Raw genomic sequence first — 144179 nt, 5'->3', positions numbered from 1 at the left:
GGGATAGGGATAGGGATAGGGATAGGGATAGGGATAGGGATAGGGATGGGGATAGGGATTTTTGGGTTGGATTTGGTATCTTGCCATTACAGAACAAAAGTCATGAAGTGGTATGCCGCAACAAAAGTGAAGGTGATGCCCAAGGATAAGAACCCCTCTGACATGACGGAGCTAGGTCATGGAATTGAAGCGCAAACTGGCGTTCTGCAGTAAACAAAGTGGACAAGGTGGCTGTACAGAATCTGATGGAAGGAGTTAAACGAAAGGCTTTTAAGTCACGACTTCCATCCCTTCTTACGATCGATGCGAGCTTTGATCGAGTAATGCTTCCAAACTATTCACGATGTCCGGTGAAACCAATCAATCCACTATCATCACGTTTTTCATTCTCCCTCTCGTCCTCGGTTCTCTACTCAATTCCCTGTTTTTCGTTTCTCTCCAATTGACAGTTCCTACACTACTCCTATTTGCTTCTGTTTTCTGTCGATTGGCATTTTAAATGCAACGGGTAATCCAAATCCGAAGGGGTGAGAATCTCATTACATGAAGGTGCTCTTGTTAACAATAGTGGAACTCATAAAACTGTTGTTAAATTCTCCGTCCTGAGGAAAGAAACATGACTAATTTTGACAGCGAATCGCCCTATCAATTTGAGTAAATGCCATTGACATACGAGCCATACGTAGACAGTCAGTTCCTCAGTAATACGCCAATATAATTAATGGATTTAACTTTGCGATTTCTTCGTTGCTGTATCAAAAAAGAAAAGACAAAACAAATCCGTATCAGACGAGAAAAGCTTTTTTTCCTGCTTATCACACATTCGGTGTCCCTTCAAAACGCAAACAAACCTCACCGACATGATACTCGATGACCGCTGTTGTGGTTATTCGCTTGTTCCGCTTGAATTACTGTAGCCCGTAGCCGTCACCGATAGCCAGAATAGCACCTATTTTTGCGGCGAAGGGTACTAACTGTTGTGAAAAACGACACGACAAATTCAATCTGAATCGGTCATTTGAGCCCTTGGCTTTCTGCTTGAGTAACGACAGAAAACACGTCAACGGGTGATGTTTTCCGTTCCGTTGGCGTTTCTCGGAAACATAATGAACAGAACCAGGAATCTAGCTCGATTTGTCATTGATGCTTTTTAAATCGAGACATTCCCAGCTCCGTATTCCATACCCACATGAATATAATTCACTCAGAGGATAACAGCGTCAGGATTAGGCAACTGTTGCTCCCGCATCCGCTCAAAACTTTGGTGCGGAATGAAAGGAAAATCCTTAGCAACGTTTGCCGCTAAATAGAGTTGGTAATATTTAAGGCACTGCGAGAGATCCCCGAGCGCAGTTTCCACAACTATGATTATGGGAAAGCACATCTCAGCACAAGCCGGCATAATCAGAGAAAATGCCAAAGTTCGCTATCGCTTGTTTCATCGCAATTTTTTTTTCAGTTGTATCAAGCGGGTTGGGTGATGTAGAACTGGATTCATTCTGGCTGCCCATCCTTGTCCTCGTTTCATCTTGACGACATTCCTCTGCTATTGTTACGGACCACATTCATCTCGTTGTTCACACATTCTTCCAGCGCAACAGTCCTCGACTTTGTGCCCATTACATTAGAGCGCCCAATGTCGAGCCGTGGCGACGACGAGAAAAACATTCCGTCGTATTTGCTATGCTGGACCCCACACAGGCCGAACAGATGATTGATCCGGTCGCCAAGGGGGGACGATTGGCTACCCGTGGAAATGAATGGCATGTCCTTGTTTTTGTCCCCCATTTCTTGAATCTCGGAACGAATGTCTTTGTCTGACACTTGGGTTTCTTATATTTTGGTGGTTCTTACGCCGGCGGCAGAGATTACATGCAGTGGGTCACGAAATGTGATATTGGATATGCTGGAATTCGTGCCGAATGTCTTCTGATGCAACTAAAAATATGTCCGTTTATGTGAATATGAACACGAGACTAATCTCTCATTCCATTTCCATTCGTCGGATAACAATCTCTAGTAATGTTCTCGTCCTTGAAGCGAGTATGGTATATTCAGTGCTGATTTTTTTTCGCATATCCTTTCGTTGCAACTACACAAAAGGATGTATATCATACCCTGTGCTTCTTGTGAGATCTAATAAACGTAAGTACTACAATGCACTGTGAAGAAAAATTGGACCAACTTCGACCGATTGTAACTTGTTAATTTGCATACCCGCGCTAGTCCTTTCTGTTTCCAGCAAACCGTTCATCTCAGTGTAAAAATTGAGGCTCGCGCAAAATGATGGTTGTAGTAAAATGCAGCCAAGTTCTTTTCTCGCTCTGCGTTTATCTTTTTGTAAAAACGCATTGACCGAATGTTGCTTTGTTTTAGGTTCCATTGCGCGAAATTGTCCTTTGTTTGATTTTGTTGTTGTTGTTTGTCCCTTCGTAGCTTGTGGATATATTTTCGAGGGCGGGGGATGGCGCTTTTAAGTAATTTAGCTTGGTGAAGAACAAAGCGAATGCATAGCCGGTCTGCACTGAACTGATGTGAACAAATTGGATCAATTAGTTCCATCACATCCTGGCAAGTTCGTTCTTTCCTATTACCAAGTTCAGTTGGGGAGAAAGAAATTTAGTATTTTTACGTAAACATAATTTGACATAAAGGGTGTCACAACCGAAATTTGGACCTTTTTCGAAAGTTCCAAAATGTTTGTATGTATGGGAGCAGACATATTTTTCTCTCGAACTGATCGTCAGCTTGGGTTTGTACCCAAAACAAAGTCCAAACTGTGTGGCACCATAAGCTATCATCATAACATTGCCGATATCGCCTGTTATGCCTCACAGTAATATCCTACCTTGTATGCATATACTTGATGCAAACGCACGTGATCCACATTGACATACCAACAGTAACGAAAGGGTGATTTGGCTCTCAGAGCGCGTTGGTAATAGATGTCACACATTTTGGCGAATCTGTTAGACGGCTGAATTTTCAGCAGAAATTCTGAATATTCTTTTCTTTACTGAGGAATCACCCACACCGCAAGTGAGTTTTCTAATACAGGGTTTTCCATTTCGGGCTTCGGAAAGTATACAGCCCTGCGCTGACAACCGTTTGACATAGCTTTCAACCAATGCGTCATATCGTTAGTTGAATGTCTGCCATTTTACAATATGGATCGTTTGAGCATCACACAACGTGTTAATTTTGTTAAATTATACTATAAAAATGATAAAAAACCGGCAAATATTGTTCGAGCATTACGGACGGATTTTGGTCGTTATGGACGACCTACAGAGCACACAATCGCTAATGTAGTGCGTAAATTCGAACAAACTGGATCCGTAGCGGATATTGTGAAACCTGAGCATCATCGTAATGTGCGTTCGGCTGAAAATATTGCTGCTGTTGCTGCCAGTGTGGAGGATGACCCGAATGTTTCGATTCCACGGCGTGCTCAGCAATTGGGCTTGTCAAACACATCATTGTGGCGAATTTTGCATTTGGACTTGCACCTACATCCATATAACGTCCAACTGGTACAAAAATTGGAGCGTGGTGACCATGGAATGCGTCGGGCATACGTCGAATGGGTGAACGAACAACAGCAGCAAAATGCTGAATTTTCGCATCAAATTTTCTTCAGCGATGAGGCACATTTCGAGCTCGGTGGCTATGTGAACACCCCAAATTTATGAATATGGGGAAAATCCACACGTGATTGTTGAGAGGCCATTGCATCCGCCAAAAGTCACTGTTTGGTGCGCATTATGGTCTGGTGGAGTCATCGGGCCGTATTTCTTTGAAAATGAGAACGGCGAGACGGTAACTGTGAATGGTGAGCGCTATGGCCTCATGTTAACCGTTTTTTTTGCCACAAATGGTTTCAGCAGGACGGCACCACGTGCCACACAACACGATCGAACATGGCCATATTGCGAACGAAATTTGAGGGACGCATAATTTCGCGTTTTGGTGATGCCAATTGGCCGTCCAGATCATGCGATTTGAACCCGCTAGACTTTTTTTGTGGGGTTATACGAAAGACCGTGTCTATGCCAACTCTCCGCAAACTCTTGAACATTTGAAAGGCAACATTCGTGAAGTTATGACCGAGATGCCGTCCCATATGTACCGAAAAGTCATCGAAAATTACCTGTTCCGGATCAAGGTGTGCCAGGAAGCACTAGGTGGACATTTGAATGATGTTGTATCTCACACATAATGGCAGCATTTGAAATAAAAGTTTCATCGAAATTCGAATTCTAAGTGTGTTTTATTTAATTTTACTTTCGGAATTTAAAGTTGGAAAACCCTGTAGAAGGTGAAATTTTGTGAAAAAGTCGGCATCTCAAACATGATCCGGAAAGTGAGAAGGGTGGCCGCTGATCAATCGCCATCGCTGACGTAAGTGGTTCTCTGGAGCGAAGGGGCCGGCAACGAGTGATTGTTAAGAGTTTGCAGGATCTTCGGGCCAGTGTTGGCAGTGTGACGCGTCGCATGAATCGTGTTTATTTTCCGAGTAGTGAGCACTCATTCGTGCGTTAAGTGTCGGACCTAAGTGGTGCGGATTCAATCTACTTCATTTTCAAGCAAATTCATGCTTTTTTTCAAGCGATTTCTTGCAAAAAATTGTCAGACCACCAGAGATGCCAGGTTTACAGATATGTTTGTAAATTTACAGACAATATTTCACAGGTTTTTGTAAAATGGGAGGCTCTATTCATCACATCAAAGATATTTGACTCACCGTATGACATTTTTGCATTTGCATTTTTGCTGTGACTTCGTTTGTTTTTATTTCGTTCGGAAAAATATTATATCAGGGAAAGTGGACATTAAAAATGGGGATCTTTTTTGACAGCTGTTTTGATTCAGTCCGCACTACCTAGTTTCGAACTATTGTTTTGGGTTATCTAATTATAAGTAATCATTGGATTGGTAATTAATTTTCGTCGTTTCTTTTTGAAAGAAGTAGTCCCTCTGGATGTTTTTTTTCCGCCGTACCGATTGATGACTTGTCCATCCCCCCTTGGTTGTCGGTTGAAATCATATACACGATTGGCATGCCCAGTTCTGGCAACACGGGCACCGTCAGTTTAGCGCTTAAGTGGGCTGGGCACTATCAACAACCAGTCGCCGCTCAGCTTCGAGCGTTCTCCGATTATCCTGCGGACGCTCATGGGCCAAGTGTTTTGTAGGCGATATTAAAAAGTAGGCGATATAGAAAAAAATAAGTTTTGATTCACATCAGAGCTCCATTGCATTTATGCATATTACTTCGCAGTAACGCATTGGAACGCAAGATTACGGGCCATAGAATAATAATAGGCGTTACTCTAATGATGCACAAGGAAAGCGAACAAATTATTAACACCGATATGTTCCACTTTTTTTAAATATAGCAAGGCAAAAATAGATAAATCTTTTATAATAAGTACGGATCGGGACGACCGTATGAGTACAAAAGAAAATGAAAAAAATGCGGATCTGGACGACCGCAAAAACAAGTACGGCTCAGGACGACGGCATAAAAAAATGACAATAATAAGAGTGTGAATCGGGACGATCATGTTGTGTAAAAATAGAAGTAATTTTTTTTGCGGATCGGGACGACCGTGATGGGTAAAAATGGAAGTAAAATTATATGGTTGCGGTTCTGCCAAAACGAATCAAGTGCCATTTTTTTTCGAAATTGAGTTACTTACACCAGTAGATGCAGAAAATAATAATCTATCGACTGTAAAATGAACATGTCATTCAGACAACTAACAACAGCTCCAAAAGGAAAATTGTTAAACAGCCTAAGGTCATGGAGTGTAGAAGCGCGGATCTGCATTTTTTTAAATTGTGTTCAACCACAACGAACCAAGTGTAATGTATTCCTCAAACAATTTATTTTCTTTTATTAAGATATTGTTTTGTCAAAAACAGCAAAAGTGAGTCAAGATATATACCATTCATGAAATTAGTCAAAAGCAGTTACAAAATACTAATGTGTTGTGTAATGGTATTATGTTAATAGCTAGCATGGACTTGGTTCGCTCTGGCTGCAAAGAGAACGAAGTTTTGCGTGTCTAGGAACAACATAATTTGATTTTTTCATATTCCTAAAGGTTCTGAATCAGAAATTGACGAAGATGTGTACTTACAGCATGAAAGGGAATACTATGTTTGATATCCTGTTTGTAACACGTGAGCGGTAAAATGATAGATCTGCTCCGACACAGTCAATTGGTGGGAGCCCACACTTCAAATTAACCATATGCGGAACGGGACGACCGCGCAGAACAAGCACGGCTCGGGACGGTCGTATGAAAAAAATATAATTCTATGAGTGTGGATCGGGACAATCGTGCTGTGTAAAAATGGAAGTAAAATTATTTGCGGATTGGGACGAAAGCGCAGAACAAGTACGGCTCGGGACGACCGTATGGAGAACAAAACATGACTCAATATTTTGTCAGTTAAACGTCATAAATAAGCTGGTGGTTCAAATATCTCCGGTGCTGCTTCGGTTATGATCCAATCAATTCCAGGAGAAACAAAATTGACAATTAGTCAATGTATGTTAAATGTTTTTAGAATAAAACAACAACACAAGATTTGATCAATCGCAGTCTTCCGTGACTATTGGGTAAATCTAACGAGTACGAGTGGCACAAGTGAACAGGTATGGAAATAAATGAATTTTTTTTTCATTTAGTTATTAAAACATATTAAACTTATCCACAACATACTACCATCAGCAGATCTTCATAGGATATATTTGTTGTTCGACAGCGGATCGAATCGACCATGCATGGATTTGTTTTTAGCGGCCCGGGATGACCGCGTAGAATTTTGTCGATAGCGATTCGAGATGACCGCGAAAGATTTTGTCGATAGCGGCTTGGAATGACCGCGTAGGATTCAATAGTGGATCAGGATGATCGCGTAGAATTTTGTCGGTAGTGGTTCAGGATGACCGCGCAAGATTTTGTCGATAGCGGATCGGGATGATTACGCAGAATTTTGTCGACAGTGGTTACAGACCAGTCGCGCTTTTGAAAACTGATAGAAAGCCAAATCATTCGCGAAAGATTTTAGCGGCAGCTGTTTTTTTTTACTTACAGCAGGTAAAACGACTCACGAATGATCTTATCGATAGCGGATCATAGCTCCAGTGAGAAACAAAAACTCTCTCGTTTTAACTCTTCTCCCATTCGCCGCTCTCCGCCAATGGTAACCGGATGATGACGTAATAATTTATGTAACATTTATCGCTCTGCACTTGTATGTGTAGCACTACTTACTACAGCTAGAATGAGACGATACATGCGGTTCGAAAATGGTGTGCGATGTTTGGTAGCATAACACATTGTGGTTCATTCGATATTTACAGATATCCAAACACTGCTCATCATCGAGTCTCACTCGTGGGTACTTGAATAACATAGGGCGCTAGAACGCTCAGCAGGCTAGTGAAATCACTTGATGTGTGACGTATTAAATAATACGGGAAAGGGTTAATGTAATAAATCAGGATGCCACAACATGATCTAAAAATTAATTTTGAGCATATTTCAAATATTATCGCCAACACATCAGAACTAACCAATCAGCAATTGGTCCAAGTTTGAAAGTTAGGGGTAGTGGGGGTAATGTGGTCACGTGGGGTAAAGTTGTTTGGTAGTAGAACTATTGACTATTGACACTGTATTGATAGTCATCTTATGTTTGAAGACTTGACTTGCGACTTGTCTTTTGAGTCACCCTGTACTATTGCGTTTTTATTTTGTTATTTTGTTCAATTTCAGCGATTGTTTCGCATCTGTCGCATTTCGTTGTTTGGGGGGCAAAGTGGTCAGTGGAGGATTCATACTGACAATGTTCTGTTTTCGAAAGCTGATATACCTTATCATTTTCTGCTCCTAAAGGGGTCCCTTTGGTGGTTTTGACCCAGGAAAAATTCTAGGTGAATAGGCCTAGCTCATTTCATACATGTACCTACTACTTCAATAATGATTTAAACAAATTTGGCCAAGAATACACGCATAAATCTATATCTTCTAGCGTGATATGTGCGAGTGACCACTTTACCCCCCCAACAGGTGACCACTTTACCTCTTCACTAAAAAAATGTTCGATTTTTCAACCTTTTTCCTAATAATCAAAAATGTACTATTTTCAATTTTCATAATAAAAACCGCTTACTATCTTGAACTACAATTAGTTGAGATACAATATTCTTCGAAGAACGGGAATTTTAGTGTCTTGTGGACACATGTTCCTTGGGGTGACCACATTCCTCTCAGTTCTCCTAACTGATACGGAATGGACTGGTTTCGTCTCGGATCAAAACGAAAACGAAATTCAAGCAAAAAGAGCAACGCATCAAATTTTGAATCATCAAAATCAACCATCACTTGCGTAGTAAAAGTATGTTGGGAATGTTTACTGACAGACAGGAAGCCTGTATTATGATCCCATCATGGCTTGTTACGAGGGTCGATTCAAAAATACGAGCAGTGACATAGTAATCTAGCAGCGTAGTTATATAAATGTTTGTAAAATCGATTCAAACAAAAAAATTATAGGAGGTTGTGTCCAAGATACGACCGCATTGTCGACGTAGAACTATGCTGTTATTTTATATTAGTCGGATGTTTATAACTTCGGATACTATTTTTAAATTTTAGAAATAACTGTTTGGTAGAATATCATGTCATCATGCTACATGTTATTTAATGTTGCCTCAGTGGAATCGCACCTTTAGGCATCGTTCTCACAACGTAAATCAAGCGCCAAACAAGCGTTCGTCATAGCATGCATACATAGCCATACATCGGTGGCTTTAAGCTACTAAGACTATAAACACTTCTCATTATTTTGCATTATTCTCAAAAGAAACACTTCTGTTAATATTACTGGTCTCGAAAAAAGTTGCATTTCTTTCTTATGATCAATATATATAGTGGAGAAAGTTTTGCTACTGGCAAGCGGAACCAAATCACATACAACATTGCAGAACGAAAGAAGTCCTTCCTGTTAATATTGCCGGTCTAGATTAGCTTAGTTCTCATCCTTTGTGAGGAGAGTTTGCGAAACCAAAATTCTAGAACATTTATTTTCTTGATTTACCGACGATAGCCTAGCTTGATGATTACCCACACAATTGTGTAGCTCAAAACCTTAATGCAATGACGTCAGTTTGGTACAATGATTGCAATGCCAGAGACATCAGCGAGTGAGTAATTTGGTCGCATTCTCAGCTCAATCCGCAAAGAAGACATGTGATGGCCCAAAACAAGCAAGAACAAGCAATGTTCATTGCCTTGAATACAGATCGTGACTGAAGGTTTGCCTCAGCGAGATCCACTGTTTATACTCTAGGCAAGTATTCCCCTTCATTCTTCTTCTTCTTTTCCTTTGTTCACGGGAATTTTAAATCTTACGAGTTCCTCTTCGTTGCTCGTCGATAAGTTGCCCGTTATAGACAGCTCTGTTAGGGAAAAGCACACAAATGGACAGAGCAAATGTATGGGAAAATGGAAACGCTTATAGTTATAAGAATTTTAACCATTTACACACCAGTGGATCTTAATGTATAGCATATCAAACAAATCTCAGGGAATTTTCGATTCGTTTGTTATGTAAATCGCCAAAATCCGTTCGTAGCAAAAATAGTTATTAGCGTTAACTTTATTTCATAAAAACGTGACCTGTTTTCTGATTTGGCACCCTTAATGAAAGACGTAGTTCTACGTCAAAAACAACAATTAGTTATCACCCCAAAGCACATTGCCTCATAAATAAAAAAAAAACGAAATGCATCTCCAGTCAGTTTTCCACGCTCGATATGTGTTAGCGAACAATTTTGTCATAAGTTGTTTTGAAAAATCAGTGTACGCGGTGAAAGAGGTTCCTCAATTCACCGGTAATTATTCGGCCTTAATTGACCGAAAGCGTAAATGAGTTTAAATTGTGGTTGTAAAGTGGTATGAACTGAGCGTCGCTTGATAAGCGATGCATGTCGAGAAGTGAGGGGTTATTTGGCAGAGCGGTGAATATCTGACAAAATGTTTGTTTATTTTTTCAATTCAAGGCTCATCCATGTAATTCATATTGATTGCTTTTTTTCTAATTTTTTGCTTTAAATTCGAAGTTTTCTGATTAACACTCTGTCCAACTTCTATTAGACTAGGCGATGATCTTGCTGATTTGTGTTATTATATACAAACCATGCTTCAATTTATATTCTAGTGTGTAGGTATTGGTGACTAACATACACTGCATGATTTTCATATGTGTGTGCAAGCGCTGAGCGTAAATTAATGTTTTTGTATTTTTCAAGTGTCAAGTTTGTATAAGACCGCTTACATTTTCCGTTGTTTAAGTTGTTTTTACCAATAAATCTGGAAAATGAAGAAGGGAAAAGTGCTAACGGAGAGAGAAGATAGACAAATCGATGCATTTTATCAAGTAAATTTTGATATCAGAGAAATTGCTCGTCGGATTGGACGATCGCATCAAGCAGTGCTCAATTATTTAGTGAATCCTCACATATACGGTAAGAAGGAGATAGCTCAACGTAAATCGAAGCTTTCTTGCCGGGATAAGCGGGAGTAGTTAGAATAGCTTCGAACACCTCAAAATCGCTAATGCAAATAAAGCAATCTTTGAATTTAAATGTTTTCCGGGTGACAATTCGTCAAGTTTAGGTAAAAAGTCCTTACATAAAAATCGCTTAATCATTGAAGCTCCTAATCATCTAATTCATTTTGCTATATACCACAACGAAAAGTTTTTCAAAGTATAGGTTATCTTCAGTGACGAAAAAAAGTTCAATTTCGATGGTCCTGATGGTTTCAACGGGTACTGATGAAATTTACGGAAGGAGGAACTGTATTTTCAACCAGGAATTTTAGTAGAGACTCGTGCGTGGTTTGGGCGGGATTCTGGGCAACTGGGTAGCTCAAGATAGCTTTCACACCATTCGAGGATTACAAGGGATACATGTTCTGGAATCCTCTCTCGTATCGTTCTTACGTGGAAATCGTTCACATTTCACATTTTCTTTGGAGGATCCTTGTACGCAGAATCCACACTAAGGGAAAGTATTACACCATGATTGAAGAGCTCAAGGTCGCAATTTCAGAGACATGGGAAAATATCGAGAAATTCGTTCTCTAGAACTTGGTAAATAGTATGCCAATACGAATTTTCCAGGTTATTGGCTTAAATGGAAAGGTTTTCAATTATTTATATGTAAATCAGCCGATCGTTTTGAATTTTTTAATGATAACACTTATGAATTTTGAAATGGTCTTATGAAAACTGGAATTATCATACTTAAGCACAATAAATGAACAAACGACCCTTCTGAACGGAATTGACATAACATATACCTTATTCTAAGTATTCTACAATGTATGAAAATATCTTGTTGATGTTTCATTCTTTTCAGTGAATACTGTTCGAACACAAACGAATTTTTCATTCAAATATAATACACTTTCATGTTCATTTGACGATCTGATAACTTCGTTTCAGTGTAAAGAATGAATCAAATGAACGAGAAACGAAACAACATTAATCAGAGGTGAGGTGATATTGTTTTTATTGAGCGTGAAAAGAGAGTAGCATTATTTTTAGCCTGCATGAGTTTGCAGTAAATTGTGTTGTAAGAGCAAAACTCGAGAATTATTCTATCATATTTTGTGTATAAAACATTTATTCCATGTAATGGAGAAACATGTTATTTACAAGTGGATGAAAAATCTTGCACGAGAATGATCTGATATTAAAATATAGAGTTTTGGTAGAAGTACTGAACTTTCATAGTAAAAAATAATTTTAAATGGTAGATTAATTGATCAATCAATGAACAGTTCTGCGATAGGACCCATGAACGTGTGCTTAGTAAGAAAACGTGGATATGATAACGAAAAATAAATTTTGGGCGGGACGTAGTTTGCCGGGTCAGCTCGTTTCTTATAAAAATCAGGACAAATGCTAGAGTATGAAAAAATTCAAATCAGAATTTGATTTTTCTTTGCAATCAATTCTGAAGAAAAAACGATCGGAATTGGAGAGTGGACACGACAAGACATTTTTACAGTATGATAACAACATGTTTGTAGATAAGTCAAGACTCAAACCATCGAAAATACTCAAAATGACTCTTACTGGGATCCGTCGTTAAACGCAATCTAGTTAGGTTCAACTACGACCAAAAGATTTTAGAGATTTTTAACAGCATCTGAAGAAGCCACGTCGGTGTTGAAGTTGTAGAGAAAGAAACTACTGAACTAGGCGCAGAGCAGAAAAAAATCTAAATCTAAATAAAAACATTAACGGGTATGTTTTGATTGAATTAAAATGCGAAAATTTTTATCAGAACCTGTCCGTACCCTAAACCTATGACTTCAGTAACTTTATGGCCATTTTTCAAGCGTTTAGAGTTCTTCTTTTTTTGAATTGATGCCCTACTATGTTATCGTAATTGAGTGGCTCAAAATGAAAGGGGTGTAAGTGACATCATCGATTTCTCAACATTGAATTTCTCTTTTGGTCATAACTTAGCGGCAAACACATTCCCAGCTATATTCGACAATGTGGAGAATAGGTCAGAACCTCATCTATCGGATTCTATAGCAAACTCAAATTGGAACGTTTTTGCAGTTGGTTTATCAACTAAAGAGAAAGTTGATGAAGACAAATCGATCAAATTACTTACACCCCTTTCATTCTGAGCCCCTCAATTGTTATAACAAAGCTACTTCTGTAGCGCAATGTAAGCAAACATGTTCTGGTACTTGTGAAAACTTTCATTACGCCTCAATGCAGAATTGTATATTTATTACTTCTTCCAAGGTCAGTTCTCAATTTTTACTACAGGCTCTACGTTAGGGTGACCATCTGTTCTAATTTAGCAGGACATGTCGTGATTTTGAGATCTATTTGGGGCGTCCTGATTTATTTTTCACAATCTAGCCTTTGTCCTGATTTTTATGAGAAATTCAATTTTGTTGCAGAATCAGAATTATTTTCAGTGTATTATGTTTATGAATAGAACCTTTTTAATTGAAGACCAAAATTTTGTGAGCATATCCAGAGTAGCATTTGAATCTTCCACGAGATCTTTCAACTGTTTTCATTTAGAGATTTTTAGTTAACTAATTCTTAATTAATAAGTTAATTTTTCTCAAATGTCTAAACGAAAGTGTCATTTTACCAACGAATTGCGCCAAAAGTTCCTCTTTTTTCCGAAAAAAAACTTAAGGATTATGAGGCTAAAGCTGCATATGTGATTCATAAGTGTCGGTGGCCCATAGCAGTATTCAGATTTAGCAATTTTGTAGAAACAGAATTTTTAAATTACCAATGAAACATTACAGATAGATCTGATTAGGAAAAGCATATCGCAACACCAAAACATTGCCAGAATACTCGATTGACATCCACTTCCAAATCCATGCTGAACTATGTGGTGCAGAAATCCAGCCGCCCAGAAAAATTGGGTTGCAGAAGGAGTTCTTTCCATACCCGTGGCTTGTACTTTGGTACCGTCATCCGCAAATTGATCACCGGGGTTTTTTTTTAAAAATCAGTATTATTTAATTGAATTTCAACCTTTTTTATATGACATGTTAATAATCATCTGTGGGTGCTTTTCTTCAGTGGTTCTCATCAAATCGCTTATAGAAAAAGATCATTTTTAAGCAATTTATGCTTAAATATTATCTTTTCCTGAACAGCATTTTCGTTTCCATGGCAAAGAAACATATGTTCAACACATCAAAACGATACTAATCGACGCTAAACATATCAATTCACATTCAGTTGATTCTTTACGAATTGAAAAACTAATCAGATAGTTAAAATTACTATTAAAAAATATGAGAATAATCAATTTTACAAAAAAGCTTAATGCAAGACAACTGTCTTCATAACCAGACAACCAATGTTGCGGCACAGTTTTCTCGGAAACGGCTGAACTGAATTGGACGCAAAAAGTTTCATTTGAAAGCTCATTTCGTTTCATTTGAGAACCCTTCAAAGTTTTATCGGAATCAGTCCACGGGTTGCGAAGATATGGCGGAAACAAGATCTGGGGCCATAAATTACAGAACCCAAAACAACACATTGTGGGTATCAAACTTCACGGTTTTCCAAAACTAGCTTATTTGTAATGGTGATGAATTCTCTCACCAAGCTCTAGCAAATATTGCAAAGACCTGCTATGTTACATTCATGCATGAAAATTAGCTTCAAGTAGCACTAAGCTCAAAGTAGCTTTTATTTTTTTAATGACCGATGAGCGTTTTTGAGAGATGGATTTACCTTCTACTTGATTACTTGGTGTTTGTGCTTTTTCCTTTGACGTTTGTGAGTAAATAACAAGGAATGGAGTGAAATGAAACAAACACTGTGACGTTCACAGTTTGTTATGCAGAAAATTATAAACAAACGAATTTCTTCCACAAGAGCACTGAATCAAAAGTATTTATGCTATAAATCACGCTAATCAATTGTTTCGTTTCAGGCTTATTAGAAAATGATGATCCATGATACATAATATTCACAGATCAACCGAACGTACGTACTGGAAGCCGCTATAGCCTTTTTTCCGCGATTGAAGTCTTCTACTGCCTTGCATGCAACAAATTTTCGGATTGATTTTTCGGTCATTTGATGTTTTTGCCAACGTGATGTTTTTGCCAAATGATACACTCTCTTCACCTGCGTTATTTTTCATTTGATTGTCCGGTGAAGAATCAAGTTTCCGTTTTTCAGAGACGACGTATCCTTTATAAAGTTATTGACACGGAACGATAACTACATTAACTATCGGAAGACTTGCTTTTGGCAAACATATGTCATTTATCCAAAGAGGGGAGCTTTCGTCGCCCTTGTAATATGCGTTCTGATAAGCACTAGTCTGGCCTAACAGCAATATATTACCTCCTGGGGCAACATGGAATGTGGTGACCTAGAGCTTCACGAAATAATTTCATTTCATGAGCATCTGATCGCTGCAGCCGATGACATTGGCATCATCTCGAGAATCGATGAAAAAAATGGGATTTGCGGATTCGATACTGTAGGTGACTTTTGCTGCTTCCAAATTGATGGAATTTCAACGGATTTTTGGTAGTGCAATAAAAACTTTTTCGTTAATTATATTTCCTTCGCTTTAGGATTCCACATCGAAGCGCTTTGTGGCCCGTTGTATAATTCGTTCTATTCAACTGCAATATGTTTGTTACACTTATTGCAGGTTCTGGATGAACGATGAATGAACGATGGAACGCTGCGAATTCTGATGGAAAACATTGTTGCACCTTGGAAGCGCGTTCGCCGTTCTTATGTTTTCAGAAATGATTGATTTTATGTTGCTTGTAGACTGGAATTTACTTTAGATTAGTCCAATTGATGTTCTAGTTTTTGTTATAAAACCGGCTGTGCCTTTCGCGTCGGTTCATCGTCGATCTTCATGGCCTTTCAACCAAACTTTCTTCCGTTTGCTATGGTCCGAGTCTTTCGGAAATGCTGTTGTAGAAATTAATTATTTTGACCTGGGCCTTGGCAACCCTATCCCAACGAACACAATTTGAGCGTAGGCAGCATAAAGCTAGGGCTCGCGCATTGTTTATTGTTTGGACTCAATATTGATGCAAATATGCTCAACATTTGCAATGGTCTGTAGCCAATGATTACGTTGGATAGTTTTCAGATATTTGGATACCCATCCGGACGGTTTATTTAGCGATTTGCGAATTAAATACTGCAGCAGGATGGCACGAAACACTTTGTTGATTTCTATGCCCATGATTTTCTATGCGGGCTACAAGAAGGCGGCCATCGTAGCAACCCCTTGATTTTGACCTGCAATATGCAGCAGACAGTATTAGTTGTGGAACACTGGGGCACCAGCTTTCCTTTAGAAAGGCTGCATGTGGAGCTTTTGATAATTAAGGCATTTTGTTGCTAGGCAATTCAAGAATAGCACTTAGCTATTTTATAAAGTGGGCAACAATCCACCTTTGCAGTCGTATTGCAGTGTTATTAAAGCGGTATGAAACAATTCGCTGAAATTTGCAGTTTTGCATTTTTTCAATGGCATCGTTTTGAAACGATTGCAGCATATTTTCATTTTAGCAACGGCTTCGTTTTGTAATGATATTGGCTATTGACAACAGATTGTTTTATTTTTGAATTTTCATAATGGCGTCGTTTTAAACGATTGCAGCATATTTTCAGCTTTGCATTTTTACAGAGGCGTCGTTTTGAAACGATTAAAGCGCATCTTCCAGCTTTTCATTTTCGGAATAATTGAGCGATGCGGTTGTCCCAATCTGCTTACTATTAGCGTGGCATTTCTATTTGAAAATAAATCAGCTTGTCCATAGAGGATTCCATTCGGTTCTATTATTAAAAAAAAGTGGCAGGATCGCCAAATGTGCAACTTACCCCGAAGCGCTCAGCGAAAGACTGTCGAACGAAGATATGTTCGGTTCGCGCTTGCTACGGTGAACGATCGTACTAACCTTATTAAGCTCAATTCGCATCAGCGTTTTATATGCCACACACATATATGTTTCGGATCAGGTCTCCGTGGATGTGAATACTCTATGGCTAGAACCAAATCTCACCATTATTATTAATATATAACCATAGGTAAAAAACCAGTGATTTTCCAAACTAACGTTTAAGAGAATTTGTGAACAAAACATTGCATAACGTTTTATAATCTTGGCACCAATACTGGTTTTAAAAATAATTGTGTATAGATTAAACAAAACATTTCTGAAATATTTACATTGTTCTAAAAATCACGATCAATTTGTCCCCGATTTACGGCACTCGATATTTGATGATTCTGAAACTACCAAAAATCTCCAGTGCTTGTAAAAAGACAGAATCCATCATCTCCGGACTATTTTGGATCGCCGCATGGATCGCCCAAGAAATATGTTAAATAAATATTACGTGTTTTTATTCATTTCTAACTCAAAGAATCATAATGATTTGGTTATAATCATAACTGTGACAGATGTCCTGATTTACAACTTCGGCCAGATGGTATCCCTACTCTAAGTGGATAACATCAACATTGTCGAATCAATAATGACCATGCCAATCAATGATATTAAAGCTTCAAAATTGGACTAAATTTGATACAGATTTCAATATAGATTTTCTATAACAAAGATAAGAAGATTTTTTAAGACCAAAAACACAGATTTTATTATGGTAACCCAGTTGCTCAAGTGTAGGGTAAATGATCTTGGTTTGACCAATTTGGGGTGTTTTTACGCAACTAGTAAATGCAAATCGATTTTTCTTCATGAAAATCACACATAATCGATACGAGTTTGGGTTTGTTGAAAAGCCCCAAGTCTCTAGTTGCTAATACTACCATAAGGTGTTGAAATTATTCAAATTTTTATGTTTTTTAACGATTTTCCTTAAAGAAGAATTATGATCATGGTTTGACCACCTCTGATCATGGTTTGCCCAAAAAAATGATCATGGTTTGTCCGGTTTTAGAAATCTCCATTTTTGTATGAAAACATTCGAATTCACAATTAGATGTTGCATTTATCATTGCTTGAGTTTACTGTCATAATATTGATTCATTCATAATGTAGGCTTTCTTCAGAATATTGCCTTTTCTTGGGCATTTTAGAAGTGTTCACCTCAACACAATCAACACAGAAAAACCATACTTCTGCTATGCGCGAAGCACACCATAAACAAACATAAACAAACTGCAGCGCGCCAAGCGGTTGCCATAGAAATCATGTGGACAAAACAACATTATTGAATTGGACAACTCATGATCAGAATTGAGTTCATCAAGATGCGTTAATTTAATGGTTTAGCTATGTAAATCCGATACAAATGGTGAGCAAGCATGATGTTTACAATATTTATAAGTGTTGTAATCCAGAAAAGGTCTGAATACGTGCCAAATAATCATCTGGTGATCGAAAAGTTAGCTCGAATGAGGGGCGCATTGACACAAATAGAAGGTGTATTTTATAATCCTTTAAAACATGTGATTTCGTAAAAATATACTATCAAACTACTATAAATCATGTAAAAGGCAATTTCATTTATATGTTTCGAAACATTCGAAGGCCTTATTTGACACAGGAACGCTGAATTAGAGCATTCAAAAAAGTGGGCAAACCATGATCAAATTTTCGACTGGACAAACCAAGATCATTTACGCTATGATTAAAACAAAGTTACATTCTTCGGCATAAGCTTCGAGTAACCGGTCATGTGCTGTGAGCGTCTCCGTTAAAGCATTGTTTTCGGTTACCGTTGGCTGTTATTTTTTTTTTTTATCGCCCGGGTGTGCTTTTTTCGCGCGTTTTCGAACTGTTCGAGATATCGTAAAACGCAGTGTGAACTCGGAATTAGTGAGAAAAGCAGAATCATCAAAGCCTGGCAAGGCCAGCCGGCTTTCAGTTTTCGCCGATTTGTCGCCATCGCAATCGAAGTCGGACATCGGTGCTCAGTTGCACGCACACAATACCAGCGCGATTCGCTGTTCACTTACAGCAGTGTGAAGGAGAGCATCACTTCTTAGTGGTATGTGATAGTGCCGAGCGCTCAAGCGCTCCGATTGAGAAGCAAGCAGCGGTTGCCAGTTCATCAGCACTGGGTGCATTGTGGTGAATAGAAATAAATAAGATATAAGATTTTTTTTTATTTTTTTTTTAATTATTATTATTATTAAAACAAAATATTAGATTATAAGTACCAATTACAGAATGGCAGAAGGAGGGGGAGGATCTCCAGATATGGAGATCTCTGATGATGACTCCCCTCTGGTTGAAAAAACAAATAAAGGAACAGCGAAGACACTTAAACGCGTTCCTACATCAGAGGATGTTTCGTCCGGGGACGAGTCTGCTATTTCAAGCAAGCCCCCCTCTAAAAAACCTGCAAATATCTCCTCTCCAACCCCCCTCGCTCCTACCCCAGCTCAGATTTCGCCTCCCCATCCTGTTGTCCCCGATCCCCTTCAATCCTCGTCATCTCCTTCTCCTCCTGTTGTCTTCTCTCCACGTGTCAAGGTCTATCCTGAAGATGCACCTGGAACTGGTCCGTGGGTTGTTTTCTTCAGGCCTAAGCCAAACGGAAAAGCACTTAATGTTATTCAGATCATGAAAGATCTGGCAAGATACTCCTCCGTGACAGAAATTACGAAGGTTAGACCGACCAAACTGCGTGTTGTCGTGGCTGATCGGAAAGACGCAAACGGTATTGTCGTCGACCAGAGGTTTACCCTGGAATATCGTGTCTACGTGCCTTCCCATGACGTAGAAATCTCGGGGGTGATAACCGAAACGGGTCTGACGTGCAAATCAATTATGGAAGGAGATGGCAGATTTAAAAAGCTGCCTTTGATTAAGGTTAAAATCTTAGAATGCCGACAACTCGGCAAAGTCTCCCAGGAAGGGAAAGAATCGAAATTTACGCCGTCCGACTCGTTTAGAGTCACTTTTGCTGACTCCGCCCTCCCTGACTACGTTATGGTGGACAAATTGAGGCTACCGCTGCGACTCTTCGTGCCAAAGCCCATGACTTGCCTGAAATGCAAGTCAGTTGGTCACACAGCAGCTTACTGCGCCAACAAGGAGCGCTGTGCCACTTGCGGAGAGCAACATGTGGACAAATCCTGCAGTGCGATTGAGCAAAAGTGTCCATATTGCGGAGGAAATCCGCACGTGCTCTCGGCTTGTGAAACTTACAAGAGTCGCTGGGAGAAGCAGAAGCGCTCTTTAAAGGAACGCTCGAAGCGCACTTTTGCGGAAATTTTGAAGGGCGCTTCTCCATTGGCCCAACAGCAACAACCTTTAATCGCAAACAATGTCTTCGCTTCGCTGCCAGTTGACGAAATGGAAGCGGATACAGCTAACGAGGGCACACCGTACATCTTCCAAGGGAATCCCCGGCGCAAAAATGTGACCACTCCCAAAGTTCAAGGACAAGCCCCTCCGGTTATACCCTCTGTTAGCATGCCTAAAAAATCGAGTGCAGCGGACAAGCAAAATCAGGTTCCTCCTGGCTTCCGTGGGAATAATTCACCTTCGAACGACCCAGCACTCGAAGGGACATCAAAAACCCCAACTGTCCCTATTTTACCGTCCAGTTCAACTTCCCAATCGGGATTTATAAAGTTGACTGACCTTGTGGCTCAAATCTTCACATGCTTTAATGTTTCCGACTCCATCAGAACCATTGTCATATCAATGCTTCCAGTATTAAAGACAATTTTGCAACAATTGATGCAAACATGGCCCCTCCTTACAATGATTATCTCTCTTGATGTCTAATTCAAATAGAGAGGTCGGAGATATCACTGTTTTACAGTGGAATTGTCGTAGTCTTATCCCTAAATTGGATACATTCAAATTTTTAATTCATAACTTCAATTGTGATGTTTTTGCTCTGTCCGAAACTTGGCTTTCTTCGCGAGATGATCTCTCTTTCCACGATTTTAATATTATACGCTTGGACCGTGATGACAGATACGGAGGGGTGCTATTGGGGATCAATAAGTGCCACTCATTTTTTCGAATTGACCTTCCACCTATTGGAGGGATTGAAGCTGTTGCTGGTCATGCAAACATCAGAGGAAAAGACCTCTGTATTGTCAGCTTGTATTGGCCTCCGAGAGCTGCGGTTAGCCGCAAGCAACTTGTTGACATGTGCTCACTCCTTCCTGAGCCACGATTGATCTTGGGAGACTTCAATTCTCACGGAACTGCCTGGGGGGAACAGTACGACGACAATCGTTCATTGTTGATATATGATCTTTGTAACAGCTTCAATATGACACTTTTGAACACTGGGGAAACAACACGTGTACCTAAACCTCCTGCTAACCCAAGTGCTCTTGACCTCTCGCTTTGCTCGAATTCACTATCGTTAGATTGCAAGTGGAATGTAATCCAGGACCCCAACGGTAGTGATCACTTGCCAATCAAAATTTCCATCACCATTGGGTCGAATTTTTCTGAATCTATAAACATGGCATATGACCTCACAAGACACATTGACTGGAAAAAATATGCGGACGCGATTGCTCTAGCCATCAATTCCAGAGATGGTTTACCTCCATTGGAGGAGTATAACTTCCTTTCTCGTTTGATCTATGACAGCGCGGTTCGCGCTCAAACGAAACCCATCCCAGGCTCCACTATTCGTCGAAGGCCTCCCAATCCATGGTGGGATAGCCAATGTTCCAAGCTTAATCAGGATAAATCGAACGCATTCAAAGCTTTTCGGAAACGTGGAACCATTGAAAATTTTCAATCGTATTTGGACCTTGAAAATCAATTTAAAAACTTGATCAAAGGGAAAAAACGTGCTTATTGGCGAAATTTCGTGGGAGGTTTGTCACGAGAAACATCAATGAAAAAATTATGGAAAGTGGCTCGAAACATGAGAAATCGCTCTTCATCCAATGAAAGCGAGGAATATTCACATCGATGGATTTTTAATTTTGCACGGAAGGTTTGTCCTGATTCCGCTCCTGTGCAAAAAATTGTTCGAGATATACCACAAGATAGGTGCGATCCTGATTCCGAGTTTTCGATGGTAGAATTCTCTCTTGCTCTGCTTTCATGTAACAATTCTGCTCCGGGATCGGATAGAATTAAGTTCAACTTGCTGAAAAACCTCCCTGATGTGGCGAAACATCGCTTGTTGAATTTATTCAATCGGTTTCTGGAGAATAATATTGTTCCAGATGATTGGAGACAAGTACGAGTTATAGCTATTCAAAAACCCGGAAAACCCGCGTCCGACTTCAATTCGTACCGCCCAATAGCAATGCTGTCTTGTATACGGAAATTGTTGGAGAAAATGATCTTGTTTCGCCTTGATCGATGGGTTGAAACGAATGGCCTACTCTCAGATACACAATATGGGTTCCGCAGGGGCAAGGGGACGAATGATTGTCTTGCGTTGCTTTCTTCAGAAATTCAAATGGCTTACGCCGGAAAAAAAAACAAATGGCTTCAGTATTCTTGGACATAAAGGGGGCCTTTGATTCTGTTTCAATAGAGGTTTTGACAGACAAATTACACTCTCGGGGTCTGCCGCCTCTATTGAATAATATGTTATATAACTTGCTTTGTGAGAAGCATTTGAACTTTTCTCACGGAGATTCGGCAGTAAGTCGGGTCTCTTACATGGGCCTCCCCCATGTTTAATCTCATGTTTAAGCCCCCTTTTGTACAACTTCTATGTAAGCGACATCGACAATTGCCTTACACAAAATTGCAGCCTAAGACAACTTGCAGATGATGGAGTGGTCTCTGTCGTAGGATCAACAGAATCCGACCTACAAGAACCCTTACAAGATACTTTGAACAATTTTTCAACCTGGGCCATTGGGCTAGGGATCGAATTCTCCACGGAGAAAACAGAGATGGTGGTTTTTTCTAGGAAGCATAGACCAGCAAAACCAAAGCTTCAACTTTTGGGTAAACCGATCACTCATGCTATGTCATTCAAGTATCTTGGGGTCTGGTTCGACTCCAAATGTACTTGGGGGGCCCATATTAGGTATCTGAGTAAAAAATGCCAACAAAGAATAAATTTTCTCCGTACAATTACCGGCACCTGGTGGGGAGCCCATCCCGAAGATCTTATAATGTTGTATAGAACAACTATTCTCTCAGTGATGGAGTATGGCAGTTTCTGTTTTCAATCAGCTGCCAAAACACACTTAATTAAACTCGAGCGAATTCAGTATCTTTGTCTCCGTATTGCGTTGGGATGTATGCCCTCAACGCATACCATGAGTCTCGAGGTTTTGGCAGGCCTACTCCCACTAAAAGATCGCTTCAATTTATTATCTCTTCGGTTCTTCATCCGGTGTAAGGTCATGAACCTATTGGTGATCGGAAATTTTGAGCGGCTAATCGAGCTAAATTTTCACTCCGGATTCATGAGTTCATATCATGAATTCATCTCCATGCAGGTTGATTCTTCTTCGTATATTCCCAACCGTGTTTGTATCCCTGACTACATCAATTCCTCTGTGCATTTTGATCTGTCCATGAAGCAAGATATCCATGGATATTCAGATTACCAACGATCGAGGATCGCTCCAACGATCTTCGATGAAAAATATAGGGGTATCAATTGTGATAATATGTACTTTACTGATGGGTCCACTATAAATGAGTCCACAGGATTTGGAGTGTTCAACGAATTTTTTAGCACCTCACACAGTCTTCAGAATCCTTGCTCAGTGTATATTGCTGAATTGGCAGCAATTCATTGGGCGCTGGACAGCGTCGCCTCACGACCTGTTGAACACTATTACATTGTAACGGATAGTCTTAGCTCTGTCGAAGCTATCCGTTCAGTGAGGCCGGAAAAGCACTCGCCGTACTTCCTTGAGAGAATACGAGAAATTTTGAGTGCTTTATCCAGACGCTGTTATGTCATTACCTTTGTGTGGGTCCCTTCTCATTGCTCAATTCCGGGTAATGAGAGGGCTGACTCATTAGCAAAGGTAGGTGCGATTGAAGGCGATATTTATCAGCGTCAAATCGCCTTCAATGAATTTTACTCTTTAGTCCGCAAAAATACCATCGCTAACTGGCAACGCAAATGGAACGAAGATGAATTGGGCCGGTGGCTTCACTCGATTATCCCTAAGGTTAGCCTCACACCATGGTTCAAAAGTCTGGACTTGAGTCGGGACTTTATTCGCACCTTCTCCCGACTCATGTCCAATCACTGTTCGTTAGACGCGCTACTCTTTCGTTTCAATCTGGCCGGCAGCAATATCTGCGTTTGTGGCCGAGGTTACCACGACATCGAACACGTTGTTTGGTCGTGTGAGGTGTATCTTGTTGCCAGATCGAATTTAGAGAACTCCCTTCGGGCTAGAGGAAGGCAGCCCAATGTGCCGGTGAGAGATGTGTTGGCTCGGTTAGACCTTGATTACATGTCCCAAATATATGTTTTCCTTAAATCTATCGATGTTCGTGTGCGATTATCCTTATATCCTTATACCCTCCATTTCTTCCTTTGTGAGTAATTGGTCCGCTTGCTATAAACAGAAGAATGAAATGTAAATTCACAACTGATGTACGAATAGATTTAAGAATTAAGTGTGTGTGATTATCAACATTGTAATAATTTCCTTATACCCCATCCTTTTCCTGAGAAAATGTCACCCTTTTAATCTCGAGTCCACCACGAGTAATCGGTTTCCCACATTACTAACCATAGATTTAAGAAAATTGTTCATATATATAGTTTTAAAAATATATTTAAGATTTCGGCTCCTTTAAACGTATGTAACTGAGCCTGTAAAAATAAACGAATTTATAAAAAAAAAAACAAAGTTCATTCGATTATCTCAATTTCATCGGAACAGTTTCAAACAGCAAAGTAATCAAAATCTATGTTCTTCAACACAAGATCGGAACTATTTTCGAGCAAACATTTCCGACGCCCCCTCGCCCTCCCTTCTCACGAACCGAAAGGGTTTTTCCAGCTGGTTGGGTTTTGTAACCGACAATGCGGCTCCACCGTGCGCGCCATATAGGTACGTAACAATGCCCCCATATGGGGCTGCCTATATTTACATATATTCGCAGAAAATCATCCAATAAACAGATTAGTCTTTCTCTCTCTCACCTTCTTTCGCCTCTCTGTTGTTCTGCTCTCTTCGTCTCGCGTTGGGGCTTGCTTGTTGCTCAGAGAATGCGAAATAAATAATGCTGGCGAAAAGCGTGAGCATGAGAGCGAGCGAATGAACGAGCGAACGAGAGAGAGAGTAAGTGACTGAACGTGTCTCCTCATTAGGATTATGAGGAGTCGCATCAGCACACGCAGCGAAATGCCTGCCGCTCCATTTCGGTTAGCAAACGCACAGCGATTAGTTGCATTTTTCGCGGAAAAAGCCTTTTTCCGGTGGGTTGAAAATTTTGTTTTTCTCGGTGACAATACGTCTTGCAGTAAGTGTGTGAGCGAGCAGTCGGTGGTTGATGCAACCGCGTTTGCATAATTGTCGTAAAATGAAAGCGGCGCCGGAATGGTGAATCCAAGATAAGGCAGCAACATGAAAGGAAGAGTGTGCTAATGTTCTATTAATAACACGCATCACAATTTCATACAGCAGCCGGTGGGAGGTGGAAAACTCATTCCTCGGTGTGTTGAACGGAACAACGGATCGTCGCTGCAGTCGGGCCGCTGTAATTGGATTGACGTTGTTTTCTCTTGCTCAACCTCATGGATTAATTAGTGAAGAGTGACTGATTTGAATGGAATTCCGAGTGGCAAAAATAGTGCTTTGTAATAGAAATCAAAGATAAACGGTGTGATACACATTTCTCAGCTATCAGTGCAATCCGAATTTTTCGCACCCCTAGTGCCTAGCGTGTGTTATTGTTGAAACGTATTACCTTCCGTTGTCTGTTATCAAACGAGACTGTTTGCTCGGCCCCGAGCGAATCTTGTTATGAGTGGCTTGAGCTGGCCTAACTCGCGGGTTATTAGTGAGATAGTGTTAATCATATTTGCTTTAGAGTGAACACACCTTTCAGAGGAGCAGCGGCACATATGGTAGAAGAAGGGATTCAACCTGCTCTGTATGCTTCATCACCTCTACACAGCACCGGGGTTTTGAAGAGCTACGTGGATCAAGTCTCGTGCATGTGTAAGCAAACAAGCAAAGGGCGAAATGATGAGGGCCTGCCATAAAGCCAGACATGTGCGTCCCTTTATTCGCTTCAGTTGTCGGGTCCTATAAGAGAGTGTACATTTAGTGCGATTTTTGTGTCTTCCTGCCTTCAGACGGTGCATTCTATATGCGCCAGACAACGTGTATTGTCCGGGGGTGAGCAGTGTGGCACAATTTGTCATTATCGGCTTTTACAAGATTCGCAAACTACACAGTGTCTACGATATTTACAATTTTCGCAATTTACCACAGTAGGCGTGAAGTTTTGAAAATATTTTCATCTGATAGTGACAGTGAGTTGTGGTCGAATTTGTATCTTGCTGCGGTTTCACTAGCAACAACAGGATAGAAAAGGTGATAGAAAGCACACTTTGGCTCTAAACGGAGAAAAATCATTTCACCGCACAAGTGGAATTATCTTTGCTTCATTTCCTGGTTTGTGGTTCCGTATGAAGAAAGGTAAGTCTTGAGGGATGAACAAAAATAGGTTAAGAATCTCGCCTCATTTCCAGAAAAGGTACATTAACGGCTTCCATTCGAGGGATCCCAACCGCTTGGGCTCACAAAAAGATAGCTCTAGATATCTGCACTGGACATCTATATGTTTCATTATAATTCTGGTGATCTTTTGAACGAACTATTCAGAAATCCGAGAAACGAAAACAGAACAAATTGGGGTTGTTATCATTCCAAAATTCAGGAGAAACTTTTTATATCAGTGGAAAGTATTTCTTCCGCTGAACAGCTTGATTTTTTTTTATCTGTGTTATAGTGACTTTCAACTCATTTGGCTGGTTCGTCACTTTTACTTCCATTTTTGGAAGAATGTCGGGAGTGAGAATTGAACTCGTGACCTTTAGCGTGAGAGGCATGAATGTTACCACTACGCCAGATCGCCTCCCTGAACAGCTTGAAATAGTTTCATCAGAATTTAAAACCAACACTAAATCCACCTTTGAAGAAAACTGTCCACTGAAGCAGAAAACTTCAAGTAAGGATGCATCTTGGTGGAACAAAAATCTTGAAAAGCTTAGAAAATTATTTAGAAAACTCTTCAACAAAGCAAAAACTACCTCTGATTAGACAGAGTACAAAAACTGTCTAGCAGAATATAACAAAGAAATCCGTAAATCGAAGAGAATAGATCGGAAGTTCACCTGTAAACAGGTAGAAAGTTTACCTGTTGTGGCAAGACTTCCTGAAGCCCTTTCTAAGGATCACACCAATGGCCTTGATAGTCTGATAAAGGAAACGGTCTATATACAACCTATTCCCAGGAATCACTTAGTATCATGATGAGAACACATTTCCCAGACTCGATCCAATTGACTTCCGAACACGCACAGGTCTTCAATACAGCTCAATCCTTTCCAATCAAAGACGAGAATAGAGTTAAAGAAATGGCTAAGGCGGTCTCTACGGAGTCAAGGGTTGAGTGGTCAGTGAATTCCTTAAAGCCTTTTAAATCTCCATGCACGACATAATCGACCCTACGTTTCTCAATCAATCAAAATTTCGATCAATCGTCACCATATAGCGGCCATAATCGATAGCACTAGCAACACAATAATCAAACCAATTGGGACGGAAGCGATATTTTGTGAAAATTAGCTTTATTTGAAATTTGAGTGTACATCGAAAATGTATAAAAACACCATTAGGGTAGAGTTCAACAATCAGTTTAATTTGTTGAGCCAGTAAAAATCAACATTTGAAAATGAAAGTTTAAAAAAAAGTATCATATTAAATTATCATATTGAGCTTGAGCTTGAGCTGGGGTAGACTTGGGTAGACTAGACACTTCGAAGTTGCTCTCCATGATTGATCTGAACCAGCGAAATTGCACAAAGAACACACTAAATGACACTCGGGAGTAGTAAATCATTCTCATTGTGCAAGTTTCGGTGGTTCGGGCTTTAAATTGTTAATAACGACGTTGGTCACGTTTTCACAGTCGCCAGGGGAAGGGAAGGAATGTTAGTATGATATTTGCAGCCAGAAAGGTCTCCTCTAAGCGTGGTTCACTTGCGATTATCATGAGAGGGATGTTTGTTAGTGGGTAGAGGTAAGAATCAGGATTCACTGAGGCAAGTGAATGTAAAAGTAATAGCAGAGCACTTTCATAGTTGAAGTTATCGATTCCTTTCGACGAAGTAATGAATTAGTGAGTCGATGAAATGTTTGTATTCACGAATAGTTTAGAAACCACGGCGCACCTTCTTATGTATTTACACAATGTAACATTGAAAAGAGACTGAAGTCTCATGTTACTAATTAGAAATAAAAATAAAATAAAATAAATAAAATAACAGGGAAGTGATGTAATAGGGTGTTCAATAAGTTCGAATACACTTTAAAAATGTGTTAAAAAAAATGAAAATACAAGATATTCTCTCCTGCGTCAATTTTTATTGAGAACCTTTATGACATATTAGCTGGGAGAAAACAAACTTTTATCTAGCCTAGAGACCCCAGGAATATCGAGCATTGTTGGTAACACAGCGGAATTGACTCTCTCTGAGAAAAAAAAACAAAGATTGTTTCACTGTCACTGTGTAAATTGTATTTTAAATCAATTCAAAACCCTACTCAATTAGATTTTAATATTTTCCCTACGAAATCCCCAATTTTTTAAATTATCATATTTGATGAAAAAAAGTCCCGCAAATGGTTTATACCTGCAATGACGATTTCTCCAGGCTCCTCGGTTTAGTAGTCCGTGTTAGGGGAACGCTTCAAAGTTTGCACAAATGCAAGCGTGTAGAAAAGTGTCTACTTCTCGCTTGTGATGTTGTACCTCATCTATGCACAAGTAGAACTTAATTGTGAGTACGGTAGCAAATAGGGAGAGCAAAGGTACAGGAACAAGGGAACACTGCCAATTTCCATTAATTTAAATTATTTACGGATTAGGGAATCACAATGTATGGTACATCGAACGAATCTTAGAGAATTTTCAATTCAACTGTTATGCAAAACATCAGCTTTTGGTGGTAGTGAAAATAGTTATTAACCTTAACATATTTCATAAAATCGTGACCTGTTTGAAATTGAGATTTGGCACTCTTACTGAAGAACGTAGTCCTACGTCAAAATGTTCTACGCCTGTGGTCAAATTTCAACTATGACAGAGTCATTTAACTGTTCTTGTTTGGCGTTCTGTAGCCCTGAACAAGTTTTAACTTAAAAATTACAGGAAGGTTGTGTCCGAGACACGACCGCATAGTTGACGTAGGATTACGTTAAAAAATAAATACTTGATTGAACTCTTCCATAATTTTGTGGCCCTGAATTGGGCCATTTAGTTTAATAGTTAGATATTGTTTGTTAACTCCATCATTGGTACAGTCGATAATCATAAAAAGTATATACAGTAGAACCCCGATTATCTGCGATCGGATGATCCGCGGTGCGGATTATTCGCGACAACGAGGTCCATAGTAAATCTATAGGACTTCGCGGAATTTGCCCGAAAGTGGTAGGCTCATGATCTTTTTTTTTGTGGTTTTTTTTCTGGTGCACACGATCTTCTAGATGGATAGTTTAATGATTTCTGTATTGATAAAACATAGTTTTAATGCTGAAACATCTTTTTTTTCGTGTTTGCACCTCATTTTTAGTTCTTTATTTTCGTTATCCACGGTGAGCTTGCCCGACTATTCCGCGAATAATCGGGGCTCTACTGTATATATTATCATAAAAGCATTCTTTGCATTGCGCAGATTGATCTTTTGTATCTATTTCGTATGCTGTTAAAAAAATATGGATCATTGTTGACATTATTCAGCGACTCCATCTGTCGTTTTTTTCTGTCATAGGCGTAGGATAGTTTGTATTTAAAACAAAACTCCTGGATCATCCAAAAAGTAAACGCCCAAGCAACATCCATTGAGTGCAATAATTTTGGAAAAAAGACTTGTGGTCAAATAGCCTAAATACTCAAGGACCAGAAACATCAAATCGTTTTTCAGTTTAAAAGAATGAAGACGATGCTTACGATTTTCATGGATTGCAGCGGGTTTGTACAGTTAACAAGGAGTATCTTTATGGCTAAAATTAGTACACTGAAGTAGCTTTTTGCGCGTTTTTTTATACGCGGATTTCGGAATTCACCCGTTTTTTTACGCGGATTTTGGAATTCACGCAGTTTTTTACGCGGATTTCGCAATTTACGCGGTTTTTTTTCCACACAAGACGTATCAACCGCGTAAAAATTCAGTGTGCTAATTGCTGTGACTGTTCACGAAATAAGTTTGTATTGTATCACTGATTAGTAGCTGGGAAATAAAAAGAGATGCAGATATCATGACTGTAGCATGCAAAAAAATCAGTTAATCAATTGTTAGAGTATAGGTTGCATTTTAAACTAATAATTCACTGTTTGCTAGAATTTTATACGGATTTGAAATTTACCCGATTTATTTTTACGCGGATTTTGGAATTTCGGCGGAATTTTTACGCGGTTTTCTTTTACGCAGCACGTATCTCCCGCGTAAAAAGCGACTCCAGTGTAGTTGTGGCCAATTAGATTAATTTATTGTGCAATTGACAAACAATTTCAATTAAAAAGGCACCGTTGCTGATCGTTGCTGATCGAATTTCTGGAGAAACGAGTATCATCCAACATCCAACACCGTGTTTCCATCCATGCTTCTTATCTCTGATAGTACTTTAAAGAGGAAATGTGTGTTTTGAATATTCTGAGTGTTTTTCATCTGATGCTATCAATGCCTATCAATAATGCACCTGTTCCAAAACTATTGACGAGATTTATTTCTTAAATAGAAGCGCCTCATTTCTTCAACGTAGTGTGGGATCGATATTCGGTTGCCAATGTCTATTGAGCGGCAAGTACAAAGATACGCGTGTGCCAGTTTCTTTCTCGCTATGAACAGAACATTTTTGCATGTATCAGCAAACACAGACACTAGTTTAACAAACGCAAACACTGGTTTTAGAGGTGAATGAAATGAAAAGTTTAATATTTCCTCTATAATTCAACAACTTCGTTCGTTCTAACTGGTTAGTAGTGATAGAAAATAAAATAGTAGTGGAGAAAGAAACTGCTCTACATCACAGTCCCCTTTATTCCGCGCGGCGAATGAGGTGAGATGGCTAAAGTCACCGCATTCCCGTAGGCGAATGGCGTGACTATTGTTTGTCACTAGGTGTGATTTGAAATCGTGTTCTCATATGTTATCGACTAGGGTATAAAAAAAGTTGAAAAGTAAGGTAGCTTCCACAATGAAGCGGGAAATTTGGCCATCTCACGTCCCTCGCCGCGTGGAATAAGGGGGAGTATTTATATTGCATCCAGACTTATTCACCTTCGCCAGCATTCAAACATGATGAATAACCCGCGCTCGTTATGGCAAATCAAGAATAGGTCACCGTTGATCTTCTCTTTCCGTGGAACTCATCTTTGCGTACACGATGCGATCGTAGCGTGGGTTGTTGTTTTCTTCTGTTTCACTCCATGTTTCTTTTCATCGGAGTGCTGTAAATCAATACCTCGAATGCAGAAGTATGCAGTATGCAGAAGAAAAAGTTGGTACCAAAAAAAGAATAGATTGAAAAATTGAAATAGCAAAATTTGAAAAGTGTCAATCTGTCATGATGCGTTAAACCAAAAATTCCGGTTAGGAGCATTATATGTCTAGCGAGAGGTTGATGCCCATCTGTTCGGTAGCATCGAAAAAAAACATTTGACTTTGGGGAGTGTTGACTCATGCGAATTCCTTCTCTTGTAGCTGTTTTTTATCAGCCCAAATCGAGAGATTTTTTAGCGAACATATTCCTACACAGGACGCATTCGAGAGAACCAATTATGACATGCTATTAGTACCATCTTGCTAAGTGCCCGGTAAGTGCGATAATATCCAACAATGTGTTTCAAAGAATGGAATATTCCATCCCCGAGGGAATGATTCGCTGTTGGCCTCGTTCATCAATGACTTTTTTTTGTCTGTTATGCAATCGAGCGATTTGCTTGAAATATTCTAAAAATAACAAGCCAAGCTGAAGTAAAAATAATCACAATAGAGTAAATATTCGATTTTCTCTAAACGGGAAGCGACCGAGTTCCGGGTCAGTTTTGAACAACACCTCCAGACAGTGGCGTAAAACATTAATATCCACCAGTTTAAAAAATACTAGAACGGTTGAACACAACGTTTAGTATGCTATGGAGTCAACTGTGTACAGGGTTTTTCAAATTTTAATAACCTCTACAAAAGTGAACCGATTTTTATTTTTAAAAAACAAATCTTATTTTAGGACATTTTTGATGTGACCACCCCTTTTTCGATAACGCGTTTTAAACGGTGAACAAAATTTCGTAATCAACGACGAGAAATGTTGAAATTCTTGCCATAAAAGGACAAGGTTTCATTAAGGCTTCGGTTGCTCGAGTAATACGTTTTCACTAGAAATACACGTTCTTGTAAATTGTACATCTTGACATTAAAAACCATCCGATCAGACTGAACGAGTAGCCGAAGATTATCGTCCCGAAGTGGGGCATGCAGTGTTACCATCGACGGAGCAAAAAAAAATATAAGGAACTATTCTTTTTTTTTACGTGAGCGTTCAATCTGAAAGACCCTGTACTAACAGTTGACAGTTATACAGTAGATACAAAAACTTACCAACACGCCTTTTGACATCCAACAGCTGGTACCAAGCTATATTTGAATCACTTGAGAAGCCTGAATTCGTTATCCAAGCATTGTCTATTACCCGCTTCATCGAATTGAGGAAATTGGCGCATCAAATCATTAAGCTTTGGACGCTTGAGAAAGGTTTGAGGGTTTATCAAGGTCGTAGTTTTGATAACCGGATCACTGAAATCAAATCATTTGGAAATCACGAGTTCAATATAGAAGTCCCGACAAAACTATTTGACGGTTAACTTTCTAGCTGCAATCTTCTTCTTCAGAAAGAATCAGCCCAACATTTTTCAAAAAAAAATTTTATTAGTAAGAAGGTAAGAAGGCAGATAAAGGGTGTGTCACATCAAATTGCATCACGGAAAAAACGCTGTAGAAATTTAATTTTTAGGAATTATATCTTCAGCTTTCGCTTATAATCAGATAAGAGTGTATAGATCACGTTGGCCATGCTTCACTGTCAATTTTTCGTAAATTTGGAAAAAATGTCGTCGAACGAAAAAGAGCGTCGTGAATTAATCCTGCGCACTCATTTCGGTGCACCCGTGGCCGAGTGGTTAGCGTCTCACATTATCATGCCGGGTGTTCGGGTTCGATTCCCGTTCTGGCCGGGGGATTTTTTCGTCAAAGAAATTTCCTTCGACTTGCACTGTGATCACGCGTATTCTAGAGCTTGCCCCTCGGAATACATTCAAGGCGTGTTATTTGGCTTAGAAAATCTCAACTAAGTATTAATAAATGACGCTAGTTAATGCATACGTTGAGACGGCAAAAGTTCCACAGGGAACGTTAACGCCATTCAAGAAGAAGAAGACTCATTTCGAGAATCCGGAGTTGTCACATCGGGACATCGGTAAGATGCTGGGAATCGTCCAATCCACGGTCAGCAGAGTACTAAAACGATACTTCGAGAACCTAACCATCGACCGGAAGGTGAAGAACGGCAAAAATGGATGCTCCGTCAGTGAAAAAGATCACAAGTGTGTAGTTAAGCAGTTTAGACGTGATCCGAGAAGTTCGGTCCAGGATGTCGCCAATAAGCTGAATTTGTCAAGTTCATTCGTCCAGCGGACCAAGCAGCGGGAGGGCCTGCGTACATACAAGGTTCAGAAGGCTCCTAACCGCGACGAAAGGCAAAACATGGTGGGGAAGACGCGAGACCGGAAGCTGTACACCGAAATGCTGACGAAGCCGCATTGCCTGGTAATGGACGACGAAACCTACGTCAAAGCGGACTTTCGTCAGCTGCCGGGCCTGTTGTTCTTCTTCGCAGAGGACAAATTCAACGTTCCTGAGGAGATTCGCAAGCAGAAACTATCCAAGTTTGATAAAAAGTACATGGTGTGGCAAGCGATCTGCTCTTGCGGAAAGCGGAGCGCCCCTTCGTGATGACCGGCACGGTAAACGGGCAGGTTTACCTTAAGGAGTGCCTACAGAAGTGCTTACTGCCACTATTGAAGCAGCACGAGGGCCCGACCATCTTCTGGCCGGATCTCGCTTCGTGCCACTATTCAAAGGACGTGTTGGAGTGGTACGAAGCCAACGGGGTCACCTTCGTGCCAAAGGAAATGAACCCGCCCAACGCGCCGGAGCTTCGCCCAATAGAAAAATATTGGGCGATTATGAAGCAGGCCCTCCGGAAGAACCCAAAAGTTGTCAAATCGGAGGCGGACTTCAAGAGAAAATGGATTTCTGTTCAAAAAAAACTACAACCTGACGTTGTACAGAACCTTATGGACGGGGTAAAGAGGAATGCGCGAGCATACGGGCTTGGGCTCGAAGTATGAATAAAAAGAAAATGCCAAAAGTTGTTTAATAGTTTTTATTTTACTGTCTAAAATTTTCAAAAGGATCGGTCTACTGGGCGAATTTCTACAGCGTTTTTTCCGTGATGCAGTTTGATGTGACACACCCTTTAGACTAAATATTTAAAATTGAAATAAAAAAAAATCTGTATCTTTGATGAAAATCTGTAATTCTGTATCTGAAAATTTGTAAAATACAGAATATTTTGTATGTGTGGCAACCCTGGTCATCACAGCTTGATTGGATTGTCAGAAATTATGGTGTATTCTGTATCTGAATCTGAATTTTCGGTTTTCAGAAATATGCGAAGCACATCATCAGAAAATCAGCAGAAAACATCGAACTTGTTTCATTATACAGTCTCGTACTTTTTTCTGTATAATAGTGACTTTCAACACTTTCAACACTATGAAGTCTCATAATTGCTCTAAAATTATGAAGGAAGAGATGTGATAACTAGTAACTGTAACTTGCCTAATTATTTTCTAGCTTTAGTAAAAAACTTTTTAAGTTAAACGGTTTAATGTTTAACTTAAAAAGTTTTTTTTTATTTTCTAGTTTTTGGACATTATCTGTTTGATAAGAATAAAACCATTCAACTTTATTTTTAAATTTTATTTCTCACCTATTTTTCTTCGGAATATTTTGATGATGTACTGTGTTCTATTAGTCAAATCATTTCATTCGTTACCGATATTGAGGGGATAACAATAAAATACATACACCTTTTCGCATTTATGTTGTTCATAATATAGTGTGTTCTCCAAGTCAAGCCATTTTTTAGCGGCGGCCAAATTGAATTTCTAATTTTTATCAATGTGGGACAACCCTACAAACCCACAAACATACATACAAACAGGTCAAGTTGAATGAAACCGTTTAAAAAAAGTAATTGGCTATTTTGTTAAAGCGGCCATCTTGAATTTGAATTTTTCATAAATAGGTGTGATCTACTGGTCAAGCCCCTTCACTTGATACCCATTTTGATGGGGTTTGTTTTGAGAAAATATGTTATCCGCCATTTTGTGGTGGCGGCCATGTTGGATTTGCATTCCTAATGAATAACTGTGTTCTACTAGTAAAGCCTTTTCATTTGATTCCCATATTGATTGGGTTTTGAAAAAAAAAATATATCACCATTTTGTTGTGGCGGCCATTTTGGATTTGCATTTCTCATGTATAACTGTGTTCTACTACTCAAGTCTTTTCATTTAATACCCATATTGATGGGGTTTTGAGAAAATATGTAATCGGCCATTTTGTAGTGGCGGCCATTTTGGATTACAATTTTTCGTAAATAACTGTGTTCTACTAGTCAATCCCTTTCATTTCATACCCATATTGATGGGGTTCTGAGAAAATATGTAAGCCGCCATTTTGTAACGGCCGCCATCTTGGAGTTTTAAAATCATGAAATATGCAGTTTTATAATGGCTGCAGAGATAACATGTTTGTTCCAAATTTCAGATCAATCGGTCAACAGGAAGGGGTTAAAATTTCTAATAATGTGGTAAAGCGCTATGTTACAAACATACAAACATACAAACATACAAATTACAGGGCAAGCTAAATGAAAGTTAAAAAAAAAGTTAGTTTCATATAATATATTTTTTATTCATTGTAAATTAATTGTTATGGAATGCTCAGAAAAATCTCGTAAATCCATCAGAAATAACTGAGCAATAATTGTAAGTGCCGCTTGTGTCATCAATTTCGACCAATCAGAACTAGGTATTTCCGTTTGGATAAGGGTTGAGATTTTTCAATTGTTCGATAGTTGATAGATATTATTTTCTTCAATGTTATAGATTGTTATCGAGTGCCGAAATCGATTGACGCAAAAATTTCATCAACCCATCATGTAATGCGTTTGAAATTGGACATTTTTCACGATGCGATCGATTTTCCTTTTTCAATTTGTACCCCCAATATGTTCTCGAAAGCTGTAATCCTACGTCAAAAAAAATTGTCAAGACAGCAGAAACTGCGCTGTCTTCGACCTACGACCGAGAATATTTACGATTCGTACTCAATTTCGAACCGAAATCGTAAAGCGGACCTAAGAAAGTCCCGTTGGGTAAATAATGTCATGGTTTTCTCTCACTTTGCATTCGAATGGAGCTCTATAGCTGCACTTTGTCAAGTAGCAGATTCGATGGGTCGAATCGCGAAATTCTGCGTGCGATGAAAACAGTGAACGACTTGAGACAATGAAATTTGCTGCCAATGTCACCTACACATTGATTTCTTTTTTTTTTTTTTCAACAAAGCACAAAAAATAGAACTTGATTTTTGGAGCCAAACTAGTACACATATACACACTCCCACAAATGCAATTGCACGTACACGAAGGTTTTTATAACCTTTCATATTCACAGAACGTGCAGGATGATCGATGTAATGTTTTGTTGATCATATGGAAAAACGCGTAATCTATTCCAACTAATAATGAAAACCGTTCCACTAAACGCCGAAACACCCATTTTCAATTTCCATATACCCTTCTAACGGAGGAAAAATTAACCACTCATCATTACCATAAATTATTACCGTTCCACGAAAACAAACACGACAGCGCCTTCAGATGTTATTCTGGGAATAAATTCCATGATGCGAAAACATGAGAAAAGTTGTATTTCTTTCCTGTAACCGATAGACGTTTACGCATACTACATACTTGTGAAACACTCATTTAAATTTAACTCAACTTTCGCAGTTGAATCGGGCGGCTTTTGGTTGCTGTAAAAACGCAACTGACAGTGATAAAGAAAAATCAGAAGCTGCTTATCGCAGCAAAACACAAATCCATCACTCCAAATTCGACTTCGCTCTGGCAGGTCAAACGAAGCGATAGATTCGGAGAGGCCGATAAGAATATAATAATCCTATTTCATAGCGTGCAAAAACACCATATTGCTCTTTCCGGGGGACAACACATTAATTGGATCATTGATCACCTCAAACTTGCGGGGCCTTCACATGGTTTCTGTATGTCATTTTTCGCACATTCCACCCTATACACGGTCAGCATTTTAAGACCATTTTCGGCTATCAAACTTGCACGGTCAGGCTAATTGAAACACTCGCACTGTCACAAGTGTGCTCGCCCTTTTGTAGACCAGATTCGCGCTGAGGGTTATCTCGATAATTAATCTTTTCTGCTCTCTAGTCAATCAATTTCTTTGGCACTCCACTATATGATGCGTGAGATCGACTCCGATCTCGCCGAAGTGTGTGCGCTCGATCGTAACTAGAATACACAGTGTGTACCAATCAGGGCCTTACAATGACACTTCAATCGACACATCGTCACTCAATAATGAGCCTATCGCCTTTCAATTTCATGCAAGTTTATGCAGGTTGAAAATAGTGCTACTCTCTCTTCACGTTCAATAAAGAGAAAATCACTTCACCTTCGTACAGTCTCGTTTCATTCCACGTTCATTTCTTGCATTCTTCAAACCGCAGCAAAGTTATCGAATCGTGAAATGAAAATGAAAGGAACTTGAAAGTTTCTCATTTCGAATGGAAATTTCGTTTGAGCTCGAACCGTATTCACTGAAACTTATGAAAATGACGATGTGCAGTATGCCAGTAGGCGTAATCAGATGTCGGTGCTGGTTGTATGCCTCATTTTCCTCATTCAATTCCATTTGTTTTTGAAAGACGGAAAAATTCAGTCTGGAGAAAGGGAATCGAATGAAACTTTCAATTGAAAGCAGTGATCGTCCTTTCACATTTGAAATTGAAAATGACATATAGCTTATTTAAATGATAATGAATAGGGCAGTTTAAATCGTCAAGTAAAAGCAGCTGCTTTCAAGTTCAAAGGAAACGAAATTGAAGAATCGATGTTTCAGTATGCCTAGTGAATGCACACAATGGATATTGAAATAGGCTGAAGAGAAATGAAGAAGTAAAAAAGTCATGTTCAGTCAGTTTCGAAATTGTCAAGCCCTGGTAACACCATCTATGAGTGGCATTGCTGTGCGCACCATCTATGAGTGGCATTTTGCTGGCAATCAGCAAATAGTTAGGTCATAAAATCTTCCCAAATTGAGCCTTTTTAGGAATTGAAAAAGCAAGTGAAACAAAATCTCCAAATGGAAATAGGTGAAAGATCTCGTGGTTTACTCTTTATATGCTCACAAAACTTTGGTCTGAAAATAATTCTGATTCTACAACAAAATTGAATTTCTCATGAAAATCAGGATAAAGCCTAGATTGTGAAAAATAAATCAGGGCATCACAAATAGATCTCAAAATAAGGACATGTCCTTCTAAATCAGGACAGATGGTAAACCTACGTAGGGATCGATTCACTTATTCGGTCGGTACCAGAGAAATGATCTTTACCGAATTGATCTTTGAAAAATTTGAAAAGAAAACCTCGTTTATCAAACTATATAGCAAAACTGTCGCCAAACGTCTGGCGTTAAGTCAAAACCGATTCTTGGCTATAGCGCCAATTCTAGAAAACAATATTTCGATTGGAACTGATATCACCATCCACCATCCATTGATTGGATTCTATATAGCCAAAGAAATTCAGTCTAGTGTTACTGTATTCTGACGTAGTAAATTCCTCCAGATGTATTACATTTTTGGTTATTAAAAGATTCGCCACTGCTCAAGCCAAAAAAGAAAGTGACAAAACATTGAGAAAAAATAATTCAATCCATTTATAATAATTTATTTGCATAGTACGAAGGAATTTATAATATCTGTAGTTAACCAGTTCCTCGTTTCGGCTGTTTCGAGTGTTGTTTCGACCGACTTTTGAAGAAAATTGATTGTTTCTCGGAGGTATTTTGTGTTTTTCGGATCCTGGTAGATATTTTTCACGTAAGCAAGAAGTATTTAAGGTTTTTTATCCTCAAATTCTAGTTGCAGTCTTCGAAAAATGGTTCGCGCGCATAATTGCACGGAAACACAGCGGATGGTAATTCGCAAAATGTCCAAAACAGGCAGCAACCAACGCGAAAAAAAACCGTTAAAAGACAATGTTCTTCTAAACAAAAAAGTTAAGCATTCAAAAAATCTAGATCAACATGTCAAAAGGGTCTACCTTCTTTGATCGATTCTCTTCATCTACATTCTCTTTCATTAATAACTAAGCAGTAACAGGATTTCCTGATGTGTTCGGTGACAAGGAGTGTGAAAGGGGACCTCGTTTATCAAACTATATGGCAAAACTGGAGCAAAATATGTCTAAAAGGCCGTGGTTATCGAAAGAGAAAGACGGTGAAGAGAATCGATCAAAGAAGATAGACCCTTTTGACATGTTGATCTAGAAATGGACAAAAATTGCCGATTTTTCATAGGTTTACCTTCACACGCACTGACGAAACTACCCATCAATCATAGTAACTCATGAGGCAGGAGAAAAATTAACAGCTCTATCAGTCGAACTCTAACCGTGATGGCGAAAACAGTGAAGCTACTCCGTTCAGAAGTGTGCGCGTTCAAAGAACGGTACCCCGCCGCGTCGAAAACGAACATCGTGTGGCACTTTGTGTACGCCAGAAACGCCCTTTCTGGCATCTTTAACATCTTGTCACTATTGGACAACAATCAGAGCATCGAAAGAAAGCCCGGTTCCGGACGGCCGACGACCCTGAGCAACAAGAAGCTCCAAAGGATGCTGAACAGGAAGATCGAGGGAAAAGTGGCTACATCGCAGCGTGCGCTTGGCCGGGAGGTCGGTGCAACCGGCCATACAGTGAAAAAGTACCTTGCGAACATGGACATACATGTCAGGAAGCGGAAGTCCCGTCCACTAGTCTCGTAGCTGCAGGAAATGACGCAGCGGTAGCGGCTGAATAATATGGTCTAGTCGATTTTCCCGGCGAATCGGGACGTGGTGGTGGTGATGGACGACGAGACCTATCTCACCCTGGATGGAAACGACTGGCAGGGCATTTTACTTCCCCCACGAAGCATGTGAGCTTCAAAGTGAAGTTTATTTCACACACCAGGTTCCCCAAAAAGGTGCTGCTGTGGCTGACAATCAGTTAGAAGAGGATGTCAAAGCCGCTCTTCTTTAGCTCCGGACTGGCCGTGAACGGGGAAATTTATCGTACGAAGTGCCTGCCGGAAGTTGCGTCGTTCATCAAGAAATACCATAAGGGCGAAGACGCGGTGTTTTGACCGAATCTGGCGTCGGCTCACTTGGAGCGTGGAGCGTCTGAATATCAACGTGGTACCCAAGTCGGCGGACCCGCCCAACGTCCTCCAGCTGCTTCCCATCGATAATTTCTGGGCAAACCTGAAGCGTAAGATCTACTCAATAAATTTTGTCGCGAAAACTGGAATTGATATAAAACGAAGAAAGAACCTAAAAAACATGCCTACACGCATGTTTTCGTCCGCCATGGCGAATGTTTCGTTTAACTGACGGAAGGCGGCTTGCAAGGGCGTAGAATTTTTTTTTGCAAGTAAGCTAATAATCATATTACTTCCATGGAAAATTTATCAAACTCTTTTATCTGTCCTAGGTTATTTATCACCATCCGAAAAAAGTCCATTTTTTAATGCAAACGTTAATTCAATTTTTCGAATCATTTTGCACTCCTCAAACCGTGTACCCGTGGGCGGTCCGCAACCCGCATCACCGCTTCCGACGGCGTGTCGGCGGTCAACTTGGATCGCACCATCTTGGCGGCGCCTCGATTCAGTACCCTCGTTTAATGGGGACCTCACCCTGAAACGAAAATGAAAAAAATAATTTACAATAGAAATTACGCTTTTTTCTGTGAAGCATTTAAACTTAAGAGAGAGAAAGAGAAAGAGAGAGAGAGAGAGAGAGAGAAAGAGAACACGAGAAAAACAGACCAGAGAGAGTGTTCAATGCACCAGAGATTATTGCCAAACTACAACTCAACAGTTTTTTTTTCTTTCCATTCGTCACATTTTCCGTGACACACACTGTGCATTACACGTTTACACAGTACTCCCTTGTTCAACACTGAATTAGCCGAGGCGAATTGATCTAATTAATGCAAAGCGGTGCGTGACCGGAGTAATTACGAACTGTTGTGTAAGGTTAGGATAACCTTCACCACTGTAGCTATGTTGGCGATTTTGTTATGGTATGCATCATCTGCTTCCTCTGAATGGAAATACAAGCAGTTGCTTTGCTAAAATTCAAGAGAAGTAAAATTAATTCAAATTAACTTCAACACTTCATTCGCTGTTCATTCAAGTCTGGACAGCGCAAGCAATCAGTCGTTTACTTTCGCGTTCCCGTAATCGTGATCGAGTGCTGTAAGCTGTTATTAACCTTACTCGCCCTGGTGTTTTTATTATCACGCGTTTACCGTGGTCTTGTGGACATTGTGTTCAACCTTTCATTTCTCGCCAATTCATCGCCATCGCAAATTGGAGTCGGACACGGTGGTCAGTCGCACGCACACAATATCAGTGTGGAAGAACGCGCTTAGTGGTGTGATACACCATTTCATTTGTGCCGAGCGCCCAACACGCGATCAGCCGATCGCTAAGTTCAATTGTACTGGTGCATCTCGTGTGAATCGCTGTGAGTGAGAACGTGAGAACGAGCACCGGACTGAAAAGTGCACAATCGCAGCGGCGTCTGCAATCATCCGATCGAGCAGCAGCCGTTACCGCAATCATCGCACTGGTGTGCGTTAGCAAGTAGTTTTATTATTTTTTGTTTTTCTTTGTTTTTTTTTTTTATTAGGTTATAGGAATCATTCAAACTATTGCAATTATCAGTCACATAAATGATGGATGAAGGTGGGGGGTCTTTTAATATGGAGATCTCCTTCGATGACTCCCTTTCCGTTGCACAAAAAGGTGCCGGAAAATCGCTTAAGCGCGTTCCGTGTGATACAGAAGAGTCGTCGATTAAAAAGCCCCCCTCTAAGAAATCCACAAACCTCGCCACTCATCCCCCGAACCCCCCCGTTTTAACTCAACCATCGACCTCGCATTCCTCATCTGTTGCTCCTGATCCCTCTCAACCATCCACCTCATCTCCCCCCTCTACCGTCCCCGTTCCCGCCCAAACCTCGTCCTCGTCTTCTTCTTCTGTTTTGTCCTCTCCCCGTGTCAAGGTTTATCCAGAGGATGCACCTGGAACTGGTCCATGGGTTGTTTTCTTCCGGCCCAAACCCAACGGGAAATCGCTGAACGTCATTCAGATTATGAAAGATCTGACAAAAAATTATTCCTCCGTGGTCGAAATGAGAAAGGTTAGACCGAACAAACTGCGTGTTGTCGTGGCTGATCGGAAGCAAGCTAACGAGATTGTTGTCGACAATAGATTCATCCTAGAATATCGCGCCTATGTGCCCTGCCATAACGTAGAAATTTCGGGGGTGATTACAGAAACGGGTCTGACGAGCGAATTTATAAAAAAGGGAGATGGCAGATTTAAAAAGCTTCCTCGGTCGATAGTTAAAATTTTGGACTGCCAACAGTTAGGAAAAGTGTCCCAGGAAGAGGGAAAAACAAAATTCACGCCGTCCGACTCGTTTCGAGTAACTTTTGCTGGTTCCGCCCTCCCTGACTACGTTATGGTGGACAAATTGAGACTACCACTGCGACTCTTCGTGCCAAAGCCCATGACTTGCAACAAATGCAAGTCAGTTGGTCACACAGCAGATTATTGTGCCAACAAGGAGCGCTGTGCCACTTGCGGAGAGCAACATGTGGGGAAATCCTGCAGTGCGACTGAGCATAAGTGTCCATATTGCGGAGGATCCCCACACGTGCTCTCAACTTGTGAAACTTACAAGAGTCGCTGGGAGAAGCAGAAGCGCTCTTTAAAGGAACGATCGAAACGTACTTTTGCGGAAATTTTAAAGGGCGCTTCTCTACTGGCTCAACAACAACAACCAATCTCAACACACAATACCTTTTCCGCGTTGCCAGTTGATGAAATGGAAGCGGACACAGCTAGCGAGGGCACACCGTTTATTTTCAAAGGGAATCCCCGGCGCAAAAATGTGACCACTCCCAAAGTTCAAGAACAAGTCCCCACGGTTATATCCTCTGTTAGCTTGCCTAAAAAATCGAGTGCAGCGGACAAGCAAAATCAGGTTCCTCCTGGCTTCCGTGGGAATATTTCATCTTCGAACGACCCAGCACTCGAGGGGACATCAAAAACCCCAACTGTCCCTATTTTTCCGTCCAGTTCAACTTCCCAATCGGGATTTATAAAGTTGTCTGACCTTTTGGATCAAATCTTCAAGTGTTTTAATGTTTCCGACTCCATCAGAACCATTGTCATCTCAATGCTTCCAGTATTAAAGACAATTTTGCAACAATTGATGCAAACATGGCCCCTCCTTGCAATGATTATCTCTCTTGATGTCTAATTCAAATAGAGAGGTCGGAGATATCACTGTTTTACAGTGGAATTGTCGTAGTCTTATCCCTAAATTGGATACATTCAAATTTTTAATTCATAACTTCAATTGTGATGTTTTTGCTCTGTCCGAAACTTGGCTTTCTTCGCGAGATGATATCTCTTTCCACGATTTTAATATTATACGCTTGGACCGTGATGATAGATACGGAGGGGTGCTTTTGGGGATCAATAAGTGCCACTCATTTTTTAGAATTGACCTTCCAACTATTGGAGGGATCGAAGTTGTTGCTTGTCATGCAAACATCAGAGGCAAAGACCTCTGTATTGTCAGCTTGTATTGGCCTCCGAGAGCTGCGGTTAGCCGCAAACAACTTGATGACATGTGCTCACTCCTTCCTGAGCCACGATTGATCTTGGGAGACTTCAACTCTCACGGAACTGCCTGGGGGGAACAGTACGACGACAATCGTTCATTGTTGATATATGACCTTTGTAACAGCTTCAATATGACCATTTTGAACACTGGGGAAACAACACGTGTACCTAAACCTCCTGCTAACCCTAGTGCTCTTGACCTCTCGCTTTGCTCGAATTCACTATCGTTAAATTGCAAGTGGAATGTAATTCAGGACCCCAACGGTAGTGATCACTTGCCAATCAAAATTTCCATCACCATTGGGTCGAATTCTTCTGAATCTATAAACATGGCATATGACCTCACAAGACACATTGACTGGAAAAAATATGCGGACGCGATTGCTCTAGCCATCAATTCCAGAGATGGTTTACCTCCATTGGAGGAGTATAACTTCCTTTCTCGTTTGATATATGACAGCGCGGTTCGCGCTCAAACGAAACCCATCCCAGGTTCCACCATTCGCCGAAGGCCTCCCAATCCATGGTGGGATAGCCAATGTTCCAAGCTTTATGTAGAAAAATCGAATGCATTTAAAGCTTTTCGGAAACGTGGAACCCCTAAAAATTTTCAAATGTATTTAGCCCTTGAGAATCAGTTCAAAAATTTGATCAAAGGGAAAAAACGTGCTTATTGGCGAAATTTCGTGGGAGGTTTGTCACGAGAAACGTCAATGAAAAAATTATGGAAAGTGGCTCGAAACATGCGAAATCGCTCATCAACGAATGAAAGCGAAGAATATTCACATCGATGGATTTTTAATTTTGCACGGAAGGTTTGTCCTGATTCCGCTCCTGTGCAAAAACTTGTTCGAGACATACCACAAGATAGGTGCGATCTTGATTCCGAGTTTTCGATGGTAGAATTCTCTCTTGCTCTCCTTTCTTGTAACAATTCGGCTCCAGGATCGGATAGAATTAAGTTCAACTTGTTAAAAAACCTCCCTGGTGTGGCGAAACATCGCTTGTTGAATTTATTCAATCGGTTTCTGGAACATAATATTGTTCCAGATGATTGGAGACAAGTACGAGTTATAGCTATTCAAAAACCCGGAAAACCCGCGTCCGACTTCAATTCGTACCGCCCAATAGCAATGCTGTCTTGTATACGGAAATTGTTGGAGAAAATGATCTTGTTTCGCCTTGATCGATGGGTTGAAACGAATGGCCTACTCTCAGATACACAATATGGGTTCCGCAGGGGCAAGGGGACGAATGATTGTCTTGCGTTGCTTTCTTCAGAAATTCAAATGGCTTACGCCGAAAAAAAACAAATGGCTTCAGTATTCTTGGACATAAAGGGGGCGTTTGATTCAGTTTCAATAGAGGTCCTGTCAGACAAATTACACTCTCGGGGTCTGCCGCCTCTATTGAATAATATGTTATATAACTTGCTTTGTGAGAAACATTTGAATTTTTCTCATGGAGATTCGGCAGTGAGTCGGATCTCTTACATGGGCCTCCCTCAGGGCTCATGTTTAAGCCCCCTTTTGTACAACTTCTATGTAAGCGACATCGACAATTGCCTTACACAAAATTGCAACCTAAGACAACTTGCAGATGATGGAGTGGTGTCTGTCGTAGGATCAAACGAATCCGACCTGCAAGGACCCTTACAAGCTACTTTGAACAATTTTTCAACCTGGGCCATTGGGCTAGGGATCGAATTCTCCACGGAGAAAACAGAGATGGTGGTTTTTTCTAGGAAGCATAGACCAGCAAAACCAAAGCTTCAACTTTTGGGTAAACCGATCACTCATGCTATGTCATTCAAGTATCTTGGGGTCTGGTTCGACTCCAAATGTACTTGGGGGGCCCATATTAGGTATCTGAGTAAAAAATGTCAACAAAGAATAAACTTTCTCCGTACAATTACCGGCACCTGGTGGGGAGCCCATCCTGAAGATCTTATAATGTTGTATCGAACAACTATTCTCTCAGTGATGGAGTATGGCAGTTTCTGTTTTCAATCAGCTGCCAAAACACACCTCATTAAACTCGAGCGAATTCAGTATCTTTGTCTCCGTATTGCGTTGGGATGTATGCCCTCAACGCATACCATGAGTCTCGAGGTTTTGGCAGGCCTACTCCCACTAAAAGATCGCTTCAATTTATTATCTCTTCGGTTCCTCATCCGGTGTAAGGTTATGAACCCATTGGTGATCGGAAATTTTGAGCAGCTTATCGAGCTAAATTTTCATTCTGGATTCATGAGCTCATATCATGAATTCATCACCATGCAGGTTGATCCTTCTTCGTATATTCCCAACCGTGTTTGTTTTTCTGACTACATCAATTCCTCTGTACATTTTGATCTGTTCATGAAGGAGAAAATCCATGAAATTCCAGATTATCTTCGATCGAGGATCGCTCCTACGATCTTCAAAGCAAAGTATGGGCGTGTCAATTGTGATAATATGTACTTTTCTGATGGGTCCTCTATGAATGAGTCCATAGGATTTGGAGTGTTCAACGTATTTTTTAGCACCTCACACAGTCTTCAGTATCCTTGCTCAGTATATATTGCTGAATTGGCAGCAATACACTGGGCGCTGGACAGCGTCGCCTCACGACCTGTTGAACACTATTACATTGTAACGGATAGTCTTAGCTCTGTCGAAGCTATCCGTTCAGTGAGGCCGGAAAAGCACTCGCCGTACTTCCTTGAGAGAATACGAGAAATTTTGAGTGCTTTATCCAGACGCTGTTATGTCATTACCTTTGTCTGGGTCCCTTCACATTGCTCCATTTCGGGTAATGAGAGGGCTGACTCATTAGCAAAGGTAGGTGCAATTGAAGGCGATATTTATCAGCGTCAAATCGCCTTCAATGAATTTTATTCTTTAGTTCGTAAAAATACCATCGCTAACTGGCAACGCAAGTGGAACGAAGATGAATTGGGCCGGTGGTTCCACTCGATTATCCCTAAGGTTAGCCTCAAACCATGGTTCAAAAGTCTGGACTTGAGTCGGGACTTTATTCGGACCTTCTCCCGACTCATGTCCAATCACTGTTCTTTAGATGCGCTGCTTTTTCGTTTCAAGCTTGCCGACAGCAATCTCTGCGTTTGTGGCCATGGTTACCACGACATCGAACACGTTGTTTGGTCGTGCGAGCTATATTTTGTCGCCAGATCGAATTTAGAAAACTCCCTTCGAGCTCGAGGAAGGCAGCCCAATGTGCCGGTGAGAGATGTGTTGGCTCGGTTAGACCTTGATTACATGTCCCAAATATATGTTTTCCTTAAAGATATCGATCTTCGAGTGTGATTGTTCTTACATACTTTCCCCCCCATTTTCTCCTCCTTTTCGTCCTTCGCGAGCTATCGGTTCCCTAACATTAGATAAGTTAAATTGTTAATACATATTAGATGTGAGGATAGTTTAAGAATTCAGTGTGATGTGTGAGTATGAATGTGAAAGTGAGTGTGAGTGTGAGTGTGAACATGGTTACAATCTCCTTACATCCCATCCTTTTCCTAAAGAAAATGTGTCACCCTTCTAAACTCGAGTCGACCGCGAGTAATCGGTTTCCTATTTCATTAACCGTAGAATTAAGAAAACATGTTAATAGTAAAAGTATAGTTGAGAGTTTGGCTTCTTTAAACCTATGTAACTGAGCCTGTACAAATAAACGAATTATAAAAAAAAAAAAAAACTTCAACACTTCCTCTTTTTCTTTTCAGAACCCCTCCGAAACGCGTAAAATAACATCCCTGTGGACCGCCCTCGCGAAACTACGCAACGTATGCATCCATTCCACGGAGTCAAGAGTGTGGTCGACGAAGACGACGCCAGACGCAGCTGCCGCCAGCCGAAACGCTCCGTTTGGGGGGAAATTGCGAAAATAAGGCCAACGGCCAGTCGAACACCAAATACTAGTGCCGCCCGACGACGGTACATTTCAGTGCGCCCCAACCGGCTGACAACCATCTCCAGCCATCATCGGCCCGCGTACATAACCTAGAAAACGTACCCATATTTCCATATAGACACACACAAACGAGCGCCGCAGACGGTGGTGGCCGGCTGATTGCCGAGTTGTTTATTTTTATTTCGCTGCGATCGCGGGGAGCGCCTTAAGTTGCTTTGAATGCTGCTGATGCGTGCAGCAGCGCTGTGATTCTCGCTGTGCTGCGCGACGTCGCGAGAAGATCAGAAACCACCACGAGGTCTTCCCTACAGAGAGCTAGAGTGGGACACACAGTGAAACGTGTACATAATTAATGATTTATGGTACAAACAAACCGCCACCAGCGTCGGAGAGTTCGATGAAGTGTAAGTATGCGCTAATTAGGCTGAAAATCGCAATGACCATATCGGAACGCAGCAAGCTGTGAATTAGCAGCAGCTGCCAAAGTGATCATGGCCAGAGTGCTGTTCGTTTCTGTTAGAGCTTGTTACAGATACGAGCACAAGGTGTAAAGTTCTAGCCCTAGAACATTAGATGACACTGTTTCAAACAAATTTAAATTAGTCAGTTTTAACGATTTTGAGATTTTGTATTAGATGCACAAGTATGATTTTACGAATGTCGTACTGTTGGCATTATGTTGAAGTTGGAAGCAGTAATTATGACTTGGGCGATATAGAACGTGCTAAGCCACCGAACAATGTTCAAGACACACAATTGGAAGCACCGACAGCCTGAAACTAACACTGATGAACGGTATCGACTACAGTTGACATCAGTCTTCCGAAAAACACTTAGAGTATTACGGGGCAAAAGTGCGCATTGGCCTTTTTGAAACATACGAACATAAAAATTCAGCAACAGTGTATTCGTTTGACACATTATTACACCAGCAGTTCATACATATAAACAAGATACATTTCATGAAATTGGCATAAAGTTAAGAGGAAAGAAGACTTTTGCGTTAAGGTAAATGATTTTGGTTTGTCCAGTCGAAAATATGATCATGGTTTGCCCACTTTTTTGAATGCTCTAATTCAGCGCTCCTGTGTCAAATAAGGCCTTCGAATGTTTCGAAACATATAAATGAAATTGCCTTTTACATGATTTATAGTAGTTTGATAGTATATTTTTACGAAATCACATGTTTTAAAGGTTTATAAAATACATCTTCTATTTGTGTCAATGCACCCCTCATTCGAGCTAACTTTGAATCGGTCACCAGATGATTATTTGGCACGTATTCAGACTTTTTCTGGATTACAACACTTATAAATATTGTAAACATCATGCTTGCTCACCATTTGTATCGGATTTACATAGCTAAACCATTAAATTTTGATGAACTCAATTCTGATCATGAGTTGTCCAATTCAATAATGTTATTTTGTCCACATGATTTCTATGGCAACCGCTTGGCGCGCTGCAGTTTGTTTATTGTGTCCTTCGCGGATAGCAGAAATAAAGTTTCTCTGTGTTGAGTGTGTTGAGGTGAACACTTCTGAAATGCCCAAGAAAAGGCAATATTCTGAAGAAAGCCTAAATTATGAATGAATCAATATGATGACAGTAAACTCAAGGAATGATAAATGCAACATCTACTTGTGAATTCGAATGTTTTCATTCAAAAATGGAGATTTCTAAAACCGGACAAACCATGATCATTTTTTTGGGCAAACCATGATTAGAGGTGGTCAAACCATGATCAAAATTCTTCTTTAAGGAAAATCGTTAAAAAACATAAAAATTTGAATAATTTCAACACCTTATGGTAGTATTAGCAACTAGAGACCTAGGGTTTTTCAACAAACCCAAACTCGTATCGATTATGTGTGATTTTCATGAAGAAAAATCGATTTGCATTTACTAGTTGCGTAAAAACACCCCAAATTGGACAAACCAAGATCATTTACCCTATATTGATTTAATTTTTTCATTTTTGGGGATGACGATTTAGTTACCTAAAATAACTGGAAAGTTCGAAACTACATTGTCAAGGGAACCTTATTCTATAGTAGATAATAGGGCGTATTCGTTTTTGTGAAAAAGTTCAAGAGCTTTATTTAGAAATTCGATTAGTTGTAAAATTACTTGTGGGGCAAAAATGTGCAACAGCGTTTTGTTCTCAAAAAAAAAAATTATAAAATGTTCTCAACAAAACTTTCAACGGGACTCACAAGAAGAAGACTAATTTGGAGAAATGCACTCCAGAAATGCTCGAAATGGTCCGACAGAGGCTTCGGGAGGGAGTCTCGAAGCGTCGGATTGCGACAGACTTCGGTATTTCTGAATCAGCTCTGGGGAAGAGGCTTCTGATAGTAAGCGATTTATGATTTGAATCTTCTTTTATTGACATTTCTACTTCTGCTGGGATGTGCCAGCGAGCACCTAGGGCGGTTCAGACCAGCATTTACGAGTGAGCAGTCTGAGGATCTGGTGAAGAATTGTACTGAATAAAGCTTTCTATGGTATGACTCTCAAACATTTACGGCGCCTGGCGTTTGATTTTGCAGAAGCCAACAACCTCCAGCACGAATTCAAGCAAGTTGTAAAACTGGCAGGAAAGGATTGGGCTTCTAGCTTCATGGGGGAACATCGGCTGACTCTTCGAATCCCGAACAGCGCAACGAAGCAACAATGTCGGAATCCTCAGAACCGAAATCCAAGATGAGAAGTAAAAAATTGCTTAAAAATAATTCAAAATTAATTTCAATAAAAAATGTTTTTATTTCAACCATGCATTCAATTCAATAACGGTCAAGTTTCGTTTATGTTTATGTTTTCACAATAAACTTCAAATAAATCAGGTGAAGGCAATTATGTATTCATAAAGTTAATTTGTTAATAGAAAGAATTCTGTTTCAAATGTTGGATATTTTATAATGTCAGTCAACCCATTCTCAAACATTCAAACATTCGCTGAATAGTAAGAAGTTTTCGATGAGATTTTTTTTCCGTGCATGTTGCCAATTGAAGTCTGGGGAGAGGGATGCCAGGTGATTTTTTTGAATGTCTTCACATGATACGAAAAAAATGTCTTCAAATGTCTTCACCATCATGTCGGAGGAAACTTAAATTCATAACTTACTTACTTTACAAAGTTTGAACATAATCATTGGTTATTCTAATTTGTATTTTTATATTCATTAAACTTACCTTGAGGTTTCGAAGTTTATTTCAATAAATGTGAACAAAGAATATATTGCGCAACTGTGAACTAAGGGGTTGTCCACATACCACGTGGACAGAAAAAGCATGATTTTAGACACCCCCCTCCCCCTCCGTGGACAAGCGTGGACATTTCTTATACCCCTCCCCCTGTTGTCCACGTGGACATTCCTCCGGTTTTGAGCAAAAAATCAAGAAATTCTATTTTTTCGCTTAAATTTCATTTCAAGTTTGTTTCTATTTTCTATTCCATATGTTTAATGATAAAAATTATAGCCTTACAATGGTAACGATTTGTCTTGAAATCTTCGATGTTTTTCAACATTGTCCGGGAGCTCATTATTTTCTTCCGAATTCCATCCACGTTATCTTCATATCCATTTTAAAATACCCTTTGTGAGCTTATTCTCGAGTATTTTTATTAAAGCTGGCTGGCTGTTTGAGTTTTCAAAAAATCAGACAATGAAATCAACCACTTTGTTTGAAAACAGAATTTTCTCGTCTAAATATCAATAACAATAACAATAACAATAACTTTTACAGGTTCGGTAGTGCCTGATGGCTATAATGAACCTAGTAAAACAAAACATCTGCAATATCATCGTGATCGATGATTCCGTTGACCTACAACCCTTAATTGGTAAATCATGCTGAATATTGTCCATAAAAATTCATGCCGAATCTAAGGAAAAAACCCAAAGCATATTTTTGTAGGCATACTTCTTTTCGATCATCGTTTTTTCCTGAATATTTCAGCATCCTTCATGCAACTTGAGAATTCCATCCTCTCAGAACTTATGCTATACAGTATGTTGAAGTTCTTACAAGAATCTTAACAGTTAATAATATGAAGATGCAATGTCTGGTGTGTAAGGCGGGTGGAGTTTTAGAAGTGCCCTAGAAGCGTTCTGGATCGTTGATTTTCATACGTTCAGCTGCTAGCAGTACTTGTTGGAATTCATCGAAACTAGCAGTAGGTAAAAGCTCAGGATACAGATTTTCTTCCAGTCCTACCAGACCCAGCCATAACTTTCTTCAAGCGAAAACCTGCTTCGGAGTTCCATTCACTTGCCAAGATTTTTTTTAACTCAACATCCTTGTAAATGATTTGCCCTTTACAATTCGCTACAAATATGTATTTTCGTCGCGTTTATGAAACGAATCGCAGATTGAGATAAGTCCCTTCAAGTGTTTTTCGGTAAAATAAACCCTTATTCCTGAATCCGGTCGAATTTGAAATTAGCACAATGTTGCGTTCTTTAAGAGGGTATTCTAGTCTAAAAATTTGAAAAAAAAATCTTTTTTTTTCTTCATATTTCTCTAATTCAGACATTTAAGAATATACCATAGAAGAGACTTTTTGAAAATCTCATTATTTACCAAGCTATAGCCATTTTAGTGATGCGATATCTTATCTAGTACGGCCATAACAATTAACTACAAACGCGTTTTTCTCGAAATATGTTTTTCAAACTGGTTTACACGATATCTCAAGTTCTACTTATCCGATCTATGTTTATATGAATACAATCTGTATGTATCTTTCTTGCAACTTGCACTGTGATCACGCGTATTCTAGAGCTTACCACTCAGAATGCATTCAAGGCGTGTTATTTGGCATAGAAATCTCAACTAAGTACTAATAAAAATGACGCAAGTAATACTACGTTGAGACGGCGAAGTTCGTGCCATTGAAGAAGAAGTAGAAGAATGTATTTTTCTATCGCATGAACCTATAAAAAATCATAATTTCGTAACTTTACTATTTAAAAAAAACAAGAAACTTGAAAAAAAAAGTTTTTAACAGTATTTTTTTCCTTCAAATTTCCGCCATTTTATCAAAAAACACATTTTTGACTTGTCCGAGGTTCATACGATAGTGGCATCTTTACTGATTCAGAATCAGTTCAAATTTCCGCCATTTTATCAAAAAACACGTTTTTGACTTGTCCGAGGTTCATACGATAGTGGCATCTTTACTGATTCAGAATCTGTTCGATTTGTTTGTTTCAGAGATCCAGAAGTGCTGGAATCTTGTACGCCATGGCACAACTTTTTTTTGAACCCCCTCACTCGATCAGCTTCTAATTATGGATATATATTTTTCCGTTCAATTTTTGTTTTATTGATATAACAAATAGTGATATAATGGATGGTAAAAATATTCTTTGTTTTACTTTTTCGGACCTCGAACAAACGTCCGAAATTCGTGTCTCTATCCCCCTTAATCTGATCGAATCAAATCCTATCGGATTGTACAAATATTGTAACCTTGAAATGCAGAATGCAAAAGTTTATTTCGTTCGGATTGCGATTTGTCAAATCCGATCGGGTTCCGTAATATGGGTTCATATGTAGTCCATGCATTGCCCCATGCCCTCTATTACCGGTTGGAATAAATTGGATCCTAGTTCATGTGCGTTGCCTTCAGAATATTCATTTCAGGAAAGAGGTTCAGTCATATGAAAAAATATGGATGTTTGACCGAGCAGCACTCTCAGGCAGTTCAGTATTTTTATTGATGAATACTGAGCACTCAGGGCGGGCGTGAAGTTCAAAAAATCGTGTAAATACAAAACAGATCTCATTCAATTTTGACTTCTAACTTGAATGTTCTACTTTGAAAAATACTTAACGTTTCCACGTGGACAATATCAACACCCCCTCCTCCCTTACCGTGGACAAGCGTGGACATTTTCGTAACCCCTACCCCCCCTAAAGTTGTCCACGTGGTATGTGGACAGCCCCTAAATTTGATGAGTTTAGAAATGATGATTGGCTTGATACTCCGTTGATTGATTGAATATAGTTAGAAATTCATGGAAATAATATCTGTCAAGAACCCACGTACGTTACCATACTGAAATGTCTTCACATATTTCATAATGGGCCTGGTACACCTGAGAGGTGTACGTCACTTCACGGTGAAAACAAAATGCACTTCATATCGTTTTCATCGTGAAGTGACGTTCGTGATCAGGCCCAATGTCTTCACAAAATCAAATGTTTTCCCTGTAAGTCAAATCTGTAAGTCTCAATCTGGGGCACCGACTGCACAGCGGGGCGGCGTCATACAAATGCTGGCCAAATCTCGCTATAAATAAAATTGCTGAAAAAAAATAAACAAAGAGAATGTAAACTAAAACAGATAGAGAGAAAGTTAGCAGTGGGCAGCTGCGATGTGTTTGTGCGTGCGTGTGCGTCTGCGTGTGTGCATACGAATGTAGAGAGTAGAGAGTAGAGAGAAGAGAATACAGAGTAGAGAGAAGAGAGTGGAGACAAGAGAGAAGAGAGTGGAGACAAGAGAGAAGAGAGTGGAGACAAGAGGGAAGAGAGTGGAGACAATGGAGAAGAGAGTGGAGACAAGAGAGAAGAGAGTGGAGACAAGAGAGAAGAGAGTGGAGACAAGAGAGAAGAGAGTGGAGACAAGAGAGAAGAGAGTGGAGACAAGAGAGAAGAGAGAAGAGAGAAGAGAGAAGAGCGAAGAGAGAAGAGAGAAGAGCGAAGAGAGAAGAGCGAAGAGAGAAGAGAGAAGAGAGAAGAGAGAATAGAGAATAGATAAGAGAGAAGAGAGAAGAGAGAAGACAGAAAAAAGAAGAGAGAAGAGAGAAGAGAGGAGAGAAGAGAGAAGAGAGAAGAGAGAAGAGAGAAGAGAGAAGAGAGAAGAGAGAAGAGAGAAGTGAGAAGAGAGAAGAGAGAAGAGAGAAGAGTGAAGAAAGAAGAGAGAAGAAAGAATAGAAAAGAGAGGAAAAAGAGAAAAAAGAAGAAAGTAGAGAGTAGAAAATAGAGAGTAGAGAGTAGAGAGTAGAGAGTAGAGAGTAGAGAGTAGGGAGTAGAGAGTAGAGAGTAGAGAGTAGAGAGTAGAGAGTGAGGAGAGAGTGAAAAGAGAAGAGAGAAGAGAGGAGAGAGGAGAGAAAAGAGAGGAGAGAGAGAAGAGAGGAGAGAGAAGAGTAGAAAAGAGAGAGAAGAGAGAAGTGAAAAGAGAGAAAAGAGAAAGGAGAAGAAAAAGAGAGAAGAATGAAAAGAAAAGATAGAAGAGAGAAGAAAGTAGAGAGAGTAGAGAGTAGAGAGTAGAGTGTAGAGAATAGAGAGTAGAAGGTAGAGAATAGAGAGTAGAGAGTAAAGTAAGAGTAAAAGTAAAGTGAAGAGTAGAGAGTAGAAAGTAGTGAATAAAGAGTAGAGAGTAAAGTAAGAGTAAGAGTAAAGAGAAGAGTATGGAGTGAGAGTAGAGAACAAAGAGAATAAGTAGAAAATGAAGAGTAAAGAGTAAAGAGTAGAGAGTAGAAAAAGAAAACTAGAGAGTAGAGAGTGGAAAGTAGAGAGTAAATAGGAAGTAGGAAGTAGAGAGTAGAGAGTACAGAGTAGAGAGTAGAGAATAGAGAGTACAAAATGAAAAGTAGAGAGTACAGAGTAGAGATTAGATAGTAAAGAGTAGAGAGAAGAGGGCAGAGAGTAGAAAATGAAGAGTAGAGAGTAGAGAGTAAAGAAAAGAGAGTAGAGAGAAGAGAGTAGAAAATAGAAAATGAAGAGAGTAGAGAGTAGAAGATGAAGATTAGAGAGTTCAAAGTTAAATTTAAAGTTGAAAGAGCAACATTTTTTTTGAAAAAAAAATATGATTTATCTTGCACATTTGAATTTGCGGTAGTTTATAATTTGATTTTCAGGGGGAGCGATTGTTCTGGGGATGCGTTTTTTTTCTAAAATGTGTTGGAAGCGCTTGCTTAGAATAAATGCGGGATGAAGAAAATGGAATAGACAGGAGGATAAACAGGAATATATTGAATTTCTTGAAAAAAAATAGACAAAGATGAATAGAAATTGAAAAGACACGCTCGGGATGGAAGATTTTTTTGGCTGATGAGAATGGAAATGAGAGTTAGTTCTGGGATAAAAAGAATGAGGGATAAATGATTTTCGAGAGCTCATTTTTTTATAAAGTGGACACTGTATGAAAACTGCTTTGTTTTTCTTTACGTAATACCGTAATACCGTGGAGAACTCCGATGTCAATTGACGCTTATTTTCTTTAGAACAGATGAAGAGGTGTATTTTGTTTGCCCAACATTTCAGACGAAGCACCCATTGTCAAAATAGGGATGCATTTTTTCAAGGCCAACACACAACAGTGGTGGTGGTGTGTATACTACGAATGCACACATGTCACATGTTCAAACACAGATACGAAAGAATCGTGTTTATGTGCAAGCACAAAACTGCGAAAACAGCGGGAACATGTTCATCTCGTACGCAGAGTTTTATGTGCAACACGGAAGGCTGATATTCACATATCAGTCTGTCGAAACACATTCTCTGTAAAATGAGCTTCTATTTACCTTCCACAAATCCACTCCATAGTGGCAGATACTGAGAATCGTTGACAAATACGCATCGCTTCACGGAGAGCCGAAAATGATCAACAAACAAACAAACAACAGCACACCGGAATGATCCTCTTGGCGATGAACTGAATCCGCTTACTCATCCGTGAATCACAGATTGTTCCAATCATCTGTGGATCAGACCGGTTCGTTATCGCCTGAATCCAGTTTATCGTTGTTGAAGAAAAAAATCCGTTTCCAGTCGACAATTGAATGTTTCTCCGACTGTCAACTCTTGTTGTTGTCATAAACAATTCACAACCGTCTCAGTGTTCAGTGAGCAACAAATGCGTCATTCATGGCGACTTTTTTGGCGATAAAAAAAAAGTTTGTTTTTCTTGTGCTCTCGTTTCAATGAATGAGATTTACCACTTATCTAAAGGCTGTAGTAAACCTCACGTTGAGACGAGCTGGAGAGTTAATTAATGAAAGGGTCTGAGTCAATTGAGTTTACTCTATTCCATACTTAACACTCCGTGGCGGCCGGCCTCATCCTTCGCGCAGACGAATCGGTTTCGGAACAGGCATCCGATTTGTTAGCACGGATGCGCGAAAGCTTATGGCTTAATTTACGAGCGCGCGTAGAACGACGACACACTTGACTTGGCGGAAAGTGATAGTAGCGCAGCAGCCTGGTGACGGCAATTGTGCGCTTGCTTGTTGGCCTCCTTCGGCTCATCCGCTCGACCGAATCGTGCGGCAAAGTAAACAGAGATAAAATTTCAACTCGAAAATACAGAATGGCGATGATAGCCTGCCTAAGGTCACTCGGATTTTTGTCGGTTCGGGAAGGCCAATTGTCAGGGACGGTTGGTTCTGGTTTCTTTTCGAGGGAATTGCGTGCTGTTTCGATTTATTGCATCCGCCAATCTATGGTGTGATTCGGCTGACATTTAAAGACTTTTTTGAGAAAATAGAGACGATTTGTCTATAGTGCAATTCCAAATGAAATCGACGAATGACAAAACATGAGTATTTTTGATTCGAATGACAGTTTGTATTCCATTTGAGTCGGAGGAAATATGAGTTTTCCACAGCAATTGGGAATTTTTTGACTCAAGTGTATGTTTTGAAAAGGGCGTATCGATTTTAGTGAGAGAAATCTTTGATAAATTATATCTCAAAAAATATGGGTCGTAGCGAAATAGAGTTATAGAGTATTGATGTTTAAACGTTGGAAAATATACACCGAGAAAAAAAATAGTACGCTTTTTTATTAACAAAAAAAACTTTAATTTGCAATATCTAAAATAGGTATTTTTTTTATTTTTTCATACAAAATAGAAGTTACTTGGGGGTCTTCGTAGCCACATTGGTTGCGCGTTCGCTCAGTAAGCGATCGATCGTGAGTTCGAAACTCAGGGCCCTCATTGACCATCTTTGTGTTGTTACAGAATAGCTACGTCCACGCAATAATCATCAGCGATGGAGATAGATCCACGGTCGAAATAAGATCGATTCATCCATACAACTGCTCTGCTCTGCAAGACACATCGGGCTGCTGTTCTATAAATAACTCAACAATGATCAATCAACTGTCTCCGCTGTTCTGTGGTCTAACTGGATAATGGAAGAACAGAAAGAATACTCTTACGCCTAAATGGCTACTTTGTAAATGTACCATATGCAATGGTATAGAAGGAAACTCTTACGCCGAAAAATAGCAACTATGTAATGTGCTAATTATAGATGTGATAACCATGTGACATGTACACGATTAAAATTCGGCTCTGTTACAGCTAAAATGCTAATGAGCCTAAAATAAATAAATGGGATAAAAAAAAGAAGTTACTTAGAGAATTAAAAAAATAAGTTGCAAAAAAAAATTTGCTATATACAAAATATGTATTTTTTTCATATAATATAGAAGTAATTTAGAAAATTTAAAAATAAAAGTCCAAGGTGGTAAAACTATTTTTGACGAGCTTTGTAGAACATCGAATTTTTATGAATTTTCGAAACTTCGAATTTTTTTATGTTAACAATCATTTTTAGCCACAAATTATGAATCCTAATGTGATTTAAAATTAAAAAGATCATTATCAATCTCCTTCTAAAAGCAGATGAGATGAGATGAAACAAAGATTTGTTTAATATTGCTATGTTATGTATTAACCCACACGTCTTCAAATGTTTTTCAACGTAACTCCTAAACATATATTTATATTTTTACCATAATTATGCATTTGGAAAAGTTGTTGGCAATTATAAGCAAATCCATGAAATTGAACTTGACGGTATAACACGACAAACTATTAAAAGGACCTATTAACTATAAAAAAGCAATAAATTGGGAACATTTTTGAAAATATCCCGAGAATGGTTGCTCTTCGAAGGATAATGTACTTTTTTGTTTTAAATCACATCAGGTTTCATAATTTGTGACTAAAAATGATTGTTAACATACAAAAATTCTAAGTTTCGAAAATACATAAAAATTCGATGTTCAACAAAGCTCGTCAAAAAAAGTTTCACCACCTTGGACTTTCATTTTTAAATTTTTTAAATGACTTCTATTTTATATGAAAAAAAATACATATTTTGTATATCGCAAATTATTTTTTTTTTCCAAATAAAATAAAAAGAGTACTATTTTTTTCCCAATGAATATTTTTCACTTTTAGACATCAATACTCTATAACTCTTTCTAAGACACTATTTCGATACGACTCATAGTTTTTGAGGTATAAATTTTCAAAAATTCCTCGCTAAAATCGATACGCTTTTTTCAAAAGTTACACTTGAGTCAAAAAATTCCTAATTGCTGGAGAAAATTCATATTTCCTCCAACCCAGGCGGAATACAATCATTCGAATCAAAAATACTCATGTTTTGTCATTTGACGATTTCATTTGGAATTGCTCTATCAACAAAATTCACAAGTTTTTCAGAGTTTCTGAACACAACATTGCACGCTATTTTATATGAGTGAGTGATTTCCGTGTACGATACAAAAAATCTACGCGAATGATGTTTTTTTTTAATTTGCTTGTTGGATTTATGGAATATGTGACTCCCACATATCACACGATAGATGGGAACGATGAACTTTTTTTCCGCGATGGATAAGAAAGGAAGCGACTCCTGATGAGTGCGCTGGATTCAATTGAAAGCGGATCGAGATGACCGCGTTAGGTTCAAATGAAAGCAGATATTGACAAATGCGTTAGGAAGCGTCAATTGGAAATGGATCAAGACAACCTCGCTGGGTTGAATTAAAAGCGGATCGAGACGACCGCGCAAGGTTCAATTGAAAGCGAATCGAGACAACCTTGCTAGGTTCAATTGAAAGCGGATCGAGATGGCCACGCCAGGTTCAACTGAAACCGGATCGAGACGACTGCGCCAGGTTTAATTAAAAGCGGATCGAGACGACCGCGCTAGGTTCAATTGAAGGGGATCGAGAAGACCGCACTAATTTGAAGTGGAATTTATTTGTAAATGTGACATCATAAATGAAAAATACTACATTATAATTTCTTCCGTGAAAAATAGGTAACTAAAAAAAAAACAGGAAATGGGTTATATCTGTGGTATAACCGCGAGGGTGACGTAGGACTACCGTTGATTTAGTGATCATTTGTTTTTAGTTGCATCTGAATCAATTCTGAATGAATGAATAAATGAGTATTTGGGGAACTTCGAAAACGAGAGCGTTACGTTGGAGGCACAATATTCAGCAAAAGCCGCAATCACACAAAAGTTGTATAATACATAATACAGTATTGTGATATAATTTGTATTCCATTTCCAATAGACTGAATATCTGTTGCATCAAATTTTGCTTTCACTCATCCTTTCTCACAACACCCATTTCTAGTTTGAGAAATTGTTGAGTAAACATCGTTTGCCAGTGCGCCTAGAGCGGGGATTCTTTCTTAAGATTCATTGCACCTCTAAACAATTGCCGAAAGACGTGGTCTTACGTTGATCGCACTTGATAGAAAAATCACAAAACCAAATGTATTTGGTCGCAGTATTATATGGATAGAAAACATTAAAATAAACTCTTTCGCTTGAATGTATTTTCCGATTCCAAGAGTAACTGGCACATTATTTTTCAGCAACGATTACATCTTTCTGGAATCTTCTCGATGTTGAATAGCAACCAAATGAAAAGAGTATGTGTGTATGTGCTTCCGATGCCTCAAGCGGAACTGTTTTTCGATGCTGATACTCTCTTGGTCGCCTTTGCAGTGGCATCACTCTTCTCCTGATGGATTCCCTTCTGGTCTAAGATGCACAAACAGGCACTTGGTGACACCGTTCATCAGCGCTTTCATGATGAACGAAGTTAGCTTCACCACAGCAGCGACAACCTGCTCCAATCGCTGTTTAATTACAACTGAGTGGATTTCCGAGCGGCGCTCGCTTATATACCGATTGGTGATTTCAATAGCCTGTTTTGAAAGCAATTTTAAGGCTATTGAAACAAGTTTTTGGATAAAAAGTTTACAAGTATATAACGCGTAGACATTTTATCTTTCGAATGAAGTGTTTCTCATACCATTTCGTTCAGTTGTTTAGGAGCTATTAATGCTCAAAATCTCGGTCTCCGGCGTAACGCTTTCGTTTTCGAAACTTTGATTTTACACCCCGGTATAGTAAAGAAAGACGTAGTCCTACGTCAAAATTTGATTAGATTTTATCGATCGGATCGGACTACGAAGGAACAGTTCGTGTTCGGGAGTTCCGATCACCACCAAAGCAATCATCATCAATGAGCTAGATTGTTATGATTTCAAGAGCTTGCTTTAGAAGCAAACTTTGAGCTATTGAAACTAGCTTTTGGATCAATAAGTAACCAACATATAATGCGTAGGTATTTTATCTTTCCAATGAAGTCGTTATCATACCATTTCGTTCAGTTGGTTAGGAGGTATTAACGCTCACAATCTTGTTGGCCCGGCGTAACGCTCTCGTTTCCGAAACCCCAGTATAGAAATGAAAGACGTAGTCCTACGTCAAAATGAGAATCTGGAACAAACAATTGTCTGAGAGGTGTTCGATCTGCAGGATCATATGGATGTGATCCAGGGAGTGGAAAGTACCAAAATGGACCAAATCGAACAAATTTCTTCTCAAACGAGCTTTGCTATGTAAGTTGTCACACAAAGTAAACTAAAGCTAAAGTCCTCTGGTTAAAACGAAATAAATTACTTTCCGACGATTCCAATATATGTGTTGAAGGCATAGAATAGTGCAAAAAAATTGAAGTAGGCAAAACAGAACATGGAAAACAGAACGCAGCACCGCAGCAGAACCAATCGACAGTTTCCGCTTCTGTAGTGTAATTTCATGCTGCTTTGTTCTGATATTCACGAGTGAAGAGCAAAAAAAAACTTTTAATGAACCATTCTGAATGAGACTACACGAACGGTTTCTCTTATCTTTCCCACGCTGTAAGATGATGGAACTAAAAAAGCAAAAACAAGAATTAGGTCATTGCCAGCAGCAAGTCGATACACACAACCCACACGGATATTATTTACGCGCTGCCATTTATAATTTCAACAATATGGACTAGCATCAATTCCGGTGCGCCACCACGGGTTTCCCCGAATCGGACACATTGTTTACTTTTGCGGCTGGTTGCGTGAGGGAGTGAGAACCAATCAGGAGAGTACCATCGCACCAAAACCGTCTCGATAAGGCAATTACTAATCACGGTATGGTATCCGCTGGGGTAATGGGTTCGTAAAATATGAACATAAACAGCAGTTAAAACAAATACTCGAAGCAATCAGATGAAGCCAACCTCGTATGAAGATTGTGTGGCGTCGATCTTTGAAAGTGTGCTCTGTAGTTTTTTTTTGGGCTTATCGTAATCATATTCTGCTCACATCTGTTATTTGCAATTTTGTGTGATGATATATGAACCTAATTTTGATTATATTGTGCTCTACACAGCTAATTACAATGGAATATCTTTGCTTGCGCCTCGCCCACAGCTAAAGTTCAAACTAGCATAAGACAAAGTGCACCATCGCTTGGCCGATGGGGACGCTCAACGGTCACCACGAGTCCGATCAGCATACCAGGTGGCGGCGGGGGAGAATACATTGCTGGAGGCGGAGGGTCAAGTCCACCGCACAGTCCCAATTCACCACCCGCAAACGAGTCCCGATCTGTGATACGACAGTCCAGCTTGAACAAGATCAGCTATATGATCAACACCGCGGTCAATGGAACCAAGAAGCAGTTCATCAGCAGTACCAGTGGAGGTAAGTGATAACCAGGGGTGGCATTTCGTATTTCAAACGAGTGATTTTCGTTCGTTTCGACCATTTTTGCCATTATAAATTCCGAAGCGAGCTCGAAACGAGCGAAATGAATAAGGCAGTAGTAGAGTTTCGAGCAAAGTTTGACATTACGTAACATTGTATTCGAGCATTTTTTAACTCGAAACTAGAACAAGAAATGGTTGATCGTCGTATGGAAAAATGTTAGTCAAACGTTGATTTTAATACTAAACCTTACATCAAAGATAATTTCAATTGCATTTCCTTTAGTTTTGACATCTATTTGTACAAGTATGTGAGTATGAATACAATACTTTTATTTCAGCACTATGGAATCACATAGAAATACAACAAGCGTCACATTTGTAGTACATTTGTTTATTTTTCGTAAACCTTAGAAGGGGTATATGAGTACCATCAATTCACCCAGTATCTTGAATTTGTCGAAGAAATATTGCATTATTTCATTAAACGATGTTGTATCCAATTTGATCCATTTTTCGCATAAGCTTCTTTGCAGAAGTGCTATCATTTCATTGAACACTGATGAAACTGTTGATTGAGCCATACCAAGTAAAAAGTTTTCTCCTTCGTTACATTAATTTGGCACGACCAGAAGCCAGAAACTTCAAAACGCCCGCTAATTTCAAAGCTGCAGGAGTAGCAGTACTTCTGAAAGTTGTTTGGAACACGGTTGTATCCGAAATATTTATTAATAATTTTATATTAATTAATATATATTTATATTAAGTCTGATATACTGCCGAAACCTTGAAACAAAAGAATAATTATTATCATTTATATCTGAATCGTATATAAGAAAAACTCACCCATTTTCACTTAGCGAAAGAGGATTACTTTTATCCCTCAACTCCCGCCTTTGTGGAATAAGCGTGCTCTCTTCTTCACTTTCGCTGTCGTCAAAAAACATTTCGCGATCTTCTCTTTTCAATCACAATTCTAATATAAAATCAAATTAAATTTGTTTTTCGGCATTGATATTTGCAATAGCCTGAAGTTTGCTTTGTTTACAAACCCAAAAATTTGACATTTCTCTTCGAGACAAATTTTGCTCGAAATCTAGTACACTGAAAATATTAACTCGAAAAAGATACATAATACTAAAATCAATTCGATTCGAGTTTGAATTATCTCGAAACGAGTTACTCGTTTCGAAATGCGCAATGTTACCCCAGAGTTTCGTTTTTGCGATAAAAGCCGTGGATGGGAATCATACAAATTCGATTTTTTTTGTATTGTTAGTTACTACACTGATTATTGTACTCGATCAATGAATACTATTATAGTAATTCAGCCATTCTATGCCAAACCAATATAGTGGTTCTTGAATTTTAGTGAAAAGTGGAAGTTTTGTTCCTTATCACAAAATATTAGACCCATATTTTTTTTTTCATTAGGGTTCCTATTACCATTTAAGGGTAGTCCGAAAAATCAATTTTTTCGTCTTTTCCCCAAGAATGACTTTTTTAAAAAGTTCGTAACTTTTGATCTACTGGACCGATTCCGATGATCCACAAATCAAATTGGAGCCAATTAGGTAGTCTTATCTGAAAATGTATAGTACTAGCGAAAAAATTACATTTTGTTTTCGTTATTATCTCGAGACCATGTTAACTATGGAAAACAAATACAATCAGTTTTCCATAGTTAACATGGTCTCGAGACCATGGACGCTTTTTGAATTTTTTTTGTTATATAGATATATCGGGCTCACTAGTTCAACAGTAATGAATTGTTGTTTTTTTTTTCAACATTTCTGGAAAAATGGGGAAGACATTGATTTTTCGGACCACCCAAATATGGGTCTAATGTTTTCCAAAAAGTAACAAAACTTCCACTTTTCACGGAAATCTGAGATCCACTATATCAGTTTGGCATGGAATGGCTGAGTTATGAGTTATTAGTTAAAATAATAATTTTATTTGTATTCAGCATTAGAAAGGCAGATTGGAATTCCAAAACCAGCTTTGGAAAAATCTGGATTGTTTGACTGGGTTAGCAAAATTTTGACTCAGTGTAAAACAAAAATACCCTAACAAATATTTTCATATAGAGTCCCTTCTAGTCCTCCACCAAAGTTCCTGGTTGAAATATACTGTTGAAACTGTTGAAATATACTCGTTGGTTGATCAGAACCACCCAAATTAAACTTTTTTTCGTCACTGAAGATAACCTAGCAAAGTCAAAAGTAAAAATAAAGCCGTCTTACATTGAAGATCTTTTCGTTAGGTATAGCAAAATGTATTCTTTTGAAAACATTCTTTGTCACTTCCCACTGTTGGATCATGTGAGCTTTGGCAAAACTCTTTTGATGTGAGACGGTATAAGATTAGGAGCTCTAACCTTTAGCACTCTTTATGTAAAGATTTTTTACAAAAACTTCATGGGTTGTCTTCCGGAAAACATTTCGATTCAAAGATTGGTTTATTTGCATGAGGTACTGTTTCCCGCTTATTCCGGTCAGAGAGCTTCGATTTATGTGGCGCTCTCTGTTTCTTACCGTACCCTTGAGGATTCGCCAAATAATTGAGCACTACTTGAACGATTAACGATCGAGTAATGCTTTCTTTGATGATGAATGGTAATAGGAGTACCGGTAAGTTACTGGTAAGTTTCTTCGTTTTTTTTCAAAAATTAATGCTTTATTCTGCAAAAATGGTTACAAAATTAATATTCAAAGTATTGCCCATCGCTAGTGAGAACATTTTCGGCCGGTTTGTTGGCTAACTACGAATCGATCCAATTTTTGACTTCATCAAAATTGGAGAAGTGTTGATCAACCAGGCCATGTTGCATCGATCGAAAAAAGTAGTAATCGGACGGAGCAATGTCTGGAGAATACGACGGATGGGATAGGACCTCCCATTTCAGCGTTTCCAAGTATGTTTAGACCAGTTTCGCGACATGCGGCCGATCATTGTGGTGCTGCACAATAACACTAACGTGTCGTATTGTGGTCATTTTTCCTTCAGTGCATGACTCAAACGCATCAATTGTCGTCGGTAGAGGTCCCCCGTAATGGTTTCATTTGGTTTCAGCAACTCATAGTACACCACACCCATCTGCTCCCACCAAATAGACAGCATAACCTTCTGGCAGTGATTATTCCGCGCGGTCGTCGATTTTGATGCATGGCCGGGGTATCCATACGTTGCCCGACGTTTAGGATGGTCGTAATGGACCCACTGTTCATCGCCAGTAACGATTCTATGCAAAAAACTCTTTCTTTTATGCCGTTGGAGCAGTTGTTCGCACGTGGAAAATGGTGTTCGACGTCTCGTGGCTTCAATTCATACGGTACCCAATGTCCTATCTTTCTCATCATTCCCATTTTGATCGGATATGGTTTGCTGAGCTACTTCAAGTGTATCTGCAAGATCTTGTTGCGTTTGTGACGGATCTTGATCGAGTGAAGCCTCCAATTCTTCATCTTCAAACATTTTTGGTGGTCTGGAACGCTCTTCGTCTTCGAAGTTGAAATTACCACTTTCAAACCGTGTGAACCACGTCTGACACGTTGGAATCTTTTTGAGACACACTCCATATTTCGCCATACTGCATCTAAAGGATGAATTGACATATTTGGTCCCCTTGTCCGTTCTCAGAACTGTCAGCCTCCCGACTGTGCACTGTTGCCTCAAAAATCGAGACAAAAACAGATGATGCAGTGCTTATGGTGTGCCGAGATCGATTGATACGATACTCTATCAGGAAATGACCGAGCAATAATTGTGAGTACAGTAATTTACCTCTAATCCGGCATACCGAGGCACCACTCAGTGTCCCATTAGAGGCGATTATGACCTGTACAGGCAAACCTGTTTTTGGGTGGTCCCTTTTCGCGTGATTCGTCGTTTGTGCGACTCTTTCTGAGCGATTCTTTTATGACATCGGATCTTGAATCACACAAACTAATCGCTCAAATAATACGATCCCATCTAAGCAGTCACACAAATGAGAAATCGCACAAAAAGCAACCGCACAAAAACAGATTTTCCTGTAATTAGACATTAGCGCTGACAGTGGTACAGTATCGACTTTCAATCTGGGACTACAATTTGTGTCCCAAAAACTCGATGTTTACAAAAATGTCCAATTAAAGACGAAAATTTTCAATGATTCATGTCGCATTACAGGTCTGTCCAATTGGATGTCGAATTAGAGGTAACTTACTGTACAAGAAGAAGCTTGTATCTTCGGTTTCGACCAATCAGGACGCGGTATTTAAGATTTTTCAATTGTTCGATAGTTAGTTTCTTGAGATATAGTTATGCTTCCATTCACGGAAGCGGAGTTTCGTTCACAGATAAACAGGCAAGACTGTTTCTTCCGATGGGGGTATGAGAACTGATTTTTATTTTATTTAATGTCATGATGTACCGAAATCGGTTGACGCAAAAATCTCATCAATCCATCATGAAATGACAGAGCAATATGCGTTTGAATTCGGACATTTTACACGATTTGATCGATTTTTGTTTTTCATATGTTGCCCCTCAAATCCTACGTCAAAATCCAGGAATCCAGGAATCCAACAAAAATCTTCAAACAAAACGGTCATATCAAATCCGCAACAGCAGTGCGTCACCCCCTCGACCTGTCTAACTCGTGTCCACGATTTGAAACTCGTCTAAAAAGTTCGCCGCTGTCATTTTCCCAACAGACGATTTCGGGCGGGCGACGTTCACTCATCGGCCGCCGTCATCTCTGTGGTGGCGCTAGCGTGTGTTGAATGGCGTGTGTTGAATTTTCGCATAAAAAAGTGTGACCGTTCTTCGAACGGCATCAACACATCGCTGCAGCGTGATACGGCTTTCTGGTGTGTTGTGGCTCTGTGTGTGTTAGTGAAGGCGATTCGACAGCATGAATCGTCGTCTGTCCGTCCGTCCAGCGGCAGCAGCAGTCGTCAGGCAAAAATTGCGGTAATCGTCGTCTTCGTCGTCGTCGTCGTCGCTGTCTCTCGGTATTGAAGCAGCAGAAAAGCAATATTTGAAGTGTTGTGCTTCTCGCGAATCGCAAATCGGATATTGCGAAAAATTCAGTGTGCTGGTCGCGCATAATTTGCTATCGTTTTCGGTTTCGTTTGCGTATTTTTCAGGATTAATTTTTCTTTCTTTTCACTGCCTCGAGAGCAGCTGGAATTTTCTTCGGTGGCTCACGCGATCCTTGTTCCCTTTACCTTCCGTCGGAAGCGAAAACCCACAGAGCAGAAAAAAATGTGCTGCGGTTGAAGCATTTTTCGCGACAGGCAAGAAGGAATCATCGGTGTGTATAAAAGCAAGTGTGTGCAAAAAGAAAAAGAAGCAGTTATTGATGGCTGGCAAATTTTGTTCGATTTTCCCTTCCTGCTAAACAAACGCAAAGTCGGGAGGCATAAGTCGCCAAACTGTGAACGTGAAGGAGTCAGAGTCGGTCAAAAAGCGGTTCCGGAAGGCGAGCAAAAAACATTACCTTGTTCATTCAGTGGAAGAAAAGTGCGAATTTTTGGTGGTAGTGTGATTCTTGTTCTTTTTTTTTCTCCTTTCCACAGTATGAGTGTGATGGAGTTGGTGCAAATGAGACGGAGCGAGAAAGGAACAGAACGCATATAATTTAGTTGCGAGAGCAGTGCTGTCAGAAACGGATAAAGTTCGCAGCAAAATTTTGGATCTTTCTGTTTCGTGATGTATGCAAAATAGTTTACGCAAATTATTATCACTCATCGAAATTCGTTTAATTCTAATTCTAAAGGGAGTAAACCGATTCTAGTTGATCGTGATGATTTTCAAATAATGTCGTACCCAAGTTTGCTTTATTTTCACGAGAAAATTAATATTGGAAAAATATTACGTATCGAGTCTGACCGCACTGAACAACTCTGCTAGTTTTTGTTCTTGCTGTTTTTTTTGCATGATCTACTTCTTGTCGCAAGTCGGACAACACATCTCGCAAAAATCAAACACACTCACACACACATACCCGCGCGTACGTCATGCATGTGGAAAGGGAAAAAGATAGTGCACCACATGTTGAAGTGAGAGGAAAGATTTTTCCTTCGATTAACCCGCGGGGACTGGTTGTGAATTATTTGCGCGACCTTGTTCAGGTGTGCGTGCGAGAGAAGAAAGGCAGCATAGATTAATCGTCCGTGGTGTAACATTTGTTTCTTGCAGCAAAGTTCTATTCGGAAAAAATAATCACTGATAAGAGGGAGTTGATGAGTGTTTGCTGGTGGAATTAAAGAAAAAAAAAAGAATAAGAAAGGCTGTGCAGCAAGGAATTATTTTGCTTTCGTACAAGCGCGTGCTGGTATGAGAAAAAGAGAGAACGAGCGAGAGAGTGAGAGTGAGTGCTGATATTCTCTTGTTCGGGTTTAGTGTAGTGGTGGTGACCTGCTGCAATACGCGCACACATCATTCCGAGTCAAATATAACAACACAAAGAAAAAAATATATATCGCATAAAGGAGTAACACAGTTAAGGAAGCAGCTGAACTACGAACAATTAAGAAACAGGAGTTTGCAGAATCTGTGAAAAAGAAAAACAGAGCAACGCCAAGTTTTTTTTTGTTTGTGAAAGGATCTCCGTTTCCCCACTGGCAACGCGTTTCGGTCATCGCGTAGAATCCTACTGCCGTCAGCCGCAGCCGCTGTTATTGTTTTTGTTATTGTTGTATGAAGGAATACTGTGGTAGTGGTTGCGACGCGATTTGACATGGCCGGTGAGTAAGCAGAAGCAAAAATGTGTATACTTTCTAGCGATTACAACAGGGGAAAAAATGACTCCATTTGATTTGATTCGGCTGAAGTTACTGGGAGAAAATAAACATGCAATCGATTGATGGGTCTCTTTTGATTTTCGTGAGAAAGGTTGGAAAAGAGTAGACATTCCAGAAATTGTTGGTGTTGGATTTCGTTCATCCGGGAATGTTGGGTACGGTTCCTCCCGGCCGGCCGGCCGGCTGGAATTCGGCTTGAGTGGTATTTTCAATTGCAAGATTCGTGGTAAAAGCGTTAAAAGTTGAACTCCCGTTCTACGCATAGTTGTCTCATGTTACTTTTTGACAATTTTCTTCATAACACGATGTTTTTATCTATAATCTTCCAGAAAAAAACACAAAAAAAGTATTGTTTGTTCCCAGTATTTCAGAAAACGACATCAAGTTCAAATGTTACATGTTGATATTGTAGACATAACTGTCCCACCATGAAATTTAAGCACGTAATCAAGCTTGATTTATTTAAAATGAGGGGATCTTCACACATTTCTTTAAATAATAGTTTAGTGCTTATAAAAAACCTGATGTATTAATAAACTGAAATACCTAAAGCTTCTGGTAGACAATTATGCCAAAAAACATTGATTGCGTTTTTCTCAGTTGCTGATTTTGGAACATGGAACAACTATGCGTAGAACGGCAGTGAAGTGGAATCACATAAAAAAGGTGTACAATTTCATGCAATCTCATTTTACAATTCAATCTCCGAAAAGGGGTCCGATCGAAAATATATAAAAAAAATTTCAATTTACACTTGATGACGTTGTCTTCATTTGAGAAATATTTAGGGGAACCGCGGGTAATACGGACAGTGGGGGTAATATGGACAGGTGGTTGATCTGCATATTTACATTTTCAATTTCCGATTTCTGTTAATGAGAACACCTTCTACATGTTATTCTATTATATTGAAGCCACACTATGGCAATGAATACTGATCAAAAGTGAAAAAGGGAAATAAAAACCGAAAATCATATATGAGTGGCTTAGAATGAAAGGGGTGTAAGTGATTTGATCGATTTCTCCACATCGACTCTCTCTTTTGGTCATAACTTAGCTGCAAACTCATTCTCAGCTGTAATTAACAATGTGGAAGATAGGTCAAAACCTCATCTATCGGATTCTATAGCAAACTCAAATTGGAATGTTTTTGTAATTGAGTTATTAACTAAAGAAAAAATTGATGAAGAGAAATCGATCAAGTCACTTACACCCCTTGCATTCCAAGCCCCTCATATGATTCCGCATGAGGATGTAATTTTAGCTGCTTCGATATTAAGCATTTTGAATGGTTTAATATCAAAATTCAATTCGCTGATGGTTTGTGAGTTAACAGAGAAGCGATATTAAGTATGTACGTATTTTTGAGTGGAAAAATTTAAATTATTGAAATAATTGTACTGGTGGGGTAAAACGGGCAGTTGCCAGTGGGAGTGAGATGAATTGGGAAAAGTCTGTTTAATCTATTCCCAAGGAATGCTCTGCGTCTATAAATGGAAATCAAATCGCCAAATGTGGACTGTTTAGAAGCTGACTGGAACCAAAAGCAAAAAAGTTGAGGGTCTGTCCGTTCATACTTCTGAAAAACACGATATCACTTCTAGGGGTCTGTCCACATACCACGTGGACAACTTTGGGAGGGTAGGGGTTACGAAAATGTCCACGCTTGTCCACGGTGAGGAGGGACGGGATTTTGATAATGTACACGTGGACACGTTAAGTATTTTTTGAAGTAAAACTTTGAAGTTAGTAGTCAAAATTGAATGAGATCTGTTTTGTATTTAGTTTTGTTTTTTTTTTTCTTCCAAAATATATATTTTTATCAAGGGTCATATGGCGTTAGAATCACGGGGCCGGGAGTTCAATACTTTGACAATTTTTCTTATTATCTATGTTAGTAATACGTAACCGATTACTCGCGGTTGGCTCGAGGTTAGTATTACAAGTGTTTTCGTAATTCGGATGTTGCTGTCTCCAATGCTCTGTACGTGTGCCCGACACGGGATACTTCCTATTGGGATGCAGCTGACCCTTAATCAGCAACGCCCCCCTAGTCTGTACCTCATATCTAGCGTGGTGCTTCTTTCTCGACTCGAGGAATCCAGGATAGAATGGTCACTAACCGGCGCAATCATCAGTTCATGTAGAGTTGTCATGAGCGGTACAACCTTTGGCTCTTGTTGAATGATCAGTGGATTGCACAACCTTTGGCCCGTGTATCTGTAAAGAGTGTGTGTATGTATTGCCGCGACTAAGTAAAAGTTTATCGATCGGATAGGAGGGATATAAAACGGGGACACAACGAAGGAAACATCTTTAAACGTTGACATCGGCGTTCCTGAGGAACAGGTATAGATGAAGCAGAAGATCAGGATCACGGCTACCTAAGATATCCCGGCTCAGTGCTCTAGAGAGCTGAGAGCGAGCAGTATGGAACCGGATACACGACCAGACAACATGCTCGATGTCGTGGTAGCCATCGCCACAATCACAAAGATTGTTTGCTGCGAGCCCAATGCGATAGAGATGCGCGTTTAGGTTGTAGTGATTGGACATAAGCCGAGATATCACGCGAATGAAATCACGACCTACATTCAATCCCTTGAACCATGCACTCGTCGAGACCTTAGGGATAATCGTGTGTAACCAACGACCGAACTCATCTCCACTCCACATGCGCTGCCAACTTACGAGCGTGTAACTGACGAGGAATGTGGAAAAATTCATTATAAGCAATTTGCCTTTCAAAAAGTGTGCCTTCTAAAGCGCCCACCTTAGCTAGCGAGTCCGCTTTCTCATTTCCCGGAATCGAACAATGAGAGGGAACCCATGCTAAGGTAATCTTGAATAATTTTTCGACCAAAACACTCAATAGTTGTCTTATTCTAGTTAAGAAATAAGATGAGCGTTTATCAACCTTCATTGAGCGGATTGCCTCTATTGAGCTGAGACTGTCTGAAAAAATAAAATAGTGGTTGATGGGCAATGTTTCAATGATCCCCAGTGCGTAGAATATCGCACCCAGTTCAGCGACATACACGGTACAAGGATCTTTGAGTTTGAAAGAGGCACTGGAATTTTCATTGAAGATGCCGAAGCCAGTGGACCCGTTTATGTATGAACCGTCAGTAAAGAACATTTTATCAGATCTAACTTTCCCATATTCTGCCGAAAATATCGGCGGAATAGAATCGGAGCGTAGGTGATCTGGGATTCCATGGATTTTTTGTCGCATGGACAGATCAAAAATAGTAGTTTTGTTTTGTTTTGTATTCTGAACTGCCTGAGAGTGCTGTTCGGTCAAACATCCAAATTTTATCATATGACTGAACCTTTTTCCTGAAATGTATATTCTGAAGGTAACGCACATGAACTAGGATCCAATTTATTCCAATCGGTAATAGTGGGCTTAAATCTGCCAGTTTAAAGACACCCAATAACACAAAGAATGTTGGATTTTTTGTAGTATTAAAAATCACGACTTTAAGACTTATGTGCGGGTTAAATTCAGCTTTTGCTCTTGATGACAAAACTGTTTGGTTTTTTTTCGAGAACTCCCAAGGATTTCTGAATATTGAAACGAACAACAAATTCTTCCAAGAGTCGTATCTCTGGAGCCCTATTTCTTGCAATGATGTTGTTCTTCATTCATGTCTGGTAATTTTTGTAATACGCTTATTTTGAGTTGTCTGGAAAGTTCATGCTGCTGATTAATTAAAAGAAAAGATTAATCTTCCATGCACATGGATTAGTAGATTCGCCACAGACGTCGAACATCACCGAAATCACAGAAACGAAACATCACGAAAAACATGCATGCAACAATGCATGGACTAAATATTAACCCATATTACGGAACCCGATCGGGTTTGACATATCGCAATCCGAACGAAATAAACTTTTGCATTCTGCATTTCAAGGTTGCAACATTTGTACAATCCGATAGGATTTGATTCGATCAGATTAGGGGGGATAGAGACACGGATTTCGGACGTTTCTTCGAGCTCCGAAAAAGTAAAACAAAGAATATTTTTACCATTCATTATATAACACTATTTGTTTATCTATCTTTCAACAATAAAACAAAAATTGAACGGAAAAAAATATATCCATAATTAGAAGCTGATCAAGTGAAGGGGTGCAAAAAAAAGTTGTGCCATGGCGTACAAGATTCCAGCACGGATGTGTGTTTTCTATCGTTTCAATCGGCTCCGTTCTGTAGAAAGCTTTGAACCTTCAATGTCATTTTAACGCATTAGTAGTAGTGATCGCTTCATGCATAGCTGACTGCGTTTGACCTGTCGCACTTGAAGATGCAGAAAAGTGTTTGAAGGATGACGGATTTAGATGAAAGGTTTGAACCCGGTAGTCAGTACTGTTTATTTCGTAGTGTTGTGTTGCGTGCGGCCTGTATGGTGCAGTCAAGTGTAGCCATCAGATTACATTTTTTACGATGGAGAAGTTTCACCCAAACAGAAAAGAAAAGAAGAATATTCGAGATAATATGAAAATTACAAATTGATTACCTTCGATAATCTCTCATCCATTCTACAAATGTGAAATAATAAAAAAATATTTTTTAATTTTTTTTTCTGAGTTTATCTACTTGTCCTATGAACAGTTTGAACAGGCGGACGAAACGCCACTGAGTAGTACCATATATTTGAGTCCTTATATGGTACACCATAGGATCTATGGTGAAAAATGCACCATTTCGTTTTTTTCACACCATTCTCAATAGCTTTGAGACAAAGATAAGAAAAAATACTGAAAGTACATCTAAGGTGTATCGATAAATATTCTAAAAAAATTTTCATTGAAATATCTAATAATTAAAAAAAATTTAATACGCGTTACAAAAACATTTTATATATTTTCTGGAATTTCGAAATTTTGAAAAAATTATAACTTTTAGACCCACTTCTTGACTAATTTTTATTTAAATGCGTTCGTATGTGTCTTTTTTCTGCAAGTGGCGTAATTTTCTCCTGAATTTTTAAGAGCATTGCGAGACACAAACATAATTTTCTTCATCGTCTGCATTATTATTTTTATTTTCTTGAAATCGATTATTGTATTGTATTCGTGGTCTTCAATTGTAAGAGTAAAATAACAAAATATCAATAATTTGAATTTTTTTAAGTGTTCTTCTCATTAATCCGAATGATCTTACCACAAGGACTTTATGTTTTCTCACAGAGCTCTTATCGTACTGATGACTCCTATGAATTTGGTAAACCATCTAAATCCAATGTAAAGATAATCTCATATATTTTAAGATATGAGGAAAAAAATCTTTGTTCAGCGCAATGCTCTAAATGTACCGACAAAATTTAGACATATAAAGAATAAAATTTAAATAAATATTGGAGCAGTACTGGGTCTCTAAATTCAAAAACAATAAAAAATGCCCAAAGGCCAACTACATTTTTTTTCCGCGCAATTCTCTTAAAAATTCATGAAAAAATTTTTTTTTCCGAATTTCGAAATGCCTAAAAATATACAGATCGGACTCGATTATATACGGACTCGATTATATACGGACTCGATTATATGTGATTCGATTATATACAATTTTGGACTCGATTACATACAGTTTGAAAAAAAAAAATTTAGGTCAAATATGACTTATTTCGAGAAAAAAATTCAACGTTAAGGTGAAATTTGAGTGACTATTGGTGATTTTTGAAGATTTTGCTTGAATTTTCAACAGGAATTGTTTATATCGATATTGCGAAATTAAGAAAGATAGCAGTTGGGCGTCGAAGAAAAAAATCACAGAAGGGTTGTGTCCGAGACCCGTTCTCGCGCGGGAACACACCTTGGTTTTTGTTTATGAAAATTGAAATAAATCGTTTCATATATCAAGTCATTTTTAAAACAACTGCTGCCATATACAATTTTACACTTACACTTGTGATAAATTTTTCACAATACACGATCGGTCATTGATATGAAATTTCACGAAGCAACCAACATTAAAGTTCCAAATTAAAATTTTATTTGCGAGAATTAATCGTATATATTTGCATTGCCGATTTCCTCTGGGCACCTTGATTTTGATGCCTCTGTTAGGGAACACATCTCGATGGGAAAAAAAAGTTCCCTCTACTTTCATGTATTTGCAATGTCGATCCCCCTCAGGCAGCTTGGTTTTGATGTCTCTGTTAGGGACCCGCCGATGTGTCGTCAATTTCGACCAATCAGAAGTGGGTATTTCCGTTAGGATAGGGGTTGACATTTTTCAATTGTTCTATAGTTAGTTCCATGACATATATTATTTTCTTCAATATAGAAAATTGTTATGGAGTGCCGAAATCGATTGACGCAAAAATTTCATCAATTCATCATAAAATGACTGAGCAATAAGCGTTTGAAATTGGACAATTTTCACGATGTACTCGATTTTCGATTTTCAATCCCCAATTGTACCCCAATATGTTCACGAAAGACGTAATCCTACGTCAAAATTGTAGAGTGGTTTGAAAGCTTCAATTTTATTGATAGAAAAATCGAGTTTGATATGTATTTTTGGGATAAAATTAAAAATTACTAACTTTTAAATTTTTCACTTCCAAAATGTTATTTAAATACACTAATTTAGATGTTCCACTTCTATATGTTGTACTAAATTTTCTAATCTTTCAAATGAAAGCAACAGAATTGCCTTACGCAGCGTACTTTTTAGAGTAGAGCCAGTTTGAGGTAACAGTGTCCGAAACAAAAAAAAAGTACTATAACTCTGTCATTGTTGAAATTCGAACATATGCGTAGAAGGATTTTTTCCATCTAATATGATTATCTATCACCTCCTGAGAGATTCTGGGAAAAAATATTTTTTTCATGTGAGAAAGGTGTTTTCTGACTTAAAGGGGATGAATGACAAATTAAATTCTTCTTTCACTTTCAATAATCGAAAAATATATGCATAAAAAACAAATAAAAAAATATTTATTTTTGGCTCGATACAGTGAAATGAAATCGAAGACTGTATATAATAGAGTTCGCACTGTATATAATTTTTTTTGTACCGCGAAAAACACTCTAAAAATTCTGAAAAAAATCACATATAGGGAGAAATTTGAATACAAATTAGAGTAATTCTGAATCTCAAAATAAAATTTTATTTTAAATTTAAATAAAAATTAATTTAAATTCTTTTTTAGTACCGTTAAGTCGCCATTCACCGTGAATTTTCGAAATATGTTCCAATATTTTTTCGAAACAGCGGGAAAATGCGCCACTTTTGAATCTATGTTACCAACACTAGTATAAAAACTTTGATATGGGTCATAGTAGCGATCGAAATCCTTTTAAAGTGTCGTTTTGACGTTTTTATTTGTTTACATCCGAAGCAATTAGCTCTTCATCAGCGTCGCTACGATGAAAGGCAACAACATTTTTGAGATTTTAGCGTTTAAAATACTTGTTGCAGTAATTTTTCTCCTGTTGTACCGTACAATCGCAGTTTCAGGTATGTATTTTGAGACCGCGTATAAGATATAGAAGAAAATTGTGTTTACATTGACTTTTCATCAAAACAAAAATGCACGGTGAATGGATCCTTCATAAAGCTGCATTCTCCATTCATTGTGCATTGAATTTTCGAAATACATAAACGACAATTTGTCTAATTTTTTTACAGAATGAGCCAGAAGAAATTTCAAAAGATGCGTTATTCCGCAGATGATTTGGAGAAAGCAATCGATTCTGTTCGGCGTGGAGTATCGGTGAGATCCGCGAGTCGGGAATTCAACATACCAGTACAGACTATTCGCGACAAAGTTCAATGCAGATACCCTCCCGGATCAAAACCTGGCGCATCATCAACGTTATCTGCAGAATGTGAACGGAAGATTGTGGAGTGGATTGAAAATTCTGCTCGTGTTGGTCTCCCAATTACAATGAAAAGGCTCCGGACAATATGTGCGCTATATGAAGTTGAAGGCACTGTTCAAAAATGGGATCCCTGGGAAAAAATGGATGTCTCTGTTTCTCAAAAGACATCCTCAAGTCTTCGCCAGGAAATCCAATGTTTTCGGAAAACAGAGCTGCAGTAACACAGCGTCAACTAAGGAATTGGTTCCAGGAGGTGCATCAGCAACTTACTTCTGTAAGTAATGGAGCACCTGTTACAATTGTCGAACCAGATTTTCAATTTGGACAAGTCTGCTTTCCAGCTGGTTGTGCGGAATAAAAAAAAACCTAGCTCCCAAGGACACTAAGCATGTGCAGTCCGTTTTTGGCAACAGTGACAAGGAAAATTATACTGTATTGTTCGCTGGAAACGCTGCAGGAAGGTTGATGCCACCTTTAATTTTGTTTCCGTATAAAAGTCGACTTCCGGGAGAAATTGCTCGGAATGCTCCAGAGGACTATGGTGTTGGGATTACTGAAAGTGGTTGGATGACAGGAGAAGCATTCTGTGATTATCTGAGGAATATTTTTCTTCCCTGACTGAAAAAGCAGAAAATTACGTTTCTGTTATTTTGTTTGTTGACGGACATAAAAGTCATGTGACTCTTATGAGTACCAATTTCTGTCGTCAAAATCAAATCGTGTTAGTTGCTTTGTACCCGAACTCCACACAACTTACCAACCGCTTGATGTGAGCTTTTTTGGGACATTAAAGAGATACTGGGAAAACACAATCCTGGAAGAACGCAGTAGCCGTGGAGCTCAGACTATCGCCAGGGCAGACATTTTTCCAATGATGAAACGTGCCTTGGATACCTTTAAGGACAAGGAAGCAGCCATCAGAAATAGGTTCAGAAGGAGTGGAATTTATCCGTGGAATCCAAATGCGGTGCACTACAAATCGTTTCCATGCAAAACCGGACATCCGTATATTTCTTCAAATACAGCTGATGTGGCATCTAATCCTCTAGAACCTAGAAGAAGTCAAGCTTTTAAGAGTGCTTTAAGGTCGCTTGACCGTTAAACAGTTTATTGAGTTTCAGAATGTCGAAAACGATGAAATATGGAAAGGAAATGTGGCAGATACAATACGTGTTTTGAAGGGTTTCGATATACTATTTACCATTATCTGGAGGAGACGGACAATCCCGTATTACATGTACCGATCCACCACAGATTACGATATATATATATATTTTTCACATTTTTAACAGGTGCGAAATCTACGACCGAGGTTGAAGCTAATGCAGTTCCTGAAGAATCGTGCCAGATGATATGTGATAATTCATTGCCGAGTTCGGATAATCACGATATATTCACAGTGACGTTTTCTATTCCAAACTCTGAGACACCATGCCAGGCTAAGAAAAAGCGGAAAATTATTCATCCTCCTCTTGTTGCAACAAGTAAGGTTTTTATTGAGTTCGCGGAAGCAAAAGAACGTGAACAAAATGCACTACAGGAAGCAAAAGAACTTAAGCGGAAGGAAAGAGAGCAATAACGAGCTTTTACGGAATTAGAGGCAGTGGCGAAGAGACAGGAGCAGAACAAGAAAAGAAAAATGAAGGCTGAAATCTCTAAGAAGGCGGCCAAATCAAACTTGAATGGTTTTCATATCGAGAAAATATTCCACAATGAATTTAAATAGAACTGAATATGATACTTCTTTTTCCGCAATCTTTATTTTTTGGCAAATAAACTATGCGACTAAATATAAACCATGATATTACACTTAATTCGATGATTTTATCTTCTCTAATAGAACTGGGAAGAAAATTCAAAAAAACACGATGAATGGAGCCCTAGGTACACGGTAAATGGAGACATAAAACGGTGATAGGTGACCGTAAGATGTTCCGAAAAATGTTCAAAGCACATTATTTTTTATCAGAATCCTAAAATTTCTTATTTGTCTGAGATTTGTTATATTTAGTGAAGGCTTTTTATGGCATTTAAAAGTGCGATTATCATTTCATTATAACATCGAAGACTGAAGTTACACCAAATTTGCTAAATGCACGGTGAATGGCGACTTTGAAAATATTGATCGATACACCTTAGCAAGATGTACCTTCAGTTTTTATTTTTCATATTTTTGTCTTAAAGCTATTAAGCTATTAAGAATAGCGTGAAAAAAACGAAAAGGTGCAAAAGTGCTATACAATATTTTTCATACAGCTGGTGATTTCATGTGTGGGTACTTGTTACTCCCGTATCCAGCCAGGCCCTTTAGAAATATAAATAAATATATTTTTTGTACCGCGCAACACTGAAAAAAATCACACATATCTAGAAAAGCCGTAAGAATACATTCAAATATGAATTAGAGTAGCACTGCATTTTTTTTCAAAATTTGAATATTTTTTTAGTACTTCAATTTTTGATAAAAATTTTTTTTTTGATAATATTTCCTGAAACGAACGAACGTGATGAATTATAGAGGATTTAAACTTTTCAGTTCATTCGCCTCTTTCTTGATACACCGTAGTAAGATGCACATTCAGTATTTTTTTTTTTTAAATTTTTATCTCGAAGCTTTTGAAGGTGGCGTGAAATAAACGAAAAAGTACGTTTTTCACTATAGATCCTTTGTTAGGGGGCACATAGGGGTTCGAAAAAACCGCCAAAATTTCTTATTTAATATCCTATACAATATTTGCCATACAGCTAGTGATTTAGTTTGGGGGCACTTTTTACTCCCTTACCCGGCCAGGCCCTTTTTAATAAAAGGAAGTTGTAAATGGTCAACTAAAAGATCGATCGATCTAGAGTACTGCGATGGACAGAGTAAGAAAACGCGAATGTTCCAAAGAATTCATGTTATGAAATCAATTCTAGGTGGGACGAAGTTCGCCGGGTCAGTTAGTTTAATATAATAATGAAGAAGCTTTCGATCACGTGACTGAACCAGCACTGGGCGGTACATTGTTCCAGCTTCCTGCTTACAAACACACAAACCCGAATGCATAACGACGCCAAGCTGTCTGAGAACCTGTCCATGAATCAGAATAAGGCAGTGAGGGAGTTGAAAGGCACCTATTACTTTTCTCCTTAAAAGTCTACTTTGTCTCTTGGTTGCGCTATTTAAAGCGCAACTACTCGACTTCCCAACTTTATCATAGCAGCCAAAGGCTTACTCAACGGACCAGCATAATGTCTCCGACTCAGCTAAAGCACACGCCACGGACGGAGGGCTGGTTGTTTTATCTCATTATGCTGCCACGGCGTCAGCTTTCCGGGATACCTTAGTGCATGGAATCATCACGTAAATGACTGACGATAGCTGCTGTCGCACTTGCTTTTGCATGGATGCAAAAATGTTGTATCCCATCAGTTGATGTTTATTGTTGTGGAATAGCGTGAAAATCTGTTTCTTTACTAATTTTTCCCTCGTCAGACTCTCCCTTCTGCGTCATCATCGTCCTCAAAGCGGGTACAAAACTTTTCGTCTGTCGGCGAAACAACTACGTCAGGATTCGCTCGCGTAAGCTCGTAATTGACGCCACCGGCTGGAAGCTATCCAAGCAGGGAGACGGAGGAAGGGATTTATCGGCGGTTTGTTCTTGCTAATCTGGCTGCAAAATCTGCCCGACCCAATCTAATCGCAATCTTCAATTCCCTCCAATCGAAAGAGAGATAAAGATAAATCGGGTGGTAAACCACAATTGATAAGGTGCCAACGGCAGCTAATAATAAAGTTCGAACATTGGCAGTCTGTTGTAGCAGCGCGCCTGGGCTTAGAGAGCAGAGGAAGGATCTGGTACGATTACGTCAATTTATTGTACAATGCTGCGCTTCGGAAGACTTCATAATTGGAGATTTTGGGAAGCGTAAATATGTGGAGCCCGGATACAAGCGTACGATTTGCTATTACAATTGTATCTGCGCTCAAAGTTGGCAAGATGAGGAAACTCACAATTCTTTACTTTTTATCACACAGCTCCTAATCGGCCCCAATCATCGTGCACATCGTGCTGGACCGGCTGATGCTGTTTCGGAGTGGCTTTCACAAAAGAGGAACAAGTCAAATGCGCCTACATTTGTGCTTTGTGTTGGAAATAAAGGCACTTCACAAACAGTCGAGTACTCGTTGTTGTCAGGGATTAGATAAATGAAAGCATGAGAACGTTGCGTATTAGTTGCGTATTTCAACGATACTTATTACGTTCGTTCCACTATGTTTATGATTTCCAGAGAATAAACACGGGCAATTTCTTCGGAAACGATGATAATCAATAACATCAACAATGGCAATCAAAAAAACCGCACTCGAAAAAAGGCCATCTTTCAATTCAATGCGGAATCTGCGGAGCGTCTTTTTATCGCACTTTCGGTGTGTCGAATGGAGGAGGCATGACAAAATAAGATTGGGGAGACAAAACGAAGATAACCACCTTTGGCTTCCGAGTGAAACCACCGAACCGTGATTTGACAAGGATTGCTTTTTTTTGTTTATTTATCTTCCATGCGACACCTGGTAGGCTTTCATGGGTTTTCACTTTTGTATTGGTTTTTACGTGCGGATACTAAAAACTGAGCGAAATAAAAATAGCACCACTGCGTTTTTTGGCGTTTTCATTCAAAATCCTCTGTATAAATATCTGATTTTGCATCACAGCTTACTTTTGTCCTGTTTATCATCTTTTGTCAACATTATGATGGTTATTCTGTGGACTGTTATTACAATATTTGGAAATGTTGTAATTACTGTAATTACAACATTTCCAAAAAAATCAGTGCGAAATATAAATAGCACCACCCTGTGATAAATTCACTCAGGTCCTCATTTGACAGGTGTTTGTTATGGTTTTCAAAATAGTCGAAATTGTGCTTAAAGTGGGTTCGTTTGGTAGTGAGATCAAAGTTTTCCTATGTCATTGAGACATCATGGGTTCAATTAAAAGGTGAAAATCATAGCCTACAACGATGCTGGCCTCTTTAATAGAGAAATCGGTCGAAAGATTCATCGGGTACACACGGCTGTTGGAATTTTTTTGAAAACGGTGACAAAGGTGACCGCGTTGAGAAACGAGGAAAGAAAAGTAAGCTCTCGGCGATGGATATAAGGAGTATTCGTAGAATTGCAGTGAACCCAGAAAAGAACAGCATCTCAAATCCGTCATAAATTGACTCACTTCGAATTCGCTACGAAGTACATTTCCTGGACCGAGGAATGGAACAACATGTTCTTTTCGGATGAAAAAAAAGTTCAACCTTGATGGACCAGATGGCTGGCAGATGATTTGCGCAAAGCTCCGGATGTTATGATGAGCAGGAGCTTTGATGGAGGATCACTAATGGTTTGGGGTGCATTTTGATTCAAAGGAAAACTTCAATCGGCGTGGATAACGATTGATGGGTCCTGATTTTGTTTTCCAGCAAAACAATGCTGCGATGTGTTAAACGAATCGTCGCAAAGTTCAGTAATGAGTGTTCTTTCGAGGATCTCAGCAGAAGTGGACGAAAACCCGGACCAAGTAATCTCGAATTGGACCGAAAAGTTGTAAGTTATATTCAAACGAACAGGTCTGCATCTATTCGTGATTTGGCCAAGAAGTTCAAAACCAGTGTTGGGATGATTCAGCGGATTAGACATGGTCTGAAACATGCTCTAACACACACATACACGCGCGCAACTCTTTTCGTTTGCTGATCATCGAATCAACATTCATTGCCGGCGGGCGTCGAAGAGAAGAAACCGAAAAGATGTCATCGTTGTTGACAAATCATCTGTTAGTTCTGCTTAAAGCTTTGAATTTCGTTAAAGCGAAAAATTTCATTTGGTTTTCTATTTATACTACAATACTGCGACCGAATACAGTTTGTTTTGTAATTTTTCTATCGAGTGCAATTAATAGGAAAGCTTCTGGAGATTATTCTTCCCCACCAGTAACCATATTCGTATTCTATATTCTCTGAATAGTATTAAAATTTTGGTGTTTGTGTGACGCAAAAGTATTATATATTGTAACAAACTATTTTTCTAACGAGAGACTTAGGACTTATTTGGTGTAAAAAACCATGATTTTTTAGCGAGTATTGCCCAATCGTTGGAGACTTCAAACTCAGAGAGTACATTCGTCTCTAGTTTGTCTTCCAAAAAGAACGAGACTGAAAGATTGTCTAAGCAGGGATCCAATATTTACACTCTAGCTTCGTTGTCGAAGGCGATAAGTTGCCCATTATTGACGGCACGGGTAGGTACGCTCACAAATGAATTGGTAAATGAAAATGTTTTTATTTTTCATCGATTTAAATCATTTACACACCAGAGGATTGTAATGCATATCATATCAATCGAATCTTAGGGAGTTACCAATTCTTTTAGTATATAAATCGTCAAAATCAGTTCGTTGTAAAAATAATTATTAACGTTAAGTTTATTTCATAAAAACGTGACCTGTTTTCTGATTTGTGGCACCCTTAATGAAAGAAGTAGTCCCACGTCAGAAAAAAAGAACTGAACTGAACGAAAACTATTCAATATATTTTGACGGCGGACGAGAAGATAATGATCGCAAACACGAATGGCATTGGTGTTTCGAGAGCATTAAAGATTCCCCCTAAGGCCAAAAGGGAATCCATCTGAAGAAGCCGACCAAGAAAACACCAGCACAAAAGGCTTGAGGCATTGAAGATTGCCGCCACATGCACAAACGCGCGGAATTCTTTGCGTTTGGTCAGCATTGTCAGTCAACATTGATTGCCGGCGGGCGTCGAGTGTCCAGGAGAAGAAACCAAATCGTTGCTGACAAATTATCTGCCGCTGCTACCGGGAAAAAAACAGCTACCACTACCGAAAAACTCAAAGTTACTCCTGTGAATAAGGTGAGCAAGATGAAAGCTCATGCTACTGTCGGTACGGTTGTAGCAAAGATAAAAACCAACTAAATCATCGAAAACCGTTGAATGGAAGCCAAATTTAATGATGCCACAGAAAGGAGCAGAGCGGTCCTGAGCACAGCACGAGGGATTTTGTTTTCAACAAATCAAATGTTCTTCTTAGAACTTTGAATTACTTTGAAGCGAAAGATTTTATTCTGTTTTCTATTCATTACATATTACTGCGATCAAATACATTTTGTTTTGTAATTTTTTCAATCAAGTGCGATCAACGTAAGATCACGTTTTTCGGCAATTTATTAAGGGTACAATGAATCCTAAGGAAAACAATTCCCGCTCTATGCTTAACGGCAAACGAAGTTTTCTCAAACGGGAAGTGGGTGTTGTGTGGAAAGATGAGTTAACGCAACATTTATGTAGACTGATTGGATGCGACCGACACTTTGTCTATTGGAAATGGTATACAAATTATATTAGGGTGGAGAAAAAGTTCATTATTTTTAGGTGAAATTCAAAACAATTTTTAATATGCTTTGGATTGTCCGATTTGGGTGAAATATGCACCGTTTTGTTGTAAAATTTGTTGCTATTCTAAATGCCTTTTTGTTGGCAGTTGAGATTTGAACTTAGTGTGTTGCACTAAAAAAAATACAAAAAAATTGGAAAAAAAATTAAATTTAAAAAAAAAATCATTAAAAGACGTGCAATTTACGTTTTTTACTGTTGCAGTATCAGCACCATAAACACCATTCACAATTTCAGCGGCCTGGCTTGCCTTTTTGCCTTATAAAAGAAAAAGTGTAAAATGTGCCGAATTCTCTTTTTGTTGACCTCCATTGCTGCCACCTTGTAACTCACAACTGAATGGAGCGAATAAAAAACAGCAAAAGACTTTTTTTTAGTGTGAAATGTTGTTCAACGACGTTATGCACAAAGCGAACGACAATCGTGCTTTGCTAGATGTGTCCTGCATCACTCGTATATTTATCATGACTGTTCCGTCCGAAAAACGTAGGGAAGGGAAAACGCATCCAATCGCAAGTACCACCCCTTCTCATTCGGCACGAAGCGAAGGAGAGTCAAAGAAGCCATCCGAACGCGCGAAGATCAGTCTATTTTCAATCGTAATGCAAGCCACACCAGTAGCAGCAAGTGCAGCAGCATAGTATCAACATCGATAGCAGCAACACTACCAGAAGAATAGTGGCGCATTCGCATGCGCATCAATGTATACAACTGTAAAAGTGTAAATAAGAAATGTCAGTGAATTCGAATATTGAATGATGTACAAAGTGTAAATAGTAATAAACCACCATGTTTTCACTTCGCACTATTCAAACCCTTTCCTAAGCACATCCCAAAATGTTAGGCCTTTCACAGCACGGAGCGGAGCCACAGGGGCTCCCACCCGTCAAATAAAGCGTGAGGAACAGGAAGGTTCCTCCCACGCACCCGTTGCCTCCATGAGTGGAGCAACATATCAAAATACAGTCCACCCCACAGTTCCCAGCAGACGGAACAATGACTGAGATGAAAATCCAAGCAGGTACCCATAAATATAGATTTTTGTTAATGCAATAATTTTGTTGTTGCTTCTTGAACTATAGAGACTTACAACTTCTTCAGTTCATTCGATTCTATCAATAGTTTGCTTTCAAGGCATATAACTCGTAGACATTTTATCTTTTGAATGAAGTGATAATCATGTCACTTCGTTCAATCAACAAAGAGGTATCGGAGCTCAAAACCTTGTGCCTCCAACGTAACGCTCTCGTTTTCGAATTCCTCCAAATATTCATTCATCCATTCATTGAGAATTGATTTAGATGCAACTTCAAACAAATGATCACTAGACCAACGATGGTCCTACGTCAACCTTGTATTCAGTGGCGTTTCGTCCATCTGTTTAAACTGTACATGAGACAGGTAGACAATCTCAGAAAAAAAACTCAATACAAAATTTTGTTTGAATCATTTCACATTTGTTGCATTGATGAAGGATTACAGAAGGTAATTTATTTACAATTTTTATTCATAACTAGCTGTCCCGGCAAACTTCGTCCCGCCCAAAATTTGTGTTTTGTTATAAATACCTTCAAACATCCACGTTTTCTTACTATGAGCAAGTTCATGGGTCCAATCGCAGAACTGTTCATTCATTGATCTTTTAATTGACCCCGTTGAATTTACCTTTTACCATAAAATTCCTAGTATTTCTAACAAAACTGTTTCATTTCTGTGGCAGACCTCCCCCTCCCCTCTTCAGAAAGGTATGAGAAGAAAAGAAAAAGAAAAAAAATGGGTGGGTTATATCTATGATATAACCGCAAGGTTGACGTGGGACTACCTTAGCTTAACAATCATTTGTTTGTATTGATTAAATTTTTGATTGAATGCAACAATTTCCGAATTCAATATGTTTGCTTTGTGAGAAAAAACATTGTATAATACCATGTAAGGCCAATTCATGCATTGTGATAGATTATGTTCTTCGTTACAAGTAAATTTAATGACAGTCCTTTTTCGTTTGGTATAATGCCCAGGACAAAATATGTGAACGGAAGAATTATCAAACGATTATTTTATTTTACATTTCCCTCTGAAGTCTGCATCTCTCAAGTGTACGTACTTCTCGAACCGCGAATTTGCTTGATTTGATGATCTTCATGCACTTCAGTTTCGATTCTGACATGTACGTTGAACGCATATTGTTTAATCAATGGGCGTTTTTGCAGCAAATGGTTATCAACAGTCAAACCACCATAGAAACGTTTATTGCACCCTTAAACCTTCAGATGCCTAATTTGGTTTATTTTGCTTGAATAATTTTCGAGTAATGCAGAAATTTGTGTTTCATTTGTATGGCAAACCACCACCCCCCCCCCCCTCACCCTCGTAGAGGGGGGCTCACCACCATAGAAACATTTATTGCACCCTTAAACCTTCAGATACCTAATTTGGTTCGATTTGCTTGAATAATTCTCGAGTAATGCACAAATTTTTGTTTCATTTGTATGGCAGAGAGGGGGGCGGAGAGTTTAACCACCATAGAAACATTTATTGCACCCTAAAACCTCCATATGCCAAATTTCGTTTCATTTGCTTGAATAATTATCGAGTAATGCAGAAATTTGTGTTTCATTTGTATGGCAGGGCAGGGTCCCTAATATTTTTATTTTCTTTTCTGTTTGGGTGAAAGTTCTCCACCATGAAGAAAGTAATCAGAAGGCTTCACTTGACTGCACCCGCACCACACCCACACGCGATACAACACAACACTACGAAATAAGCAGTAATGATTACCGGGCTCAAACCATTCATTCCAACTCGCCGTCACTTTTCTGTATCTTCGCGTGCACAGGGCAAACGCAGTCAGCTATGTACGAAGCGATCACTACGACTAATGCACGGCGTGAAAAAGATATTTGAGGCTCAAATTTTTTTGCTAAAGAGGAAGCCTATGGAAACCATAGAAAACAAATACACCATTTTTGATTGAACAGCTCACTTGGTCACGCGTCGCCTCTGTTATGTAGTGGTAAGCGTGACTGCTATGCCTTACTATGCCTCTTTTAATATCACTTTTTGTCGGAAGACCGTCCGGGACAGTCCATTTTGATGAATTGAAATGGATGCATCTTTCAATTGAATACCTGCGAAAGTCTTTCCGCATGCGGAAATGAAACACTGACGATGACGAATGAATACAGCTCATTCGAGCTGTTTCAATGATTGTCAATGAAAGCTTATGTGTTCCAAATTGAAAGAAAACGACAGCAGGAATGAACGAAGCGGGTGTTTCAATATACGTCGAGAGTCTACCGATTTTGAAATGAAACGATTTTTTCGTGAACATAAAACATAAAACGTGACATAAAAGTTCGTTCATAAAAAAGTGTAAAACATTAAATGGTTAAATAAAGCATTTAGTATGTTTCTTTGCTGTGGTGGCTGAGAGCTACCGACACTACGTGCGGCCTTCAGGGGAGATATTCTGATTGACAGACGAACACGAATCCGTACAGAAATGCTGGGCGAAGGCTGTCAATTGAATAATCCAATTCACATCGTTCCGAGGCGCTATAGCGTCTAGAGTTATATTCGTTTTCTGTCTAATAGATATATTTTCTTCCTAATTTGCTGTCCATTATCAGTGAGCATAAATCGATACCCCTACCCTGACGGACAGAGATCCCTCTTCATGAATCCAATTTAATTTGACCTTTTAGAATTCTCGCAAATCTCCCACACGCAAACCTTCGATTCCATTATGTGATGGATCCTTCCATATTATTAAATATGTTACCTCTTTTCGAATCACAAGAGACGGCGATGAACGTAAGGTCGTAATTTTTCTTTTCCACACAGATGGGGAAATGCCAAATAACCCTTCCCATCACCAGAAGCTGGGCAGCCTGAATTTATTCTTCCGATTATGAGGATGTTCTCTCAAGTGATACAAAGATTCGGCGCAACAATTGTTCGAAGAAACGGATTAATTCCATTTGTTATCCCAGCCCAGGTTTTGTCTGGTTAGTCGATTATTGGCGCCTATTGTAGCAAACATGGGAATGACTTCGGATTGAGTCGATTTTTTTTAAATCCTTCAATTTTACAGTTCCATGTAACATTTTTATAATTTCAAGAAAAACAAACTTGAAGTTTGGTGCTATAAGGGGTTTTCATTGAGCATCCAAAACAATTTCGATACGTTATTCATGCTGCTAGTGTGATTTTCCAAAAAAATAAATAAAATTATTATCCGAACAGATCACATTTTCATTCTGAAATTCGTTCAATTCAAATCCATTCGAGTTGTGCAAATGTTATTCAAAGTATTCAAATACATGGAGGATATAGTCCTGACCCTATCTAAACTACTTTTCTATATACAGGTCGGACTCGATTATATATAATCGCAATTTCACCTTCAACGCTATTTTTCTATTAATGTACGACATTCATACATTAATGAAAAAATTGTTTTCTTGAGATTCGATTATGTATAGGATTTGAAAATAATTGTTGAAAAAAAATGGTCGATTATATATAATCGAGTCCGACCTGTATTACCTTGCATTCCCGTCAAAACTTTATTCATTATAAAGAATCACTAGCTGGTTCGGCAAACGTTGTTCTGACATATAAATTATGATTATAATTAGACACCAATATTCCGAAATCCGATCGATTTGGAACTCAATCGGATGTCACGATTCGATTCGATTTTTGCTCCGTACGACTAAAATTCAATCGTGCTATGAAATGCAGTAATCTTGCCTTGTCGAAAAACAAACGTTAAAATTTGTGGAAGAATTCACATTCTCTATCAGATTGAAAAACCCGAAAGCAATTCAAAATTGTAAAAATGAAAATTATTACTCGATGTTGTTTGAACACTTAGAAGACATACTACTAACTCTAACTTAACTGTTTTTCTATAAATCTTCTTGTATTTTCGCCAAAACTTGATCCATAGTATAAAAGCCTTCTCAGATAAAATTTTCGTTCAAAATTTTCCCTCAGAATGTGTTACTCTATAGATGGATAGTTTGAGCTGACCAAAATTAAAAATGTGTGTATAAGGTAATTCTCGCTTTTGCCATTCAACCGAATACACAAATCAACGTGTGAGATCGAATACGTATAATATTATGATTGAGCTCAATGGCAAAACATTTTGGCCTGGCAATAGCAAAAGCTGTGTCGGTGTTGCTCATGATAGCGCCTCGCAAGCGAATTTAGTGTTCCTCACGTCGTCACGTCGCTCTGTAGATTGTGTCGTATGAATCACAGTCGTTCGCTCTCTGCTTTCGCGTATATGTCGACCATGAAGTATTGCCACAGCTCACTACATCATAGAATGAAGTTGTCCTGATTATTGCGTTTTCACAAGTCCATACAATGTGCGTTCCAGGTTGTGAAATCGCCATCCCTCGCCATCATGGTCTGGGTCTTCTTGGGGTTCACTTTTATGGCACATTTGATGACACCGACTTGGGCAGGAAAGTTCATTCGTTCATTTCTCCACACCTAATTATAAATCACTCTTGTATCTGCTTGGAATAATCATGGCGAAGAGAATACAGCAAGCAATCGTGAGATTACATGATGAATCATTTTTCACTCTCCGACCATCTTCATTCGGGACTGAGAGTGAACATAACAAAACAGAAAATGGAAAACAACATTCGATGCATGAATACTCCTTTTGAAGGATCGCGTTACAAAATAACAAGTGAGTCAAAATAGACTCAATCTGCGTGTATGTATGATTTTATTTTCCCTTCTACTCTCTTCCTTGTCAGCATTCAAGTGCATTTGTTATCGGCAATGCACATGAATCTATCTTCCCGCTCACCAATAACTTGCGTTAATATGGTCTTTTGCGTTGGCTTAGATCGTTTCATACTAGAAACAAAAAAATGCCATTGCAATAGTGCACAGGAAACAACTCGATTTCCACAATCTAGCTATATTTTAATGTCGCGATCGAGGCTTCAATGATTGCCATTTGAGTGAAAAACGAATGATTTTACAGAGACACTCGCTGGCTCAAGCAAAAGTTTCCAATTTGATTCTATCACCAGCTAACATCATTCCGAGAGGCAAATGAGAGAATGCAAAATTCTCTTAGGATAGATGAGCGGAATCGAGACAGATAGCCCTATTCTGTATTTCAATCCATTCGAAATATTTCGAACGACTTGATAAAATTCCCTCCTGTATTTCGTTCGAGTTGTTTTTGCATTTCGCTCGATCTGTTTCTCTTTGAATATTAAATGGGCAAAACGTTCGAAATAGGAAATGCGTAATCATAATTCGAACGAAATAACGGTTTCGAACGAAATGGAAATCCGTCGGAATACAGAATAGGGCTGAGCAGTTTTTCGTTCAACTCGAGAATGAACTTTGCGAAGATGATAGGTGCATGTTTTCTGTCTCAGATAAAGTGAGACATAAACGGAGAATAGAAGGGTGAGTTTTATCTGTGAATGAGTGTTGTTGAACGAATTTCGATGCGATTTTGCTTATACCTGCGTTGTGGGGATTGTGTTCTAGGCGGTCAACCAATCCAATGGCCTTTGCGTAATGGTACACAAGGAGGAGGACGAAACCATAAATAGCTGCTTGTCTCTCTCTAGCGTGTGTGGCGGGAAACGTGACATAAATTTAGTACCGTTCCTAACGACTCACTCGTTATGTCTAAACACCTATTTTGGCACTCTGCTTAGGTGTGCGAGAAAATCAACGAAGAATTGTGACGGATTTAATCTTACCGTGTGATTGAAACCAAGCGCAAAGGAAAAACAATTGCCGCCGTGTTCCCTCTTCACAGTTTGTAGAGCGAAAGCAGTCTATACGCGTAAGTCAACAAAATCCATAAAACCACTGCACATCACATTGAGATATTGATTTCCCATCCAACGTAGCAGACATCATATGCTCGAGGAATAAAATCCTTCTCCCGTGGGGCGGTGGAGTGGCTCCCAAAGACACCCAATGTGTGTTTACTCCAACTAGCTCAGATGGACGAATGAAATGACTCCGGTCGGTCTTACACAGAAAGGACGACGTGAAAAAAGTCAGCGGATCCAACAACGAACGGCGTAGAGATTCGCTTGTAGCTCCAGAGTATCCCGCCACTGGTGGTGATTATATCATCGTTCCATTCGAAAGGACACACCGTCATTGCAACGGCGCGGCAACTAGAGAAGACTCAGATGGTGGCGTCCAGTGTCTGAAGAGAGTGTGATAGGGACCCCCTTCCCTTCTCGGGCAAACCCTCCTTTCTGTTGTCGCCATTTATCTCATCGTAACAATCCGTTATGTCTTCCAGCGGAGTGGAATTAGCAATAAAAAGTTATTGTCTTGGGAAAAAATGCTTCCGCTGTCTATTTTTAGGTACATAGTTCTTCGAGGGAAAACTGCCGGATGGTGGGAATGGTGTGGGTGGAGTGCTGTTGCAACAGCCTTCCATGTATCCGTGGATGACATTTTGTTGTTAGGGTTTTTTGTTGCTTGCAAAATCGGCCCTATTAACCTTTGGCCGCCTCCATTTGTCATCTATTTGATTTGTCGATAGATAAATGACTCCTCCGTAGCATATACACCACCATACAATCGAGCGGTATGAAAATCAATTGAGTTCGTCGCAATTGTGGAAGCGCAATTAATAACTTCGATAGAACAGTGTGAATATAAAAGCGCATATGCCTCTGGATTCGAGGGGGTCACCAAAAACTATCGATGTCTCTAGTTGAGATATTAAGATAACTTGCAATCTCGTCGTTGCAGAGCGATTAATCGTTCGCGTAGATACTCGGAGAGTCTCGAGACCTTGCTTTGATTAATTGCCCGGGCATCTAGTTCAATGCGGTTCTCGACGCTTTTTGCGCCTTTTACATCAATCGGCCGACCGACCGCTCCCGATATCGAATCAAGTCGCGTAAGCCAGTTGTTTGCAGCGATCTCTCGCATCCATAATGAGACACCCAGGGTTGTTGGAACAACGTCGTGGTGTTCACTACACGACTGACGGCGACTCTCTATACCGGGACAGCTTCGAGGTCAGATTAGAAATCTCTGTTACCCCACGATGCACCAGCGCGCATTTGTTTGTTGTTTTTACACCGTAGACATGTGCAGATCTAGCCGATTGCAACTGATAGCAGCAGCAGTAACAACAGAATGTAAATGCACAGGGGAAATGGGAAGGTTTGTGGAGGGTGGACCTTGTTTTCTTTCTTTCAATCGAAGCGAGAGTGTATGTTTTCGTTCGATTCGCTCAATGAGATGAATGTTAGATTAGGGTTGTCTTTCCATTTCTAGGGAAATAATTGTACAAAAATGGGTTAAATGCTGGTTGCAGGAAAACTCGATTCCGTAGTTTTTACGGGAAAACGGTACAGAAATTCAGAATCACAGAGTTCCAGTTTAAGCTTCTCTTTTCGCCGCCTTTCTACTAGACCAGCGGTACTCAACCTTTTGTTCAGACGGGCCATTAACACGTGTTGGTCATGGTGTCTCGGGCCGTAAAAAAATGGCGCCACTTCTAACCCAGAAACGAATTCACAAAAAAATATGATTGATCCGAAAAAGTCACCTATAAGTCATTGACCAAAATGCCTTTCTCAAGGCTGAGTGTTTAGTTTAGTTTTCCAAATAGGCCTTTTTTAAGGCAAGGCTAGAAGGAATGAACTGAGAAAGTCTGATAGTTTGAGAATGTTTCTATAACTCAAAAAACATCATCATTACACCAACGCCCCTAAATTCACATAAATTTCTTCCAGCAAAAAAATTATAAAAATCAATTCAGTTTTGATTATTTCAAATGTTATTTTAGAATGCATCGAAATGTTCAAAATAACCTTTAAGTCAAGTTTATGACCCTGAAAACAACCGATGGGTTTCTGTGGTTTTGTAGAAGCAGTTAAAGATGGGTGATTCATTATTCGTTTTTTTATTGTCAATGTACATAGCGCTCTCAGAATACATCGTGTAAGTTCTTCTCGTGACCCACGGCGATCACATTTTGTTCTCCCACCACCGTTATCTATTTGATAACGCTTGAATTAAACAATTCGTACGTGTGATTCAATCGTACACCGCCAATCTCCACATAACGGTATGAAAAATGACGCGACACGTCCTATTTGATATTTCTCTTCCGCTTTGCTTCTACCTGTCAATACAAACTCTGCACTATGCTTACTTCACGCATATTCTGAGGCCAAAAATCTGGACTTTCAAGCTTATTTATGGATTTTTGTGGTTTCAACAGTTTACTTCCAAAACAGTTTTTGAGTTATGGAGAAATGTTTTTGGGTTAATAAGTAACAAACATCACATACTCGTTTTATCCTTTGGGAGTGATTGTTATACCACTTCGTTCAGCCGTCACAGAGGTATTAACGCTAAAATTCTTGTAACCTTGATGTAATTCTTGTTTTCGAAAATTTTACACATCAGTACAGATGGTCGGTCGATGCACCCGTGGCCGAGTGGTTAGCGTCTCATATTATCATGCCGGGTGTTCGGGTTCGATTCCCGTTCTAGCCGGGGGATTTTTTCGTCAAAGAAATTTCCTTCGACTTGCACTGTGGTCACGCGTATTCTAGAGCTTGCCCCTCGGAATACATTCAAGGCGTGTTGTTTGGCTTAAGAAATCTGAACTAAGCATTAATAAATGGCGCTAGTTAATGCATACGTTGAGACGGCAAAAGTTCCACAGGGAACGTTTAACGCCATTCGAGGAACAGATGGTCGGTCAGACCGGACCATGTGACATTTTTATGATTTCGAGAAAAACGAACATAAAGTTGAATGCTCTGCAATTTTCAAAGCATTAAATTTGTTCGTTCAATATTGTTCTCAGAAATGTTAGCTACTTTCTGGCAATACTTTGACGTATGATAGTTGTAGAAAAACATCAAGTATCATGCCAAAAAAGCAAGTTATTTGGCTGCCTGTACGTACATGGTCCACTCTGACTGAACCAAATGAAGCATCTTTCAAGAGTTGGTTCACTATGACTAAACAATTTCGAAATATTTCTCAATCAATTAACAGTTGTGAGTCAAAGTGTGCCATTCTGCTATGAAAATTAGAGCGAGAAGGATTGGGAAAGTCCATAGCATTACTATGGAACTCGCCTTCGCAGATAAACCGTACCGCGGATCATCCGCTCGTGGATAATTGATGTTCCACTGTACTCAGAATGTGCACATTTTACACTAACGGTTTCAAGCACATTTCGACACATGATATAGATCCATTTCGCCATGGTAAATGGTACATGGTCCGCTCTGACTGCATACTATGAGGGATTCTCGTTGATCAATCACAACAATTTCGATCCGTTATTCCTACTGTATACGTGATTTTCCAAATCTGATGTGATGTAGCTTGGTCCCCTCTGATTTAACACCGACCAGATGCAGAAATGATGGGGTGCTAAAATACAGAAGTAGTCTCCACCAGACGGCATTAAAATCGACGCGACGCATTCACCGAATAAAAATGTATCACAGTGTGCAATATCTATCTCCACTTTTTCCTTCGTATCTAGCAGACGTGTCTGACTTCAGCATCAAGGAAGACTGCTCTCCGGTAGCTGGAACGAGACTGTGATTTGAATAATAAACATCATAGTTTTCATTCCTCTTGAATTGGGCTACCGTGCCAGTGAAACTTCTACCATCTTCATTACGTTTTTTCCAGGACATTGGTAATAGATTATGTTCTCCGTTACAAGTAGATATGATAACCGCCCTTTTACGTTTGATATGATGCCTACGACTACCAAAACATGTGAATGGAAGAATTATCAAACGATCATTGTATTTTACATTTCCCTCAGAAATTATTGCATCTCTTTTGTGTACGTTGATCGATTTGATGAACTTCAGGCACTCAGTGTCGATTTTGACATGCACGTTGAACGCATATTGTGTAATCAATCAACATTATCGCAGCAAATTGTGATCAACATTTTGCCTAATCATCAAACGACGATATGCGAGGAAGTTCAGTGAGCAGAAGATATTAAGGCATTAAGTCTTCCAATGCAGTCTTGAATAACTGTGCTAACACATTCCGGAGGGCAAAACCAAACATGTGGATACAGAGGTACCCCCTGCTTGCATGAATCAACAACTTCAATTTCTACTTTTTATATTAAAGAGGCTTCGAATTTGAAGGTTCGTTCGCATCTAGCATCTGAAATGACGATTTTCCCAGGTTTCTCAGCTTAGAAGTACAAGTTAGGGAAAAATATTCTGTGCAAAAACAATCGAGTACAAAACTGCGCATGTTTGTTTGTATAGGAGACGTAAACGACAAAATGAACAAAACCGACTTTTTCGCTGTTTCGCATTCTACACAATGTAATACGTTTGCTCAACATGCAAAAAACATTTTTTGTTCGCAAACACTTGAGCAATTTTGAAAAAACGTTTCCGAAAAAGTCATTGTTTGTCCGCATAACAGAAGTAGTTCCAAATAGCTTTCATACATTGTTCGAAAATCAACAATTGTCAGTATTATGTGCTATAAGCTAAATCTACATTTGAATTACATTCTCTGTAGAGTCCAAACATGTCTGTCACGATAGTGTCTTATTACTTAGTGTTTCCTAATAGATGAATATAAGAAAGCATTGAAACGCAGCTCATATAATTACTATTTTCTGTGTACGATGAACAAAGAGAAGCAATTGTGTTTTTTAAGTTCATAATTACCCAAATTTCTGCATTTGAATCTTCAAGTAGATAATGAAATAATCAGATCAGTAGTAAAATTGAAATAATATTGGTTCTTAGCATTATAACTCCTCGGATTCAACATTGAATTATTCCACGTACTCAGCATTTACCCATACCGTTGAAGTAAGTCACTCCACCATCTTTATGCGATTGATCGTGATATCGGTAAATCATGTTGCTAAAATTACCAACATTGCAGATTGCCTTTACAAATTCAATTAATTGTAAAAACACGATCCTGCTGTTCTTATCATATCCCAGAGTATTCTTCAGAAAAAAGTACTATCATAGACTTGCAACAAATCAAGAGCACCTTTTCCAGACATTTCACTAAATTTCTTCCAAACCTTTTTGATTTTATCCGACGCCAACAACAACTGAAACTACCGACGGATACGTTTTGACTATTATCGGAATTGTAAATACTAACGCTAAAAACAGAGCAACCTGGTGATTACGTCTAGCTATGCGGACAAATGTTCATTGAAACGATTGATTGTCCGCATAAATAGACGTAAGCGTTTTCCAAATGGAAAAAAAATTTTATGATCCGCAAAATCACCTAGCCCGATAATGTCCTTCAACTGGACAGATCAAGTCATCGGAAACTTGCATGGTTATGCTTTTGTAGGCCAAAAAACAACAAAAATGTGTTTTCCCATCACTAATGATGTTGTCGATTATGTCTCCTATGCAATCATGGGCAGAAAAATGCTCGCGCAGCTAGAGACGTCGGTTAATCGTTCGATTAATTCAAATAATCGAATATCTGAAGTTATATTCGATTAATTTTGTATCGAATAATTATAAATAAAAATATGAGAACATCAAATAATTGTCACTGTAATCGCGAGTAATGAAAGAAGGAATCTTTCTCAAGGTTAATGCATTTTGTGGGCTACATAATTTTTTTTATCCAACCATCTAACATTGACAACCCGATAGACCACGCGACCAGAATGACAACGTGATACGTGATTATTTCAAGAAATAAATATTCGTACGATTAATCGAATATTGAAAGACAATTATTCGAATGAATCGAATATTGAAAAATGTCCCAACGATTAATCGATAATCGAATAAATGAAAAATTTAGACATCACTACGCGCAGCTTGCATATATTTGCAAAGCGAATTCCCCCAGACACATTGATTTTGAAGTCCGTGTTAGGGAGACTCATTTCGGGGTGAACAAAAATCCCGTACTAAAGTGGTGTATTCAAATTCAGAGTGCCAAGGAAAATATACCATACTAGTGGTTAATTATTTTATAAATATACTTCTTTTGAACTAGTTGTTATAGGGACCAAGCAGAAATTTTCAAACAAATCTGCTATTTCAACAACATTCTAAAAACAGGTAATTTCGAACAGAAAAAATTGTATGTTGGTGCAATAAAAATATTGTCCATCATTTTCATCGTGTGCTTTTTTTTTCAACCGTACGCGAAAAATCATGAAATGATGAATTTATCAATACAGCCAGGTTTTTTTACGCGGATTTTCCAATTAACGCGGTTTTTTTACGCGGACTTTCCAATTAACGCGAATTTTCCAATTAACGCGGTTTTTCCGAAGTGGACAATATAGAGGAGCAAAATGCGAAATCGAAAATTTTGGGTGATTTTTGACACGCTGTAACTCTGTTGTAAAATAACGCATTCATCAAAGCAACAATAGAACCTTGTATAGAATATTTTCAAGTTTGCAGTGAGCAATTTTAACCATCGATTTCCTGTGCGTTCATTATTTCATGAAATATATTCATAATTCAAAATTAAATGATTGCTTTTCATTGGATAGAGAATAATAGTAAATAGTTCTACAGAAACTTTATATGATTCAAATGGACGCGAAATAATCAGGTTGATTGGATTGTTATTGGGAATATATGTTTAAAATCATTAGAAACTTTGAAAGCGAACCAAAAACGCTTTATTTTATCTTGCAATGTCTTTTGTGTACGTACGATATTCCTAAACTAGAAATTTGTATATCGAAGCTATAGGCGTGCCGGAATCGCTTAATAATTTCGACCTTCTACTCATCAATCCTTTGTCAATTGGAGATCTATAGGTATCAGTGCATGCTTCCTACTTTATTTGTTCTTTTCCTAAAATTCTTTCCAATTGATAAAAAAACTATGCATATATAATTGTTCTGTTCGTTTTTGTGCGCTTTAAAAACTTCAAAAGTTCTGATGGTGCTCATATTATGACACAATATACGATCTATTTCAAGGATTGTTGTTGCTACTGCCAACACCTCAGGAAGTTCTAAGATTTCCAGATGGAATATGCATACTTCTGAAATAAAGATGTGAACGTAAATTAACTTTCTAGTAATGAATATGTATTCTATGTGATAGCAACACATTTCTTTGCAAGTGTTGAAAAAAACGTGAACATAAATTGTGTTTGATAATGATTCTAAATCCATTTACAGTAAGTTGCCTCTAGTTCAACACATCGTGTCACGTTGGAGGTGACCTGTAATTGGACATTCGCGATGACAGTGGTAAAGTGTCGACGTCTGGTGGCGACTTTCAATCTGGAGCCATAATTTGGGTCCCAAACTCGATGCTTACACAAAAGTCCAATTAGAGGCGAAAATGTACAATTGTTCGTGTCGCATCACAGATCTGTCCAAATATCTAGAATTCGTATTAGAGGTAACTTACTGTAGTTTCATTCGATTGGCGTTGCTCTAGATCGATCTTTTGTATTGTGTGGTTCATATTCGGATGCGGATTGTTCAACTGTATATTGCGCGTTTCTGCGTTGGAAACCAGCTTACATTTATATCTTAGCAGATGATAGAAAAACAAAGTATTACAAGTATTTCAAAATTAAACTTAATCAATAAACGCTCAGTGTGCCACAGCGAACCGTGGCAGGGTACAGCTAGTAAAATGTGAAACAAAATAAACTTAAATGTAATTAAAATTTAATTTATGTGCTATTCAGTTATTTCCTCAATTATTCTAATAAAATAAGGAAAAACGTTAACGTGGACAACAGGGGGAGGGGTATGAAAATGTCCACGTTTGTCCACGGAGGGGGAGGGGTATGTGGACAGCCCCTTATGGCTTTTGAGGAACGAAATGTTTCTTGAGCTCCAAGGTCAGAACAATTTTTTGGAAAACCTATGCGATCGATTTAAATTAAAAATAGCTCAAAATTAGAATTAGACTCTCAAATGTATCAAACACGATGAAAAACCAAATACAGTTGAATCCGTTTATAATGACATCGAAGGGAGGTCATAATAAGCAGGCGTCATACAAAGCGTTTTGTAGAAAAAAATTACGTAATAATAGGTGGTGGGTCGATATAAGCGAAGTCACGATAAACGGATTCTACTGTATTTCAGCCAATCCATTCAAACTTTTAGATAAAGAAAACAATATTCGAGCACTAATTAACTTAATTTTTCAATTATGTGTAAGCAATTTTGAGTAAAAATTTACAGAATTTTGGGTTGCTCTGGTTCACCGCGTAGGTGCACAATTAGTCAATTTACTTACGAGATGTCTCTGATTGTTAGGGGATCACCAATCTTTTTTATGACGCTTAAATCTGTCAATGAACATTGAATTGATTCCTTCACACACCTTTTTCGTGTTGCATGATAATCGTATACGAAGTTCATTCATTTTAATTGTAAAATTGGGATTCTTTTAGATGGAAAGACCGAAGATGTATTTTTCACACGAAAAAAAAAACAGCACACAAACATACCTCCGTAATTAGAAGAGAAAACCACCTTTTCGACGGCGACGGCATGCAACACGTCATTAGGCTTCGCTTGAATTCAATGCTATCTTTACCATATATTTTTTACTCCACTTCTGAGATAATGAATCAAGCGCGCGCTATCCGGCTATGGGGTGGTGGTCAATCGCAGCGACTGCGGACCACCAAAACATGCTTTCCCTTTGCTGTCGCCTCGTTGGTTGGTTGGTTGGGTTGGTGGTCGTTTTGTTGGTGTAAACATGTGAATTATCGATTTAGGGTTATGGCGAACCAGTTTTGAGCCGAACCAAAAGCCCCGCGCGCCACAGCTGGTGGAAGGCCACACGATTATCGAACGTGACGCGATATGATGATGCGTGTGTATGTGTGTGCTGTAGTGCTTGTTGTTGTCGTTGTTGGTCAAATCGTCAATTTTCCCCATGACTCTGCGGATGTCCATAAAAAAAAAAAAAAAAAAAAAATGGTATGAAATCTGTTGTGTGATTTCTCACTTTGTCTTTCTCCTTTTCCGTTTTTCCCGCAGGTAATGGCGATACATCCTGGTGCTTTTCACAGATAAAGGGTGCCCTAGACGATGATGTGACGGATGCAGACATCATCTCGTGTGTGGAGTTCAACCATGATGGCGAGCTGTTGGCCACCGGCGACAAAGGCGGCCGCGTTGTCATATTCCAGGTAAGAAGCAACACAATATTATGGTTTCTGTTACCAGCGCACGCGGGATTATTTAAGCAGATCGGAGAAAAAACCACGACGACGGATTCAGCACAGGGATGCCATAATAAAATCTGTGTTTTTGGTCCGAAAAAATCTTTTTATCTTAGTTTTTTCTCAAAAAATCTGTTTTGAAATCTGTATTAGACTTATAAGTCCAATTTTGAAGCATAATTTTACCTTTAGTATCGTTGATTGGCATAGTCATTGATTAGACGATGCTGATGGTGTCCACTTAAAGCCACACACAAATGTAATGGTTGTAATTAATTAAAAGGTAGCATAATGAGGAAACAATTCAAAAACTAGAGGACTGTCTACGCTTGAGAAGGGAACAAAAAGATACACCCAAAGTTAATTTTTAGCACATGTTATGGCATCCCAATGAGCTGAAAAATAACAGAAAATGTTCCACTCCCCAATACATGTATATCATTTGTATAATATATATGCTAGAACCAATATGAGCGAGCGAAACAGGAGGCACATTTAGATGAAAGCATATGAAAGCTATTCGTATTTGTTAGCCAAATACACGGCCCAGACAGAGAAGGATATATTCTCGTTGATGTTCTGCTTTATCCTCTTAGAAAACACTTTCCAACTTCATTTAATGATGAGATGTAACATTATCACACTTCTATATAACAGCACTGGCAGTCATATGGATAGCGTGGTCGTGTAAAGTAACTTTGGATTCCAGCGGGCCTTGGTTCGATCCCCATTGACGTCGTATGGATTTTTTTTGGCACAATCCCAAATGAGATGAGAAAAGAAAACAGAAAGAGATACACTCGCATACACACAAACCATTTTTAAGCTTTTAAAACAGCTCATTATTTGCGCATTTAACCTTCCAGCACACGAAATGGCATCATTTCTGCCAAAGATGAAATGTTTTCAGCCAACGCTAGTTTGGGTGTACTATGAAGCTAATGCTTAGGGTACGGACAGGTTTCGATATTATTTTTCATTGATGTATTATTCTTAGCATTTATTGCTAAAAAGAGTAAGATAAAGTGCTCTGGCCTCCGAGATAATCCGAGTGAATTCAGGTGTTTCAGTTTGTTTTGTTCACTTCAACAATCAATAATAAAACGTAGTTCAGAAAACAATAAAATATAAAAAAAAACATCTAAATTAGTGGATTTCAATAGCATTTTGGAAGTGAAAAACTTAAAAGTTAATAATTTTTAATTTCATCCTAAAAAGTTATATCAAACTAGATTGTTTCTATTAATTAAATTGAAGCTCTCTAACCGCTCTACAATTTGTTCTTTGACACCCAACTTCTATCCTTCTTAATTTGGCTGCAATATCGATATAAACAATTCCTGGTGAAAATGCAATCGAAATCTTCAAAAATCACGATTTTTACCCCACTGTACATGTAATAGCCACTTTCACCTTAACGTTGAAATAAAAAAAATTGTAAGGGGTTGTATCTAGGACACGACCGCATATTTTTGACGTAGAACTACGCAATTACATTATGCAATCCACTTTCCATCTGAAAATATTGCACGTCTCATGTTTGCGTAGTTCTCGAACCGCGAAAGTTCATTCACCTTTAGTATCTGAATTGACGATTTTCCCCGGCTTTTCAGTTTAAAAGTACTTTTAGGGAAACATATTCCGGTCTGCACAACGTCAAGCAAGTACAAAAGTACTCAACACTAAAAAATATCCCCGACTTGCATATTTTGACAATGCGGGTTCCCCCAGGTACATTGATTTTGAAGTCCGTGTTAGGGAACCACAGATCGGTGGGAACAAAAATACCCCCAAATTGCATGTATATCTGCAGAGCAGAATTCCACAGGTATATCGATTTTGAAGTCTGTGTTGGGGAAACCGTAAATCGGGTCAATCAAAACTTGACAGTTAGGGCGTTTAAATTCATCTGATGAAAAATAATATTTTATTGATTTTGATGGACGCGTAGAAATATTAACCATCAATTGATGCAAACATATTTCCGATCTGTTAAGAAATGTTCCAGTTATAAGCATTCGAAATATGGTTAGCGTTAGCACACAAATCGGCAGAACAAATGTATGGGAAAAAGGAGATTCTTCCAGTTTTCATGAATTTAAACCGTTTAGAATTGTAATGTGCAGCATATCAAACAAATCTTAGAGAATTTCCGATTCGATTGGTATGCACATCATGAGAATTTGTTCACCGTGTAAATAGCTATTAACGTTAACTTTATTTCATAAAAACGTGACCTGTTTTCTGATTTGGCACCCTTCCTGAAAGACGTAGTTCTACGTCAAAAAAATATTTTTTTACAAACTGTATATAATCGAATCACATATAATCGAGTTTGTGAATAATCGAGTCCGACCTGTATTAGGTATAGGAAATTTTATATTTGCATTGCGATGGATTGTTTGGGAAAGCCTAAATCAATTGGTAAAATCATCATAAATAATTAAATCATCATGAAATGTCTGAGCATAAAACACACAAAATTAAACAATTTTGTATATGTACTCCCCATATATTCTCGAAAACGTAATCCTGCGTCAAAACGTCTCGATCCTCTTTTTAGATATATTTTTTTGAATATACAAAAAAAAACTTTGAAAAAATGAAATTCATCAAAAAAATGACAATCATCTCGATTCCGCCGGATTTGCATTTCGTTCGAAACCGTTATTTCGTTCGAGTTATAATTTCACATTCCTATTTCGAACGATTTGTCCATTTAATGTTCGAAGAGAAACAGATCGAACTAAATGCAAAAACAACTCGAACGGAATACAGAATGGAATTTTATCAAGTTGTTCGAAATATTTCGAATCTATCGAAATACAAATAGAAGTGAATATGAGCGCCCTTTTGTATTTTACATTCTTTGTGCTATAATAAGAAAAGACAAATAGTGTTATTTATTTATTACTAGCTAACCTGGCGGACTTCGTTCCACCCAAAATAGATTTTTTGATATGATTTTTTTCGAACGTTCACGTTTTATACATACGCAAACGTTTGTGGGTTCAATCGTAGAACTCTTCATTGATTTATCTTCTAATTGGCCCATCAAAATTTCGTTTTAATAGAAATTTTCTAGTACTTCTTTCAAAACTCAAAACTCAAAAACTATCAAAAACAATTATTTTCAAACACAATTTTTACTAAAGATTCTTGATTCATTTGCAAATAACATGTTTCTCCGTTACATGGAACACATTTTTGACACAGAAAAGTAAGTTTTCATTCAAAAATTTTTGAATTTCAAAGCGCGCTATTCCACCTGAGAATCCATTGCCATTTGCGTTTCACACCAACGGAACATGAATCCTCATTTCGCAAACGCAAAATCTAATTGAACTAACAACGATTTCATTCAAGAACAAATAATAACTTTCAATTGAACTACCCCTTATAGTTTTTCAAAAAAAAAAAAATTTACGGACAAAGACGAATGCAACGAAATAAAGCCGACTCAAATCGGACCATTCCATGCGTACTCAGGTTTTGCGCTCACCAACACATTTGGCGTTCTATTTTAAGTTATATAAATAACACTAACCAATAACGCAGTCGTTTGCTTTAGAATGTAGGACATCATACTACATATGAATGTCGAAAACAGGTGATTCTCATTTAAACAGATTCGAAGGCTATATGAATAAAATGGGTGAAATGGGAAAAACATTATTAATATCGAGCCGTAACTTTTATTGGAACATTATTTTAAAAAATCTCTATATTCTGTATGAAACCCAAAAAATGTGTAATCTATATCTACAGATTCTTGGTCTCAAAAAACCGAAAAAGTCTGTAGAAATACAGATTATTCCGTAGATATGGTAACCCTGGTTTAGCATGAAAAAGATGGCGTTAATTGAATTTTGAATCCGAGAAACAACATGTGAGTGAGTGCGCGATGTTTCGAGGAGGGGGAGATCATTTAATTGATAGGTGTCGAAGGAATTGCGTCTTCTGTTCGCACTGATACCTACTTCCGATAGGTATCCGCCACTGTTCATTGAACGTGGCCGCAAGCGGACAAAAAATAAGCAAACGTTCGGAGTTTCGACATAGATTGAGTCTCTTATTGAAAGAGTGATAAATGGGCATGTAAATATGTGAACGAACACTATCGTTGTCCTTTTACGGAGCGTGAAGATATTTCTGTTGTCTGGGCAAGTACCATTACATAAAACATCAATTGACGGTTCGTATCCCATCTAACTTTCAAATCTTCCAGATAACTACATTGTGGTTTTGGGATGTTTGTAAAACACAAATAAATTTGTCCGCAGGGCACACAACCGTTGTTTGTGGTGTGGTTTGATTGAGACACCTGCGCGTCATGCTTGTAAAAAACAGATAAGCTAATCGATTTACCACACATTTTTCTTAATCATTTTACCCCATCAATCACACCTCCTGCCACACGCACCGTGCGATGCTTCTATGAAACGAGATAATTGAATAATCAACAGTCATTTCTTTTTATACCTAACCCCACAAACACGAACACGAACACGCACACGAACAAACGACTGAGTGAGATGTATGACAGTTATTACCAGCGACTAACCAACTTCTCCCACGTGAAGCGAATAGAAAAAAAGGTGTCGAGTCGCGGAGTCTTACGCAACTTACTTTGCTTGCCAAATTTGGAACTTAATCTGAGCGCTCGCGGTGGGCCGTAGCCGGAATCTACGAAGCATCATTAGAGGGGTTAAAACGCGCAGAGTATTTCTTCCAGTGTTTTTTTCTATAAAGACAGCGAGGTTACTGATGGTTATTTATGCGGCATTTTACCATCAGTAGTAAGCACACCGTGTATTTGTTGAACGCGGTATGCGGTGGTTTTATTGTCTGGCGAGAAATAAGCAAAGCTTGGTTCCTCCGGTTCCGTTGGTTCCGTTTTACTTTTGAGCAAGATGTAACATAGAACGTCATAAGTCAGAAGCTCGTTTAGTTAAATGATAAATCACCCCGCCTTTTTTATTTGTCAATTTAAATCTGTTATAGCGCAGCAGTATCACATGTAATGAAAATTTGAACGCATTGCATCAAAATATGTCTGCGAGACAATCAAAGTAAACAAGTTTTCTCAACACTGTCAAATCAGCTGAAAGTTGTTTGTATGTATCCTCTCCCACCCCTCCTCGGCTCAGATGTAAAAGATAATGTGGGTACAGAATACGTGCAACAAAACTTGAAAAAAAAAACAAGAAAAAACACCCAATACGAGAGTAGTGTTGTCCGATTCTTCCAATAATTTGTTTATCCTCGGATCGAGTATTTTTCTGTTGTTTGCACTTTACAGTGCATTACGCAGTTTATTTATTTGCTCCCCCTCTTCGACTGCGTCATAAATATTGTTTCCTCAAAAATTACATTAAAGGGAGTATTCGTGTGTGTAGCATTTCTAGGCACGGGGTTTGGCGGAGGTATTTTGCTTCTTATTCCGGTTTGATGTCTCCTGCACTTTGTAAACATGTAAACTTTGTAGACTTTGCTAACAACTTTTCATAATTTTCTGGACAAAACAGACTTACCATGTGGTCGGCGTTCAAGCAGACCGGTCTAAGTAACAAAATAAGAAAAAAAGAATCAATAGTGGCAAACAATCATGATTTTTTTATTTAGGACTACGTCTTTCATATCTATACCGAGGTGTAAAATAAAATCAATGTAGTTATCGAAAACGAAAACGTTACTCCTGAGACCGAGTTTTTGAGCGTTAATAGCTCCTAAACAACTGAACGAAATGGTATGATAACCACTTCATTCGAAAAATAAAACGTCTACGCGATATATACTTTTTACTTTTGACGTAGAACTACGTCTTTCATTAAGGGTGCCAAATCAGAAAACAGGTCACGTTTTTATGAAATAAAATTAACGTGAATAACTATTTTTGCCGCGAACGGATTCTGGCGATTTGCATTCCAAACGAATCGGAATTTCCCAAAGATTTGTTTGAAATGCTACACATTACAATCCCATAGTCTGTATATAGTTTTAATTGATGAAAATTGGAAGCATTCCCATTTCCTCATACATTCGTTCTGTCCATTTGTGTGCTTTCCCGAACAGAGCTGTCAATAACGAGCAACCTATCGACGAGCAACGAAGGGGAAATCGTAAGATGTAAAGTCTCCGTGAACAAAGGAAAAGAAGAAGAACGAAAGGGAATATTTTCCTAGAGTATAAACAGTGGATTTTGCTGAGGCAAACTTTCATTCTTCGTGAGGAAATCGACTGAACAACATCGTTGCTGGGCGAGCTGGACGGCGAGGGATCGAATGCCTTTCTACAGGCGAAGGGGTGGAGGAGTAATATTATGGATGAAGTAAAATCGGCCTTTTTGAAGGTTAGAGACGAATGAACTGAAGAAGTTTAAAGTCTCAAGCAAGGAAGGAAGGCAAATTTTCAGTATCGTTCTGTATTCAAAGCAATGAATATCGCTTGTTCTTCCTTGTTTTGCGTCATCACATGTCTTCGTTTCGGATTGAGCTGTGGACGCGACCAAATTACTCACTCGCTGATGTCTCTGGCATTGCAATCATTGCATCAAACTGATGCCATTGCATTAAGGTTCTGAGCTACACAATTGTGTGGGGAATCATCAAGCTAGACTATCGTCAGTTCACCAAGAAAATAAATGTTCTGGAATTTTGTCAGTGATTTTATTTCGCATGACGGTAGGAAAACTCTCTCCACAAAGGATGACAGCCAAGCTAATCTAGACTGGCAATAGTTAGTTGCTTCAAGCTATCGATATATGGATATTTGTACGCGTACGTGCGTGTTTCATAATCCGTACGTAAAATAATGCATCTTCGCTACGCAGAAACCCCATTTGATTCTGCTCCCGTGTGCATTATGAAGCAGTGCTACTTTTTTCGAGGTTGTTGAGACAGATAGAGTTTATTTCTTTTATTTAGTCACCAAGAAAGTAAATGTCGTTCTGAAATTTTGTATGTGATTTGGTTTCGCTTGTCGGTAGCAAAACTTTCTCCACTATGGATGACAGCTGTGCTTATCTCGAGCATGTATTGTTCTGCGAGCACAAGAATGAATCATCAAACAATTATCGTCAAATGATTCTACAAAAAAAAAACATTTCAGGGCGACCAAATTGGTAGAATGGTTATTTCAAAATTTTCGTAGCATTATAAAACAATATCCGCAGTTATAAACAAGCGAATTGAATTAAACTACAGCGTAGTTCTACGTCAACAATGCGGTCGTGTCTTGAACACAACCTCCTATAATTTTTTGATCCAAAAACTTGTTTCAATAGCCTTAATATTGCTTTCAAAACAGGCTATTGAAATCACCAATCGGTACATAAGCGAGCGCCGCTCGGAAATCCACTCAGTTATAATTGAACAGCGATTGGAGCATGTTGTCGCTGTTGTAGTGAAGCTAACTTCGTTCATCGTGAAAGCGCTGATGAACGGTGTCACCAAGAACCTGTTTATGCACATTAAGCCAGAAATGAATCCATCAGGAGGAGACTGATGCCACTGAAAAGGCGACCAAGAATTTACCAGCATACACACACGTATACGCGCGCAAACTCTTTTCGTTTGGTGGTTATCCAGCATCGAGAAGAATCCGGAAAGATGTCATCGTTGCTGAAAAATAATCTGCCAGTTCCCCTTGGAATTGAAAAATACATTCAAGCGAAAGAGTTTATTTTAATGTTTTCTATTCATGCCAAATACATTTGGTTTTGTGATTTTTCAATCAATTGCAGTTAGCAGGAAAGCTTATGAAGATTATTCTTCCCCATCAGTATAATATTTTCGTATCCAATATTGGATGCATAAAACCTTGTGCCTCCAACGTAACGCTCTCGTTTTCGAAGTCCCCCTAATATTCATTTATTTATTCATTCAGAATGAATTTACTTCAACTTCAAACAAATGGTCACTAAATCGACGATAGTCCTACGTCAACCTTGCGGTTATACTACAGATATAACCCACTTCCTGTTTTTTAAAGTTTATTGTTAATTCTCTAAGGGGTTGTCCACCAGGGTTACCATAATCTGTATTTATACAGATTTTTCAGGCTTTTTGGAACCAAGAATCAGTAGATACAGATTACAGATTCGTTTGGTTTTCATACTTTACAGATTTTCCAAAAATCAATATTATTTTTTCCCAACCCACCAATTTCATTCATATAGCATTCGAATAAGTCTGAACGAGAGTCATTCTTGCATTCATATGTGGCGTGAAGCACTGCTTTTTCATGTTTGATCTAGGACGAAAAGATGCAAAAGTTCGCGTCATCGGCTAGGTTTACAATAAACAATTAACACTGTTCATCTTTTTTCCAATAAATCACAGTGAATGCGAATTTTTACGTGGAATACCATCAACATCGTCAAATTCATAATACAAGGAAACTTCGATATAACGTACCCTCGTTATAACGTACCCTCGATATAACGTACCCTCGTTATAACGTACCCTCGATATAACGTACACATTATCAAAGTCCAAAAAAATATTTTTTTGGATATTTTTTTTTCTGAAAGAACAATAAATTATCTGTATTTTGATACTACAGCTTGTGTTGTAACTTTAACCAATCCCGAAATACAACTGTTTGGTGATTCCGGATTCTAAACGAATCAAACGAAACGTCTTCTAATTGAATCCTTACTCAAACAGCAACACTATAAAGTAATATAAGCTACGTTTCAGAGTTCTTTATTATGCTTCGATATAACGTACAATTCGATACAACGTACAGTTTTGAAAGTAAAATGTACGTTATATCGAAGTTACCCTGTAACTATGCTAATCAATGATACTAAAAATAAGATTACGCTTCAAAATTGAGCTTATGAATTTAACCCTAAATTTCGACATGTGTATCGTACTGTTCGCAATTATTTTTACTTGAAAAAGCAGTGATGTATAACTTCATTAGATTATGAAAAATGAACTAGATTCCTTTATTTTTTGTAAACATCTGATAAGTATTTACCAAACAAATGTTTTTATGTTTGTGTTTAAAAAATATTTGCTATAATTATTCTTCGTGTAATATCTTTCGCATGTATCACAAAAATAATTAGTTTTGCGTCTTTCGCCTTTTATCTTTCTGTTGAACATACAGAACAATGCTCTTTACATCTACACAGTGCCGCACTACATGGAGTTTTCCATTAACCCTTTCCTGAAGCATGGATGACATATTTTGTTTATATTGAGTACCGTTGTCTATTATTCATCGTAGCACCGTTTTGGTTCGTGAATAAGTTCACCAGTAATTAAAATTCGTTTAAAAAAATTGTGAACTGATAAATTGTTGCCTCAATTATAATATAAGTATACTTCTTTACTTCAGTGGCTGATAGCAGACGAACGACCGCAAAGGGTTAATACAGATTTTCTGAGAAAATACTCAGATTAAAAGATTTTTTGAGACTAAAAATACAGATTTTCTTATGGCAACCCTGTTTTCCACATACCACGTGGACAGAAACAGCATGATTTTAGATACACCCCCTCCCCCTCCGCGGACAAGTGTGGACATTCCTTATATCCCTCCCCCTATTGTCTACGTGGACATTCCTCCAATTTCGGGAAAAAATTCAATTTCATTTTGAGTTTGTCTATTTTCTATTCCATGTTTTATTGATGAAAATGATAGTTTTATCAATGGTAACGATTTGTCTTGACATATTCGATTTATTTCAACATTGTCCGAGAGGTCAATTCCGAATTCCATTTACGTTTTCTCCATATCCATATCAAACTATCGTTTGTGAATCTATTCTCGAGTATTTTTATTAAAGCTGGCTGGCTTTTGAGTTCTCAGTTCTCAAAATCGAACAATGAAATCAAGCACATTGTTTGAAATCAGTTATTGTCATTCATCGAAGAAAAGCGAATCTCGAAACAATACAGAAGTCGTATAGATTAAAAAAAAAAGATATGCTAATATCATCGTGCTGTTCAAATTGTGAATTTTGCAATATTTTACTAGGATTGGATTGTTCAACACACTCGAATTGCCGCTAAAACGCAATTTTTGATGCTGTTCATTTAACTGATCCATAATAACATTAGTTTACTATCCGCGTTGACTGCATTAAGCTTAGTGCTACGTTTTTAGGAAAGGATAATGACAATGGATTGAACACATTGAACGACTAGATGTCGACATTGTACATTCGTGATCTCGAATGGCGAATATTTTCTCGTCTAAACATCAATGACTTTCGCTTTTACTGGTTCGGTAGTGCGTGATGGCTATAATGAACCTAGTCAAAACAAAACATCTGCAGTTTCATCGTGATCGCTGATTCCGTTGACCTATTACCCTTAATTGTTAAATCATGCTAAATATTGTCCGGAAAAATTCGTGCCGATTCTAAGGAAGAAGTCAAAAGCATATTTTTATACACATACATCTTTTCGAATCTACATGCACCGTTTTTTTCCTGAATATTTCAGCATCCTTCACGCAACTTGAGAACTCCATCCTCTCAGAACTTCTTTGTTTTCTCGTAAAAAAAACTGGGTAATGCGCTTTTTATGCTATTCAGTGAGTTGATGTTCTTACAGAAATCTTAACAGTTAATAATCTGAAGATGCAATATTTGGGGAGTAAGGCGGGTGAAGTTTCAAAAGCGCTCTGGATCTTTGATTTTAATACTGTTAGCTGCTAGCAGTACTTTTTTTAATATCTCATCTGTTTATTTTTATTAGGCTCATTTAGCAATTCAGCTGTAACAGAGTCGAATTTATCGTGTACATTTTTTCTCATGTTGTATATTGCACAGTAGCCATTTAGGCGTAAGAGTATTCCTATCTTATCGATACACATTTCTATCTATCACACAGTAGCCATTTAGGCGTAAGAGTATTCCTATTCTATCGATACACAACACATGTCGCCTTTTTCGGCGTATAAATATTCCTATTGTTCGAATGTTCACAGTTGGACTATAAACACAGCGGGACTGTTGATATGAGGCTTCCATTGCTGTGTTATAAATAGCACCAATTACCGATGCAGCAGATCGCACGTGAAATGAGAAGCTGGGATCACCAACACATGATGATTGTTGCGTGGACGTAGTAGCTAGAGCAACACACAAAGATGGTCAGTTGAGGACCCTGAGTTATGAGCTCATGATTGTTCGCTTAGTAGCGAACACGCACGAAGACCCCCGAACTAGCAGTACTTGTAAGAATTCGTCGAGACTAGTTGCCTGGTAGGAGCGCATGATACAAATTTTCTTCCGGCTCCACCAGACCCAGCCATGGCTTCCTTCCGGCGAAAATCTGCTTCGGAGTTCTATTCACTTGCCCAGATTTTTTTCAACTCAAGATTCTTGTGAATGATTTGCCCTTCACAATTTGCTACTAATATGTATTTCCGTTGGGTTTATGAAACGAATCGCAGATTGAGATACGTTCCTTCAAGTGTTTTTCGGTAAAATAAATCCTTACTCCGGAATCCCTTTTAGTACCGGCAAAAAGAACGTGCCTTAACGAAGAATACTACTGGGCTGAAGCGGCGAATTTGCAGAGGTTTGCGAAAATGCTCGAAAAACGAATGTAGAAGTGATATTTACAAAATAAAAAGCAGAATATTCGTAAATAAAGGGAGAATAAAACGATACGAATTGTGTTTCATTATTTGTTGAAAATCATAAGAATAACATGAACATAAGAGGACACGACCGCATATTTTCGACGTAGAACTACGCAATGATATTATGCAATCCACTTGTTTACCACTTCGAATATTATTTTAGAATGCATCGAAATTTTTGTGATAGATTATGTTTTTCGTTACAAGTAAATTTGATGAACGTCCTTTTACATTTGATATGATGCCTAGGACTACCAAAATATGTGAACGGAAGAATTGTCAAGCGATCATTGTATTTTACATTTCCCTCTGATATTATTGCACATCTCATGTTTACGTAATTCTCGAACCGCGGAAGTTCATTCACCTCTAGTATCTGAAATGACGATTTTCCAGGCTTCTCAGTTCAAAAATACGTTTTAGGGAAACATATTCCAGTCTGCACAACGACAAGCGAGTACAAAGGTACTCAACACCAAAAAATACCCCCGACTGTATTTGCAAAGCGGATTCCCCCAGGCACATTGGACCTGATTCTCGAATACACTTCACGGTGGAAACGGAATGAAATGTATCCGCGATGACATCGGAACGGTGTCGATATCTGGATGCGAAATTAGTTTTCCACTAAAACTTATCATTATAATATAAAATTATCTTCAGATGAATTTTTTGTATGAGATTATTATATCACATACAGAAAACAAAGTTTTCCACTCACATTGAATGCTAGTTTGATACGAAGCAGTTAATTTTCATTAATGATTTTTTATTTGAAAAGTGCTCATTCTGCCTGAAAACTCATTATTATTTTCGACACTTCACTTACTCGTAAAACGTAGTTCAAGTGCGTGCCGTTTATTTCGTTTCCACCGTGAAGTGTATTCGAGAATCAGGCCTATTAATTTTGTATCCGTGTTAGGGAAACACAACTCAGTGGGAAAAAATACCCCCAACTTGCATGTTTTGACAAAGCGGATTCCCACAGGCACATTGATTTTGAAGTCCGTGTTAGGGAAACACTGCTCGGTGAGAACAAAAATACCCCAATACCCCTCCAACTTGCATGTATATTCGCAAAATGGATTTCCACAGGTACATCGATTTTGAAGTCTGTGTTGGGGAAACTGAAAATCGGGCCAATCAAAACTTGGCAGTTAGGGCGTTTAGACAACGCTTGACATTTCACAGTTATTCAATTGTTCATCTCATGAAAAAAGAACTAGATGAAAAAGTCACAGGAGGGTTGTGTCCGAGACACGACCGCATAATGGACGTAGGATTCCGTTAGGTTATCTGTTGATTTTGGATAATTACATCGTTAAACTCTTTGATAATGATTAGGTGGACCTGAAAAGGGCCGTTTTGTTTGGTTGTTGGGTATTGTTTGTTCATTCCACCAGTGTTTAACGGTTGATGATAACAGAAGGATGATAAACAGTCGTTGGATGGTGCGTATCAGATAAAGGATACCGAAGTGGAACGAGATATGATGAGAACCGCCCTCTATGATCCTAGAAGAGATGCCTCTTGTGATATGTATTGATGAAATAAAGAAAAAAATTCACCAATGTAATATAAGATAATCATTAATACCGAACACAATTATCAATTTTTCTTATTAGTAAAAACATGTAAATTACCTTTCCCATTTCAAATATATTTTCGCTATATTAACGAAAATATATTTGAAATGGGAAAGGTAATTTTCTTTTATAATTTTTACTTTCTGATTGTTTATTCAACCCAATGCGAATTTTAATTAGACTAACAATACCTAATACTATATGTACACCTAATACTATGTGTACTCTATGTAGTGAGACTCTATGTTGTATGGGAAAGGGTTAACACAACGGCTATCGTATACAATTTTACACCTACCCTTGTGCTAAATTTTTCACAATACACGATCGGACATTGATATGGAGTTTCATGAAGCAACCAACATTAAAGTTCCAAATTTACATTTTATTTGCTAGAATTATTCGTATCACTCTTCTTACTTGCAATATAAAAATGCCCCCGACTTTCATGTATTTGCAATGCCGATTTCCCCTAGGCAGCTTGGTTTTGATGTCTCTGTTAGGGAACCGCCGCATGTGTCGTCAATTTCGACCAATCAGAAGTGGGTATTTCCGTTAGGATAGGGGTTGAGATTTTTCAATTGATTGATAGTTAGTTTAATGATATATATTATTTTATTCAATATAAAAAATTGTTATGGAGTGCTGAAATCGATTGACGCAAAAATTTCATCAATCCATCATGAAATGAATGAGCAATAAGCGTTTGAAATTGGACAATTTTCGCGATGTGTTCGATTCTCGATTTTCAATTTGTACCCCAATATGTTCCCGAAAGACGTAATCCTACGTCAACAAAACATTTTATTAATTGTGATAGACGCGTAGAAATATTTCCTATCAATTGAGTTACAAGCATTCGAAATACGGGTAGGGTTAGCACACAAATCGGCAGAACAAATGTATGGAAAAAAAGGAAGTTCTTCCAGTTTTCATGAATTTAATAATTCATATCGAACAAATCTTAGACAATTTCCGATTCGATTGGTATGCAAATTATGAGAATTTGTTCACAGTGAAAATAGTTATTAACGTTAACTTTATTTCATGAAAACGTGACCTGTTTTCTGATTTGGCACCCTTCCTGAAAGACGTAGTTCTACGTCAAAAACACCATTAAGCAATTGGTCGAACGATTACCGGACATCACTAAACGAAAGTACCTTCAGGAAAAATATTTTGAAGCACAGCATCGCCGATTGGAAGGAAACTGACCCTGTGTTTACATTTTTTGTTCACAGTTTGTATGAGACGCGACGTGTTTGTGTACTGTTTTTTTTGCGTCGTAGCTGGTGGCATATTTTTTTCAATAATTCACGTGCAGAGCGATGTGTTTTGTGTGAGTGGGTGAAAACACTCGTTTATAAGTTTTTACATCTGTCCTGTGACATCGCTTCAAACATTGGAAAGGATTATCCCAACAAATTTTCACTCTTATGGGATTCATTCATGTCATTTTCATTCCAGTCAATTATGCATGTCAATCTTCAAACTCCTCAAGATTATTTTCCGTATGAAACCTAGTGCATTTTCGTGCAAATATATCAGCGGAAACTAAACTTAACTTGTCGAAATTTCGAAATATCTTGTTTCGTTTACTTTTCATTAAGTCAAGAAACATCATCAATTGAAATTTGAAATATATATATATGAACAATTTGGAAAGCGTGACACGATATGCTGGTAACCCACAGGCATAACTCTCCTCACAAGTTCCCTCTAATTTCACAAATCAATAGTGTCTGCTCTTCCAATTCGCTCGTAAATCAAGCAGTATTAAACCACGCTTACACAATAATTCTCCCGTTTCTTCTAAATTCCCCGCTAGAATATGCAGAAAAAAACATGCGAAAGGTCAGTAGCATGCTTAACCCACAACAACAATAACATCAGCGGATCGGTGGAAATAATGAGAAGCAAAAAAAAGTGGCAGGCAGCCAATCTTCAACCGCAGTGTGCACCTTGACATGAAAAGCAATCATCATTCAACTGCGGGGGGAAGGCTCGTTGTTATTCTCCTCCTTCGGTGTGTGTGTACAACAAACGAAAAATCGCTCCCCACTTTCTCGCTACAATCGATTTGACAATCACAAATGGTGAGCGCTTCTGGGATATTTTTCATTTTCTTTACTCCCCAAAAAACCGGTCTGCAGAAACAAGAACGAGAATGAAACGTGACAGTTGTTCTTCAGTACATGCATCGCAATGCCGCCTTTTTTGGAGCGCCTTGCTCGCGTGGCTTTCCGAGGATTTTAAAAATTGACAAATGATTATCTCTATCCTTGTGGGTGTGTGTTTCGTTCGGCTAGAATGAACCGTCAATAGGGCTCTTGCTACACAAAAATGTAGAACATGTGTTGGGCAAGCATGTATAAATGTATTAAAATTGCATGAATCGTCGAGATCTAGTGTCATCTCGAATTTTTTTTTGTCAAAAATCGTTTTTTTGATGTGGTAAACATTTTGTATAGGGTAACTTTTTGAAATTTTAGGGTCGATTTTTACCCATACATTCATTGGCACCTATATAATCGAATCCTGTGTATAATCGAGTCAAAAAAAATTATTCGTTTTCCATATATGTATTTTTCGTTCATTGAAAACAAAAGAATAATTAAATTTTTGTTTCATCCCCTTAAAGTCCGAAAACATCTTTCTCACGCGATTTTTTTTTCCTGAATCTCTCAAGAGGTGATAGATGAAACAAATCCTTCTACACATATGTTTGAATTTCAGCAATGACAGAGTTATAGAACTTTTTTTCGTTTCGGACTTAGCTTGTTGCCTCCAACTGGCTTTACATTGCAAAGTACGCTATGTATTTTTTTTCAAACTGTATACGATCGAGTCCAAAATTTTATATAATCGAATCACATATAATCGAGTCCGCCCTGTAAACAATTGTGGTTTCATTGGTATGAGAATAGGAACATACCATAACTGCATGCTCGAGATAAACATATTTCACACAATCCATGCGGGTGGAGCGTGTTTTTCGGGTCTCTTTTCGAAAAGAAGAACGTATAACGACCTTCTAGAACAGTGCTTTTCAACCTTTTTTGCTCAAATTTCCCCTTTACGAAAATTAATCCCAGTGCTTCACCCCTATCATTATTTTGTAAAAGAGTCTGTAGCATATCAGTTAAGTAATGTAAGAATACAAACGGTTTTTAAGTTATATTCGCAACAAAAAAGGTATATAAAGTTTGGCAAGTCAGTATGGCATCTGCGCCTGAACGGTTTCTGCCAAAATCGAAATTCTTCGTAATTCGTCTTCGATATCCACTCTGTTACGGTGTTTTGTTCTCATCAGCAGCATTGCAGCATACGAAATCCATATTCACGTAAATTCTACGCAAAAACAACAACAAGCGTAGCGCTTATTCCGCATATCAGAATAAGAATCGATCATTTGTAGATCGTTGAGTTTGTTCTGAAATAGATCCGACACTTTCGTCATTGCCAGTCGTAAGGCATTTCAAACCATGTCCAAATTTGTTCTTTCATATAAGGAAAATATGTTTCAAGTTTATCTTTCAAGTCTTGACAAATACTGTACAATTTCCTTTTTTATGGTCTTTTGTACTGTTTCGTCGTCTGTTCCTCCATCATCCACAGACGAAAGTCTTTCAAGCATTGTGAAGTTGTTCAATTGAACATTATATTCCTGATTTGGAAATGTTTGCCGAGGATCGCAAATTTGAGCGTATCCAATAAAGTTACTATGGAAATTTTTGCTAATCATTGTCATCTTCAAAGCTAAGTAAATGTGTAACATTCCCTTGCACAATTCGCCCCTTTCAATTACCAAATTCCCCACTAGGGGGGAATCCCCCACCGGTTGAAAATCACTGTTCTAGAATCTAGATAGTTACCAGATGATAAGGGTTCTGGAACTTCAAGTTTTCATATTTTTTATATTCTTTGTCTCTGTGTTCTTGGTAAGCTAAGAATTAATGCCTGTTATTTTGATGGGGCACAAAAAAGATTATATAAAAGGATTTCTAGGAACTTCTTGCGACTTGTTTTGTTGTCGATATTGTTCAATCCATATATTATAACAAAACATCCCCGAAACTGTAACTGTAAAAAATAACCATAGGCCACCGATTAGTATATAGCATGGATGGCCAAATGGTAGTCCGCGGTCTACAGGTCGCCCGCGTAGGTATTTTCAGGCGCCCGCCAGCTGGTCTAGGATAGTATCACCTCCAAACGCAATGAATTGAATATTTCTCCACTCTGTTCACTCTCTTAATATTTTTTTCAGGTTATTAGTTATGTTACATTAACACATCACGTTAGACCATAACTTGTAGTAAAGCAAATAATTGTCACTAGGTACAATTTGAACATAGTTTTCTCTGGGCGTATTATTTGTTAAATGACCAATTGAAAATGCTGGAAACATCCGGCATAAGATTTAGAAAATCAATAAAAATTAAATTTTTGGAGAAAACTTTGCTTTTGAAGACTGCGAATGCGTGTTTCAATGAAGTGTTGTTATTATTTTTTTAAAACTATATGATGGGTGATGTGAATTTGTTGTGCAGATTTCCTTCAAGAAATATAGTTATGAATAGAACAACAGTGATGAATGAGAAATAAGAAATTTCCTAAAATTTAATATTGGGCTCCATGATGTAATTCTAGTTGAACTGAACTGAATTTTACTCGTTAGCTCGATTTTGCTGTTATAGATACAGTCATAGATGTCATAGAGTTATAGATGCAGTTCGCAACATATGACGTTCGAGAAAGAACTCGATTCGATAAGATTCTATCGATTACAAAATACGAGAATTTGCTCGGTGTGACAGTTATAGGGATCGAATTGACCGTTCGATTCAATCTACATAATGGGCCAATATTTCCGGTAAATAGTTCTTATTATTGATGAAACGGGTAGTAGTTTGGCCGGATATCGGATATCCGACATGCTTCCAGGCCGGATGGGCGGATATTCGGTTCTTTATTTGTAGACTAGCTGACCCGGCAAACTTCGCCCCCCCCCCAAATTTATTTTTCGTTATAAAATTCACGTTTTTTTACTAAGCGCACGTTCATGGGTTCAATGAGTTCAAGATTATTCAACCACTTGCAAATAACATGTTTCTCCGTTACATGGAATAAATGTTTGATACAGAAAATATGATAGAATAAAAACAGCCCTAAATTGGATAATTCCTCTCTCGAGTTTTGCTCGGCGATCCATTTTTATTTATATAGATAGAAGACGATATAGGAGTGCGTTTTATCACACTAAAATCCAATTTCGTTAGCGCAAACATCAAATGGACTAACAACTTTTATCAATAGGTGATTGTAGAACATATGCGAATTAAAATTTTCAATTTTTCACATTTTCCTTCAGAGTTTTCCGAAAATTATCAACTGTCATGTTTGGTTGGGATATGTGTATTATTTTTACGGAACCACTTCTCCATTCCAGAGAAGGGAGGGGTGCCATACAATCATATAGCGAATTCGTTTTTAAAACTGAGTCCCAAACTGACTCTGTAATAAAAAAACGTTTTCAGTTTCACGAATGGGGTGGTTTGTTGGTGTGCGTTATATAGTCTGATTTGTTTATATTTACGACGGCAAATGTACAGTGTCGACGTCTGGTGGTGATATTAGTGCTTGGGAGGTAAATTGTTCTCCATCAGATCAGAAGGGCCAAGTGCAGTGTAAACATATAAAAGTTTGAATGAAAATTTTTACTTAATATTGTTTGATTACCTAACACATGTAGTTCTGACACTCACTTAACCATTTGTCGATGCATTTCCTGTTTGCTCCACAAATAATTACTATTATAATATAAAACCATCATTAGACACAGTTTTCGTTCAATATTCTGCGATATCGGAAAAAAACTTTTATTTAATCACATAAAATAAATATTCGATACGTTAAAGTAAATTTTCATTCATAATTTTGATTTTGAAATTTATTCCACCTGAATATCCATCATTATTTTCACCTCCCAATGAAAGCACACGTAGCTTAATGCCGTCTACTCTACTCTTCAAAATCAGAATCCGAATTGGATTACGATTCCAATAATACAAAAGCAAAAGCAGCAGGTTTTCCATTTTCATAGTCTTTATTTTTAGATTTTCCAAAACAATATTCGGAACTTGACAGTTCAGTATAGTTGTATTGGTGAACCCGAGTGCCAACCCGTGAAACATCTCAGTGCGAAACTAACAGCTTTCGGGGCGAACTAGTGCGACACTGAGTGCGAAACTGAGTGAATAAAAAAAACGTTTTGACAGCAGTTAGGGTTAAGCACTGGGGTTGAAACTGAACAAAAACGATTTCGCTAATAGAAACATTTCGCGTACCCAAAAACCCTCATATCCCAAATTTGGCTCCATTTGCTTGATTAGTTCTTGAAGAGGGGATAGGTGTGTCGAACCACCATAGAAACATTTATTGCTCCCTAAAACTTCCACATGCTAAATTTTTTTTTATTTGCTTGATTAGTTCTTGAGTTATGCAGAAATTTATGCTTCATTTGTATGGCAGCCCCCCCTCTTAGAGAGGGGGAGGAGTGTCTATTCATCATAGAAACGTTTCTTGCTTCCTAAAACCTTCACATGCCAAATTTGGCTCTATTTGCTTGATTAGTTTTTGAGTTATGCATAAATTTGTGTTTCATTTGTATGGCCTATGATTTTCTTTAAATTAACCCTCATATACTTGAAAATACGGTCTCACAGATCGAGAATCAATAATTTTGTTTTGAGGAGGCTGAATTTAATGGCTATTGAAAGTGTATGAAATTGAAGAAAAGATATTATCTGGAGTTTTTTCATTTAATTTTATCTTTTCTAAGTTTAAATAAATACCAATTACGCCCAAAAATACACAATAGCAAAATTACAGAGACACGTACAGTCTGTGACAGCGTGCGCGAGTGTATGTACAAGTTATGATTTTGCGCGCGAGTACAGGAGGGTTAAAACTTTATTTTATCGTCTAGCACTACATTCATTTTCTAATGACATTTTGATATAGTCGATAGACCGCATGTATGTATGACCATTGTATTGAGCAATTAACTACACGAAAGTCAAACATTTATATTTTTCCTTTGCACGTATGAATATAACAACGAGTGATATATTAATCCATTCAATCCGGTAATGATATTTTACATTATTTTCAATAAATAATTCGCGCTACTAACATTAATTTATACATTTCATTGAACAATATTCGAACGGACACACGTCCCCTTCGAACCAACACATACGATATGCTAAACAATGACAAAGCTGGAGAGAATCGCAAAGTCGTAGTGTTTATTTTTTCTGAGAAATGAACGAGTTTTTGATTTCTCGATCCCACAGATCTATGCGCGAGTATAGGAGTGTCAAGCACAAATCCCAAACTGATTCAAAAGAATATCAACTGAATAATAGTTTTTTTTCTTCGTATGCTCCCGTACAGAGAGATCCTGCCTCCAAATCGTCGACCCCGCGACGCGGCGAGTACAACGTCTATTCCACCTTCCAGTCACACGAGCCCGAGTTCGACTATCTCAAGTCGCTAGAAATAGAGGAAAAAATCAACAAGATCAGATGGCTGCGGCGCAAAAATCAATCGCACTTCCTGCTGTCGACGAACGACAAAACGATAAAGCTCTGGAAGGTGTCGGAGCGGGACAAACGGGTCGAGGGATACAACACGCGGGAGGACAACGGCAGCATACGTGATCCGGGTATGATTAGCTCGCTGCGGGTGCCATCGATAAAGCCAATGGATCTGATGGTGGAGGCATCGCCCCGTCGGATCTTTGCCAACGCTCACACCTATCACATCAACTCGATATCGGTCAACTCGGACCAAGAGACGTACCTCTCGGCGGACGATCTGCGAGTCAATCTGTGGCATCTGGAGATCACCGACCAGAGCTTCAACATCGTCGACATCAAGCCGGCCAACATGGAGGAACTGACGGAGGTCATCACGGCGGCCGAGTTCCATCCGACCGAGTGCAACGTGTTCGTGTACTCCAGCAGCAAGGGTACAATTAGGTTATGTGATATGCGCTCCTCTGCGCTCTGCGATCGGCACGCAAAGCTGTTCGAAGAACCGGAGGACGTGGACATCACCAACAAGAGCTTTTTTCGCGAGATCATCAGTTCGATCAGCGATGTAAAGCTGAGCAACACCGGCCGGTACATGATTTCCCGGGACTATCTGAGTATTAAGGTGTGGGATCTGCACATGGAGACGAAGCCAATCGAGACGTATCCGGTAAGAAACAATGTTTTATTCTACTTGTATTAGCGCTCTGGGTTTCGGTTCTCATCATCATCTTCAACATTTGTTTTTTTGTTTCTCCAGGTGCACGAGTACCTTCGCACGAAGCTGTGCTCACTGTACGAGAACGATTGCATCTTCGACAAGTTCGAGTGCTGCTGGAACGGCAACGACAGCTCGATCATGACCGGCAGCTACAACAACTTTTTCCGCGTGTTCGATCGGAACAGCAAGAAGGACGTCACGCTCGAGGCCTCCCGGGACATCATCAAGCCGAAGACGGTGCTGAAGCCCCGGAAGGTGTGCACCGGTGGCAAGCGGAAAAAGGACGAAATCAGCGTCGACTGTTTGGACTTTAACAAGAAGATCCTGCACACCGCCTGGCATCCGCTCGAGAATATCATCGCCGTCGCCGCTACCAATAATCTATTTATATTTCAGGATAAGTTTTAGCTAATAGTAAGCATAGTAGTAGTAATAATCAATTATAAATGTTTAGGTTGAAAACAGGGGCCGCGAAAAAAAACCGGGGGAAGAGAAACAGTAAATTGGGGGGTGAGAAAGTGAAGAAGCAGATGAATTTGGCAAAGTGCGGAGCGTTTCTTAGCGAGAGAATCCAAGTGGTATATTTGGAAGCGAACTTATGCAGGAAGATTAAAACGTTGGAATTATGAAAAGGAACACAGCAACAAAAAAACATAATGTGAAAGCTTTTTATAATATACCATACCAAGAGGCAAAGGGCAAACCATACACTCAGCAGATTAAAGAGAGGAGGGAAAGTAAAAAAGGAAAAAAAAATAAAAATTATTATTACTATTATTCTTAATTAACTAACGAAGTAATAACAACAAGAAAAAAAAAACATTGATCAGGACGTAAGGAAATGTTTGAGTGCGTGCGTATTGAAACCGAGAGAGAGAGAGTGTGTGTATGAAGTGATTGAATGCTAGAGCCCGTTTGTCAAAGAGCTCTAGAAAACGTTAAACAAGCAGCATCAGCAGTACCGATTATGATTATCAATTAATTGATAGTTCAATCTTAAATTTCATTATCAGTATCCGTCATTGTCAGCACAGCGGCAGTAGTTGAATCATCCGTTTTAAAAACTATTAATTAGACAGTGAATATTGAAGAATGGGAATATGATACAATAGAAAGAGCAGAATAAAAAAACATCTAGTACTAAGCAGAGCAGAAGCGCAGCAGCGATCCTTTTGAACGAACAAAAAAAACAAAAAATTGGAAGGTTAGAATCAATCAACAAACGAAGGAAGCGCAGAGACACAGCAGCAGCGAAGCTAGAGCGAACTTGGCCGAAAGTTTCACAACATTATTAGACACACAGCCGAAAGTGGAGACAGTGTACACCAACTTGTTGCATTCATTACTATTATTATTATATGAATTATTGAAGCATTGGATAATTGACCTGGTCCCGGGTCCTGGCTCCTCTTTCTGGGAGACTCGGAGCTGGTCTAGTTTTTTTAGGCGAATATAACATTCGAAAATAAGATGGCAAGGTTTGGCCCCGCGATGTAGATCGAAGGGAGAGGAATGGTTTCATACACTACTTTCTCGTCTCGGCAGCATCCGCGACCGAACGAACGCTTTTGTTGGAACCGAAATAATACACAGCCTGGTGTTGTCAATTGATGTCGAAAGCCCTCTTTTTTACCTGTCGGATAGTTTGCAGAATGGTGATTTGTTGCTGATTGATAGTGGGTTAGGTCATTGTTCGAACAGGGGCTAGGTTGATTCCGCTTCCAATTTTGGTCTTTGGACAGTGCAATCTGAAGATTGTTTTTCCATAATTATGCTATCATTTCTGAGGAAACCCAAACGTATGATTACACATCTTTTCATATGAACAATAAGTCTGAATTGTATTTCGAATGACAAAATCAGAGATGCAGTATTTTTTCTAACGAAATTACAATCCAACCCTATCGAGAATCGACCTTGTAGATCCCACCATGACTTATCTGATTATCATTGAAGTTTTATTCTACGGTTGTATTTAAGAGGCCTCAAACTTTGTAGCTCATTTGCCTCCAATGTTATTGAAACCGCAAACCACTTGAGCGCTTCTCACTTGGTCTTAAATAATTTGGTCATTTGGGATTTCAGCAATAAACACAAGTATAAAGATAGAGGGCGCTCATTTCTTACAATATATTTTCTTGGGAGCCAAAAAAGGCACTCTGAATTTATAATATAACATGAAAACCTCAGCTTCAAGAAAATGTATAAAAAAATCATGCCATCTATCTTTAGCCGAGTAAATTGTAAAGAACAAATACAATCAATATTCAACAATTAAGGAAACACTCAACTCTGCGCACATTCGCGTTTTTCAGACCAAATACACCAATTGACTATTGGTTGTGCGTGTTTGTACTGTTGAAAAGTTAAATTGTTCTTTTGTCTATGTTATACCCCGATAATTCACCGAAAAAAAATTAGTTGTACAGAAAAAAAAAATAAAAAACAAATTTGACATCACTGAAAATGTTATATTTTTTTTTCCTGTTAGCATCAACGCTAAGACACAACGAAACATTTCTTTTCTGACGTAATAGTTTGAACAATTACCATGTAAGATCAATTCATGCGTTGTAATAGATTATGTCCTTCGTTACAACTAAATTTGATGACCGTATTTTTACGTTTGATATGATGCCTAGGACTACAAAAATATGTGAACGGAAGAATTGTCAAACGATCATTGTATTTTACATTTCCCTCTCAAATTATTGCATCTCTCATGTGTATGTAGTTCTCGAACCGCGAATTTGCTTGATTTGATGAACTTAAGGCACTTAGTTTCGATTTTGACATACACGTCCATTGTTGAATCAACCGATGTTATCGCAGCAAATAGTTATCAGCAATTTGCCTAATTATCAAACGGTATGCGTAGAAATATCATCAGTTTTCATCGTGATGGGGGAGATGCAAAAACGGCTGATTGGTGGCCGATCAATGAAAGAATGTTCAGACTGAGGATGCGAGGCAGCTTCTTCAACATCAGCATTATCAACGTCCACCGATGACGATGAAGAATTCTACGCGCAGCTAGCGCGTGAATACGATCGCTGCCCAAAACACGACATCAAAATCGTCATCGGTGATTTGAACGCTCAGGCCAAGACCAAGAGGAGTTCAGACCGGTTATTGGTTAGGTTCAGTGCCCATTCTCTAACCACTTCTCGGGTATCATCGACGTCAGAACCTATCGTGGCGCTAACATCGATTCAGACCACTACCTGGTGAAGGTCAAACTGCGATCTAAGTCGTCAATAACATACGACACCAGCGCTCATCACGGTACCATCTAGGACGACTGCAGGAGCCGAACGTTGCTGCAACATACTCGCAGCGTCTTGAAGCTACGTTACCGGGGGCAGACGATCCGGATGCTGCTCCCCTCGATGAATGCTGGAACATCTTGAAAGTAGCAAATTAGCAGCACAGCAGAGATCGTCATCGGGTATGAACCACGAGGACAACGGAACTAATGGTTTGACGATGAGTGACAAGCGCTCCTGAACAAGAAGAATGAAGCATGCACAGCCATGCTGCAACAAGCGACTCGACAAAACGTGGAACGATACAGACTGAAACGAAGGCAGCAAACACATCTCTTTCGGAGAAAAAAGCTCCGCCTGGAAGAGAAAGAGTGTGAGGAGGTGGAGCTGCTTTATCGTTCTCGAGAATTACGGAAGTTCTTCAAGAAACTAAACGCCTCGCACAAAGGCTTTGTGCGTGTATGCACCGGATAGTCAGGATCTGAAACACAAAACAGCTACCGGAGGAGTGGAAGGACGGGGTAATCTGCATCTATAAAAAAGGTGACAAGCTTGTTTGTGGGAACTACCGTGCAAACACAATCCTGGATGGTGCCTACAAAATTCTCTCTCAGATTCTCTTCCGCCGTCTATCGCCAATAGTAAGTAGATTTGTGGGAATTAATCAGGCCGGATTCATGCCAGGTTGCTCGACGACAGACCGAATTTTTACACTGGCAGATCCTCCAAAAGTGTCGCGAGTATCAGGTACATACGCACCACATCTTTGTTGACTTCTAGGCCGCATATGATACAATCGACCGACGACAGGTATGGAGGATCATGGACGAATTTCCCCGAAAGCTGACAAGATTGATTCAGGCAACGATGAACGGTGTGCGGATCTCAGGTGGGCTGTCGGAATCATTTGACTCACAGGGGACTTCGACAAGGCGATGGACTCTCCTGTTTGCTCTTCAATGTGGCGCTGGAAGGTGTTATGTGGGGAGCGGGCTTCAACATGCGGGCACGATTTTCAACAAGTCTAGTCAGTTTATGTCCACGTCGTCGACGAAGCTCGTCGACGACGTGGACATAATCGGAAGAACACATGCGACGGTAGCCGACTTGTATACCCGACTGAAACACTAAGCAGGGCTGATTGGGCTTGGGATCAATGCTTCTAAGACTAAATACATGCTAGCAGGTGGGATCGCAACAGAGTTCTTCTTGGTGGTAGTGTTGAGGTCGACGGCGACAAGCTCGGGGTGATAGAGGAATTTGTCTACCTTGGCTCGTTGATAACAAATGACAGCAACAACAGCCGTGAAATTCGAAGACACATAGTCAATGGAAGTCGTGCCTACTATGGGCTCTGCAAGTCCTTGAGGTCCAACAAACTCGGACCCCATATGAAGTGTACACCATGTAGAAATCCCTAATACGACCAGTTGTCGCCAAACTGACAGAAATGAAGAAGTTGGTTTATGCCCTTGAACCAGTTCTGGTCGCTGTTGAACTGCTACGCTGGAAGAACCGAACGCTTCATGGAGCTGACGTCGGATTACAATTTATGCTAGAACAGCAGAAATTTCCTAGCAGCTGCTTGAAGCCCAGATTGCAGTAAGACGTTTCGTATATGCAGATTTGTTTGTGTACATCAATAATCATTCTGCTCGTGATCATGACACAATTAATGATGACATAGGCGTCTTCTATCAAACGTCATGGACTGCATTGATCAAGCAGGCATTTCAAATTGTTCGTGACCTGATGAAACTTGGCGATTATGGGCCCTATTACAGAAAACGAGACGAGCAGACGAACGCTCGTCTCGTTTGTTTTTATATTCCAGAAGCCGAGCTCGACTTAAAACAGACGAGTAGCTCGTCTAGCTCGACGACCGTTTGGCCGGGCTCGTCGATGAATCAGTCGAATCGTCTAGTTTGTTTGATGTGTTTGTTCACCTTGTTGATTGAAAGCATCGGTATTCTTCTGCTCCGCCTTTATCTTCAAAAATTGTTTCACGGCTAAACTAGTATTGCATAACCAATGTATGTTTTCAACTGCAACCATCAAATTCAATTCAGTAATTGCAAGATTTTACAGATTTTCAAATGGGCCTCTTCCAAACAACACAACCAAATGTAAACATTGAACACATATGCAGGGATGCTAGATGACTGTTTTGAATATATTCGCACGGCACGAAAAGAGTCTTCACATATTGAATGAAAATGAGTAATTTAAAACAACTACTTTATTGGAAATACATATATAAAGATTTATAACTTTCTTTGATTAAGTGAACAAACATTGCCCCCAATAAATCCATAATAACAAAACGTCTGAGTGATGAAACCATATGCTCGAGGAAAAATATCAATGAAACCAAAAGATATATGAAACTTATTTCTTTTTGTTATGTTTTTTAATATTTCGGCACTGACAAAAGAGTATCGATTGATCAATTTTAAAATTGTTTGTTGTTTTTCTCAAAACAAAAACGTGTCTTCTCATCTGACATCACTGATCATACCGAGAAAAACTGACTGAAGTCTCTCCAGTCTACAAAAAAAAACATTTCAATGAAACTCGTGTACTGGAATGGGATATTTTGTTCGTCTCGACAGTGACTGAAGCCGAGACGAGACGAGACAAATTGCTCGTCTCGTTTTCTGGAATAGGGCCCTATGTTATTGATTCAGCAGCTGGACAGCAGGAGGGAAAAATCTACTGGAACCATGCAGAACCTGCAGAACAGTTGAGCATCGAGGAAAAACTTGAACGACGATTGCAGCAATGAAAGGTATCAACGTCCAGCACAAGCACAACGTCTAGAAACGGATTGATGAAACCCCTCAGACAAAAGTTTTCGTACCGAGGGCATGAATGCCAAATACATGACAATGGAATTCGATGCTCTTCGTACTGTACCCTCAACATCATTGGATTCTGAACGTGCATTTTGTGTCCTTAAGTATTACTTTAACCAACAAACTGAGTAACAGTAACAGAGTAAACTGAGTGCATGTATTTGCAAAGCGGATTCTTCCAGGTACATTGATTTTGAAGTCTGTGTTGGGAAAACCAACACAATCGGGCCAATCGGGCTTGACATTTCACAGTTATTCAATTGTTCATCAATTGAAAAGAAAATGAAAAGATGCGTAGAAATATTTCCTATGAATTGATGCAAACATCTTTCCGATTTATTGAGAAATGTTCGAGTTATAAGCATTTGAAATCATTCTTTTTTTCCTGCATGTTCTGTGTTTAAGTTTTCATTTCACCCCCATATACTCCGGTTAGACGTAGTCCCACGTCAAGAGAATTTAAAACGCCCAGAATTAGGCTCCTTATGTTTTTTATGCTCTTTGCTCAGGATGAAACAAGGATGACTCCGGAAAAAAAAATTCCCGTCAATAGCTTGTTCTGACCATGGGGAAGACAAGAAAAGGTATTTCAAAACGCCGAGCAGCAAAATATCAAGAAATTCTGGAAAGTACTCTGCATGCACAACTGAAATTGAATGGTAACATGAAACGCCCTGGAAAGCACTCAGTTTTGCGGAAGGAAGCAGAAGAAAGTGTCCTCCGGAAACAACGTTTGAAGGCATCCGTGGGATATTTTCTGCGAACCGTTAACAGGAAGAACCCATTTAAGGGAGGTGTTTCTTGATACAAGTGGATGAATGGTTTCCCAAGACGCCATCCGACATCTAGCGAATAAAATACGGAATTAGTTCCAAGAAGTAGATGATTACGTCCGACGAGAAGATATCAGCAACGTCTTAGAAGATTCTACTCGTGTGTTCAACATGGACGAATCGTCCCATAATTATTGTTCCAACAAAGGAAGTGGTTTTGGTACCAGCTGGCGAATAATACATTCATACTTCTAACGCGAACTCGGAGAAGAAGTACTACACAGTGCTGTTTTCAGCTAGTGCGGTTGGTGTATTGGTTCCGCTATTGCTATTATTCCCGTATAAACAGTGCCTTCCTGCGGTAATTGCGAATAGCGCTCCCGACGGTTAGTCAGTGAGTAAAACTGACTCAGGTTGGATGACACGTGAAACTTGTTTGTCAAGAAATAACTTTTTGACAGATAAATGTTCATTTTATGGGTGCGCAGAATCAGGAACACGTGTTTTCAAAAAACTAAGACCTGTGGAAGAAGGTCCCCAGAGACTATTATTTTTTGTAATCTAGCGTCACGTAGGAAACAATAAACGGAGATTGGACACAATTCTTCTTTCCATTGTGAGATAAAGGGCCTTACTATGTAAATCGAGTCGATATGACTCAGTGGCCCAAGTTTACCTACTTCTAGAATGTTCCCCCATCTTTTAAGCTTTAGAGCGCTGAGCCTCTTACTGCACAAGTTGGTCCACGGGTAACAAATGAATGATAGTCTTCGATGCCTTTGAGGGCGTACTTCGCATTGCTCCAGTAATAACAACGCATGCCAGTCGTCGGACTTTGTTTATCCTTTCAACAGCTGTAGTCTCCTTAATCTTTGGCCACCATACAGATGAAGCACAGATTACCCTAGATGGCATAATGGCAGTGTAGACCCAGATAACCATAACGAAAACTTGAAATCAGCTAACGAATGTATTTTTTGTATGATGCCTCCACTTCATTGCGTATCATTAGGATAGGTACTTCTGAATTCTCCTCTGCGCATTGACAAATCTCAGGAATGTCTCAGCAGTCATACAGAATGTCATCCCAGTTAGCACTTTTTTGGAACGACGCAGTTCCGCTAGGAAGTTAGTGCCATTAAATAAAAAAGAAACATTTCACCGATGCAATCTTTTGATCCTTCGTTAACGGATACTTTGAAACTTACGATCCATTCGTCTCCGATGTCAATTTGTAATCGCAATGAAATCCCTAAGCGATTGAATCTGCGGCATTCCGATCCCGATCGGTTAGGGACCTGGTCGTCGTCCTTATGGACTACTTGAAGTTGAAGTAATGTAAACCTCCACAATGTCCGTTTTCGGTGGTGTACAGGAGGACGGTGTATGGAGGCGAAGGAAGAACCACGAGCTCACGCAACTCACCGGCGAACCCAGTGTCCAGAAAGTGATCAAAGTTGGAAGGATACGCTGGGCAGGACATGTTGCAAGAATGCCGGACAAGTATCCTGCAAAAATGGTGTTCATCGGGAATTCGGCTATTACGAAACGACGAGGGGCACAACGAGCAAAGTGGTTAAACCAAGTGGAGCATGATATGGTGAGCACGGGGTGCCCGCGGAATTAGAGAGAGAGATAGTCACGAACCGAGTTAATTGGAGAAACATTGTAAATCGGGCCATGTTGTAAAGACGTTAAGCCAAAATAAATAAATAAATAAATGAATAAAACCTCCACAATGAGAATGAATTGATACTTTAAGACATCATTCGGAGTGTGCTTTGTGCAACTTCATTAGTCCTAGTCAATCATGGAGGACAACCACGAAATGTACAGTCTATCCAAGCATGTGAAGTCCATTAATGAAGATGGCCATTGGTACAATCAGCCCTATTCTGTATTCCGACGGATTTCCATTTCGTTCAAAACCTTTGTTTCGTTCGAGTCATAATTTCGCATTCCCTATTTCGAACATTTGCCCATTTAATGTTCGAAGAAAAACAGATCGAACGAAATGCAAAAACAACTCGAACGGAATACAGAATGGAATTTTATCAAGTCGTTCGAAATATGAATATGAATGACCCGTATGAATTCCAAATTACAATAATTTTACAAATAATATTTTTTTTCTGTTTTTGAATTCCCAGACAAACTAACCATACCGGAATAAATGAACAAAATACCATGCTCTGTTATTTAGAGAATAACCCCTGCATATCAAGTTGGTGTACATTTGCGGAAATAAACATAAAGTAGAAACAGCAAAAAAAGCTTAACCACCACAGTCAGAAAGATAATTGATTAATGACTATAATAGGAAAACATCCGGCGACCAAATTCCAAAGAAAGTGAAACCCCACAATTATTGAACGCAGTTATGAAAAGAGATGGAAAACAAGTGATCGAATTAAGAGCATGTGCATCTGGTTTCCGTGGTGATTGAACATATTCGGCAAATCAAAACTAATTGTCGGCAAATGATGGTTATCGAATTGTGATTGCATTTACACAAGCAAAATCAAAGTAACGCATGAGAAAATGAATATGACGAATGGCAAAGTGATGCAAGTCATCAAATCCAGGCAAGCCATGAATACGCAAAAATAGGTGGTTGTCATCAGCAGCTTTTGTGCGCTTGTCAGTGTTGTGTTGTGATCAATCGCCGATCGGACCGGGGATCGATATGATTGCTAAGAATATTGGCACTAACTGTTCAACCCAGGTAAAGCTTCGGATTCGTTTGCTTCGGCGCAAGATACCTGCAGTTGCCGGTGAGAAGACTGAAGAATTTTCTAAAAGAAATAAAACAAACATAACAAGGTGTGATACACGAACATACGCCAGATGGAAATCGGTAGCTAGGACAGAAAAAAAAACCAATATAAATTTGTGAAATTTGCACAGTGACTCTTCCGTAAATTTATCCCCCGCCAAAGCACATTAACACCTGATAATTAACACTATCGATGTATTGGACAATAATTTCCTCATTATTGTTTATATCCGCGGCGCACATCTTTTCTTCTTTTAAGTCGATTTATCAAATTGGCACCTCCAAAGCTTTTCTTAATATCTCAACTAGGTAGTAAAAAGAAACCACGCAAAATGACTTCAAGATTTTGTTTTTATCATCAACTGTTCATCGTATCATACTGAAGTATAGAAGACGTAGAAAATGATTGAATTGAAAGGCGTGTAACTATTCCGCTCGTTTATCTCAACAGACGGCATGTCTGACGACACGCGGTAGTAGTTCGTTTCGATTAGCTTAGTTTCTTCATCTGTTACGTTTACATTCTGGAAGATGAATGATACTTACTCTGAAGAAAAAAATTCAAGTGAAGAAAATTATAAAGAGCAAAAATTATTAAACTGAAATGAGGATATATGATTGAAAACAAATAAATACTAAGTGCGGAGGTCTATGGTTAAGGAGTGAAAGAACTATTGAAATAAGTAATATTAATTATAAAACAAACGCAAGAATAACTATATTTAACGAAGTCAACACAACTCACAGAAACGCTAGAAAAAAGAAGAAAAAAACAACTGTTATATTGGATATCTACTTAAAATCAAACTAAATTGGAGAAGTGCTGCCGCAATTGAAAAGTGATTGAGATGTGCGGCCAAAGTAATAAAAGAAATTGAGCATAACATCGAGCGATTCGAATCGAATGGTACTAAAAGAAATCCTTCGCCATGGATATGAGTAGTGAACTATTTTAAGAGAAGGATAATTAAAACGGTTTCATTCTTGTCGAGCGGCATTGGTCTCTTGGATTCTAGGTAGAGGTTATGAGATTTTGACTAAAGACCCATGCAGAAGAAACCGAGACAGAATCAAAAACAAGCCGCAAACTCTTGTAAGTTGGATCATTTGGAAATGCCCTGTATGCTCTCTGTAATAGAACTATTGGAAGTCTATTCGGAGTAGGAACACAACTACCCCACACATCGGGCACATTCGGACAAAAAGGCAATTTTCAAAAATTCGAAGAAACCATTCGTAATCGCATCAACGCACACCTCTTATACTCTCATATGATACTTCGATGTCCAAATAACAACCAGGATGAGTTCAGGGTTGTTTTTGAAGTTTACAAAACATATTGAAAACCAAGGAAAAAAATGGGTGGGTTATATCTATGATATAACCGCAAGGTTGACGTGAGACTACCTTAGCTTAGCAATCAACGGAAGAATTATCAAACGATTATTTCATTTTACATTTTCCTCTAATGCATCTCTCAAGTGTACGTACTTCTCGAAACGCGAATTTGCTTGATTTGATGAACTTCAGGCACTCAGTTTCGATTTTTACATGTACGTCGAACGCTTATTCTTTCTTTCTTTCTTTGTTTTTAAGAGGCTTTAAACTTTGCAGTTCATTTGCCTCTAAACGCTTATTGTCTAGTCAATAGGCCTTATCGCAACAATTGGCTATCAACATTTTGCCTAATCATTAAATGGCACGCGTTGAAATTCAGTCAACAGAAGATATGAAGGCATATCCTTCAGTGAAATCTTAAATAACCGAGCCAAAGCGTTGTGTTCGTACCCGCTTTTGTAATCCGGGTTAGGAGTGCAAAAAAAAACATGCCGTTTCAGAAGAATCGGGGAAGGTTTGGAGGTCGACCTCATTCGACGGCATTCTACACAACCTATGTAACAACCACAATGATCATATAAACAAAAAAATGGATGATCCATCTTTAAACCTTAAAATCGCAGCAACAGCCACGAAAAGAGGATTGGTAATAAGAAATGAAAACGCATCAGCATTCAGGATTAAAAACGCACTGATGGTACATTTTGATGAATATCACAGGGGCGCTGTCCTATTATCTCATGCCCCTATATTCACTATAAAAACAGAGGGTGTAAGAACTATAAAACTATAAAAACAGTATGGTCATAACGGATGACTGTACAATGAATTATTAAGTGTTCTTACGTAAATAATTGGAAAAATGCTTATTTTAAGTTCCAATTTTCTTATAATATTTTAAGCATTTAGTTCACCTCTGGTTTTGTGATTCCAGATTCTAAATGAATCGGTCTTTAATCAACAGTACGAAGGGAAACATCATGAGAAAGGCTGGCTTCGTCTTCTGATTGAAGTTATTCATTAACTTGACTAAAATAGCAACACAATAATGTATTATAGACTGCGTTTGTGAGTACTTTATTATGCTTCGATATAACGTACGATTCGTTACAACGTACAATTTTGAAAGTGAAATATATGTTATATCGAAGTTTACCTGTAACTGGAATCTCGCTAGTGAGATAGGGTCATCTCGCCTCACCCAAAACGCCGAATAAGGGGATTCATGTTAGTCGCTCTGAACGATCAGCTTGAAATTTCACACTTCAAATTTTGAATAATAACTGTATAGGGTGTAACTTGTCTAAAATATGAACGTCCTCGAAGTCAGAGTATATAATAAAAGAGTAACGCAAAGAGCGAAACCAAACATACTTATCGAACTGTCAAACCGTCTACCTATCTAGAAAAAGTAAAACCTGGAAAGCATGTTATTGGGTGTTAATAATTTTCATGAATTTATGAAGAAGTCCTACGAAATGGAATCAAAAACAAAGGTCTCCAAGATCACTTTGAATCAGTGTTGTAGGCTCCCTTAACGTTACTTTTCTATTATGTACTCTGCTCGTAATATATAATTTGTAGGGTAAATTGGTAAAATGCCACTTTTTAATTTCATGATACTGTGAACTACTTTTGATTTTTTTGGACATGTTTTATTTGGTTCACATATAATAAAAAATGCTTCAAATAATGCTTCAAATTTTGTCGATCAGCTTGCTCATCAACGTGTTATTCTCCTTCATTAGCTCGATTATTTGAAAATCTGTCGTTTTGGAATGCTCCAGTAAAGCATCGATATTCTCGTTTTCTTTCATAGTCAATTCCAACAGTAAATTTTGCTTTTTCTTTTCCGGAGCGGAATACTTGCGGCTTGCTCCCGTGGCCGAGTGGTTAGCGTCACACCCCCCAACATGCCGGGGGTTCGGGTTCGATTCCAGTTTTGGTCGGGGGAATATTTCGTCAAAAAAAATTTTCCTCCGACTTGCACTGTGGTCACGCGTATTCTAGAGCTTGCCACTTAGAATGCATTCAAGGCGTGTTATTTGGCATAGATATCTCAACTAAGTACTAGTAAAAATGACGCAAGTAATACTACGTTGAGACGGCGAAGTTCCTCTAGGAACGTTAGTGCCATTTAAGGAGGAGGAGGAATACTTGCGGCTTGATGATGGCAGTTTTAGTGATGGTGATAATACTGATGTGATTGGCGCAGAAGATGACATAAACTCGAATTGAGCAGATGTGCGCCTGAAATAAGAAATAGGCTGATGAATTGTCCCGAATTTGTGCACAAAGCTGTCCTCAAGATGGCCGAAAAACCCTCTAAAATTTGACTGGCAAACTGCTCTTATGTTGGCTGATGAGCTGTCCTGAAATTAATTGAGGAACTATATTGAAGATGGCTTCAAAGCGGTCCAAAAGTTAGCTGAAATACTTGTAGTAGTAGGGGACGATTTTGGCATTTTAACAAATATGTCTTTATATTGAGTTGGAGAAAAAGAAATGTCGTATATTGTCAATATATGGCAACACTTAAACATATCTTGTGTTGTACTTATTAGAGGTGGGCAAAACGGTTCACTTCAATGAACCGTTCACTGACCAACCGTTCACTTAGGAGAACTAGTTCTTCTGAGCAGTTCACTCACTCTTTGGCACAGTAGAGGGATATGTCAAAGCAAGTATAAAAAAGTGTGGGATGTTATGTAAGACTGTTCTGTTCATTCATAAAATGCTATTTATTAGCAAATAATTATTCTCCGAATTTTGTGAAAAATATCTCAAATCAAATATTGATTTTGAAATTTTGATTTAGTTCGAACCGTGATTTACTTTTCTCAGCACAAACTAGCTTTGTATGCTCTTCTTGTGATGTTTGGCAATAGCTGCTATAGTAAAACTATACCAAAACACGAACGCCTATCTCAAAATTATGGAGCACAATATGATATGATAGAAAAAATGTTTCATATCAGCGATCCGAATATTCATTTACTGTTTAACAAGACTGTTTGGGACATTTCGTTTTCGACTGTATTTTCTTGGGGAGGTCGATTTACATATCATCTTACTGAAATGTTAACTCAACTCAACTCTCAACTTAAAAATATGAAATTATAATTTTGTTTGATCAATAATCAAACAATTCAATTTAAAAACCATCGTATCCTGAAATGCTGCGTTTTATTATAAAAACGACAATACAGACATCTTATTTTTGTTGTTTCATGGGGCTATCGTTTGTTTCCCTTCGTTAATTTGAGGACCATTCACCTTGCACCACCATTCATCTATCACTCGTTCGTCTTCTTTCCTCTTATACATCTATCACCCCACACAGTTCGTTCTGAACTGTATGCACAGTCCAGCCAGCGGTCAGTTCGTTCTGAACTGTATATACAGTTCCGCCAGCGGTCATCGTACACAGTTCGTTCTGAACTGCATACACAGTTCATCGTTCACCGTACACGGTTCGTTCTGAACTGAACTGTATACACAGTTCAGTCAGCGGTCAGTTCGTTCTGAACTGGGTATACAGTTCATATGAACTGTTGCCTAGTAGAAAAGAACGACCGTTCGTTCACTCTTTTGGGTGAATAAGTTCTTTTGAACAGTTCATGAACGGTTTGCCCATCTCTAGTACTTATCGCATCGGGTCATGCTATACGGCTATTTAAAGACGACAATCTGTGCTACAAATGTCGTTTTGACAATGTTGTGATTGTCCCTTTACAGTCTCAAGTTATAGCGCGTCAAAGATGGAGTCCACCAAGCTTCTTGCTTCGCTATGGCGCTATAGCTATGGCTTGCTTCGCTCGACGTTTTTACTACCTGCGAGGTAAAATTGCAACGAAGGCGGCCGAAAAAATTCGTGTACTTTACGAACCCGATACTGTAACGATTCGCACAGCACAGCGTTGGTTTGATCGATTTCGTTCTGGTGTAGTGGCTGTCGAAGATACACCCCGTACTGGTAGGTCAATCGTCGTGGAAACCGATAAAATCGTTGAAATCATCCAAGTAGACCGGCATGTGAACACTCGCTCGATTGGCCAGGAACTGGGTATAGACCATAACACCGTTTGGAACCATTTGCAGAAGATTGGATTCCAAAAAAAAACTGGATGTATGGGTGCCACACGAGTTGACCCAAAAAAAATCTTTTAGACCGAATCAACGCCTGCGATGCACTGCTGAAACGGAACGAACTCGACCCATTTTTGAAGAAGATGGTGACTGGTGATGAAAAGTGGATCACGTACGACAACCTAAAGCGAAAAAAGTCGTGGTCGAGCGGTGAGCCGGCCCAAACCATCGTCAAGCCCGGATTGACGGCCAGGAAGGTTTTGCTGTGTGTTTGGTGGGATTGGAAGGGAATCATCCACTATGAGCTGCTCAACTATGGCCAGACCCTCAACTCGGTTCTCTACTATGAGCAGCTTGACCGTTTGAAGCAGGCGATTGACCAGAAGCGGCCAGAAATTGTGTTGTTTTCCACCACTCGACCACGCTCGGCCTCACACATCTTTGATGACCCGCCAGAAGCTACGGGAGCTCGGATGGGATGTCCTATTGCACCCACCGTGTAGTCCGGATCTGGTTCCAAGTGTTTATCATCTCTTCCGGTCCATGCAAAACACTCTTGGTGATACTAAGTTGGCCTCAAAAGAGGCTTGCGAAAACTGGCTGTCTGAGATTTTTGGAAATAAGGAGGGGGGTTTTATAAGGGGGGGATAATGAAGTTGCCTTCTAAATGGCAACAAGTTTGCGAACAAAACGGCGCATATTTGACTTAAATTGGATAATTTTAAGTATGTTAAATAAAGCGTCAAATTTCGATCAGAAATACGACATTTCTTTTTCCGCAACCCTATAAAAGCTCCGTAGTCAAAATCATCACAAATGCCACAAAAAAACCAATCTCATCTTTGGCATTATTTTAATGACTTTTTTCAGCTCCTCGCACATTCGCTTGTAAAAACAAAAACAAAGTGCGGCACGATGTCCGTTTTCGACGCGACGAGGAACCGTTCTTTGAACACGCACACGTCTGAACGGAGTAGCTTCACTGTTTTCGCCATCACGGTTAGAGTTCGACCGATAGAGCAGTCAAATTTTGTCTGCTGATTCATGGGTTACTATGATTGATGTTGCATGCTGCATTGTCCATTTTTTTAATGCAAACATTTTTTTTTTATTAAATTCGTTTATTTTTACAGGCTCAGTTACATAAGTTTAACGGAGCCGAATTCTTAATTATATTTTTATTACTATACATAAACATTTTCTTAATCTAAGGTAAGTAAGGTAGAAAACCGATTACTCGCGGTCTACTCGAGTTTAGTAGGGTGACATATTTGTTCAGGAAAAGGATGGGATATAAGGAAATTGTTACAATAATGATAATCTCACACACTCAATTCTTAAATATATTCGTATATCTATTGTGTATTTACATTTCAACTTATTCTACTGTTTGTAGCAAGGGGACCAATTGCACGCAAAGGATATAAGGATATAAGGATAATCACACACGAACATCGATAGCTTTAAGGAAAATATAGATTTGGGACATGTAATCAAGGTCTAACCGAGCCAACACATCTCTCACCGGCACATTGGGCTGTCTTCCTCTAGCCCTGAGGGAGTTTTCTAAATTCGATCTGGCGACAAGATACAACTCGCACGACCAAACAACGTGCTCGATGTCGTGGCAACCGTGGCCACAAACACAAAGATTGCTGTCGGCAAGATTAATACGAAAGAGTAGCGCGTCTAACGAACAGTGGTTGGACATGAGTCGGGAGAAGGTGCGAATAAAGTCTCGACTCAAGTCCAGACTTTTGAACCATGGTTTGAAGCTAACCTTAGGGATAATTGAGTGGAGCCACCGGCCCAATTCATCTTCGTTCCATTTGCGTTGCCAATTAGCGATGGTATTTTTACGGACTAAAGAATAAAATTCATTGAAGGCGATTTGACGCTGATAAATATCGCCTTCAATCGCACCTACCTTTGCTAATGAGTCAGCCCTCTCATTACCCGGAATTGAGCAATGAGAAGGGACCCAGACAAAGGTAATGACATAACAGCGTCTGGTTAAAGCACTCAAAACTTCTCGTATTCTCTCAAGGAAATACGGCGAGTGCTTTTCCGGCCTCACTGAACGGATAGCTTCGACAGAGCTAAGACTATCCGTTACAATGTAATAGTGTTCAACAGGTCGTGAGGCGACGCTGTCCAGCGCCCAGTGTATTGCTGCCAATTCAGCAATATACACTGAGCAAGGATACTGAAGACTGTGTGAGGTGCTAAAAAATACGTTGCACACTCCAAATCCTGTGGACTCATTCATAGAGGACCCATCAGTAAAGTACATATTATCGCAATTGATACGCCCATACTTTGCATTAAAGATCGTAGGAACGATCCCCGATAGAAGATAATCTGGAATTCCATGGATTTGCTCCTTCATGAACAGATCAAAATGTACAGAGGAATTGATGTAGTCAGGAAAACAAACACGGTTGGGAATATACGAAGAAGGAACAACCTGCATGGAGATGAATTCATGATATGAACTCATGAATCCAGAGTGAAAATTTAGCTCGATCAGTTGCTCAAAATTTCCGATCACCAATGGGTTCATAACCTTACACCGGATGAGGAACCGAAGAGATAATAAATTGAAGCGATCTTTTAGTGGGAGTAGGCCTGCCAAAACCTCGAGACTCATGGTATGCGTTGAGGGCATACATCCCAACGCAATACGGAGACAAAGATACTGAATTCGCTCGAGTTTAATGAGGTGTGTTTTGGCAGCTGATTGAAAACAGAAACTGCCATACTCCATCACTGAGAGAATAGTTGTTCGATACAACATTATAAGATCTTCGGGATGGGCTCCCCACCAGGTGCCGGTAATTGTACGGAGAAAGTTTATTCTTTGTTGACATTTTTTACTCAGATACCTAATATGGGCCCCCCAAGTACATTTGGAGTCGAACCAGACCCCAAGATACTTGAATGACATAGCATGAGTGATCGGTTTACCCAAAAGTTGAAGCTTTGGTTTTGCTGGTTTATGCTTCCTAGAAAAAACCACCATCTCTGTTTTCTCCGTGGAGAATTCGATCCCTAGCCCAATGGCCCAGGTTGAAAAATTGTTCAAAGTATCTTGTAAGGGTTCTTGCAGGTCGGATTCGTTTGATCCTACGACAGACACCACTCCATCATCTGCAAGTTGTCTTAAGCTGCAATTTTGTGTAAGGCAATTGTCGATGTCGCTTACATAGAAGTGACATAATGCAAACATTAGAATATTAAATTTCAACTTCTCCCTAATTATCTCCTGTTGAGGAGAAATTTTCAAAATGTAATGTAAAGAATCAATGTAAATTCTTTATGGTCTTATCCGGTCTTATGGATTCGGGATTATACAAGTGATTCAACAAACGTATTTTACCCTTCATGAGGTCCAATGATGATCTAGTTATGCCTTGACCATTTTGAGCCAGCAAGAATCCGCTAAACTGTCCTCGATTCCGTCCAATAGAGAAGTATTGAGCGATAATGGAGAGGAAGTTGAAGATGAAGAGAACAATCAGCAGAACTGGTGGAACCGGCTGGCCAATACCGTGACTGAGGAATGTCGGTTGATGCAGTATGAACAGTAAGGTGTGTGAATTTCCACGAAATAATGATGAATGATTTGCAATGATTTTGCAAAACTGCCGTTCTGTTGAACTTATCCGATACAGCGAATGTTGACGAATAGTTGATGAAATCTGTCCAAAAGTATTGATTGATTCCCCGCCGGCCGGCTACAGTAACTGGAAACATTTGGGCGGAAGGAGCTCTTACTGGCGGGAGAGGAAAATTACAGAGATCTGATGTAACAAAACATACGAACGCGCGTGTGTACAACAAAGTCGTCATTTATCGCAAACAATAATACTGATAATTGAACGGAGCGAGCAGAAGAATTTTGTCGCGCTCATCGTTCATCACCTAATACAATGTAAGCAAGATATTTTCATCCCAGAGCGCAGGCAGAAGATTAGATTGCGGGATTCACTCATTCGAAATTGTTTCACACACATATAATATTCCACTCCCGAATAATACTGATAGCAAAATTATCATTATTTAATATTCTGACTGTGCAAGTTGCGCACCAATAGAAACCAACAGGCCAAACCGCGTTGAGTTTGGGTTGGGCAAAGATTAGTCGATTGTCTGCAGTTGCCCCATCAACAACAACAACAAAAATGCTCCAAGAGAACGGAACAACTGAACCTGCCGCCTTCCTGCAGCTCAGTGAGCTTGCCTCAGAAAGTGTAATTAATCCAAAAATTTGACTAATTTCTAATCGAGATAATAAACGATTCATCTTATTTCTGTCAGAGCGGTGGTCGAATCCTATTTTCGACGGATGACTTCTTCGCTCCGGCCGAGGGAATGTTGAGGGATGAGGAACCGATCTTCATCCCGGACAAGTACACCGATTTTGGGAAGTGGATGGACGGCTGGGAGACACGCCGCAAGCGGATAGCCGGTCATGATTGGTGCATCGTTCGGTTGGCCGCACCGACCGTCATCAAGGGGATCGTAGTGGATACGGCACATTTCACGGGCAATTTCGCCCCCCGGATGTCGATCCAAGGCGCACGAATTGACCCACGTCGGGAGCGACAGATCGCGGTACGTCGTGAGGGCAGCATTGGAACCGGCTGCGATGGGTCCGAAATGGAGGAAAAAATCAAAAACTTCCAATGGGAGGAGATCGTGCAGAATACTCCACTGAAGCCGGGTTACGACAAAACAAGAAAACATTATTTCGGCGTGGATACCAACGAGAATGTGTTTACCCATTTGAGGGTAAATATTTACCCGGACGGAGGAATTGCTAGACTGAGAGTTTACGGTGTGGTGCAACCGGATCGTGATTCGATGGCTGACAGTGCAGAGCTGGTGGATCTTATCGCAATGTTGAACGGAGGCCAGTGTTTGGAGTTCTCCAACGCACATTACGGACATCCGAGGAATTTGATCAAGCCGCAGAGGGGCGCCAACATGGGTGATGGGTGGGAAACCGCTCGAAGAAATGACCGGCCAGCAATCCTAACGACCGATGAGCGGGGTATTCTTAAGGTGCCCGGTTGCGAGTGGGCCGTTTTCAAGCTGGGTATGAAGGGGACCGTCCGAAGGATTGTATTGGATACGAACCATTTCAAGGGAAACTTTCCGGATAGTGTTAGAATAGAAGCCGCTTTGCTGCGTGAGGATCAAGATCTGGAAGGAGCGAAGTGGACTGTTATGTTAGATAATAGGAAACTGTCGGCGCACAAGGAACACATCTATGAGGAAGATGATTTGTTGGCCAATGCACCATGCACTCATATCAGGATTACTATAGCGCCAGATGGTGGAATCTCTAGGCTTAGATTGTTTGGACGTTGTGAGAAGTAAATACTGATTATGAACCACGAGCTTGTTTGCGTTTCTTTTTCTAGCGAAATGTTATACAATGTTTACGTATTTGTTAATTACGTATCAGAGCTCGAATGTCGCGCTATACTATTGGGTTGTCCAGAAAGTTCGTGTCATTTCGTTCCGCAATTTTTTACGATTTTTCATGCAGCCGGAAAAATACATCTTACCAGAGTTTGTTTGGATTCTCGTCGAAAAATTAGTGAAGGTGTTTTTTATGAAAAAAGTCGTAGTTCTTGCCTTTAAGAGAATTTTACATCTGGTGAGTACGGTGGGTGGAGTAGCACATCCCAACCAACCATCCCGGGGGTCTTCGTAGCCTAATTGGTTGCGTGTCCGCTACTAAGCGAACGATCATCTTCTTCTTCTTTCTTTGTTTTTAAGAGGCTTTAAACTTTGCAGTTCATTCGCCTCTAGCCCAGTGAAGAGCCTCAATAAAACCAGCCCAGAGGGGACTGGCGAAAGGGAAACCAAAAAAAAATCACTCATCAGATCTGTCCGCTCGACTCTCGGTTAAAGAAGAAGGTAGGAAGGGATCCTATGCTTCATAAGATATTTAATATATGCTGTAAAGAAAAGTAAATATTTACTGATCCGAGGACCAAAGCAGTAACGAAGCACAAGTGACCCAGCGAAAGGCGCGTTCCAAAAACAAAAAATAAACAGGAAGTGGGTTATATCTATGGTATAACCGCAAGGGTGACGTAGGACTATCGTTGATTTAGAGATCATTTGTTTGAAGTTGAATCTGAATTCATTCTGAATAAATGAATATTTGAAGAACTTCGAAAACGAGAGCGTTACGTTGGAGGCACAAGGTTTTATGCATTCAATATTGGATACGGAAATATCCTACTGATGGGGAAGAATAATCTTCAGAAGCTATCCTGTTAATTGCGATTGATTGAAAAATCACAAAACCAAATGTATTTGGTCACAGTGTTTCATGGATAGAAAACATTCAATTAAACTCTTTCACATGAATATATTTTGAAAATTCCCAAAGGAACTGGCAGATTATTTTCAGTAACGATTAGTTATTTCCACATTTTCCTCGATACTGGAAGCCCACCAGTGGTTAATGCCAACTCGATAACCACCTGTTAATAGCCGCGCGTGTATGTGTGTGTAGCGATGTCTTCCCAGGGAACCGTTTGTGGCATCACTCTCCTCCTGATAGATTCCCTTCTGGCCTAGGGTGCACAAACAGGCTCTTGGTGACACCGTTCATCCGCGCTTTCATGATAAAT

At 39.0% G+C, this 144179-nt stretch overlaps 2 protein-coding genes across 10 annotated transcripts; both read left to right on the top strand.

Annotated features, from left to right (window-relative positions):
- Positions 1–24860: 24860 nt before the first annotated feature.
- On the top strand, positions 24861–124018 carry LOC129763581 (protein phosphatase PP2A 55 kDa regulatory subunit). Of its 9 annotated transcripts, none has more exons than XM_055762791.1 (6): positions 24861–26173; positions 47625–48216; positions 62349–62621; positions 100724–100875; positions 121566–122375; positions 122466–124018. In XM_055762791.1, exons 2-6 carry the CDS (start codon positions 48165–48167, stop codon positions 122832–122834), a joined length of 1656 nt encoding a protein of 551 aa, XP_055618766.1. In that variant the 5' UTR covers positions 24861–26173; positions 47625–48164; the 3' UTR covers positions 122835–124018. The 9 variants fall into 9 exon arrangements, with proteins under 9 accessions (XP_055618766.1, XP_055618767.1, XP_055618773.1 ...); XM_055762792.1 differs by lacking the exon at positions 24861–26173 and adding an exon at positions 41155–41279; XM_055762798.1 differs by lacking the exons at positions 24861–26173; positions 47625–48216; positions 62349–62621 and adding exons at positions 67471–67582; positions 68813–69360.
- Positions 124019–141541: 17523 nt separating this feature from the next.
- Positions 141542–142929, top strand: LOC129779533 (allantoicase-like). Its single transcript, XM_055787087.1, has 2 exons — positions 141542–141776; positions 141844–142929. Exons 1-2 carry the CDS (start codon positions 141708–141710, stop codon positions 142906–142908), a joined length of 1134 nt encoding a protein of 377 aa, XP_055643062.1. The 5' UTR covers positions 141542–141707; the 3' UTR covers positions 142909–142929.
- Positions 142930–144179: the final 1250 nt, after the last annotated feature.

This window comes from Toxorhynchites rutilus, chromosome 1, assembly GCF_029784135.1.
Source record: "Toxorhynchites rutilus septentrionalis strain SRP chromosome 1, ASM2978413v1, whole genome shotgun sequence".
NCBI classification, from domain to species: Eukaryota; Metazoa; Arthropoda; class Insecta; order Diptera; family Culicidae; genus Toxorhynchites; species Toxorhynchites rutilus.
The sequence above is the reverse complement of the archived record's forward strand: the minus strand, read 5'-3'. Positions and strand labels throughout refer to the sequence as shown.

What these genes read in the sequence shown, in the direction of transcription:
- LOC129763581 (XM_055762791.1), top strand. Translation starts at nt 48,165, where the DNA reads ATGATTTATGGTACAAACAAACCGCCACCAGCGTCGGAGAGTTCGATG. An exon ending in GCCGCGTTGTCATATTCCAG is followed by an intron (nt 100,876 to 121,565) that starts GTAAGAAGCAAC and finishes GCTCCCGTACAG; the next exon opens with AGAGATCCTGCCTCCAAATC. An exon ending in AGCCAATCGAGACGTATCCG is followed by an intron (nt 122,376 to 122,465) that starts GTAAGAAACAAT and finishes TTGTTTCTCCAG; the next exon opens with GTGCACGAGTACCTTCGCAC.
- LOC129779533 (XM_055787087.1), top strand. Translation starts at nt 141,708, where the DNA reads ATGCTCCAAGAGAACGGAACAACTGAACCTGCCGCCTTCCTGCAGCTC. An exon ending in GTGAGCTTGCCTCAGAAAGT is followed by an intron (nt 141,777 to 141,843) that starts GTAATTAATCCA and finishes TATTTCTGTCAG; the next exon opens with AGCGGTGGTCGAATCCTATT.